This window comes from Cupressus sempervirens, chromosome 8 (genome assembly GCF_028749045.1).
Source record: "Cupressus sempervirens isolate cs-2001-9-10 chromosome 8, ASM2874904v1, whole genome shotgun sequence".
Taxonomy (NCBI): domain Eukaryota; kingdom Viridiplantae; phylum Streptophyta; class Pinopsida; order Cupressales; family Cupressaceae; genus Cupressus; species Cupressus sempervirens.
Genome location: NC_143125.1, coordinates 791,203,190 through 791,347,368, shown reverse-complemented (window position 1 = coordinate 791,347,368; position 144,179 = coordinate 791,203,190). Strand labels below are relative to the sequence as shown.

Here is a 144,179-nt window from a genome sequence, read left to right as displayed (position 1 = left end):
GAAGTGATTGTGATTCCTAATTGAGACACAAATAACTTAACTTATGATCAAATGAACACACTTCAAGAGCTATTAGCTAGAAAAAATAGACAAAAAGAGATGAGAAGGGAACACCAATGGAAGGAGGTATTATATGAGATCAAGGACACATTCCTTGAAACAATTTTTATTAATAATCTAAATAAACAAGGTCCAATCATTGAACAATTGGTTCAAATAGTAGAAAGATTGAATGGTCTAGACATTGATACAAATGAGAAACTTATGCAATGGTCAAAGAGAAAGTTTGAGAAAAAGGTCATGGAGAAAATTATAGCTGAGATAACTATCAGACAAGTAGAACTTTCAAAACTTGTAGATAATTTGGAGAATGTAATTCAAAATGTGCATATATTGTTTAGAAAGTTATGTGATGTTTCTATCTTCACAAAAGAAATAAGAGCACAAATGGGCAATGAAGTTGATTTGCAATATAGTGTCAATACATTGAACATGGATGCCACTTCTAGTTTAGTTCATTTTCACAAGTTGAGATAATCTAAATTGATGACAAAAGAAAATAGAATAAGAGCAAAGCTCATATCAATCGAGGCTATTCTAACACCTCATTTGGAGGTAATGCAAATGCATTTATAGAATGCTAAAGAGTTAATAAAGAGGACCCTAATATATCTATAGCAGATAATATGGCTGATCTCATGAAAAAATTGGAGATTTAAATTCAAGCAAAAGAGTCTTTAAGGACTACTTGGGACAACACATTGACAATGATTTAGCCGATTTACAAATCTTTTTGGATAAGTATGGTTTGACCCCTACTTCCCAGCAAGAACCATGAAAAAAATAAGGAGGAAATTATGATGATCAAAAAAGGGGGAAGGAAATAAAGATGATACCCATATATATACCAAGTAACAAACTCAAGACATGGAGCACATTCATAGGGGGAGTTTTGAAGTTTTATTATGACTGAAATGTTGATCATGCTAAGTGTTTTTGCCACAAATGTCAAAGGGGGAGATTTTTGATCCCTACGAAAAAGTTGTCTATTAGTGTCAAATAATTAGTCATTCACAAGGCAGGATTGGTTGGTTATCACTGTGACTACGTCATCCTATACAGGCTAAGAAATATAATGAAGACATACATATTACAATTGGTGCCTAGCAAGTTAGAGGTCATTGAGTACTATAGTATTAGTCGAGTCAGTCAGGAGAGAGTATATTTGTTGAATGTATACATATGTCAAGTATAATAGAGACCGCATATTACAGTATATGCCAAGTAGAGTTGAAGTCGAGCGACAATATGCAAAAGAGACATGGTAGAGTATTAGAAAGCCATTAGTGTTGAGTATGACAATTTAACATATTTATTTGAAATGGCATATAACCTTATGTAAACTATTTTTACCAAGCTGGAGATGTACTTCTATGATTGAGACATTTGTTAAAGAGGTAATTATGCCTTTAATTAAGGATCATTAATCCCTATGTAGAGAGATTAGCCAATCAAAAAATTGCAAGGACTAAGCGACAAAAGGGATGAATCTAGATCATTGATCGTGATCTAGAAGCTTCACCAAACAACTATTTAAGGATGGTTTTAGACCCAATTCATGTATGATTGAGAATTTAGATGCATGCAAAGTTGAAGGTGAATAAGGCAAAGCAACCGAACAATGCAATGAGTTATTGTAGATCCATCACAAAGAGATGATATCATATTGAATAGAGGAGTGTTGGTCTTAAAATGGTTTTGACAATTGAGTGTCAACACACTTAAGAAATTTTCTTAGTTGATGTCGAGTTATAGTATGTGCCAAGTCAAAAATTCATCAAGTGTCAAGTTACAATAGATGCCGAGCAGATAGACAAAGTGGAGCCAGTATATGTGCCGAGTAAACTATAGGTTTCGAGCAAGACAAAATTTCCTATGTGTGTCAGGCATCAATAATCAATAAGTGTCGAGTAACACATAATCAACATAAGAGTTTGTGCCCTCACAAACTAAGATGTAAACCATTTTTGAGCCGACATATGATGAATCTCAAAGGATTAAAAGATAAGATCAAATCTTTTTAATTCCCTATGAAATCAACATGCAACCAATCAGAAAAATGGAAAAATTTGAGTGGGAAAGATGGATGAATCTCAATCATAGATTCATACCTAACCCTAAGTCATGAAACCTTTTTTAAGGAGGTCAAAACCCCATAATTCAGTAATGTACGAGAATGTAAGAGAGCGTATGTTAAAAGAAAATGCATGCAAGGAGAGAATATTAGTGAAGTTTGAAAGAAGTGAAAGGGGTGAAAAGACTTAGAAGAAGGACAATATTGCAGCATCAATTAACAGAACATAGTATCAGTACTTCGAACAAAATCATATCAAATCATAATGAACTGAACATCAATCTAAAATCAACAATTGAAGATTGTAAGTTATCAGGTCAACACATTCTACTATACTTTCTAAATATTGTATTAGGAGAATAAATATCCTATGAAGATAGGTTGGTTTAACAACCATTTTGTAAATCCTTTAACAGGGTGACATTCCAAGTGAATGTTTGTAAATCCTTTAGATAGGTCACTTCTAACAGAGTGTTTGAGCCTTTAACAGGGTAGTCCTCTCACAGGGTAGACCATTGATGATGGTCAAAGTTTGCAACCTTGACAGATTACATATTGTTGCAGTGATAAGTAGTGGGTGTCATCCCCATCGTAGTTTTACCTTCTCATTTTGGAGGGTTTCTGGGTGATCAAATATTGCGTTGTCTATTTTCATGCATGCCTTTAATTTCATGTTAATTAAAAATGTTACATGCGTGTATTGATTTGAGTTAAAAGTTTTATAGCTTAAAGTTTGGTACTTCTGATTCACCCCCGCCTCTCAGAAGTATTCTTCCCACTTGTAAATCCCAACAATTGGTATCAAAGCCAAGTTCTTACAAGGAGAAGCCTTACAGCTTGAAGAAAAGATCTAGAAATGGAGGTTTACAAGCTTGGGAAGATTATAGACAATTAGGAGATTGAAATACATCTCATTCTACATTCTCTAGAAGAAGCTAGGGAAGGATTGAGGAAATCCCTAAAGAGAAGAAAAGAAATCGCCATAGCTGAGAATGATACACAGTAAAAGGAGATTGACACCTCATAAGTATTTTCCAATGGAGATTCTAAGGAGTTTGATGCAACAATTGCAAACCTGATGGAGAAAAATAGAGTTCAAGCAAAAGAGATCAGAACTCTCAAGATTGAACAAGAATCGCAAGCCATGATGCTTTGTGAAGTGACTAAACTAAAGAAGAGAGCTATTGAAGATAAAGCTATGATAGAAGATGACAAGAGAAACTTTGCCAATAGACTAGAGGAAAATTCAATTGAGCTTGCAAGAGTTTCCAACATGTAGCTAGACACCCTAAGCCAAATGGAAAATGCCCATCATGAACTGAATGTCAAGGACATTGAGATCTCAACACTGAAGATGCAAAATGAACATCTGCAAAATGACTTGAGAAGAGAGAAGGAAATTGCAGAGACCTTCAACAAACCTAATGAAGCTATCAAGTACTTTGAATTGGTACTAAAATCGCCAAGATCCAGTAATGACACTTCAGGACTAGGATACACCAGCACTGAAAAAGGAGAGTCATCAAAGACTGCAAAAGAAAGAAGTGACAAAGGTAAGAACAGAAAACCCACCTCTCATTTTTATGGTAAAAAGGGACATAAATATAATGTGTGCAGGAGTAAGAATGCCAATCAACATGACAAACCTAAAAACATGGGTCACTATCAAAAGTTCAATAAGCAAGGTCATCAGGCACATGACTGCAGGACTAAAACCATTAGGACACCAAGATTTGAAGGTCACTACTACAATTGCAAGAAGTATGGACATAGAGCCTTTGAACGCAAATAAGCCTACATGGACACCAAACCAACCAACAAAGTAAAAGAGTAATGGACATCACTACAATTGGGACTACAATACTAGGCAGAGTTGTCACTGCTGTCAAGAGTATGGACACATCTCTAAAAATTGCATAAGAACACATTTTAGTGGGAGCTATAGTAGATGGTTGAGCCAAATACATGTTTAAGTTTTTTAAAGATAGGACACATCAGCAAGCACTGCCCAACTAGGTCAAAGGTACCTAACTCTAAGTTCAACAAAGGAAAAGGAAAAGTTGATGTTGAACACATCATAGGAGAAATGAATAGAACATGGAAAAGAAAAAATGGAAGCAACGCATCCAATGGAGGGATCACTTCACCTAAAAGGTTAAGCGGTCATACTTCATCGAACTAAGCAGAAGAAGGTATGTGGGACTGATAATTAAATGTTTTATCATACATTAGTTCCAAGATTAAATCAGTACTGAAAAGGATAGATTAGCATGAATAAATATGCAAAGTTAAATCTTCAAAAATTTTACATTGCTGCCAAGTAAGGAAAGTTGCCTTCAGATGCCAAGTAAAATCCTAGTATATGCCGAGTTGTCTACCAAAGTCAGTAGAAGCTGAGCTACTAGTGAATGCCGAGTGAAGGGAAATTCCTATTGAAGCCAAGTAAGGGAAACTCTAGTGTATGCCAAGTGTTGGAAAATCAATGGAAGCTGAGTGAAACATAATTGTATAAGGAGCTAAGTGGACAATTGTATATGCACTAAGCATTAAATGCTATGAAATGAAGGGTATAAGGTCAAGTTTTAGATCATTTTTCATCATCATGAACACAAAGCAAGAGAAAGAAGAGTGCAAAAATGGTTTCCAAGTAGAGATTGACACTTTTACAAATATTTCAACCAAGTTTCAACATCATTTCATTGATTTAAGATATTTACACTAGTGTCAAGCTACGTAGTTAACCCATTTTTATGTCTTGAAACCCTAGTTTGAAGAAATGGCATCTAGCTCTAGGAAACCCTAGGACAAGGAGCCATTTGAAGTTCAATTGGTCAGTAATGAAGTTAAATAGCCAAATTTCAGACCAATTCCCGAAGTTGCATACAAAAATGACCCTGCCAGAGCTTTATCCGTTATTCCACCCAAAGTTGTGATGGTGCAAGATGTTAGGTGGTGTTATAACTGTAAAATAGATGCAATTGGTGACATGGAGATTTGGCAAGCATATGATAAACTTTGTGAGAACGGGGTATTGAAGGAAGAGTTTCACTATAGTATTTAAAATAGAATGGGTAAGAATTGTGCTGAGTAGAATCCATGATGGACACCTATGGTTGGAAGATGGACCCATTAAATTGTTTAAAAGAACTATACATAGGGTAACCAAGTATCCAACCCTAGAATGACCAAAGACCCTAAGGAGTGATTCTAAAGAAGCCATAGAGGAGAACATTGGGGCAAAGTGGAACAAGAGAGGGATGACAATTGACACAATCAAAGATCCTCTTGTAGAATTTGTTGTTAGGGTCATATCCCAAAAGTTCTACCAGTCAAGCCAACTCAACAGTGTACCTTGTATTGTAGTTGACGTTGGATACAAAATTGTCAAGAAGGATCATACATATGATCTAGCTGAACTGCAATTACAACTGATTATGGAGAATTTGGGAGCCATAAGAAGATCCAAGGGTGCCCAATGCAAATTTGGAGCAATTTTGATATGTTTATTTTTCTATGTTTAGAACGAATTCCCCTCTTTTGGAAAGGTAAGATGGAAAACAAACATGTCAATAGCAATACAAGTGAATGAATATAGAGAGCAAATGGGGGAAATTTTTGAAACTACAATGACGAGCTACTTTGAAGACTTTAAGAAGTCAATGAAACAAAAACTCAAAATACCTGTCTCTCTTGTTGAACAGCATATTAATGACATTTGTTTCTTAGTAGACATTGACTTTACATGCATCCAAGTAGAAGTACCAAGAGTCAGATGGCTAAGGCCACTTGGTTATGAAATCAATATTGATGAAGCTTCAACAACAAAAATAACTTTACTTGTAGAGGAAGTGGATAAAAGTGTTCAACCCTTCAGCACTTATGATGTTGTTAGATCCAAGGTGGACATGGAATTGAAGACAGCTTCAGTTTTGAAAAAGAAAGATAGACGAGTGAAAAAGCTTAAGGCTAGATTTGGTGAAGGCACAGTAGAAGGTGAGGAGGATGATGAAGAGGCAGATGAGGATGAAGAAGAGGAGGATCAAGGGCCACTTGCATTGACCCAAGGCATGGGAGAAGATGCAGAAGAGCAATAAGGTGTTAAGAAGGAAGAGCAAGCCAAGGAAGCACCTAAGCCAGAGTAAAAGAAGAGAAAAGCTCAAAAACAACCTACAGCTTAACCCAAAGGCAAGAAGATAGCCAAGCCAAGCCCAACAAAGCCTACCACAAGGGCAAGTACAAGAGCCACATCAAAGAAGGCTAAGGAGCAAGAAAAGAAGAAGGCCACTGAATAGGAAGGTCTAGCCAAGAAGAAGCTGAGAAGAAAACATGTTGCACCTCCTGAATTAGATGAAGAAAGAACAAAGTATGATGACAATAACCAATTTAGAGTGGTAAGTCACACCACTGAGTCTGATTTAGAAAACATATGTGATAACATTAGGGATAATGCAGACTTATTTGGTTTAAAAGGTATTGATTTTAATAAGTTGAATAGAGAGGAACAAAACATGGTTGAAGAGTCGATCTACACCATGATGGCAAAGTTCAAGAACACTCCACTTGAACTTGACAATACAATGCCTAAGGAGTTATATTCTATTATAGAAAATAAATGGCATTATTGTCTCAGTATGGAAAAAGAAATAAGAGAGTCAACATTGGATTGAGTAATGCCTGAAATTACTAAAGGGAAAATTAGTAAGGCAAATAAGAAGCACGAGAGCAAATTTACACCCAAATATAGAGCATTCAATATTCTAAAAAATAAAATTGAGGATGTTGTCAAAAAGTCCACTCAAATGTGGAAATTAATTTATGGTCTCACAACTGTGAAAGGAGGAGGAGCATATCCCTTTGAGGGAAGAAACAATGAAGAAGAAGAGGACAATGATAAGGAGGAAGAAGGTGAAAAAGAAAAGGAAGATAAAAAAGTGGAGAAGGAGACACAAAAGGATGATATGGTAACTGTTGAGGAGCATCAACAAGAACAGAGTGTGCAAGACACACAATTGCCACCACCAAGTCCTCCACATGTAACTCCCATACCCGTAGGTACAGTAACTATTCAAGATGTTCCTGACAACTCTGGTCAGAACATCAATCCATTAACTGTAGAGGATCTTAAGAGGATCCTTCACCAGACTATACTACAAGCACAATTGTGTACAAATCCAATCTTGGTGAGTGTGGAAGAACTATAAAAGGCTGTAGCTGACATCACAAGGGATAAGGTGAATCCATAAGAACTACATTCTCATATTCCAACAACTACAAGTGGACAACCAATAGTGCAAATAGTAGTAGACACATCTGTAAAGGTTGACTCCACAGTACACCAGTCACTACAACTATCAAGGAGCTAGTAAAGTATCAAATAGGATAGATTGGTACCTTTGTCTCTACAACACAAGAACAAGGTGCACCCCCATATATCACAATAATTTATCAGGGAAGAATAGAGGAAAAGACCCCAAAGGAGAAGGAGCAAGAGGCAATACAAACATTGATAAATTTGCCTATGACAGGGACTCCAACAATGCCTTAGAAGTTGAGCGCTATTGCCATGCCAGTGCAAATTTCAGCACTAGGCTCGAGCTCCACAAAGGTTGCAAGGGTACTTCATTATGGAGACCCTACACTAGATGAGGACATAGTCATTCCCAAGTATGACTATGAAAATATGAACGTTGATTAGATAAATGAAGTGCAAGAGGCATTGGAAAAGAAAAAGAAACAAGAAATACTCAAATGAGTATAAACAAAGGCAAGCTTTGATTGAGATAAAGGACATCTTTTTAGATGCATTCAGCTTGCAAGTACCTGATGAAATCAAGCCTATTATGGAGCAATTATCCAGTATAGTGGACTAGGTATAGAATGAAGACCTTGATACAAATGAAAAATTGTTAGAATGGTCTGAAAAGAGGTTTCAAATAAAGGTAAATGAAAGAATATCAGGTGAAAGAGCACTATCTTAGGTGGAGCTAGCAACGAAGATTAAAAAGGTAAAGACAATACTTGAGAATATATTCTCATTGTACTCAAAATTGTGTGACCCATCAATTTTCACACAAGAGACCATCCAACGAATAATGAGCTTGGAGAAGAACCTTAAAATATCAAGCATGCAACTACCCAAGGAACTAGCTCAGAGTGAGAAGCATTTTCAAACTACGCTTCACACTCAGAAGGAACTAGTTATGCTAACATCAGATGAGGCAAATACCAAGGCCAAATTGATATAGATTTAATCTGCCATAACCCCACACATGGAAATTTTGTAGAAAGAATTGGCCTATGCTGAAAATGTGTTAAAGAAAGACCCCAATCTTTCTACATTGGAAGGCCTAGTTCACCTTATAGCTAAGTCATCCATCCAACTTAAATCACTAGAAATTGCACTTGAAAATTGGGATGTTGCTCTTAGAATAGTTATAGAGGTAAATAAATCTTTTTTGGCTAAGTATTCAGTTAATGTATAGAACCCTTTGACATTAGTATCAAAAAAGGGGAGATAAAACTAAGGGATAGATAAGAAGATAAATTTAGAGGAAGAGAAATAGATAAGCCAAAAGGAAATTATAATTGCAAGGGAAGGTGTGTGAAAGAGGGAGTAAAACTAGAGCAGGGCAGATAGAACATAGTAGATAGAGAAAGAATGACAAGGCAAGGCAGAAATAAAGAGTATCTGAATCAGCATGAGACAAATCCAACACAGGAAGTTTTGGTTACAATAAAGGCACACAAACTTAGGGGGAGTTACAAATTTTGAGGTATCTTCACAAAATTTTGAACAATTTTTAAAGTTTTGTATATATGCTAAACAAACGTATATTATACTCAAAAAGATTAGATTCATCATGTATAGTTAAGTGTTTTTGACACTCATGTCAAAGGTGGTGATTGTTGGTCTCAAAAAGGCTTTGACAATTGAGTGTCAACACACTTAAGAAATCTTTTTAATTGATCCTGAGTTACAGTATGTGTCGAGTCTGAAATGCATTAAGTGTCGAGTTACAATAGATGCCAAGCCAATATATGTGCCGAGTAAACTATAGGTGTTGAGCAAGACAAAATTTCTATAGGTACTAAGCAAGACAAATTTCATATGTGTGTCGAGCATCAATAAGATCAGTAAGTGTTGAGTAACATAGAATCAACATAAGAGTTTGTGCCCTCACAAACTAGGATGTAAACCATTTTTGAGCCGACATATGATGAATCTTGAAGAATTAAAAGATAAGATTGGATATTTTTAATTCCCTATGAAATCAACATGAAACCAATCAAAAAAATGGAAAAATTTGAGCGGGAAAGATGGATGAATCTCAATCGTAGATTCATACCTAACCTTGAGTCATGAAACCTTTTTTAAGGAGCTTGAAACCCCATAATTCAGTAATGTACGATAATGTAAGAGAGAGTATGCGAAAAGAGAATGCATGCAAGGAGAGAATATTAGCGAAGTTTGAAAGAAGTGAAAGGGGTGAAAAGACTTAGAAGAAGGACAACATTGCATCATCAATTAATAGAATAGAGTATCAATACTTCGAACAAAATCATATCAGATCAAAGAGGATTAGATCATAATGGACTGAACATTGATTTGAAATCAACAATTGAAGATTGTAAGTTATCAGGTCAACACATTCTACTATACTTTTTGACCATTGTATTAGGAGAATAAAAATCCTATGAAGATAGGTTGGTTTAACAACCATTTTTAAAATCCTTTAACAGGGTGACATTCCAAGTGAATGTTTGTAAATCCTTTAGACAGGTCACTTCTAACAGAGTGTTTGAGCCTTAAACAGGGCAAGTCTCTTACAGGGTAGACCATTGATGATGGTCAAAGTTTGTAACCTTGACAAGTTACATATTGTTGTAGTGATAAGTTGTGAATGTCATCCCCACCCCAATTTTACCTTCTCATTTTGGAGGGCTTCTAAGAGATCAAATATTGTGTTGTCTATTTTCATGCATGCCTTTACTTTCATGTTAATTAGAAATGTCACATGCATGTATTGATTTCAGTTGAAAGTTTTATAGCTCAAAGTTTGGTACTTCTGATTCACCCCCACCCCCCCTCTCAGAAGTATTCTTCCCAATTGTAAATTCCAACAAGGAGATTTGTTATCAATATTCAAGTGCAAACTAAAGGATCAGTTACTGATACATTTTAACAAGTGTTTCAGGCTAAATCTCTTAACATAGTGGTCCTAACAAGCTTGTGTAAATATCCTAATATAGTGCTCACTTAATTGTGTACTTGAAATCCTTTAATCAAGGTAGACTTAACAGTCTTGTAAGATCTTAATAGGGTAGACCCCTCATATAGTAGATCATTAGAAGTGATAAAACATTGTAGCCCTAACAGACACACTTTATTGCTATAGTAGTGAAGATCATTATGGGTGTCATCCCCACCATACTTTTACCTTCACCTTGGAGGGTTTCTACATTACCATATCTAGTGTCATGTGTTGATCAATTGCTTGTGTTATTTATGATATTAGGTGTTAGATCTGATATTATATTGCAGTGAATGTTTGATTTGGTATAAGGTTAAATTGAGATGAGGGTTAACGATGAAGTTATCAAATATGGTTCACGTTTGAAGTGTTAAAGTTTTTTAGATCCTGATTCACCTGCCCCCCTCTTAGCATCTTACTTTCCCTATTAGATTTCCAACACATAATTGTATATGTGCTCCAGGGAATCTTGATATTTGATCTCTCCAACTTTAATATTTTCTAATAATAATTAGAAGCAAAATTCAAGCAAATATAGATGACCCATGTTTCATTGAGGCACCTAGAAATTAATACACATTTAATGTGCATTGAACAAATGAGTTACCAACCATCACCCATATATAAAAATCTCCACAAATAATTACTTTAATTGAAAAAATTTACAAAGTGGAGAAATAATTGTCTTCATGTACATAATAAGAAAAACACAATTTAATGTCTCAAATATGAGAGATGTGTGTTTTCAATACACTAGATACAAAAATAAAATCAATCATTAGCAAAATAAATCTTTAAAGTTGAAAAAAATTGCTATTTAATATTCACATATTGTGGTGGGTAGTTTAGTTAAGAAACAAGGAGACTAAATCTTATATTTTGTCTTATCATATAATTAGTCTTGTCCTCTATGTATGAGGCCGACAAAATAATAATAAGTTAAAAAAAAGCACACAATAATGTCATACTCAATAAAATATATAATAATATATTTTTTCTCAAGGTTTTTTTTTTTGTCATGCTAAAAGTACAATTCTAATTATATTTATTATTAGTATTTATTCATCTCAAGTAGACTCAAACCAAAGACCTCCTAGATAAGAGGCTCACAATTTACCGTTGTGTTATAGATTCATGCTTATTTTTTTTAAATCTTTAATTTAAATGTATCAAATAAGAATTTGAATATAATTTTTAAGTGAAATTAAAATTAAAATTAAAACAACAACAAACACAACATTTCAACGAACAAAATGACCCTCAATATAATTTATTCTTCTAGGGAAAAAATTCTAATACTTTTAACGGTCAAATCGAAATAAAGATACAGAGTCCCCACACAAATAATTCTAAACCCTAAACCCCATCTACATGAGAAACTCCAAAGTTCTTGCTTTTGGTGGTGTTGTTGGCACAAGGACATTGAAAGAAGTTTTTGGTGTTGGTTTTTAATTCATAAATAGAAATTAAGCATGACATGTTATTTTTTTATAAATATGAGTACAAGTTTGAAGGGAAAAAGAAAAAAATTTGTGTATGTATAATCCTTTTTTGAAGTTTTAGGAGAACTATTGAAAATTTGAAGGACATTTTCATCTAATGGTAGAAGGTTGTATTTGATAAGAAAAAATATTTAACTAAAAATATTTAAAATAATGTTGAGCTTGTTTTCTAGTATATTATTAATTAAAGAGTATACATGACAAGATAATGACAAGCTCAAATTATAATAAGTGTGAATAGATTTAATGGCTAGGGTTGATTATAAAAGAAATATTGATGACATAAATTTGAAAATTAAAAGAAATCATACTAGAGTTATTAATTTGTATTAATCAATTAACCAAATCTACATTAATCAAATTTGATGAATTAAGAATTGCAATTAGTTGATTTAATTTAATTTAATTACCTTAGGCAAAAAACAATGATGAATAGTCAAAACAATTAATCAAATTACTTTATTTAAAAGATCATTTTTGGCATATTAGACACATTTTGGATCTCTATGCTAACATTGTTTGGTTGTTCAAATATAGAACAATAATTTAATTGATGTTATATTAATTTGTTCTCAACTTAATTATTTTCATAAATTTAAGATTATATTATTTTAATTTATATTCTTTATCTCAAATTAAAATACTACTTCTAGTTCTCATTAAAGGCTCTGCTTTGACATTATGACGAAAATTGTGAATTCATATCCCAAACCCATTTACTCCTTCACGAAATCATTTGCGCATCAGCAGAAAACTTCGCGGCAACCCTCTTTGGCAACCAAAAATCAATTTGATGTCCTCTCGCAATAAAAAATAGGGAAAAGCATAACCAGCAAAGCTATCAATAACAACTTTGAAACATTTGTGCAACTCCACTCCAGCCGAATCTCAGAAATATGGGCAAATCAATCTCTCCAAGCAAAAGATGGTTGCCAAACAGTGTGGAGTCAAAAAAATTGGACCCGTTTTCAACAGAAGATAGATATCAGAAAAGGAAGAAATCCAAAGGAAAAATCATATCTTCATCAAATTCACTCTGTGGCAAATTTCGAATCTAACCCTAGCTCTAAATCTAAGAAGAATCCACTCCAGATGGGACTCCCAAAACAACCATATAGGATCTCAGAAGCTAATGCAATCCCTATTGGAAAAAGAAAGGGAAATTTTCACATAAATTGGAAGGCTCCATTAAAGCAATCCAATGAAAAAGAAAAGAAAATCACCAATGGACAAAAGGAAATTGGTATATATACCTCTGCACCGAAAAAGAGATCAAGCAAAGCATAAAGAAAGGACTCAAGCTGGCCCTAACCTAGTACACACTGAGCTACAAACATCTGATGAAGAATTATTATAAGCAACCCCTATAATGAAAATAGATGGAAGGATTGTGAAGATAAAGGCATTTATATATGTTGGAATGGTCCGTCAAGGAAGGGATCCAGTCTGGTGAGCATCATTACCAAGAAATGGGGCAACAAGGTAAGTACCCTTAACACTTTTGCAAATAAAATTTGGTTTATATTATGTAGAACTAAACAAGACAAGGAAGAAATTCTGAAATTTGATAAACTATTTTACAAAGGCCATCATATTAAATTTCTAAAATGGCAACCTAACTTTAATAAAAATCACATGGAAAGCCTGGAAGAGATTAAATGGATGGAACGCAAAGAAATCCCATCAAAATTAATGGAAGAAACCACCATTAAAAAAATTGGCAATTCATTAGGAAATTTAATTGGATTTGAAGATAACCCTAATAAAGAAAATAGGATTAGGGTTTTGATTAAATATGATCAAAATCAACCTATAAACAGGAAAATAATCACAAATCATTCCATATATAAACTAACATTTAAAGTATACACAGGAGAAATCCATAAAATTTTAGATGTTAACTTGACCAAATCTCAAACTGTCCAAAACATTAAAAAATAGTTAAACACCAAAAGAAATTCAGGCACGAAGGCAAAAAGTAAGGAAACGGATACTAGAACAAATCCAGCCTCACAAGAAAAAGGAAAATCTTCAGATCTAAGGCCCCTGGATAGAAAGATGGCAGTATTAACAAATGAAGAAAATGGGGATAAATCAAGGGAGATAGAAGTAGAAGAGCAGATCAGTTATCAGCACTCACTTTAAAAAATTCAAGAATTGCAAGGATTGTCAGAAAGAAAAAGAGAATATAGAAGAAATGGAATCAAATATAGTTAAATTAAATCAGCTTTATCATGAAATCCTACTAATACAAAACGACATGATCGATCAGAGTTTATTAGCAGAAGAGTCACATAAGATACATAAAGGAAAAGAGATTCAAGCATTCGGATCATAAGGTACATAAAAAATAAGGGCAAATCAGATGCCAGGAACAAAGGAGAAAATAGAGTCGATACACTGGGGATCAACTGACTTCAAAACAAAAGAGCAAGGGACAAAAAGCAAAATAGAACGAGCTTTAGAAACGAGGCAAGAAATGGATAATACAAACAATGAAAATACGCAAGAAGTGAACATTCTGCCAGTAGATTCAACACAGTGGAGCAATATAACCATCAGAAAGAAAGGAAAAGGAAAAAAGTATAAATTTTGGAAAACCCCTAGTAATGCGAAAGATATGTTTGAATCAAATAAAGAAGTTAATGGTTCAGTCAAAAAAGTAAATCCAAGTTTAGAAGATTTAGAATCTTGGTGGAAAAATGAAGAAGGGCAGAGTTCCATCAATATAGATGGCCACAATAAGAATGAGGAACTAAAAGACACCCAAACAGAAACAAAAGAGAATCAACAAATTAGTAAGCAATTAATCTCAGAAATAATCACAGAGGATGTACAGGAAGGGGAGGTCTCTTTAATAACAAAGAAGGTATGGGAAGAACAATATATTGACAAATTAGGTATTGCAATGAATCAAGAAGGATTGAAAACACCAATTTGTGGGAAATCTAAGCAGAAACGTGGAAGGAAATCACTTAAAGAACTTAGAGAGGCAGCAGGATAGGTTAAGGGTCAAACTAAGATCTCTGACATACTGAACAATGGGAAGGGGAACTTCCTTCCCAAGGAGCAATGAAGATAACAACCTAGAATGCTAGGGGCCTGAATGCCCCCAGCAAAAAGTGCTTATTAAAGCGTAACCTCAACCTTTTCGACTTAGATATCATACTAATACAAGAAACTAAACTCAGTAAAGAAGAAGGATTAAGAATGAGTCAGAAATTGGGAAAATGGACATCAATATTCCAGCAGTCTCAAGGAGCATCAGGAGGAATAGGAATAATTTGGAACCCTCGCCAAGCTAATATGAAACTACTTTCTCTACAAACAAACTGGATGGGAATGAGAGCTAGCAGCACAAAATCAGACCTGCAAACAGTAATTATTAATGTATATGGACCGACTTCAATAGATGATAAACAAATAGTTTGGAATGAGATCAGCTCTTTCCTCAGTTCAATGCCAAGAGAAATAGCCATTATAGGTGGAGATTTCAATGCAATTTCAAGTAAGGAAGAAAAACAAGGAGGGATGAGCCAAACAAACAAAGCCATGGAAGGATTTAAAAATTGGATTCATAAGGACTCTCTCTTAGACATAAAAACCAAGAATGGAATCTATACATGGAATAATCGTAGGAAAGGATTATGTTATATTGCTGAAAGACTAGACAGATTTCTTCTAAAAGGAGAACTAAAGATGAATAGTTTGATAACATCAGATATTTTACCTATGGCAGGGTTAGATCGTTTTTCAGTAAAAATGGATATCAAGGAACAAAGTAAACCAAGTAGAAATCCTTTCAAATGTGAGAAAATGTGGTTTTTAGACAAAAGCTTCATGGAACAGATCAGAAACTGGTGGAAGGAGGATCAATATGAAGGATCTAAAATGTTTTGCTTGGTCTCTAAACTTAAAAGCCTAAAACATAAGATCCTAAATTGGAACAATCAAAATTTCAAAAATATATTTAAAGAAAAATTAGACATTGAAGATAAAATGAGTAAATTAAATAAAGAAATTATTACGAAAGGAATGAATAATGAATCATATCAATTAGAAAAAGAATATCTTCTAAAACACGAAGAAATTCTAGTAAAAGAAGAAACATTCTGGAGGCAGAAATCTAGAGAAAAATGGCTCCTTGAAGGAGATCGTAATACAAAATTTTTCCATAACAACACCATTAACAATAGAAATTATATCAATATAAACAAAATTAGGAATCTAGAGGGAAGGCAAACTGAAAATCCAACAGAAATAGCAGGAATATTCACTGAATACTTTCATAATTCTCTCAATGACTTTGAATCCCCTAACAAATGTGATCAAGAAGAAATGTTGAAACATATTCCTAAGTTGATCTAAAGGCAGATAATAAATTCCTTAATGAACCTATCTCCCTCTCAGAGGTCAAGACAACACTCTTTAGTATGAACCCAGACAAATCCCCGGGCCCAAATGGCTTCCAAGCCTTCTTCTTTCAAAAATGTTGGGATATTTTAGGAGAGGACTTATGGAAAGCATTAGAAGCAACTCATAAAGGAGGTTCCATCTTAACTGAGATCAATCATACATTCTTAACCCTTATACCTAAAAAGCAAGCAAGTATTACACTAGGAGATTTTAGGCATATTGCATTATGTAACACTATTTACAAAGTGCTTTCAAAAATTCTAGCAAATCGTCTTAAAAAATTCTTGCCCAAACTTATCTCGAAAGAACAAACTGGATTTGTCCCAGGTAGATCAATACTTGATGGCATATCAATCATCCAAGAAACCATTCATTCTGCATTAAAAAATAGAGAAGCTTTTATGCTACTCAAACTTGACATTCAAAAAGTATATGATAAGGTAGATTGGAGATTTCTATGCAAAACTTTAGAAGCTTTTGGTTTCTCCAAACAATGGATGAACACTATCTATCAATGCTTATCAACCCCCAAAATTTCTATCCTTATCAACGACACCTCGAAAGGTTTCTTTAATATCTCAAGAGGTATTAGACAAGGAGATCCCATTTCTCCTTTCCTATTTATCATAATGGCAGAAGCCTTTGGAAGGACTATTAAAACAACGCAAGGAGAAAGAAAAATTATTGGGGTTAAAGTCACTAAAGGAGTTGAAAATACTACCCATCAACAATTTGCGGACGACACAATCCTTGCCAGAACAAGCACATTGGAAGAGACGGATTAGATACATCACATCCTAAATACTTACTCAAAGGCATCTGGGCAAATGATTAATGCCAAAAAATCAGAAATCTTCTTTCTAAATATTGAATTAGAAATGGAAAATCTAATCTGTCAAAAATTAGGATTTAGAAAAGGAGAATTCCCATTCAGATACTTGGGGATCTACCTGGATAAAAATAAGCAAAGTAATATGGGATGGGAGCAAATTATTAACAAAATTGACCACCAAAATGAATCCTAGAAAGGAAGATGGTTAACCAAGGCAGGGAAAGCAACTAAAATTAAGGTAGTATTGACAGCCATCCCTTCTTATCAATTATCATGTTCTTATCTTCCAAAACAAACCAATGCTAAACTAGAAAGTAAACTTCATAACTTCTTCTAGAAAGGACTAGAAGACAAGAAAAAAGCAGCTTTAGTCAGTTGGGAAAAGATCTGTAGACCAAAAGCAAATGGAGGATTAGGTGTCAAAAACCTCGAATGGCAGAACGAAGCATTAGGAGCAAAACAAGTATGGAGGCTCTACCAAGAAAGCGACAGGAAATGGGCAACATTTTTATATAATAAATATCTCAACCCTCTAGAGAAAACTTCACTCTTTAGAATCAATTCTCCTCCCAAAGGATCGGCTAGTTGGAACTTTCTTCTGAACAATAGAAGTTTGATTTCTAAATATCTGACATGGGATATAGGAATGGAAAGGAAGCTTTGTTTTAGGAAGATTCCTGGAATGGAAATCCTCCTTTGATTAACTCAAACTTCTCCCCTGAAACTTTATTACAACTAAAAACCCTATGGGGCACCAAAGTCAAAGACTATCTAGAGGAATTCAAATCAATTTGGGGGAAAGTATGGAGATGGAAATCAATTTAAGAAACTGACATCAATCCAGAAGACAAGGAAAAATTAGAACTATTACTAAAAAACCAGACCATAGATAGTAAAAACAAGGAGGACAAACTCATTTGGGCAGCTTCAAAGGATGGAAGCTATAAAGTTAGAGATAGATATAGGATAAAAACCAATTCACAATAATGGGATGTCAACACCTTACCTTTGAACCTATGTTGGGACCCAGAAAATCTTCCTAAAGTGGGAATGTTTCTCTGGGTAGCTATGCAAAAGAAAATTCTCATAGAAGATAGGATTAGGAAAATGGGTTTTGAAGGACCATCTAGATGTCCTCTCTGTAAAGAACAAGAAGAAAATGTAGAGCACCTCTTATTCTCATGTAAATTCTCTTAGGAATGTTGGAGATGGATACAATGGAAACTTAATTGGTCTTCCCCTATAGCAGGAAATTGGGAAGGTCATTTGATGGGATGGCCAAAAGAGGATCCTAAGAAAATATATGGAAAACTCTGGAATATATCACCGGCAATAGTCATGTGGGGAATTTGGAAAGAACATAATCGCCAAATTTTCTCAGATCAATCTCTCTCAGAAACTGCTCTATTCTCAAAAATAGAAGTAGCAATCTCGGAAGTCATGAATAGTGATCTTAGAAAAAGAGCTAGAGAAGAGGGATCCTTCTCTGACTGGGATGCAGAAATTAAAAAGCTATGGCCACTATTAATTAATCCCCCATTAACATATAAAAAAAAAAATGACCTTGCTAGACTCTCTTGCAAATGGGAGCCTCCCCCATCTGGGTGGAAGAAACTAAATTTTGACAAGGCATCAAGAGGAAATCTTGGGAAAGCAGGAATAGGATGTATCGTTAGAGACGAATCAGGGAATTGGATTACTAAAAGATCAAAATCTTTAGAAATAATTTCCAATAATATGTCTGAACTAGCAGTAGTAGAAGAAGGAATTAATCTATGTATTAAATCAGACATTAAAAAACTTATAATAGAAGGGGACTCCCAAATTATTATTAATGCACTTCGAAAAGGAAGCACACCAAACTAGGTGCTAAACTCTAAACTAGAAGCAATTATAAAGTCTCTCTCGGCATTTGAAGATATAAGATTTGCTCACATATTTAGAGAAGGCAATAGAGAGGTCGATAAATTAGCAAATCTAGGAGCTGATGGTATTAATTCCCTAACTTTCAATCATTAAAATCCGCACAAACTGAAAGGGACTAATCATAACCTTACCAACCTCAATATCTAGTAAGATTTCGCACGCATTTAACAGAGTACCTATCTACGGGAAATCCCTCACTACCGTTAGTAATCTTTTCGATATAATGATCTTGAGAGGAGTCCTATAAATCATTTGCATCGGCTATTTTTAGGGGTTTTCAATACATTCTCTCAACATTTGAGTTTAGCTGCAAACTAGGCAACGAAATAGGCTAAAAATGGATTCGAACATTAGTCTGTTTCATGCTTATGAAAACTGCACAATGGCTTTTTGTGGGCTAATAATGCAAGAGTGATGGAACAAGATTTTAAGGCCCATAGATGACATGAGTTGTGTAGCAGTCAGTCGGGCTTTAGGAGAAGGAGTATTCAGTTATGACTACTCTTGGAGGACTAACAGTGACATAGTTGGGCTATGGATAGGATGTTTGGCTCGGGCAGGAATTGAAAAATGGGATATCATCAGGATTACCCACAATATTTTCGACCCTTGCTGGCTAGTGGGCTTGGAAATTGCTGTAGCAAACATTGATGCTCGGCTCCAAATTCCTCTCCCAGAAGCATATATGGAATTTGAGGTCAACAGTCAGGAACTGGAAAGGAGCCCAAGACGCCCTTGCATGGTTATTAGGGATAATATCAAGTTTTACAATGAATGGCCGTGTATGGAGACAAGCATAAATTTTTTGATGAGATGGAGGGGAATCATTGAAGATAAAGGAAGGGACTAGTTGATTGGTTATCTGAGGGCATATGATGCCTATATCCAACCAAATGTGGATTTCAACAACATGGAGGAAGTGAAATTCTATCTTCCAAACTATGATAAAACCAGTAAGAACAGATCAACATTTGAGTTTCCCCTTGGTTCAACAACTGGCTCTTTGCATGAAGCATCATAAATTATAATGGTACTCAAAAAGTAAGTAATCCAGTGGTTAATATGAATACTATCATATATCAAATTTTGGCTTGAATCACTCGATTTTAAAGCAAGGTGATTCTGTAGATAAGTCGTAAATGTTAAAAGTTCAAGCGAATATGGCTAATACTCTGTTATCATATGTATCCCTCTTTTAAAATAGGATATAGGGGTTATTGTACAGACTAGCATATATTAATAGAATATATATTAAAAATTTACATAGTTGCATGTGGAGTTGGAATTTGCTTTGTGTGTACCTATTTCAATAACAGGACAAATTTCAATAGATTAAAATACTAAGTTTTGATGTGTCAATTTAGATAGTACTCCAAGTAATTGAATTTTTGAAATCTGTAAATACCCAGATATTATAGATGGATTTCGGTTTGCCTTTCCCTGGATTCTAGTTTAATTCAATTGGTGAAACAATCTTCATCTAACCATGTAAGGAAATTAATCTTTAAAAGATTAAAGAACTTGGTCCACATATGTAATGTTATCTTTATTTCAAAATCTCTAACACTATAACATTAACTAAACAATTATAGAAATTTATTCAAGATAGACCTTTTAACTATTAAAAATCTAATTAAGGGAAGTACAAACTGAGCTTATTAATGAGTTTCCAATCTCAGCTAGTAATTTATCCTAAATAAAAGGACAAGGTGGCTACTTATTATAATTGGTTTTGCTTTAAGATACATTTAACCCTTAACATTTGTTGATATTGATGATTGTAGACAGATGGTGATAATCCTCCCTCCCATCTGATTCCTCCTTGGAAGACATTTGTAAAAATTTGAAAATTTTGATGTTAGCACTGGGGTATGCCCCTTTAAATTTTTGTATTATATAGGACTAAGGTCTCAGGCAAGACAAGAGGTTTTCTTTCCCCGTTCTTTCCTACCTGTGCTCGTCAGAACAGGGAAACACTTGTATTTTATTAAATTATAAATAAAATGTATCAAGGCTTAGGCCGTTTATCGAGCAAAAAAAAAAACATACTACTTCTAGTTATAATTCTTTCATTCAACTATTTGTATTGTTCTGAAATACATTATAATACATTTCTTAAGGAAATTTTCTATCTAAATCGTTGGATCTATTTCTCTACAATTTATTTAGACATTACCTTAGTCAATATTTAATTTTAAAAATATTTAAAGATAATTGATAGTAAATTCTAATAAAAATATTAATTCTAAATAAAAATAATGATAAAACTTAAATCAATTTTATTTATTTTCCCATGAAACATAGATCAAATAATTTACTAGAAAACCATACATCATCTTTTACTTATTAATTAAATATATTTGAAGATAATTTTTCCCATGAAACATAGATCACAAAATTTACAAGAAAACCAAACACCATCTTCTACTTCTCAATTAAATATGTTTCAAGATAATTTCAAATACTATTTTAGAATAAAAATTTATCTATTTTATAATATATTTTTATTAGAAGAAAAAATATTAATTTGTTTTTTTTCAAATGAAGTGATAAGCATCTGTAAATTTTACTTATGCAAGCTACAAGTTATAACAAGTGAAGTTGCTCGTCATGGCCATGCCACCATCCAACGACACTTTCGTCCACAATGTCGCCACTAGACACGTTGCTATCAACAGAAAAAATGGAGTTTGGATCCGCATTTTTCTGCCTCGTTTGGCGCTGGACAATCATAAATTGAGCACGGTGATCCATTTCCACAGCGACGAATTCTGCGTGAGCTGCGCATGTTCTCGAGATTTCTTTTTTGTCTTCTTACTGTTTTTAAAATTTCTTAAATTTTTGCTTCAGAAAATCAATTTTCTCATTGCTATTTTCAGCGATGGCCAATAAGGTTTTAAATAAATAGCTTTTTAAATTTTTGTAAATATATTGAAAATTCAAACTTTATAAAAAACGGAAAGCCTTAAAAAATTCTTGATTTCTATTGGTTACAAAAGTTTTTTTTTATTATGAACGGTGAGGTAAATGCGAGGGAAGCTCAAAACAGGAGACACGATAACATGCATCCGGATTCCAAGCCGTCTGGTCATTCATTTGGTCAAGAGAACACAAAGGACACAGAGAACGCAAAGGTGCACATGAAGTAGTATAAGGTGGACGCGACTCGACTCGGCAAGATTTCCTTCCTTGCGCGATATAAGTAGGCGGAAATATCACTCGTGTTGGAGGCAAAGGACTAATTTGGAGGCAAATCTTTCAAGGGTGAGCCCGTGAAACGCATGAGAATAGTGGGCGGCATATTATTGGTTTTTTGGTGAAAATTTTGGCTCAGTAATTGGTTTTCTGGAGTGTTTTAAAAAAAAATAAGGGCAGAAAAGACAGGGCACTAAGCAAGTAAGGGCACAGTGGGACTAGGACATCACACCGGAGCATCACAGTGGGACCAGGCAGTAGACACAATACTGGACAGGTTCAGATTTCAGACAAGCTCGTTTTCAAAGGAAAAACAATGGCTGGGCCCAGCCCACAGCAAGATAGGGGTAGGCTTTTAAGCCAGGGGTTTCCAGGTGCACTTTCCGATTTTTTTTGTTTTTGTTTTATTTATTTGCTCTTGTTAGTTTTGTTTTGTCCTTCTTTCCTTTGATCAATGGAAAAACAAATTATGGATACACAAACAATGGGAAAACAAACAGTGGATATGCAAGCATTGGGAAAACAAACCATATCATTGGTAAAAAACAGTCAAGAAATTCTGGTGCACTTTGAAACTAACCATTTAGGTCAAGTCAAAATGGCATCACTCAGCAAGATAGGGAAATATATTTGGGTTAACGTTAAACAGTTCAAGGGCATTTTAAAACGTAGACTTGCTCGCTTGAAAGGGTCACATGAAAAGCAGAAACACAGGTAGAGATTGCATAAACCAGAGAAGAAACAAAAAGATGTTGTCAAAATGTACCCCCCTCCACACTTAGATGGTGACATTCATTTGCGTGGTAACAACAACTTTGTTGATTCTGTCACTTACAACCCTACCTCCACACCTCTCGCATGGTGCCCAGATCTTTATGTGCAAGAACTATTGAGGGCCAAGAGGAGGTTGGAACTCCTACAGGCTAAGGAACAAGAAAGTTATCGTAATATGCAGGTGTTAATTGCAACAAATAAAACTCTTGCAGATAATAACAACATTTTAAAAGCTCAAATCTCAACGCTGTAAGAAACACTTTTAGCAGGGAAGCTTGAATGGCAGAACATGAAGGATGAATGGAAAAATCTGAATACTACATTGGAAACAAACAAGGTCACAACAAATATCGAGTCATCTCATTATAAGGAGAGACCGATTTTTCACACTAATTCGTTGGGAAAGGCAAGGGTTGAAGAGGAGAGGAGAAGTTTTTCAGAAGTCACCAAAACTTGGGACAAAAATAGCAAACACCTTGATATGGCAAGAGAAGAGGCAAAGATTCGTGTGAACACACAAGACGGAGAGGTTAAGGAAAGGCAGCATTGGGCATCCAATATAATTATCAAAGGAATAAAAGATTATGGGGAAGGCGAACACACCCTCGACTTAACGAGGGATTTCCTACAAGATGTGTTGTTGTGGCAAGGACAAATCTATCAAGCTTGGAGGGTTGGCAAACCACAAGCTGAGAGAAATAGGCCAATCAAGGTAGTCATGCCCAACATTAGCGACAAACAAAATTTACTTAACAAAAAACAGCTCTTGAGGGGTTCTCGCTTTGTTATAGAGGAGGATTTAACCACGAGACAACAAGTAGAAAGAAGAATGGAAATGGAAAAAATCAGAACAGCTAGAAATGAAAGCAAAAGAGCTTGGATGTTCAAGGGAAAAGCAATTATTGCTCAGTTTGGCTACCGCTCCAATTAAGGGCAGCAAGAAGGCAACAAAGCTGTGACAACAAACACATTAGCATGCAGCGATACAACAAGATCAACATTCATGCTTAGCGATAATAACTCAACTTCGAGTCTTTCACATCAAAACAAATAGCAATCAAACTTAACCCAGGTGTCCTTAAGTTTAGTTTGTTGGAATTGCAGAGGTTATCCATGGAGACGTGGGCCTAGGTTAGGACCTATTGCAAAAGGCAAAGACATTATTTGTCTCATAGAGACACATGAGCATGAGGGATGTAAGACCCCATTGTTTGAAGGCTACTAGAAGATGGCAGTGTGGAATGAGGTAATGGAAAATGGTAAAGGTTATGGAGCTATAATGGTTCTAGTAAAAGAAAGGGAAGGTCGTGCCATTCAGTTGGAAAAGACTGATTCTAATAACAATTCATATGGCTCAAAATTGTGGAAAATAATACTCTTATCAGGATTGTAGCCTGTTACTTTACTCCACAAGTATCTAAAACTTATAAAAAGTGTGGCTTAGATCACAATGACCCCTATGCTGCATTAAAGAAAGATGTTGCTATTTTTTCGCAGCATGGGGATGTTCTTCTTGTTGGAGATTTCAATGCTAGGACAACAAATTGGCAAGCAAGTATTTTTAGCTCCAAAGTAAATGATAACCCTATTTGGCTCACAGAAGAAAGAAATCATCAATGGGAAAGAATATTCGAAGATGCTAAAGGCTGCAATCATTTTGGGAAAGAATTGATCACTCTATGTGGCACATTTGATCTCATAATTTGTAATGGTTTGGCTAGATGGGCTAAGTTAGGCACTTTCACTTGCAACACATACAACGGGGCAAGTGTGGTAGATTATGTAATTTGTTCGCAGAATTTGTATGAAAATATTGAAGAATTTGCAATTGGAGAACACATTTGAGATCTCAAATCAGATCATAGACCGCTATACGTAAATTTGTATTGGGCAAAGGATAGGCGGATTGGAGCAAAAACCCAAGGCCCTCAATACCCCCCTTCTCAGGGCAGAATTTTGTTAACTTCAGAAAACAGTAACACTTTCAGAACTACTCTTGAGGAACTTTGTATGGGACACCCTATGTATAAACATGGGGTTAACAATTATGATTTATCAAATTTGATTCATGAGGCTCTTTCAAAATGTAAGAGAGCAAAAAATAGAAAATCTGAAACTAATTGTTTTCCAGCCAATGCTTGGTTTGATAAGGAATGCAAGAGGGCTAGAAGAAACCTAAGGGAGTCAAATAAAACTAACGTTGACATTAAGGCCTACAAACAGGTCCTAAAGAAGAAAAAAATTGATTTTATGTTCACAAAGAGAGAGGAGTTAATTTTCTTGGGCAGAAATAACCCCAAACGTTTTTGGAAATAACTCCAACCAAGGAGAAAACAAACCGAAAATAATAATATTACTGCCACCCAATGGTTTGAATATGCTAAGAAACTTTATGAACAAGAGGGTGGAGTGGGACAACCACCTTTGGTCAATGATGATACAAATCTTTTCACTGTGCAAGAGAAGTTAGGTGGAGGTAAAGAAAAAGACCTTGTTGCGCTCCAAGTAGAATATCTGAAGTGGGGTATGAAAACTCTTGCACCGCACATCACTGAAATTTTCAACAAAATTTGTCAAGAAGGGTTTCCGAAAGATTGGACAATCAGCCTTGCAATACCACTTTTTAAGAGTGGTGATGTTAACAATCCCTCCAACTACAGGACTATAATGATCAATCCCCTCTTTGCTAAACTTTTTGGCAGCATGATAGAAACTAGGATCAGCAAATGGGCAAAAGAAAACCATAAACGTGCTAAAGGGCAAGCTAGTTTTAGGCCAAAGCACTCGACAATGGATCACTGTGTCACTTTGAGACACATTATTGAAAAATAATGAGAGAAAAAGGAAGAGGTATTTTGTTGCTTTGTCGACTTTAAAAAGGCTTTTGACACCGTCCCGAGAGACAAACTTTGGTTTAGGATGGAAGAATTGGGGATTCCTATGCATCTCAGAGCTGCTATTCATAGGATGTACGAAGAGGTGAAAGTTAAAATCAAAACTTCAGATGGCATTTCAGAATGTTTTAGGAGCGATATCAGGGTCAAACAGGGCTGCCCTTTATCTCCTACTTTGTTTGGTTTATATATTGACAAACTGGAAGAGTGGTTAAACATGCAAAAGGGTGAAGGCATTCAGCTAGGTGAATTTGTTATAAAGCTGCTCCTATATGCGGACGATCTCATTTTAATTGCCAAATCTGCCTATGGTTTGCAAGATCATCTATCTTCTCTTGAGAGCTTTTGTGGAATGGTGGGGATGTAGGTCAATATCAGCAAGACTAAGGTTATGATTTTCTCTAATAATAAAAAACAACACCAACATGAATTTTATTACACTGGAAGTGTTATTGAAGAAGTTGCGGAGTATAAATACTTTGGCATCGATTTCAACAAAAAACTAAGCTGGTCTAGCTGCAGGTATAAAAGGATATTAGGTGGGTGGAAGGCTTTTTATGCTCTTTAGAATAGGTGCCGTGAAGCAGAGTTGTGGGATTGGAAAACTATTCAAACCTTGTTCGGTCTTCTTGTGCTGCTAGTTGTTCTTTACGGGTGTAAATTATGGGCCAGCAACACTACTATAGCATAATGGAAACAAATCGAAAGAATCCAAAGGCGCTTGATCACAAGCAAGTTTAAAATCAAAAGCACTGTTCCCTATGATATCATGCTAAGTGAAATGGGGGCTGCTCCTATTGAGGCACTTGCTATGGTTTGCCTTCTAACTTATCTAAAAAGAATCGAAAAAATGGAAGAGGATAGATGGCCTAAAGTGGTCTTTAGTGACACACTATGTCAGCGAAAAAGGACATGGATGCAACAAAACATCAAATGGATGAGTAAATGGAATATTCAATTCAATATGTGCCCCACAAATAATAAAGAAATAAAGGTCTTTGTCATGGAGAAATTCTACAAGAGAAATTGGAGAAGCGAGATCGGAAGGAAGAAATTATATTATATAAATCAGTTAAACCCCGCTTGTGATCAACTCCAAAAAGCATACATAGGAGCCAACATTTCTTGGAGGGCTAAAATTCTTATTGCTCAGTTGAGAATCAACTCTCACCAACTTCGTTGTGAGACTGGACGTTGGAAGAGGCCAAAGGAGGCTTGGGAAGAATTTGCAGATTTTGCAATTCTGGGAAAGTGGAAACTGAACAGCACTTTATTTTGGAATGTGAAGCCTACAAGAGTAGTAGAGATAAATTTGCAGACACTATATGTGACAGTTCTTGGCATAACCTATTCAACGAAGAGTATATTGAGCAATTGGGTGGACTCATCATCATCCTACACAAGCAACGAACATTGTTACTTAAGTCTGCTTGAGTTGTCTTGCTGTCCCATAGGCTATTTTTAGCCTCGTGAACGTTAAAATTTTATCTATCTATCTATCTTATTAGTTTTTAGTTTTTAATGGAACTCAACAGTTCCATAAGTATTCCTGCTACGGTAGAAACTAATATTCCTGCTACGCCAAGAACTAATAATAATAAAAAAACATACTCGTCCGACATTTTTATTTTATTTATTTTTTAAGAAAAAAATCTCTAATACTTTTAACAGTCAAATCGAAATAAAGATATATAGTCCCGGCACAAATAATTCAAACCGCTTCTCCTCTAAACCCTAAATCCTGTCTACACACGCAACTCCAACACAAACAAAACATACTCGTCCAACATTTTTATTTTACACGTCGGACATTTTTATTTTACATTTTTCTGAATTTGCAGCGCAGCATTGTAAATTTCTACTCTGCCAGCAATGGGGCGAGGTAAGAACAAACAGAAACAGCAATTTAGCGGCAAAGCAGGAAAAAAAAGAGAAAAGCCACAAGGGGATATGAATGTTTTATCCGAGGAAGGCATGGACGATGAAGTTGACGTCTGTAAGTTCAAATTTGAAAACCAGTTTGCTTACTTGGCTTCAAGTTTTAATTTCAATTCTTATACCGTAACCCTAATTTTTTACAAAATGTCTAAGAATTATTGGACAAGATTGGATAGTTTGTTTTCGACAGTGGTCGGCAAGATTCATCATCAAGGTTTTAAGAAATTTTAGATTTTTTAGTTCAATCATTGGCAGTTCATAGAGTTTATGAAGCCAGCTCTAGGAAAATTTCACACGGAATGATTTCTAATGAATGTTTCGATACACGATCAATGATATTTCTTTCTGTACAATTTTTTTTCGAAGGATGCTCTATAAATAAAGTTGATGCGGAATCTTTGAGTCCTAATGCGAACCATACAATTAGGTGAAATGGGCATGTAATGTTAGACACACAAATAAACTAAGCAGATAGTATTGTAATTCAAGCAACGTTATCCTCTTAACTACCACAAATACAGTCTATGCCTTTCTTGTTTATCAGCTTGAAGTTGGCCATTGAAAGCTTTGGGTTGGCTAAATTGCTGTGTTGGGGTGAGGGGAGAGATAACTATATGGATGGGCAGCACTTAACTGTTTTGATTCTTCATTTCGGGTACACAGTGACGAAACTATGAGGGTTTATTCTTTGTAGCGCTGGGGTGATTCCTCTTGCAAATGGGTATAAGTTGTTGGGTACCATCCCCACTAGGGTTTTCTCTTAGCCAAGTTTTATTCGAAAACAAATCACAGTGTTATGAGTTCTTTATGGTTTTCTGCTTTACTTTGCTGTATTGCCATATGTGGATGTTTATGTTTAAGTTACAAAGTTGTAAATTGGTTTGAAAGTGTTGCAAGATTGATTCACCCAGTGTTGTTTGATTCTAACAATTGGTATTGGAGCTTAGATCCCTAGAAGAAGTCTTACAACTTGAGGAGGATCCTGATGGATGTAAGCAACTTACAAAGTAATTTTGATGCAACACTGGATGATTTGGCTAGAGCTAACATCAAAAAAGGAAAGACTAAAATTGAAGCTAAGAGAGATGTACGTGATTACATCAAGATACTAAAAGATTAGATTGATATTTCAAGGATAAAGAGGAAGGAACTTGTTGAGCAAATCAAAGAACCTAAATCAGATGAAGATGAGTTAGATTTGGTTGAGAAAATTCAGAAGGAGAATCAAACACCAAGACATGAATTTGATATCACTTCACTTCAGATGGCCAACAGGATTGAAGATGGAAAAACATAAAGAGAGGAACTTGAAGCAAATCTGAAAAGAAAGACAGATGAATGCATAGCTTAGAAAGGTAAAATTCGAACTTCAAGATTCAAGATCTAGTTATTAAGAACTTGAGAGATATACCAATATTGTCAAGGGTGAGCTTGTGGAAGCAAAGTTATAGCTTGAGATGTTTTACTCAAGGAGTGACAAACTCGATGAACATCTATAACAACAAATACCTAAAGGTGACATGAATAGATTTGAATATCATGATGGTGAATGTTCTAAAGAAGCAAATGAGAGACCAATGCAAGATCCTTTTCAATTAACTATTCAAAATCAAGGACCTAGAGAGCTAACAAAGAAGATCAAGAGAAGATGCTATGCATGCAACAAGTATGGACACATGAAGAACTGTAATGGTAACACTGATACTAAAGATTTTATTGTCTATTGTGTCAATTGTTTGCTTTATGGACATAAGTGACATGAATGCAAAGCTAGATCTAATTAGAGAACAAATGAAAGAACAAATGAAAGATCTAGTGTCAATGGAAGAAGATTTATTGGAAACATTGTCATATCTACGGGAGTCACATGGTACAAATGTAACAACTTTGGGCACATTGCTAGAAATTGCAGATTGCAAATGAATTAGGATTAACCAAGGTATGGAAATTCAGTTGTTACATGTTACAAGTGTAATAATCTAGGGCATACAATTAGATGCTGTAGATTCAATGGATTTGTGAATAATGTAAGAATGCCTAGTATCAGATAAGATAAATTTATTAATGTCTAACAAGAGACCACCAAAAGGATCTAAGGGACTGATACAACCAAAGAAGCGACGGATCATAGGTACACCAAATGGTGCTTGGAAAAGAGCAAGCAAGACAACAAAAGAAATAAAGGAACCAACACCAAGGCAAGGACTAGGGATCCTTCCTCTGCTGAAAGAAATCCAACATCGAAGGATATGGGCTAGGGCAAGAAGGAGTGTCACTAACGAGTAAAACTATTGTGGTGTCTCACAAATATGGAGTGACTAATGGTAGAGATACTGGATGTTGTTTCAACCCCCGTGCTAGAGACGAGGGTGAGAAAAAGGCGGTGATGAGCTAATCAAAGACCTATCTTTGGGGGAATAGGAGTTGTAGGATGTTGTCGCAGAGCTGTATAGTCTCGCGGAGGTAAAGTGCTATACACCTCTGATCCGTATAGCCAAAGAAAGTAGTCAGGGATTAGTACTCTCTGAATAAGCAATAAATCTCCCTCTTATCGCGTAGTAGGTGTGGCAACAAAAAATGAAGTGGGTCACTGTCTCAAACTTAGCCAAGGTGCATAGTTGATAGACCTGGTCTTCTTTGTCCAAGTGGTGATTGTTCTGTATTGGAGCTAGTGGGAGCTAACTCTGAAGGACCCCAGGGAGATGCGAAGGGCGTGGCACCAACGTTGAGACAACTAGCTCGGGCAAACAATAATCCCATCCTGAATTTCTAAGAATTGCTCAACATAAAAGGCCATCCTCAAGTATAATCCCCCACTAGGATTGCACCAAGTTGTGGTGATGTACTGTCTATGTATCAAGTTTGACATGTTCATTCAATTCTTGTTGTGAAGAGAGGAGGTGAGCGAGAGCGTCTAGTGAGAACTGAAGGGAGGCAGTCAATGTCGATCTTGATCAAGCTCAATTGGGAAGCAACTTGAGAATACCAACAATGGGCTTCGTAATTGCGACAAAGGAACAATAAGCCAAGTAAGAATATGTGAGTCGGTTGCCTCTGAAGTCTGCAAAGCCACGGATACGGTGAAGAAACCAAAATGAATAGTGACAATTAAAGAAGGAATAATATTGTTAATCACACTAACTATGAGAACATCAACATGACATTTGCGAAAGAGAGCAATGGTGGTAATGGGAAGGTTTGGAAAGAAAAGGAGCAAAATGTTATTGTAGAAAAGGGAGAATCAATGCCTAGCACTGAACACTTTTCATGAACCTAATTGGCTAACATAGCCTAAGGGGGAGTAATTAAGTAGAAAATACTAAGACCCTGAGTTTGCAGAGTTAAGCAGAGCAAGCTTAAAGTTAGGTATATCAGGATAGAGAGATTCAATATCTTTGTTCGCAGGTCTTAATATGGTGGTATGTGAGATTACTGTGAGTTTGTGTAGGCTCTGCTTATGCACTAGCTTTATGAAATGCGACCCAACACATTAATGACAAAGAAATTCGTAATGAGTGTTTCTTCACCATTTGAGTTGCTAGAGTTGGAAAAGAGCGAGCAGAAGGAGATTTGAGTGATTAAGCAAAGATTTCAAATGAATTTGTGCAAACCATACCTCGACGATGTCAAAAGGTATTTATTTGTTTTGCGAGCTTTGTTTGGAAGTGTTAAGTGTTCAATCTAGTTGGATAGACATGGATAAGCCACAAATTTGCAATGTTGAGGAGAGACCTAGGTATTTGTTTAAGAAACATCCATTTAAATCCATGGAAGACGACCTGCAGGGAGCATTTTTGTAAACTGCCGACAATGTTCTTCATGTTGAGGACATAAGAGCATATATTAACTGTAAGTATGAGGTAATTGGAAATGAAGACATTTGGGAAGATTTGGGAAGCATCTATAACGATGATAGGTCATTCGAAGATGAGTTCAAACACTTTGAAGAGTTTCAGGAGGTTGAATGGATAAAAAATGTACTTAGCAGGATTCATTATCATTTCTTTTGGCTTAGTGATCAATCAGTGAAAAATACCAAGGAATCGATCCATTTGGTATCTGGTTTAGATATTGTTGGTATAATTCCTATTGTGACTAGGCTTGTTAAGAAGGAAGTTGAGAAAAACACTGGCTCTAAGTGGGACAAGTGAGCAATGACCCTCATCGAAAAAGGATGACATGATGCGAGGTTAAGTTCTAAATTTCTTGGCTAGAAAATGTATTACAGTAGCATAAACAACTTAGTTTCAATTGGTTTGATTCAAACAACTTGCAAAATGGTAATTGAGCATGAGCACTATGATGTATGTGAAAACCTTAAGACAACAACTGTTAGAGAAATATTAGGAGGATCATGACAAATCACAAGCATTCAGATTTGGATCTCTAATACTACACCTATTCTTCCACATTATTCACAAATTCCCTAACATGGACCCACATGCTTGGAGAGATGACATCCCAATTGCAGTTTTAATCACAAAACATTATAGGATGCAACTTAAACCAATGATTGGTAGTGACTCGTTTGGTTTATTCAAAGGTTTTCAGAGGTAAATGAAGCAAAGGGTTAGAATTACTAAGCAAATAGTTGAAAAATATGTAGACAAATTGCTTTATGGTAGAAATTGACTATACAAGCTTGGAGGCAGCTGAACCAAGGGTTAAATGGATCCATCCCATGGCCTATGAGGTTGATCATGATATGTTAATGCAATATATTGAAGTAGTTCTAGCATCTGCTAGAGATCCTAACACTGTTAGATGGGGAACATACAAAGAGAAGCTTAGATAGGTAAGAGAAGAGCATAGTAAAGGCTCTAGGAAAATAAAGATAGATAAAATGGTTGATAAAATTGCAGATGTCTGCCCTTAGAAAGGAGCATGAAGAAGCAAAAAAAGCACAACTTGGTGAGCTTAGCACAAAGTAGATTATAGAAGATGTTCTTGATGATGTGCAATCACTTGAGGTACCAAATGTACCATCAGAAGTGGTTGTTGAGATTGAGGTAACACCTGTACCTAAGAGGGCTACAAGGAAGTCTAGCAAGTTGACTCCACTTGCTAAGATTGATAAATAGAGTGAACAACAACAACGAAGTCTTCTAGGACTCCTAGACCTAAGGCCAAAGTTCAAGGGCGAAGTTCGAAGAAGCCAAAGATTACAAAGACCATGGCAATTAAGAAAGAAAAAGAGAAACTTGTAACAATCGAGAAACCATAATCAAGGAGAAGAAAGAGGATGAAAAGAAAAAATGGAAGCCAAAAATGGAGGAAATAACTGGTAGAATTGAGGAGGAAGGAAAGATAGATCACTTGGAAAAGTACCACAATAGGCATGAAGAAAATGATTAGAAATTATTGGAAGATTTTGTCATTAAATATTTGTTGAACTTCATAAGGTGTTTGCTACAAATTAAGGGCAGTATTCCAGATGATCTGTATGATAAGTTGGATATAAGGAGACAATTAGCACTAGAAGAGGATAAGAGAATAAGGGAACATATATTGCACAATCTTTTTACCTTAGTAATAATTGATGAAATGAAAGATCTATTGAGTAGAGCTAGGAGTAAGATGAGAAACAATATTAGGATAGTGAAGATCATGGCATGATTATACGAGGAAATTGTAGAGGAAATAGAGAAAGCTATTGCAGAAGTTTTGGATGAAATTGACTACAAGAGTGCTTGCACCAAGACCTAAAGGTATAAATATTATAGAACAAAATGTCACACCATTAGAGGAAGCAAAAGATGTGAACCAATTCTTTAGCACAATTCAACAACTTGATTTTTTTGTATTAGTATACCTATTTCATTGGATCCCTCTCAGGAGGAAAAGGATAGAAATGCGTCTTTTTGGGCAATGTCATCTCTAATGATGACATCCATGAGATCATGCTTGAAGCTCAAAATGAGGCTTAAGAAATAAGCAAGGAAGAAAATCAAGAGGAGAGAGAAAATAAAGAAAAAGAAGACATAATGACAGAGGAAGAAATTAGAAGGTGATTAATGAAAAGGTAAAATTTCATTTATCACTATTTGGTCAGTAGATTAGAGTATAATTCAAACAATATGTCATTTTCCACAAGTTGCAGCAAGTAACATTGATCCTACTAATAAGGATAATGTTGCTATGGATTTGAGACGATAGTGAGGAAAGTGGAAAGTCTCACTGAGACTCCCACTACATCAGGGACGACGACATTGTTAGCAAGTTGTTTAAGCAAAGCACTTGCTAGCATGGATAAGGAAGGAGACTTAGAATCCTATGATGTAAATGCATTGATGAAGATATCCTTGATGGCCTTTGCTATGGCAAAGGAAAGATTGTAGAAGAAGACTGAAAAGAAGGCAAGGGTACTTAGCAGAGCCTTGAACAAATTTAGCAAAGTACTCCCTATGCAAATGACTTTTCAAAGTAATGGTGCCGTGGATAACATGGAGACAATACTTAATGATTATGATGCACATTTTTCATTACTGGAGCAAGCAAGCAAAGATAGGGTAGAGAAGGAATACAAAGTATAAATATTCACAAAGGTATGTGCTTCTATTGCAAATGATATCAAATTGATAGGTGAATACATCAAAGATATTAAGGTTTGTATCTATGAGGGCAAGAAAGTGAATATTCAGTAAGTGAGATCAGCTAAGCATGTAAAAGATGTCGATAAGTGTATAAAGGAAGAGGATGATAACTTAGATAAGCTAGCATCAATTTTTGAGAAGTTTGGTCAGAATGTTACAGATTTGATAAGTTTGTGAGTAAAGCGATGGACAAAATCACTATTCTTCAGAGAGAGAAGGACAAAGTTATTCTAAGATTTGCACTTTTAAGAAGCTTATTGACTCCTAAATTGAAGATTATGTAGATTGAGTTAGAATTGTTAGAGTTATCTAAGCAATTGTTGTGAGGTTTTCACACCATTGCCCCAATATTTTTTGGGGACCCCATTTTTTGATTGCGTCGGCAATAGTTTTTGAAGTTGTCCAAAAGTTTTTTTTGAGTTTTGAGAATTTTGAGCCTTGGACACCTTCGGGTCAAATGGGGAGAGCTTATTTTCACCCGGTTTCTCTTGATTTTCCAGAGCAACCAATTTCATCCTTGGGCCGAACAAAATTTCAACATGCAACATTTGGTAGGACAAAATTGTAAATTTGTACTTAGACGTTTTCTTTTGAAAATCCGGATATAATTGTGTAAATTTGAATAATCTTTCAAAAGGGAAATTTTGTTAGACTTGAGTTTTGGAAAATCTTAAATTTTTCTTTGGTGAAAATTTTAATTTTGTAGAAATGAGGCTAAATTGCAAAATCGATTTTTGACTCTAGAGGCAATTTTATTTTTGTCATAAAAAATCTAAAAGGCATAGCAAAATTGATTTGGATAAAATTGCAAAATTTGGTTTCAATAGATTAAAATTGCTTTGAAAACTTTTTGCCTTTAATGAAATTCGTAATTTAATATTGAAAAATGGCTTTTGGTTAGCCAAAATCCAATTTTAATGACATATTAATTACTAAATCTTCATTACATGAAAATATTTAACACATCTAAGGCATTATTTATTTTCTTGTTGCAATTTTCTTCCAAATGGCAATTTAAAAAGTTAATTTTCATCATGGCAAAATTAATTTTGGCTAAATATTTAATTGTGGGCCTGAATTAATTTTTGTTTTTTCTCCCCTCCAGGTCCAAGTCAGCTAGCTGGGAAGACATGTGGAGTTGGGTATAAGAGGAGATCCTTCCCCTTTTCTCCCTCATTCCTCATTCATTCTTTTCCATGCTTGGGCAAGTTTTCTTGTGAAGAGCAGATTTGGTGTTTGGTGAATTTGTTTCAAGCTAGATTTTCTCCTTATTGGGCCACTTTGCAAGGGCAGTTCAAATTTCTCCATTATTGGCGATTTTCCTTCTTGAGGGCAGATTTGGCCCTTGTCTTTGGCGATTTTTCTTAAGGGCAGATTTGGCCCTTGTCTTTAGCGATTTTTTTGGTGGGAAGGCAGATTTTTTTCATGGTGTTGGCAATTTTTTGAATTCTAATTTTTGCAAGGAGCTGCGATTTTTGCCCTAGGTTGGGCGATTTTATTTGTAGATGAATTACATGGTAAAATTCTGATTTGGAAGGGATTTGAAGTTCTTGAGGTTTGATCCTATCAAAAAGTCACTGTCTGGCTATTGGTTAAGGTGAATTTTAATCATTTAGAGTTGAAAGGGGTCCTTAAGCTGACATCCTTTTTTCGTTCTAGTCTAAGGATTGCTTCCCTTGGTTCTACTTGCCTTCTGGTCCACCACTCTACCATCTCGTAATAGGGTGACGAGATGGAGGATGTTAGTGCAAGTAAGAATCCCAAGCGGACAATCATTAAGAAAGACAAAGAGGATATGATGCCCAAAATACCTTTCTTTTCGAAAATGAAGCGAATAACCGACACCAATATTGGTACAGTGGACATGATATGGATGAAGGACAGACTAAAGGAAGGACAATCCCCTTTGGCAAAGAAGATATACAGAAGGCGGTTGCACATCACAGCCCAAGCGTTGATACTTCCATTACAACCATGATGAGCGACGTTGGGATAACACTTGATTTTGAAGATATCAGAGAAGGGGACATCAATGAAGCAAAGCTTGGATCGAGATTGGATGAGCTAGGAAAGGTTACTATCAAGAAGAGACATTTGAACACCCTTACCTCCCCCAATGCTTTTGTTGGATTCGCAAAAGATTATGAGAAGGATCATGAAAAGATACTACAAGCAGCAAGCAGCAAGTAGCGTGGTGAAGTCAGCGGAACTTAGGGCGAAGCACACACCTTGTCCTCCTATGGAAGAAGTAAACAAAAGGCTAGCTAAGTTCATTGCCTTAGCTAAGAAAATGAAAGAAAAGGGAAGATTTATATTAGAAGATCATTTGATGTAAGCCCAAGTGGCAATTCTCTTTCTTCTACAATAGGACGAGTGTCTATTTTTGATTGGCCACCATTTTGGTGCCTTCTCATTGGTTGCCACTTTTTGCACTTTTTTCATTGTTCCATTGATGAGGTGGTGGCTTCTCATTGGCTGATGGGGTGACAACCCTCAATAGGGTTTTGAGGATCCAATTTGGATCGTTGATCTTGTTTTGATCAACACTGTCCGTTGTATTTTTGGCCCCTATATAAGGCCATTTGCTCTCATTTGTAAAGGGTTGGAGAAATTGTTGCTAAGATAATGCCAAAATTCGCTATTTCTTTCTAATTGTTGTGACTTGCATGGTGATTAAGAGCCTTTGGTGTTATTGCATGTTTTCTACTTCCAAATAGTTAGAGTTAAATTTCTTTTCAAGTTGTTAAAGTTGGTTGCATTTCAAGTTGTTTAAGCAAGAGCAAAGTAGATGGATCGCTGTATGGTAGCATTACTAGATGTTTGATAGGGATCAATACTAGACCACTAGCATCCTAGCGGCTGGTTGGGAAGCCTTGTGTGATAAATTAGTTCATTTTCCTTTGAATCATTGCATCTGTGGAGGTGGGGCCGTTGGTTAGCCTTCATTAGGTTCGATCCCCGTCCATTTGCTAACCTTCCATTCATAGTAGGAGTAGAATAGTGAGTAGCTAAGTCGTCGAAGTCTAGAGGGGGAAGTTAGAGAAGTAAGTCAAGTATCAGAACACACCAATTGTAAGAACCATTCTCCTTCCACCACCATCACTTTCCCATCTACATCATCTAGCATTCACACTAAACCACCATCTCCATCATCCCACTAAAGTCCAAGTCATCCTCAACAATTTGCGTAAGGCCGCCTACATGATTACCAACGAATCATATCGATAAAACTGAGTGAGTATCCATAAGTGTAAGGAACATTGGAGTTGTTCTCATATCCCATGAGCAATAACTTTTCAAGAGAGGAATTGTATGTTTGATACTTCGTATCGGATATCCAATTACTAATATGTTATGTAAGTGATACAAAACTGGCATCAACAACAGTCATATGCATTATTTAGACCAACCGATTTGGAGGCACCCGGGATAGCCACATGTGCCTTATGTGGTGAGATTCAGGTGGCTGAGAACTTGAAGAAGTCATGAGACATTGATTTTGAAGCGTTGAAGGTGAATTTTGTGGATGTATTAAGATTTGTGTAGCATATTGTTGGCCTTGATGCAATTTTTTTGACTAGTATATAGCATTTTGTACCTCGGCTTTGCCATTGATGTCAAAGGGGGAGTAGTGTAGTGCAAAGTGAGGAGATATACAGTATAATGTATGGGGAAGTACAAATAGAGTATATATATCGTTTTAGTTGGAAGTCTTGATTTGGCATTGACACTTGGTCATTTTTCATTAAGTGTTGCCATCAATGGGAGATTGTTGGCAAGTGATCAATATTGAAGGCATAGATGTCATCGATGGCAACATATTCAATTGGTAAGATCGCTTAATCACATAATCAATTTTGATGGAAAACATTCATGAAAAATGCCTAAGTATAATGCAGGAAAGCAATATTCAAATGAACAATTTTGATCAGCGAGCACAAAATATGTATCAGATATGGCTATAATTTTGAATTATGGTAATATACAATGTATATGTACTGCATGTATGACTGCCTGTGTTTATATGTTGGTTGGCACATGTTTTATTGAGATAAAGTAAAACTGGTAGAGCATAACAACCATTCAGGAAATTATTTTGAGATCGCGCAAAATGGTTTGAGTAATTAAATTGTTTTACCAATTCAATTGCTTGGCATTGTAGGAATGATATCCTCGATGTTAACCCTTGGATAACATTGTGTAATATTTCATTTTGTAGTTTGTGCCACACGGTTTAATGAAGATTTTTTGCTAGCGAACTATACAAATAATTGTGAATGGTATAAAGGGATAATGGATTTCGTATGTGAGCATTGGTGTTGATGCTATGTTGGTGTTATGTTGGTTATATGCGAGCCTTGATGCTGGATCAGATCAGATGCGAGCTTCATTGCAGACTAATTAGGCATTGTGATGTCAGTATAGTCATTTTGATATTATAATTACTTTCTTTGTAATTGGACAGTGAGTTCTTATTAATTAGTTAACTTTTTTTTTGTAATACAACTCCTAATATGGTTGAGACCTTTAACATTGTCAAGTCCTCTAATAAGGATCAATGTACTAAATGTATGTAATGACTCCTAACAGAATTACCTTTCTAAATACAATTTGATAATAAATGATAATAAACATAAAATAAAAAGTAAATAAATATTATAATATAAAATGATGGAAATTAACTAAATCTAATGAAAAGTCAAGAGATATGTAATAAAGAGATGTGGCTTCTTCAAATTAAGATATAAAAGGAAGGAGAGTTCATTTGAAAGAAGAGTGAAGAAGAGAAGAAGATAGGACTAAAAGAAAGATTAATGGAAGGAGAAAAGAATGAGAATAAAATAAAAAAGGGACTTTTTCAAGAGGTTGAAATGATGAAAGGATGTGACTTTTCGAAAGGGCTGTAATTATCAATGGTTGCGACTCTTCAAAAATGTTTTAGTTATGAATCGTTGTAACTTTTTGCAAGGATTATGATTATGAAGGGTTGTGACTTTTCATAAGGACATAGATGAAAAATAAAACAAGATTTAACAAACAAGAACTTATGATTATGGAATAAAAGATAATTTAGATTGGAATCATTTGAAAATAGAATAAGATAGATTGGTTTCAATTCATATTAATAAAATGTGATGGCATTCAAGGGAAATATAGGGGATTTGATAGGCAAATCCTATAGAGCTTAAGGAATACCTTTTAAGGAAGATGACTAATAATCGAAGGTCGTTTGTAAACCACAAGGGGTCCTCCCAGAGGGTTATGAATCCCAACTTGAATATAGTTTCAAGGAAAACAAGAATAATCGAGGACCATTCTCTAGAACACATGGGATCCTCCTAGAGGGTTAGGAAGCCTGATTTGAAGGAATCCTTAAAGACTGTATAAACAAATAAATATCTAAATATTAATTATTATAATTAAATTTAATAGTTTTTACTAACAAATCTTTGTAGGTTAATCTCATTGTGAAACAACTAAAGGAAGGGGTATATTATAGATGGGCTTTCTTCTCTCACTAGACAAGGTAGACTGTTTATGTGTTCCCACAACGCTTTGATCATGCTCTACTATTTCAGATATTTCTCTTCCAATTGTCTCATCTTATCTTTCATGGGCAGTGTGGAATCATCAAAATCTTCAACAACTTTCTCCTGAGAGTCTTGGACTAGATCAATTTCTGTTACATGGTACTCATCTGAAGTGATAAGATCTTTTGTCTTATACACGTAGGTGTTGCAAACTGCAAAATTATGCATTTGGATTCGCCCCTTATGACTTCTGTAGATTTCTTTGCTCTTCCTTTCTCCCTTGAATGGTTGACTTGGTTTAGGATTCCTACAATTCGATTGTCGGGTCAACCTCTATCTCTCTACTTCTTTGTATCAGTTGCTTTAACCATTTTTGAATAACAGTACTGTGATCCTTTTGAATTGTCAATTGCCATTGCATTTGTACTGCCCTAATATCAATTTCTCCCCAGCTCCGAGACTTTCTACTACTATCTTAGGAGCTGCTACCTCTATAGAAGAAATTTTTGGCTTTACTATAGGAGTATGCTTCTTCCTTGGGAGCCTTTTTGCCCATAATTTCTCTTTCTTAAATTGTGCCAAGAGTTTCCTCAGTGGCAACATCTTGTTCTCTGCCTCCTTGCGCAGATTCATGTTAGGGTAATACTTTCCTCATCTTGCATCGATCTGGCCATGTAATCCTCTTTTTTTTTTCTTTTGCTTGTCTCCACTTTTTGCTGAAGATGGAACATTCCCCGATCTCTGTATCTTCTATTAAGGTTCTTCAATTGAATATTTGGCCTACTCCTTGGTTGCACTTCTTGGGCAACTTTTTCCTTTTCTTTGTTTTGCACTTTCTAATGGAATCTTTCCTTCCAATCTTCCTCTTGATGGTTGCCTTGGTCTCTCATCTCTCAGTGATTGATGACCATCAACTTATATGTTAAGCTAAAGTACATTTAGTCTATCGAACAATTGATCCATCCACCACTTTGTGAAATCCAAGACTTGTGCAAATAATGTATCAATGTTTGCAATCTCCTTCCTTGACCTGTCATTGGGATGGATGTTTTTTTTCTTCTTTGGGTTATACCCTTTTCGGATCATGTTTAGATCCTCTTCCATTTGTTCAAGCACTTAAAGATCTTGCATGCTCTGATCATGTCAGTTGCAACCTAGAATACATCATCTTTCTAATTTCATTTTTATTTGTAACATTAGCCCAGAAATCCTCAAGGTGCTTTTTGTGTTGATATCTTTTACCTGCCTCTGTTATGACTTTGTACGAATCATATTTTGGTCTTCTCAAAATATAGGCAAATAAAAGAAGTGCAACTCGTTTGATGATCTCTTAGTTGCCTTCAAGCATGGACACATTTCAGTCTTATATTCCCTTATGGAAATGGTGTATTCTATCCCTAACTTCATCTTTTTGAATTGTATCATAAATCGTCAATTGTTGAGTGATCTCTAGTAAGACCATTTTATCAATGGGATATCTCAGGCGTTTATGTGTCTGCATAGAGAATCCTTGTACTGTGATGTAAAAAAAAGTTGGAAACTAAATGAACCAAGTTCCATATTTCCATATGAATCATTGATTTTTCCATCTCTGGGATTTTAGTGTTTTGCACATGCCATCATCAATTCTCCATGTTCAAAAGTTGGAAGAAATGCAATTGTAGCTACGATCCCATTGCTTATAATCTGGGTAGCCAAATGTGTTGGTTGATGAGCCTTGTATCTGAACATTCTCTTGTTGAACTTGTTCATATCCAAGCATCCGAAATTGGTATCAAGGGCATTTGCCCATTTCTAAGCAATTTTGGATTCATGATAGAATCCTCTTTGCTCAGTCTTGATTAGTTGCTTCCTGGTCACATTCATTCCTCAGGGTTCTACCATTTCACCTTTATGTAAAAAAGAATTAAAACATGCATAAGAGCATACAAGGAAATGAATAAAACAAACACAACTTCTCCTTTGCAAGTAGACTGTCCTTTGAGGAGAGAAAACTTTGCAAATTTAATTAAATTTTTGCATTCTCTCTCTAGCACAAGGATTTCTCTCATAGAGAAAATAATGTCTTTTCCTTGAATTTTCTGACTTATTGCAAATAATCTCCTTCCATGAAATTTCTCTCCTCAAGATTTCTTTAAAAAAATTAGCTTCAAAAAACTTTCACAAATTCTTTTCTCAACTCGCTTCCCGAATTTTGTGTAATAATGAAATAAGTAGGATTAATATATAGACTTCAATTAGGAAAAGCTACTTTAATCATTGCGGGCTAAATTTAGGAAGCTGCTTTGTTGTTCTCTGAAGTTCTCAATCCGGACAATGGTTCAACTACAAGGACACCACTTGTCATGTTTTTCCTTTTCTTTTTGGGAAGTTCCCATTTTGGACTTCTTATCTTCATGAGGATGTTTTACCACAATCGACCATCTATAGGCCATTGTATGATGTACTAGAAGTCTTAGTAGCTGCTTCCCTCCTACTATCTAGATCCTCTCCAACTTTGATTTGGAGACCACTTGTGTTTCCTCTTTTGCCCAACAAGTGCACTACCCACAACCAAATGTCTCCTGTAAAAAAACTGGAGGTTCGTCAGTTGCCTAGGTACCTTCAGGCTTCACCTCGAGCTCACCTAGCGGAATCGATGCTTGTGTAGCATCCAGGAACATGCCAATTGCATTATGTGGCATATAAAAGGTTCTGTGCTGTAGGGTAAGGAACTCGTACACTCGGTTTGCCAACAAAGATGCTCAATCATACACTAACTCATTCCTAATACCACTAATTAGGAAGATTTGCATGAGGGCAATATACGAAGCTTGATTAGAACCAACGAGTTTCCTCTTCACCATATCCATGAGACAACGCTATGGTCTCTCTGCATTTAAGGCTTCTTCATCCCTTTGCTCTTGGAGGCCCTAGCGACAAAGTCCATCTTTGTTGGCATGAGAGTACGTGAAACCAATTGTATCAAGTATTCTATTGTCGTGAGGCATCTTCTTGGCTTTCAAATCAATTTTCCTTCCATTTCTACCAAGAATGCGAACACTCATCTAAACTTGGTAGTTGTGAAGGAATGCTTGAGATCATGCCTAAGTATTTTAAAGAATTGTTGCGTATAAACTGTCGAAGGTATTCACCAATATACGAAGTGCATCTTAATAATCCCAACTACAAAAAATGAGCATTTGAATGGTCTAATGAACCTTTGCCTTCTTGATATTATGCTTCACCAAATCAGTGTCTATTGTTTCTTGCCGCCATTTTTTGCACTACAATCCATTGAGCCCTCAAAAAACTACATTTTGTGGTGTCACATCCTCCTTATGTTGGATGTGAGTTTGCCTAGCACCTTTAGCTGTATTTACTTCTTTTTTCTTGACTTTGTATCCATTCTTCTTGCAATTTTTACACTAGAGGGCTATGTCCTTGCATCCTTGTTCATGCGGGATGAACTGCTTGAAGCCATTTGTAATTACTTTTTCCAATCCTTCTTCTTGCTGGAATTCATCAATGACTATCTTCTCTTTGTTGTTTTGTGCCTGTGAAATTAGTTATGTGTTTTTTGCTTGGAACTTCAATCAACTACTGTAGTGTTCTACTGCAAATGCGATGGTACGAATATTTGATATTCTTGTATGGGTTGCGACTTTTTGTTTCAACCTGTCTTCACCAAATGGTCTATTATGTCCTTAATGCCACTCGATGCCCTATTGTCACCATGCCCTTGCTTTTTCCAAACAGTCTTACTGCCTCCTTGAAGCCCCCAAAATCCTTAGGTGATAGTGTTTTGCCTTATTCGTATGGACTCCGATTTCTTTCTCGTGGTTGCTAACTTCCTTTTTAGGCCTTTTTTATCTGCACAACTCTAACTTCTTTGCCTGGTGCGGCATTCTCAGTGTTTTTGGGCGTGTCTTTATATCTCTTGCAAAACCTGTTATCATATGACCAGCCCCATTCTTGAAACAATGCTATACCTGTTTAGGGGGATAATGAAAGCAATCAATTTTTTGATGTAAACTAGATGAGATGAGCTCATTTCGTACAAGAGAAAGAGGGTCTTCTATCATCAGCGATTTCAAATCTGCATGTTTTCCATGCCCAAACATTGCCTCATGGTTGCATCTTGTTTTCCATTCTCACCTTAGCTCCACACCAAATGGTGTCTCTATTGTCCTCTTAATTTCAACTCTCCATTTTGACTATACTTATTTCTCAGTGAGTGGATCTCAAACTTAGATCAACTTTCACCTTTCACCTTTATTTCTCACACAACTCCCATCTTTTAAACTTCCTTGACTTCTCAGGTGGGCATGACTTGCACCTCAAGTTGCTCAAATTCATCTGACTGACTGGAGACTCCAAAATTGCTACTACATGGGATAAGTGCTCCTATCAACAAGCAAAAAGAGGGGGTTCCCTTTTGCAATAGGGTGATGGTGCAAAAATGTCACAACAGGTCAAACTTGCAATAAGTTTCATGCCTTTTTATTCCTGTCAATATTCAAATTGGAATCGGAGCTAATGGTGTTTGGAGCTCTTTTGACATCAAGAATTGTAATGCATACTTTGGTCTAACTTTTATGTTATATGTGGACAGGTTTGTGACAAATACTTGCTTGTTAGCCTTTTTGGGTTGCAAATTGAGTAGGATGCAATTTCTGCAAATAGCAATATCATCCTGTCATCGGCGAGGCACAAAGTTTGTTTTTATTATATGAAGTCTGAATGGTCATCTGCTATAATATAAACTGTCACTCTCTACTGAATACAAAGCACAGACTCATTCTCTTCGGATAAGATCAATTTTTGATTCACTATCAGTTTCGTTTTGAAAGTAAGTAGAGGAAGCCTAATAAAAAATGAGTATGGGTGTCAACTATGTTCCCTTTTTGTCTGTAATTGTTTGTAGAAAGGATTAGGAACTTCATGTATTGAACTGGTTAGATTCAAATGTTGTAAACCTGAATTAAATTTTTAATCCATGTACCCATTTGAATAACTGTCAAAGGAAACACTGACATGTTATATGTAATAAGGAAATTTTCCCATGTTATTGACCAACTGAAAGAGCTCATGCCAAATAATAATTTATCACTTTTTAGTCAATCTTGTTTCACTTATGGTGGATCTGAATTGCACTTGAGTGTACCTTAATTGGAGTAAATATGGTCAGACTTTCATCCAGATAATAGTCAGAAAGTGGGACACTTGTGTGTTATGACATGTTTATTTTCTGTGGGTAAATAATAAAGTATGTATTTTCCATAGTTCAGATTTGTCAAAAAGTGTTCGAATAAAGTGTGATAAAGTACCTTTCTTTCCCCCTTTTTTCACTTAGAAAATAGTAGGTGAGATTGCTGCATGAATCTAATTGGTATCCTTTTGTTTTGTTTGCAGTTCACAAGCAGCGGGATAAGATTCCTCTGGACTTGAATGAAGATGATGGTAGGTTTTACTCAACCCCTGTATTTATTTTTATAACATTTTATAAAGTAGAAAGTATGATTTTTCAAGCTGCTTGTCTAATATTTCAAAATTATACAGATACATCAGATGAAGAAATGGAGCAGCCTGTGTTTGATCTCCAGGTGTGAATGTACTAAAGTCCACAAAGCTATGAAAATAATATAAAAGGATGCTTAACTTCATATTGAAAGTTTGACCTTAGAAAGGATTTAGCAAGTGAAAAAATCATGCAATTCATATTATATTCTTATTATATTTAAGATGGACAATGCATGATTTTGATTCTTGGTCTTTCATTTTATGGTTACTGAAGACATGCAGGGTGAGACTTAATTCCAAGTTTGAATAATTCTTCACATTTTAAAAACTACTCACGTTTTTGCAATAATATGAGATGATTCTTATTGAGTATATATATGGTGACAGGGTGAAAGCAGCGAGGAAATGGAAGAATCAGTAAGAATTCTCATACAATACAATTCATCTTACAAACTGCTTAATTATCCCAATGTTAGCATTTTTTTATTAAGATAAAAACTGCTTAAATATCCATTAGGTAGGGATTGAGAGAAATATGAATCCTAACATATGTCACAATAGCGCAGGGCTAATTCATTTCCATCCTTTATTCACAATGCATTTAAGAAAGGAATTGTTCAAGCTGGGAAAACTCATTTTTTGAATTGTAATCTTTGAAGTAGAAGTCGTACAATAAATTTATAGTTTCTTATCTAGACTAGTCAAGTTATTGTCATTGATTTCAGCAAAAAAGAAGTATGAAATTTGGAAATTAATTATCGAAACTCCAAAAACTAATTTCAACCTCTGAATGGGACTCATTTGCATTTTCCTTTTGTCTCGTGATTTTAAGAGACAAATAATGTTGATGATTCCATAATCTTTTAGTATTTTTGAACAGCTCCGCTTTATGTTGGATGCAAATTGAAGTGGGCAAACTTTAGCTAATTTCCCTCATTTCTACAGGATAGTGAGGATGAGGAACAGCTTACCGGTCTTGCTGCAAAAAGTATGGAGATCCTTATCTTGATTGTGTGCATTCTGCTTTTTACAGGACAGTAGTATCACGGTTTTAAGGGTTCTATTACAAGCTTGTTTTCTGTGCAGATTGTTCTTTCTTTCTTTTGTTCATTTAACTTCTTTAATGTTTCAAACTTGTTGGTGTCTAGCTGATTATTATTTGAGCTAAATTTCATATTATTTCTATCATCTTGTGATGACCCATGAATAGTTGCAAGGCAAGCAAAGTATTTGAGGCAGAAGGCAGGTGGAGTTGAGGACGAGATGGATGAAGAACCAGCTGAAGCCGAGGAGGAGGATAGGAAGGCAGTCTGGGGAAAAGGGAAGAATTCATATTATAATGCTGATAATGTTGACTTTGAGGTATGATATTTGATTTATCAAGAACAGACTAAAATTTTAGTAACTGTTTTTCAAGTTTTCATTTTTTGTATGCCATACTAATGTGGCTTGTATACTGTTTGTACCACTCAGATCCAATCTAGTGACGAAGAGCTACCTGCAGAGGAGGAGGCCGAAGTACTAAGATTACAAAGGAAAAAGGCAGAATCACTTCGGCCGGAAGACTTTGGTATAGATGAGGACGAGGAAGATGCAAGTGACTCTGATTCGGATGCCCATGAAGAAACACTACAAGTAAACCAAATTTTCTCTGTGGTGTGAAGCTTATTCATTATTCTTCTGATTCTCTTACTATTTCTTAATGTTGTTCTTTCTACCAGGAAGCTGTTAAACGGCAGGAAATGAGGCATGGGCGGAAAATGTTAAAGGAAACTTCAATTGGAGATTCAGGAAAACAAGTTGACGATGATAAAATCATAGCATTTGAGGAAGTCAAGAAGGATATCAATGCGTTGTCAAAAGAACAGCAGATGGAAGTCGTTATGAGGTACACCTGACATAAATTGATTTTGTTTAGAATGGTATCTGTAATGCTATTTAATAATTGTTGTTGTTTGGGTTCCATTGTGTGTGATTGCTTCAAGTTTTATTTACTTTGAATAAATCTGGCTCAAATCTTTCCATATCTTGCCTGATACACTATGTAATGCTTTATTGGCTGTTTAAATTTTGGGAATTCATTTTATTCTGTTATGAAAGTAATAAACTGCTTTGATGGTCTTTACAAATTGTTGCATCAATTGTTGAAACTGGTAGTGCAGAATGCTGAAATATATAAAACCTTAGTATCACCATTAACATGTATAATAATAATTGCAAGTTATATGGGGATGCTTTACAAAGTATTGCACAAATCCCCATAGAACTTCTCAAGACTTCACTATGAAAAAGTAACTCCCCAACAATTAACATAAATCTAATAACAACAAGTTCCTAAGGCAACTTTATTATAATTTGCAAATTTAATTTCCAATTCTCTCTCTTATGGTTTACAAGACAAAAACAAAACAGACAACAGAACATGCTAACCAATCATAATCTCATATTCCCTCAGAAGCTTCACTTTGAAAACAATTTTTAGACCAGGTAGAATTTTATCCAGCTGCCTAGTAACCCCTGTAAAGGTGCAGCTCACAAGCTAAATTCTCAAGATCTGAAATTTTGCTCTCCCTGAACTCCAAAGTAATGGATAACTCAAATTATTCGATAACCTTCTACATAGAGCAGCAGCTTCATCAAGTCCCACGATCCTTGTAAGGGTATAATTATTAAGATCTAGAAACTCCCAAACTCTTTGAGCAGCAATCCAAATTGATTTATTATATGCTATATTCCTTCCAATTTTCAGAAAAATAGGCTATCTAGGTTATGAATGCTTCATCATTGGCTGCATCTAGCGGAAAGAACACAAATAGAAAGAACTGGTGCTACTGAAACATTCAACCATTTTGGAGCAAGAATCTAGCTTGAGATGCAGAAATTTCTCTAGCCTTTCTAACCGTTAATCTCCTCTTTGTCGTCTTTATGTTCTGTGTGGATTATAACATGGGAGTCTTTGAAGATCTTGTTAGGTGGAACATGGATGGAAACAGTACAAGTATTATATATAACCATGTTTAATTCAAATTTAACTTGTCTAAACAACAAATCTAACTTTTAATCACATCTTTACGATCCTATTTGTATGCTTGCATTCTTTTCTTGTATAATTGTTTTCATTGTCTTAAATATAAATAAGAACTTTTTATAAAGGGCCCTAAAAATTCAAATTTCTGCAACTTTATGCCTGATGTATATCACCAAGTTTGTTCAATCAATCACCGTGAATGAACAGCTTTATGACGTGTACTTGATTCTATCCACACTAGTGTTTGAGATTAAAGTTGATAGCCAAAATGAGTAGTGATGGACACAAAGTAGTATTTTAACTTTGTAGGTAGATATTGTACGTAATGACAAATTACACTTTTTTTCTTTGTTACCTGGAGTTTCCAAGGTGGGGGATTGGAGGGGGGTGCAGGGAAGGGGAAATTGGTTTCTCTTTTTGGCTGGGGCAGGGGACATCTCTCTCTCTCTCTCTCTCTCTCTCTCTCTCTCTCTCTCTCTCTGTATCTGAATTTTCAAATATACTCATGAATTTCAGAATTCTGATTATTATAAGTGTAACATTCATCATAGCAACATAATTTGAAATTATCAAACTCCATTCACCAAATTATCATAGAACATAGCATCAAATCGAATCATCATCTAAGAATACTAAAGTCTAAGAATAAGAACATAGGACGACATCAATTGAATCAAATGGGAGAATGAAAAATATAATAGATTTGTATCATAATCCTCAAAATGTGCAGAGGCTGCAAATTTCAAGTTAAAGACTTAAACTTAAAACTTTCAAAGTTTCAATTATGAATGATCATATAATCGTTTCATCTATATGTATCAACTATCAATGGTCAGATAATGTCAAAAGTGAAACACTCCAAGGCTGGAACATCAGAATCAAAATGAAAGCAAAGATAGTATGACAGCTGCCCCCAATCTTGGTCCATATTAATGTCACGCTCACTGTCATCCTGACTGCAGCTGCACAGACTCTAGATTCTGTGTGCGATGTGTGTCCAGACTTCAGCTGCACAAACTGTGTGTGACGTTGAAGTCCAACTGCACAAACTCTGTGCCTGCGTCCTTCTCTGAGCCTACATTCGACTCCAAACTTTTCTTTGCATCCAGTTCGTCTGTCAAGCAGCAAGCAAACAAAACAAAAAATAAATGAGCAAAACATATGATATATTAAACATAACATATTGTATGTTAGTGTTGTTTTATTATTGTTTTGACCTCCTATGTAGGTGGGGCCTGCAACCAGGCAAAAAAAAATAAAAATTGCCATTTAATAATTTTTTTTGATTAAATATTTTATTTGGATGTCAGAAACCTTAATCTGTCTCGGGATGGTCTCCGTCATTAGGATGGTCAATGGCATCAGGAAATGCGTTGCCTGTTTCTAATGTTTTGAGGTTGCATTTATTTTCTTGCCTTGTGGGGACGACCTCGAAATGTTTCCGACTGTCCCCCGGTCCCCGAAATAGGAACAGTTTTTGAAACCCGAGGTTTAGGGCTGGAAACGTATTCTCGGGAAACATAGATTTTTGTTTTCTTCTCTTTTTTCTTGTAGATCGCTAAACATTACTTTAGACACTGCTTGACTTTTCTCAAGCCTTTTTCCCCTTCTTCCTTTACATGTGGTTCATGGTTAGCAATAGGGTTATGATAGAATGTGTAGGTGTGACAAGATAAATAACAATGATTTTAACAGCAATGGCAATTACTTTCTTTGCATAGCGCTCTTGGGTTGTGCATCCTTCAGCTTGCAAATAGTGCTTTTACAAACAGCTTGTTTGGCTTCTTGTTTGTGGATGGGTGATATATAATCTTTGTTGAAAACTTCTATATCACTGTCACAACCTTCCCCTATTGATTTCATAAGATTAGGGTTTGTTGCTCGTAGGAAAGGAATAAGACAATGTACAACTATCCAACAATATCTCTTTGTAGGCCCATAATAGCTAAAGCATTGATACCATGTTGAAAAATGGTAGTGATTAATACTGAATTATGATAAACCATAGTTTGTATGCTTAGATACTACCATTTTTTTTTTTGACATGACTATAACTTGACAATTAAAGAAATACAAGATGAGGCTATAAAGCATTGTGGAAATGCTTTCTTTTATGTTTGAAGACTAAGAAGGTGAAATTACATTATCATGTTATTTCTATGGCGAGTCTCTTTGAAAATCATCATCATAAGTTGAAAAGCTCTATTAAAATATTTTACAATGTCCTCTTCATCAATCTACTGAAGAATTCTAATATAAGATGACAATGACTCCCTTTTCACATCAGTGTCATCCAATCCAATCTCTCTTTCTTTGGTCACATCCACATTCTCCATCATTTTCGAAGTCAACAACCATGGCTTTTCTAAACAAGTAGAGCTCCCCATCCTATGTGGTCAAATCATAATAGTACTCATTCTAGACATCAACAAGCTCTTTGATTTGCTCTTTATCTTTCTTGTTTAAAGTAGTAGTTTGTTTTGCATAAAGAAAAAGCCATTAAGGTTGAGTTAGCCTGCTGCACTTTTTCTTGTGAACAGTGTCACACAAACTCCAATTGTGTTCATAATCTAAAGAATGAAAAGGTTGAGACAAAATTTAGAGAGCTAGCTTTTGGAGATTTGGAGAGTTTTTAGTGTCACACAAACGATGATTGTGTTCATAATCTAAAGCACTAAAAGGTTCAGACAAAATTTAGAGGGCTAGCTTTTGGAGATTCAGAGAGTTTCAACTCCAATCTTCTCTCCAAGAATTTGCAAATAAGATATGTTTACTATACAGGGTAAACGAATAGTTATTGCATTCAAATACTATAATATAACACATAATGAGATAGTACTTTATTCATATAAGCAGAGTATACAATCACGTGTCTAATGATGCTTTATAGTTCAATTCTGATGATGTACATATATCTTCTGAAGGGGTGACTCAACCGTCATGCAACCTTTCAGACACTAACTAATCCCGTCGGCTGTAGTATAGTATTTTACTGACATCGTCATCCCCCCAAAAGAAAAGTTGTCTCTGGATGACAAAATAGAGACAACTAAACAACTAAGTACATCAAGAAAAAATTGAGAAGAATGGTGCGTACTTGGTGGAGCGGGTGTAGTAGTCGTCCTCTGTGCGTGTAACTCGTTCAGCTGTGCCCACAACTCATGCACCTACTGCGTTTGGGTGTTCAGATCTGCCGTCGCCTACATTTGAATCTCTAATGCTCTCTTAATCATCTCAGCTATGTTTTGTAGCTTCACCTCTTTGGCATCAGACTTCATCTGCAGCCGACTATTGGCTTGCGTAACGTCCTCCAGTTGAGATACGAATGTTGCCTTCTCGGACTCCCTCTTAGCAATGAGTGTTGCTCACTTTATCTCCCAAGCTGATTGCTGCATGGCTAAACTGGCTTCGATTGTGATTAATCTAGTAGCTGTCTCCTCCCGAGCCCTCTCTGCTGCTACTTGATCTGCCTCAATCCTCCGTAAAGAATAATATGCGTCCCGATACACCGGTACTATCTCTCGCGTCAAGTTCTCAACTCTACTTTCTACTATAGGCTCCTTAGCAGTCCACTCCAGCCGCATCTCTGGAGTCTCTGTGTTCGGCCATCCTTGAGCCTCAAAGCATACTAAAAAGGCCACTGGGCAACCTACTCGCATGAAGGACAAAACTTGCTTCAACTCCTGCACTGCTGTCTCCAACCTGCTGTCACTTGCATTTGAATCTCTAATGCTCTCTTAATCATCTCAGCTATGTTTTGAAGCTCCACCTCTTTTGCATCCAAGTCCATCTGTAGCCGACTGTTGGCTCGCTTCGTGTCCTCCAATTGAGATACGAATGTTGCCTTCTTTGACTCCCTCTTTGCAATGAGTGCTGCCCACTCTATCTCCCATGCCGACTACTGCGTGGCCAAACTGGCTTCGACTGCGGTTAATCTAGTAGCTGTCTCCTCTCGAGCCCTCTTTACTGCTACTTGATCCACCTCACTCCCTCGTAAAGCATAGTATGCATCTAGATACACTTGTACTATCTCTCGTGTCGGGTTCTCAACTCTGCTCTCTACTACAATCTCCTTAGCAGTCCACTCCTGCTGCATCTCTGGAGTCTCTGTGTTTGGCCATCCTCGAGCCTCAAAGCATATTGAAAAGGCCACTGGGCAACCTACTCGCATGAAGGACAAAACTTGCATCAACTCTTGCACCACTGTTTCCAATCCATTGTCGCTTGCATTTGAATCTCTAATGCTCTCTTCATCATCTTAGCTATGTTTCAGAGCTCCACCTCTTTTGCATCCGACTTCATCCGTAGCCAATTGTTGGCTTGCTTTGCATCCTCCAATTGAGATACGAATGTTACCTTCTTTGACTCCCTCTCAGCAATGAGTGTTGCCCACTCTATCTCCCAAGCTGATTGTTGCATGGTCAAATTGGCTTCGACTGCAGTTAATCTGGTAGCTGTCTCCTCCGGAGGCTTCGACTGTTTCCAATCCGTCGTTGCCTGCATCTGAATCTCTAATGCTGTCTTCATCATCTTAGCTATGTTTTGGAGCTCCACCTCTTTTGCATCCGACTCCATCTATAGTTGATTGTTGGCTTGTTTCGCGTCCTCCAATTTTGATACGAATGTTGCCTTCTCTGACTCCCTCTCAGCAATGAGTGCTACCCTATCTATTTCCCAAGTTGATTGCTACGTGGCGAAATTGGCTTCGATTGCAGTTAATCTGCTAGTTGTCTCCTCCCGAGTCCTCTCTGCTGCTACCTGATCTGCCTCACTCCTCCATAAAGCATACTACGCATCTCGATACACCTATACTATCTCTCGCTTCAGGTTCTCAACTTTCCTCTCTACTATAGCCTCCTTAGTAGTCCACTCCTGTCGCATCTTTGGAGTCTGTGTTTGGCCATCCTCGAGCCTCAAAGCATACTGAAAAAGCCGTTGGGCAACCTACTCGCATGAAGGACAAAATTTGCTCAAACTCCTGCACCACTGTCTCCAATGCACGTGTTTGTGCCGATATGACTACTTGGTGACCTTGAGTCACCACGTTCGCTAGGTACGTCTCGACATCCTCCCCTATAGTTGTTGAGGGGCCTGATGATGTGGGGTGTTCTGTGGCCATCGCTGACTCTATTGCTTCTAACATCCTCTTAGCAGTGCTTCTTGTCGGAGGTGGATGATGGTACCTTAACTGCAATAGTGGGATGGTTCTCTTCCGGTGGAGCTACAAAATCCATCTCCTGAGATACTTCTCTCATAGGTGATAGAGTGCTAGATGTCGATGTTACTAGTCTGATGTTGAATCTCCTACTCAAGTACGCACTCAAATCTTGCTTACTCAAGTCCTGTGTTGCAGTACCCTCAATGGTAGCCATTAATGCATTATCTATAGTGACCACCACATCGGATCCAACTACGTCCAGTCTAACTTGAGGTGCCCTCGAACTCTCAAGAACCTATTGTACAGGTATCTCTATCACCTCGTTTGTTAAGGTTGTAGGTGGTAATCGGTGGGACTTTGTTTGAATTGTAGCTATGGCCTCGATAATGGTTGGGGTTCCTACAAGTGCTGGCTGAGCTATTGTGACAGGGGTCCTCACTACAGGTTGTATGAGCTGTCCAAAACTTGGAATGTGTGCACTGTGCACACCCATAGGGGCCAAATGTGTTGTCATCGAGAGTGTAGGCCGTGGGAATAGCAATGGTGTGGCAGTAATGACTTCAACATCTTCGTCATCCTCCATCTCCCCTTCCTCTTCATCAGTCTCACTATTGTGAGATGATGTCCGTTGCCGGCTGCTATCTGTATTCCCATGCTCTGATCTTCCGTCCAACTCCTGTTTGGGTTGCTTCTGTTCGACCGTGGCCTTCTTCCTGCTTGGTGTGTCTAAATGTCTCCACTGCATGAAGGGGGGATCACCTGGCGCGAGCGCGCCAGGCTTGACCTCGAGCTTGTCTAAGGGAATCATTCGTGATGTCGCATCAAGGAATAATCCAATAGCGTAGTGGGGGGATGTAGAATGTCTTGTGCTGTAGCATTATGAACTCATACATTCGTTTTGCCAGTAATGCGGCCCAGTCATACACCCTCCCCGTTCATGATACTATTCATCATTGCCACCTGCGGAAAGGAGATATCAGACGTGCGGCCCGATCCTATGAGCCTACTCTTAACCAGGTCCATGAGGCAACGAAAATGTCCTTCCTGGATATTAGACTTCTTTAGTCCTCTGCTTTTTAAAGTGTCCATCAATGCTTCTTTTTCTGCTTGAGATAGTTCACCGCACACAAGCTCTATTAGATGCGCCTTCATCCCTCAACTTAACTTCTTTGGTTTGCTATCAATTTTTCTACTTCCCTGTGCATGGCCGGGTATGCCAAATACCCTAGTGAAGTCTGTTGCCTTGAAGGAGATGATCAAGTCTCACCTGAGATAGGAAAACAAATTGGCTTTGGAGAATCGGTCATAGGTCTCTACCATCGTGTGCAAAAAGCCCTCGTAATCACGAATGCAAAAAACTGGCATTCATATCACCCACTCTACTTGCACCTTTCTAATGCTATCCTTCACGAGTGGTTCGCAGGAGTATCCTGCCACCATTTCCTGTAGTTGGCTCCGTTCAGGCCTTTGAAAGAAATGTTTTGTGGTGAGAGCTGCACTACTGTAGCCGCTGTTTGTGCTGCCTATTTGCCCTTCTTTTTGCTTGTGCCTCCTGAAACATGAACAGCTGAAGGCAATGTCTTCACATTTCTATTCATCTTTGTGCTTGTAGTTGAGTCTTCTTTCAATTTTTTCATCCAAGCTCTCTTCCTTGCTGACTGCATAACGGTGTTTTCATAAATGGTTAGGTCTGTTGTTTTCACTTCAGAATGGCTCCTCACAACTTTGTACAATTTATTCAAAGCTTTGCTACCGTCCGTATGACTTCTGAGAGCTAACCCACTCCGTCTTTTGCTGCTGAACGATGCCTCCTACTCAAAGTCTACGTCTTCTCCCTTTAATGCTCTTGTGTGGCTATAATGTTTTAGAAACACTTCCTTCGACCCTTTCACCTCCTAGTTGGGTATACCGTACGATCGTACTGCTCACTATGAGTTTAACCCTATTGTGTCTATTGTTTTAGGCAAGACCGCACGGTAAGATTGTGCTTCATACTGCATCACCTATCTCGTTTTAGCCATACGACTTGTCTATTCTCTCTTGTTTATTCCTGCCTAGATGGTTGTAAGGTATATATACTCACCCCTCCACGCTCAATTCATATATTCAATCAGTTGCATGTCTGCACGGTACATGAGGTATCGTCTATACTATCGTACAATGCTTCATCTCCTTATCATGGAAATGTGTTGCGTGGCTGTACATCTTCTTTCTTATGTAATATGCACTCACTATATAGTATGACCTATGGTGATACTGAAGCACAGGTAGGTTTCCTATCCGTATTGTCGTTCAATCTTCTATTGTTATACTAATTCTTTTGCTGCTGTACGTGCTTCTCTTCTGATTTGCCCTTATTGTACGATTTTTTCGTCTATTCTACTATTGCCGTATGGTAGCATAATGATGTGCCCAAGTGTCTGTACAGTGTATTCCTTTCTTGCCTGTGATATATTCTTCTAATGTCATTCATGCCTTTTTACTCTATACAACTGTATGATGCATGAATGTCCTTATTTTTTGTTGCTTCATACTGCTAATTATATAGTTTTTCCTATTTTCCTTACTGTGGCATCTTGTCCTCAATTTTCACTTTTATATTCTTGTCACACCTTTTGTTCTCTCTTTTCCCTTATTCTCGTTCATATTGTTATTACTACCATTCATCTGTTTATTAGTATTATACTTATCTCTATATTTATTTATTATTAAATGTTTATATTCTAGCTGAATCGTTCGTCCGGGTCTCCTTATTTCCTCGGTCTTCATTCTGTTCATGGTAGATTTTTAACTTCAATCTATTTACGGGATCAATTACATCCTTTCCATCCAGTGTCCATAATTTGATTGGTCTGTTATTGCCCACCTCATGAATCTTGTATGGTCCAACCCACTTTACTTTGAATTTGCCAGGTTTGATCTCATTCCGTCCGTTATATTTCAATAATAATTGACTTGGTTGGAATTTGTTAAGCTTCAAGTGCTTGTTATGCCAAACCTTGCGCCTACATTGTGAAATCTTAGTAGCCCATTGTGCTTGTAGATGCCATTTGTTGAGCTTATTCAAGTTATATAACCTCTCTGAGACTCTCCATGTCTCCTAACTTGTTTTCGATGGTTATTCTTAAGCTTAGTACCATGAACTCTGTTGGTACTACTACCTCTTGACCATACATTAGCTGAAATGGAGTGTGTCCCGTAGTAACTTTGTAGGAAGTACGGTAAGCCCATAACACTAATTGCAACTTCTCCCAATCTTCATATTCGACTGCGCAAAATTTATAAATTATTGCAACCAAGAGTTTTTTTGTAGATTCCGCTTGACTGTTTTCGCTCCGGTAGTACAGCCTCAATAGGGAATGGTAGATTTTGAATTCCGTGGTGAGTAATCATATGACATGGTTAACAAAATGTCCTCCGTGGTCGCTTGTCAGTTGTATCGGGATTCCGTACCTTGTAATGATCTACTCGTAGATAAATCTTGTCGTGCTCAGTGTAGAGTTGTCTTGTAGGGTCCGTGCCTCTACCCACTTTATAAGGTACTTGGTTGTTGCAACAATTTATCTGCATCTTCGGGCTTTGCTTACCTTCAGGGGCCCGACAAAGTCCAGCCCCCACCGTTCAATTAGTTCCTACGCATGTGAGGGGTTCAAAAGCATAAAATCTCTCTTTAGTGGCTACGTGGCATCATTGTGCAGGGTCGGCCACCACAATTTTGTGAGAAGTATCTTGTGCTCAGTTGTGCATGGTCGGCCACCACAATCTTGCGAGAAGTATCTTGCGCTCAGTTGTGTTTGGTCCCATATGTCCACTTGTGGGCCCTTTGTGTGCTTCTTTCAATACTCTCTGTATTTCTTCCTCCAGAACACATCATCGTAGGATCTGGTCTCGTCACATCTTGTATATCAACCCGTTGATCAACTGGAACGTTCAACTTTTCAGCATGAGTTTCCTCCTCTCGTTTGGTTGCATTTCCTTAGGGAATTGCCCTGTTGAGAGATACTCTCTGATACTTGTGTACCAAGATGGTAGTACGACCATCTGATATAATTGTGCATCCAAAAAGTCGTCATTGACTCCCTTCGGAGGTTCTCCCGACTTGATCCTGGATAGATGATCTGCCCTCATGTGGCTTTTCCCGGGCTGGACCACAATTTTAAATGTAAATTCTTGTAGGAGATGTAACCATTTGCTTTAACCGTCCTTGAATGATCGGTTTATTCACCAAGTATAGCAAGGCCTGATGGTCTACATAGAACAGGAATGGGGTCATCGGCAAGTAGTGCCTGAACTTTTGTACGACATATACCATTCCGAGAGTCTCTCACTTTGTGGTGTTATAGTTCCTTTTTGCTTTTGACAATAGTCTACTTGTGAAGTACACTGGGTGGTCCGGTCCATGATCACCTGTCTGCGCCAGTGTTGCTCCAATTGTGAAATTTGATGCATTAACATGTAAGTGGAACTCCTTGTCCCAGTTTGGGTAAGCCAGAATAGGTGTTGTGGCTAGTCATGTTTTTAATCCTTGAAAGGTTTCATCCTATAATGCATTTGTATGGTTCTTCTTTGCAAGTTAGCTTGTCGAGAGGATAAGATATTTTGGCGAAGTTTTTAATAAACCTCCGGTAATACCCTGTGTCCTAGGAATGATTTCACTTTGGTCACATTTGTCGAAGGTGGCATTTCCATAATCACTTGGATCTTATCCGGATTTGTCTTCAATCTTGCCGTGCACATGATGTGTCCTAATAGTTTTCCGTGAGGTACCATAAATGTGCACTTCTTAGGGTTTAGTCCTAGTCATGCCCATCTGCATCTTTCCATACATTCCTTTGGTGTAGTTAGATGCTTGTCCTCCGTACTGAAAGTTGACCAATCTTCCAAGAACACTTTGAAGTTTTCTACTGACATCTTGTCGAAGATGTGCAGGATGATTCTTTGAAATGTTGCTGGGGTGTTACATTGACTGAACAACATCCTATTGTAGGCGTACACCCCATCTTTCACCACAAAGGTTGTTTTGAGCTTATCTTCTTCCGCGATGGATATCTGGTTGTAACCAAAAAATCCATCCATGAATGAGTATATTTCATGCTCGACAACTTCCTCCAAAATACTGTTAATAAACGGTATTGGGAATGGATCCTTAATTGTTATTGCGTTCAGACAACGAAAGTCTACGCATATACTTATTTGAGTGGTATCCTTTTTTAGTGATATCACAATTGGGGATACCCACTCCCTTGTCTATACTCGAAAGATAATGCCTGAATCAAGTATTCGATTGATCTGGTCTGTGACCTGTGCGACATAGTTTTTGTTCATGTGGTATGGTCGCTTCCGTACGGGTACTGCTGTTTGTATTAGTGGGATGCGGTGGACACAATTTTGGCAGTACCCCCTTTAGGTCTTTGTACGTCCATGCAAAAACATCCTTATACTCCATGAATATCTTAAATGTTGCCGTTTTTAGTACGGGATTCCAATCATCTCCCACAAAAATGTTTTTAGTGTTGACTGCGTCTCTTAAGTGCACCATCTTCACGATGGGTTCTTCATATTTAATAGGCATTTTATCGCTGAATGTATGTGCATTTGTTTTATCCATCGGTGCCTCCCCTTCCTTGACTTCTTTGTATTCCCCTACCATGTGACAACTCGGAAAAGTTCGTAGTCCTCCATTTGCTAATGGAGTAGGCCATTCATCGAGTCCAAGTCGTCATCGTCGGACCCTCCTTCCAGGTTTAGGATTCCTTCTTTGTTGGGTTCCGTTCTTTTCTTTGCTTCGTCATCTCCTTCTTCGCGTTCAGAATTTGACGACGCTGTGTCTTCTCCCACCATCTGGATGTGTATGTCAATTACAAACCTACGACCTCCTCTTTACATGGATAGAGTTTTCATTTTCTAATCATGTTTCACCTCTGCCTGTACCAACCAGTCCCTTTCAAGGATGGCGTTTTACCTTGTCCTTTTCAATAGAATGACCACAAAGTCGAGTAAGAAGTGTTGTGTCTTGATCGTCACGGTTTGCGCCTTTAGAGTTCTGAGTGGTTTGATTTCGTGTTGATTAGAGGTAAGCAGTTGGAATGTAGGCGACCATAGGGTAGGTTGTCCCAACTTCTTCCATGTTTCCTTAGGCAATTCATTTACGCCTAACCCTCCATCTACGATGATGTCTGTGAGGATAGTTTTGAGAATACCCATTTCAACTATTGCAGGGTGTCTTCTTGTGTTCAACGCGAGTAGCATTGGGTCTACTGTGGTAGTTCCGCTTCCACCGTATGTGTTCTTCCCTGGCTCGTCCATCGCCTTTGGGGATGGTGTCATGTTTAAGATTGCTGTTCGTAACAGAGGCATTGCAAGAAGAAGGTCGTTTAGTTTCATGGGCACCTCCGCTTGCATTACCTGTCATATGATGTTTTGTTCTGCTTGGTTCCTCCTTGAGGTGTCCTTCATTTGCACTTTTTCTTCCTCCATCTCTTTTTCTATTTTTGTTTTCGCTTGGTACATCCTTTTCTTTTCCTCTTTTGGATTTGGGTATGTTGCCTTCTTCGCTTGTGCGCGAGTGATTGCTAATGTTTCTTCCTCACATCTTTCTATGGTCAATAGGTTTACCCCGGGCTTAGGACATTTTGAGTCATCGTGGTCTCCAGGACCACACCATCTATAGTTGCGGTGTTCGCTTCGTAGTACAATCTCTGGCGAAGTGGCCCTAGATGTTGCACATACAACATTGTATCATTGGTCGTCCAGTTGGATTGTATTGTATCCGGCTACGACCCATGTTATTGTTGTTGCCGCCTCTTTCACATCGGTTGTTGTTTTGATACCCTCCTGAAGTTGCCATGTTATTGTTTGTATTTGTTCCCGTAGCTCCCGAGGTGGACACTTCTTGCGTTAGTAGCACTTGTTGGTGTCCTTTTGTTTTCATATTGAATAGGCATTCCTTGGTGGAATGTCTTGCAATCTGGCAGATATTGCAAAATTGTTTCTTTGGGCAAGAGCCCTTTGTGTGGCCCTCCTCCTTGCAGTCCATACATCAGAGTTCCCCTTCTTTGTTTTGGCTAGGGTTCATTTTCATGTTTTTAAATTCTTTCATCATACGTAGCATATCCTTCTGTAATGCTTAGACCTTTTTACACGATTCCTCATCACTGCTTTCAGAGGATGAGTCTTTTGAATCTGAAGATCTGTCTTTCTTCTTTTTGCCGATTTTGTGTTCGCTCTCTAAGTCCATTGCATGGTTATATGCATCAATGTATGATGCTGGAGGTACTATTTTCATCTCTTTCTGTAGTGTTGGTTGTAGCCCTTCGACGAACCATCTTTTCTTCAACTCGTTTGCTGGTGGGCTTTCCATCTTTCCTACTAGCTACTTCAGTCTTTTCGCATATACATGGACTCTTTCATTCTTTCCCTGCTTTGTGCTGTAAATTTCCTCTACGATATCATTGTCATCCCCAAGTAAATTCTTTCTTGACGTCCGCCCATGTAATTAGCTTCTTTTGGTCAATGTCTGAAATCCAATCGATTGCTACACCTCGTAGGGTTCTTGGAAATTGTTGGATCCAATCATCTTGGTCTGTTACGCCATTTGCAGTCCATATCGTTTCACATGTTCTGTAGTGTCGAACTGGATCGACTGTCCCGTCGTCATTAAATTTTGGTAGTTTTTCCTTTGGCCTTGCCATTGTTAACTTCTTCTGTGTTTGTTGTGCTTGTTGCACCTGTGCTGTTCTGCACACCTACGTTGTTCTAAGTACCCGAGTTATTCTGCATACCCACGTTCTGTACAACCGTACTACTCCGGACAACCGAGTTACTCTGGATAACTGCGTTACTCTGTGGTGTGAAAAGGTCTTCTACAAGCAAAGTTGTTCCATTCTCAACTTGTATCTATTCGTTTGGTGTATCAGGGATGAAGAGTTCACCCTAGGTTCGTGCTCCTTCGACACCTCGAGCTGTGCGGATTCCTTCTCTTTCGTCCGGATTCTCTACCCTTGGCGTATACAAGTTTAGGAACTCTTCCCTTGTCTCTTCAACCAAATTCAATCTTTGTCGCGTCTCCTCAAGCAAGTCCTCGAGACTTTGCAGTCGGCCAGGTGAATGCACTCCGTTGGTATGTGCTCCTTCACCACTTCGGTGGCCTTTGGCAAGCTGTTGAAATTTCTGCCTTCATTCTGCCTATTGCGTGAGAATTAATGCTTCTCGTGCGGTGTGTATATCATCCTTTTATTTTATTTTATTTTATTTTGATCTTATTAGGCAAGTTCGGCATTAATCTTCATAACACATATCTTTAGTACCAGGTTTGATAGGCAACGACCTCAAATTTTTACTGTATAGGGTAAACGGGTAGTTATTGCATTCAGATACTAGAATATAACATAGAATGAGATAGTAATTTATTCATATAAGCATAGTATACAATCACGAGTTTAATGATGCTTCATAGTTCAATTCGGACGATCTACATATATCTCCCGAAGGGGTGACTCAACCATCACGTAACCTTTCAGACACTAACTAATTTTGTTGGCTGTATTATAGTTTTTATTGACAACAAGATATTCAAGAGTTTGTAAGCAAGTGTCTAGGTGGATTTCCCTCAAATAGCCAGTGGCAAATGAAAAGGTTTCTCTTAGCTTGCTAATAATTTGACAATTTGGAAATAATGGGGTGTCTTACCTTAACCTTCGGTGTCATCATCTCAATGCATGTTGAGGAACCTTTCAGAGCCCCCCCCCCCCCTTAGTATTTGTAGCTATTAGAGAAGAAAAACAGAGGATTGAGGTATTACCTACCTACATGAAAGTGTTGGAGTTTGTTCCACCTCATATTAATGATTTCCTAAATGAGTAGAACTCTAATGGTATCCCCTTCAGGATAATATTAGGATTTGCATCACATATGCCAATTGCAAAACCCTCAACAAAGGCTTTGAGACCTATAAAGTAAAAACAAATTTATTATTACAAACTTACAATTAAACTTGGAGTCCTCTTCTCGAAGCAAGGTTGCTTTGAAATCTTCTTCTCTTCCGCTTGATGATGAGGAGTCCCCACTAGTTGTTGGGGACAAGGGCAAGTCAATGGGGAGATTTGATGACACTTCTAAAGAATATTTGAGGAGGCGACAACTTTGATTTTGGTGCAAGGGGCCTTTCTCTAAAGGTCATACTTGTGTGTTAAGGCCAAAGGGAGCAACGAATCATGGTATGTGGGTTTACATTGATGTGATTGAGGATGAGTTATCACAGCAGCATGAGGATGTCAATGAAGATGATCATATTGATGATAGAGTTTATACTGTGATGAGTATTTATAGTTTGGTATTTGACTCACATGTTCAAGACTTGCACCTGGTACAGGGTTGGTCTGAGCCTAAGTTGGATTGTTTGCAAGATGATTGGGTAGGCATAATGAAGGAGAGTGTATTGAGATCTCCTATGAATTTGCTAGTTAGTGATGTTCCAACTTTTACATCATCAACATAGATATTCAATGCCATGTTGCAGGTTATGTTATGGGTCTTGATGATGGCATTGGCATTCAGATGGTTTAGTGAGGAAGGGGACATCTCTTGCTTTTTGTGGGATCTTGGTGGAGGTTTTTGTTTTATACTGGATTGCTTGAGGACAAGCAGTTTTAGGGAGGGAGGATAGTCTGTGCAGTTGATTGAGTTAGCTCATCATAGCGACCCTCGTGAGCTGACAGGGTGTTTTGGGGGTCTCAGTTGATTACTTACTATTTTTAGTAAGTCTATTATGGGCAGTTGTTATTTTTAGCAGCGCAGTGGATGGCTTGGCAGATGTTTGTCACCTGCGGTTGATCAGGTTAATAATTACATGAGCTCTTATTTATTTATTGAGTTGCATTATTATAACAATGTTTATATTATTATAATAATGACTTAAGGAGATATTTCTAAAAACCAAGTTGGAAAGTTTCTAGTGTTGAGTTCTTTTGGGAAACTTTCACCTTTTCTGAAGGGGAATTTTATAGAAACTTTTTCCAACGAAAAGCTTATAAATGAGAGCTCTTTTCATTGGGAAAAAGCACGCTTGATTATATATTTGATTTTGTGCCTTCGTGGCTTTTTTTTGGGTTCTTAACTTGTATGCCCTTGCTGATGTATAAGAGTTTGGAAATTCTTTTGCAATTTAGCTGCTGAGGTATAGCTAAGTTTTCCCAACTTCTCCACTGTTTATCACTGTAGCTGAGAAGTGTTTTCATTCCACTGCTGAAGTATGGTGGACTTGATATTTGCTAGATATTTTCTCCTACTGTTTCTTACTGTGCCTTGGAGATCAGAGTTGAGGACATAGTTTGATTAGTGGTGGAATTCAAATGAGATCATTCACATTCCGAGAAATTGAAAATTGGTGTTCGAATTAGTCTGAGAAGTCTGTTGTTAGCTCCCCATAGGTCACGTGGGGTATCAAATCTGCACTGGAATTTAGTCTAAGTGCTGGACGACTATTCCTTTGTTACTTGCAATTAATTCTTGAGGAAATCACAGGGTTGTGAGAGTTGCGTTTGGAGATTGGTTGGGTTACGACTAGACTAGTGGCTCCTGTGATAACCGGCTGGGTCAAAATTGCCCATGGCTTAATCTATTTGGTGTTGGCGGCCTATATTATTCATTGTGACACTAAATCCACCATCAATGATCAACATTCTCTGCGTTGGTTTGGTAATTTAGAACGACAACAATATGTATGAGCGGACCGGCCAGTGGTTCTGTCCAAATCAGCAGATTGAAATCCGCAAAGAACAAATCAGGTTTTCATTATTTTAAACGTTGGACATTTTGATTTTAATAATTGTCAAAAAACTCATCTTTCCTTATCAATAATTTTCAAAGTAATTGTAGGAGTTGAATGGTTATATTCAGTATTTGCCATGTACTCATGATATCTATTGAAAAATTAAATAAAACAAAGACATACGGAAATATTGTTCATTGACACTGGTAATTCTATTGGAGCATACTTAGAGTCTTTGCAGCCATCCTCAAATCCTCTATAGCAAATGAATGTGCTAACTATTATTACAATCGCATAATGTGATCCATGTTAGAGTTAGCTACAAGCATACCATCAACCTATAAATATAAAATAATGTAGCTGTCATCATTCATCCTCAAAATAAACACAATGGTCTGAATGACACTGAGTGTCCATGCCCATTCATAAAATTGTCAAATTTGATATACTATTGTCAAGGTGCTTGCTTCAAGCCATAGAAACTTTTTTTGAATCTATACACTAAATTCTTTTTACCTTTGACTTCAAATCCCTGTGGTTGTTCCATATGATTTCTCCATCCAAATCACCATGAAGAAAAGTTGTTTTAAAATCAAGCTCTTACAAGTGCAAATCTTAAGTAGCCATAATATTTAAACCAATAGGAATAGAAGTCATTTTAATTATTGGAGAAAATATCTCATCAAAATCAATGCCCTTTTCTGTTTAAATCTTTTTACAACTAACTTGGCTTTAAATTGTTACATCCATCCCTTTCTTTCAACTTGTATACCCATTTATGCTGTAAAGCCCTTTTATTTGCAGGTAATTTACATAAATTCCAAGTATGATTTTTTAGCAAGGAGTCCATTTCTTTTGTCATTGCAGACTCCCACTAAACCTATGTATTAACTTGCATAACTTCATCATATCCTTCTAGTTCACCAACATATGTTAATAAAATAAATTACGAGGGAAATCTTTCTGGAGGTCTAGTTAGCCTTGTTGACCGTTTAACTTTCATTGGGGTTTTGGTATTGTTGTTGTTGTTATGGAGCATAAGGGACTGTTGAAACACCACCCTTTTGAGTATCATCCAACACTACATAATCATTTTATTTCTTCTCATGTTGCTGCAATAAATGTTTGTATAATAGTTTCTCATTGAATATGATCTGCTTTTTACTATTTTATGATTTTCAAAATCCCAAAGTCTATAGCCAAATTCATCAATGCCATATCCAACAAATACACATTTCTTAAATTTAGCTTTTAACTCGATTCTATTTTCAGAATCTATATGTGCAAATACTTTATAATCGGATGTTCTAAGAAAAGAATAACTCACCTTCTTACTTGTTCTGTTAATAACCAGGCTCCTTGCACACTCCATTATTCTCCCATTTACTCGTTCAACCACTCCATATTCTTGCGAGTCCTTGGAACAACATTCTGCCTACAAATACCATTAGAGGAGCAATAATCTTCAAACTCTTTGCTGTAATACTCACCATCATTATCAGATTTGAGACATTTTAGTGTTTTAGGAGTCTCATTCTCAACTAAGCTTTTCCATTTCGTAAAAGTTTTAAATCCAACAGATTTTTATCAAAGGAAATAAACCCATACTTTTCTACTTGCATCATCAATGAATGTAACATAATACAAAGAGCCACCAAGGAAAGATACCTGAGTTGGTCCCCATACATTTGTATGCACAAAATCTAATTTCTCATTTTTCTTTTCCTTCCCACACTTCACAAAACTCACTCTCTTTTGTTTTTTCCATAAATGCAACTTTTACAAAAATCCACATTGACACATTTTAGACTTGGTAAAACATCCATTGAATGAAGTAATTTCCTACCTTTTTCACTCAGGTGCCGAAGTCTGTTGTGCCACAGTGCTGTTTCAGAATCTACAACAATTGTTCAATGTTCTTTCTCTCAACTACAACTGTTCCTAAACACAAATTTTTCTCTAAAACAATTAAAGTAGAAGTAACAATATCCTTGTACAAAGATATAAGGTGCCTACTTTCACACTTTTTGCTACTACTAAGGAACCTTGTGAAACTTTCCAATTTTTATCATTAAAAGTAATTGTGCAACCCTTATCACTAAATTGTCCTACTGAAATTAAATTCCTACTCAATCTTGGAACATGTCTTACCTCTTGTAGTAGCCAATGATTCCTATTTTGCAACTTAATCTTAATCCTTCCCTTTCCAATATTCTAATAGGGTTCATTTCTCCCAAATACACTAGCCGAAAATCCCCTTGACATAATCAAGAAAATAATTTCCATGGGTGTAGCATTAAATAGAGCTTTTGAATCTAAAACCCATGAATCATCAACATTTTCTAAGGAAAGAAGCAAAGCATCCTCGTCCAATTTATTACTTACCACATTTGCCTCAATTATTTCCTACAATCTTTCTTCTTATAATTTGGTTTCACACAGTACCAACAATATCTTGGTCCCTTGGGTTGAGACCTCTTTCCTTTTGATTTTCCTCTTGATTTTCCACGATTTTTAGAATTGTTTGCTCTCTCATTCATTCTGTCATTACTTTGTGCATTCAAGACACTAACTGATATAAATCCACCTGAGGTTTTCCTACAAGTTTCCTCACCCAGAATAACATCAATAACATCATCAAATTTTAGGGTATTAGAACCAGAAGCATAGTTACTCATAGCCATTACCAAGAAATACTAGCTTTCAGAGAAAGAACACAGAGTCAAGAGAGCCCTAATTTCTTCATCAAAATTGTCACTAATAGACGATAACTGATTGGTAATTGTATTAAACTCATTTAAATGATAAACAACAAATCCACCTTAACCATCTTCATATTAAATAAATGCTTCACGAGAAGTACCTTGTTTGAAGTGGAAGACTTTTGATACAACTTTGCTAGGGTTTCGATCAACTCTTCAATTGTCTTTGCTTTTGTAATATTAAATGCCACCGATTATGCTAGGCACAAACGAATACGTCCAAGTGCCTTCCTATCGAAAATATCCCAGTTGTTATTTGATATATTTGGGTCCTTGGATTCTCCTCCCAGTGGCTGTCATAAATCATTTTGATAAAGATAGTCCTCTATTTGCATTTTCCATAATTGAGAGTTCTGCCCATTAAACTTCTCAACCTTTAGCGTACCATCGTCTACCATTGCTCCTACTTAATTGTAAGACTCACACTAAACCAAGAAAGTTTCTTGTAGAGGATAAATGAAACAACCTCGCTTTGATACCACTTGATTAGAGAGATAGAAATAACAATTACATGAAAATTTAACCAATATCACAAAGGAATAAAGCATAGATAAATGAATGAGAGACAAAGTTTTAACGTGGTTCACCCAACCTTGGGATAGGGTTGGGTAATAAAACCCCTACCATAAAACGCCACATATTGCCCTTCCTCCCTTCCTAACCTTCCCTTACTTCCTTCCCTACCCTTCCTAGCATGTACTCTTCACTCTCAAAACAAGCTCAACTCTACAACAGTGCAACTCTCCACTCTCCAAATAGGGTCCACCAAATGGTGAGTCCAATAATATTATCAAGTAAATTCAACTTGTAATAATTTCAATCTCCCTTACAACTCAATACCGCTGTAAGAGCTAATATATTCACCTTAGAAAACCCTAACCCTAAGCTAATATTATATAACTTATGTCGGCTTAACAAGTTAATTCTAAATATACTTGACGAGTCAACCTTGGGAAATGGTTGATGAGTCAAGCTCGGGAAATCCTTTACCAATTAAACCAAATTTTTTGTTTTGGGTCGATGCCTTGAACCCCACGGGTTATGAGAAGTGTACTGTACTTCCTTAATCCAATACTTTCTTGATCAATCACCACAAATTAATAAACTCAAAATGAAGGGTTGCTTGTGCTACAACCCTCTCCCAATTTCTTCATCCAGCAATACAGGAAGCGCTTGCATCTTTTAATTCACCTCTTTTGGAGCATTTGGACACAAGTTATTGTCATGGCTAGGAATGTTTGCAATATGGTATTTGGGAGAATTGATTACTCCATTAAGCTTCTCCAAGCCCAAACTATAAAATCACGCTCTTTGCAATTAGTTTTAAGAGTAACGAGACTCGACGAGTCATCTGAGTCGGCGAATCAAGTTACCTCAGCTGGGTCAAAATGACCCATGATCCTGACTCGGCGGGTCAACTGGACTGACATGCCCGACTCATCTGACTCGTCTGGTTTTTAATTTTTGTTTTCAAAATTTTCTTAATAAATCTAAAGTTTACCTTTATACTTATGTAATCAATGTATTTTATGTATGTGATCAAATTACCTTCTATTTCATGATGTTATTGTGTCTTTAAGCTTTATTCAATGATAGGTGCATGAAATTTTTGTAAATACTAAAAACTCTCTAAATTTCAAGGGTTTTGTCACTTTGTCGAGTCAATGTCGAGTCACTGGCGAGTCCAGGCCGGGTCACAAGTTGAGTTACCCTTGTCGAGGCCGGGTTGGGTCTGAGTCTCGTTTCTTTGGTTCAACACAAATATTTCTTAGTGGGGTCACAACTTTTAGGGGGTATAGTTCCAATTGATTGATTTCCAATTTTAGTTCGAAATTATGCAAAGTTGGATGCCTTTGTATACCATCTAAAAGATTAATAAAAATAAAAATTTAGAGTTAAAAAAAATTCAGGATTTTGAGCATGATTTAGAAAAATAATGATGTAAATGTATTTGATAAATTGAAACATACTATATTAATAAGTTAGCTAATTAGCAACTGACTTAATGAATTTGACAAAAAATGTTATTTTACCCTAAAATATAAACCCTATATTTAGAAAAAATATCAAATAAACAGCTTGATTTACATAAACTTGTGTAAACGAACAATATTTTCACATAAACTTATTTCTTTGCAATTAAGTTTGTAAATTATACATGTTATAAAAAATGCAACATTCTAGAAATATATATGCTTGAAAAAAACCAAAAAAAACACACACAACTGCTTTTTGATTACCCTAAAGAATCCTTTCAATTTGCCCAACAATGTTGAAATGCTATTGTATGTTTACCGTACTGGTAAAGAAATCAACGCATCCAGACAATGGAACAGAATACAAAATTATATTCGCATATGCCAGATTATACATTAGGCTTCATAATATTCGTAATAGTAGATGATTCATGATTTACAATGATCCCAGACGGGATATAAATACTATCTGCCGAACCTTCTCGAAAAAGTCCGTCGGCCACAAACATTATGTCCGCTACAAACTATTTACCCGTCGGCTACAAATTACAAAACACCGACGACAATCATTCCGTCGGCTCCAGAAACACCGTCGGAACCATCCAGTCGGCTGACACCATCCCCCCCAAAAAAGAAAAGTTGTCTCCGGACGACAATTACAAAATATTTGAAACAAATTAACAAACAAAATACATTAATAGAGTGACTACAACAAAAATCTGCTTTTGTCACATCACTTCCACATTCATCCCGTTACATCTGTAGCCTCTGCTAACACAATACTATCTCCTCAATGAAGCTGACCTTGATAGCCACCCATGCTGCTTTCTCTGCTTTCAATTTCCTCGGTACCCTGAGCCAAGTGTCGCTGCGCTGCCTCCAACTGGATGATTAGCTCCTCCCGAGCTTTCTATGCATCCACCAAGACAGCCTCCCGGCCAACACCTACTCCCAGTGCCTCTGGTACACAAAAAGTCCATACTTGCAACAACTTCAACTCTTCTCAACTGGTTAGATTCCCACGACTGATATCTGCAACGACTGGGGGTCCAGGGGGCAATGCCCTCGGCGGGGTTGAGGGGTAGCGCCCTCGCGAGGTCCTGGGGCAGTGCCCCAGGTGCGCTGCAGTTCAGGGTGGGGTCGAGGGAAAATGCCCCTCGCCGTCAAGACCAAATTAGCAGTTCGCAACCCACACAGAAATGCACGGAGCACACCATCTTTGTCATTTTCTGTCGACTCTACACTCTTTCTGGCAACCACTGATGCGTCCCCTTCCCTTTGGCACCATCTGTAACTCATTCTGAACAACTTGAATCTGTTGTTTTTTTTTTTTTTTTTTTACTGCTTCCTCTTTCCTGCTCCTCACAAAACCCTGAGCTTCTGCTGCTTATACGTATATAGGTGGACGGAAGAACTCTGCACGTCGGATTTCTCCAGCACCTCTTCGTGGGAAAGAATTCTTACCAAGAACTTTCGCAACTCCTGCTGTTGTTGATCCTTCCCCGAGCCCATTTCATTATGGATGGCTAAGAAAATCGAAATACACCAAAGGTCTGTGGTGCTGAAAGAAACTGTGAATTTCGTGGTTTTAAAACAACCCCGCGGGTTGCTTCCACAGACAAGACAAGCGGTAGGTAGTCGATCGTGGGGCAAACTCCCACGGAGAAGTGCCCGCGGGCCATCTCCCGTGGACATGTGCCCATGGGACTCTCCCGCGGAGAGTTGCCCGCAGGGCTCTCCCACGGAGAGTTGCCCGCGGACATGTGCCCGCGGGGTCAGTAGCCTCAGCTTCCCTGCGGGCTCTCCCGCGGCCTGCTTTTTTTTTTTTCGATTTTTTTTTTTCCAATTTTAAAAAAATTTTTTTTTTTCGTTTTTTTTTTTTTGACAAAAATAAAATAAAACAAAAAGACAACACCTTAATTTTGCCTCCAGGCGTCGCCATTCTGCAACGACGACGGAGTTAGCTGGCCATTCTGTGATAGTGACGGAGTCTTCCTGGCACCATATATTTGCAATTTAAATCCGTTGACTACCGGAGGCACCTCTTGCTCGTCCAATGTCTCCAATTTTATCACCCGATTGTCGCCGACCTCCTAGGTTTGATATGGTCCAACCCATCTTGCCTTAAACTTTTCCTGTTTGATTTCATCCTGATCGTCGTACTTGAGTACCAACTGCCCTGGCTGAAACCTACTGAGTTTGTCATGCCACGCCTTATATCTGTTTTGTGTTACCTCCATCGCCCACTGTGCCTGTAGTCCTCACACATCTAACTTATTTCCTTGCTATCCGTACCCTTCAAGTAATTTTATGGTGCGATGCATTCTTTTCCTCCTGTGCGGTCCGTTCACCGTGTACCGAATGGTGGGATCTTTCTTTTTTCTGGGTCTGTATTGTATGTCCTTCCCTTCTTCAGCCGTAACCTCCTTTGCGTCATCTGCTTCTCTGTATTCCTCTGGACACTCATTTTCCTCCTTTTTCTCACCTTCGTCGACCCTTAGCATAGTACAACTCGAAAAGATTTCGTAGTCTTCTATCTGCCAGTGGTAAAGGCCATTCACCGAGTCCAGGTCGTCGTTATTCGATCCTCCGTCAAGTCTCAATACTCCTTCATCCGGTTCGATTCTCCTCTTTCCTTCGTCATCACTTTCGCCTTCACTGTCAGAATCTGACGATGCTGCCTCCTCGCCGACCAATTGCGTTTGCAGGTCAATTATGAATCTTTTGCCTCCGCGCTCCATTGATAGGGTATTTCGTTTCCAATCATGTTTTACTTTTGCTTGCACCAACCAATCTCGTCCCAGAATAGCATCATATCCTTTTCTTTTCAATGGAATGACCACAAAATCCAATAAAAATGGTTGCGTACCAATGGTTACCGGTTGCGCTTTCAAGATTTCCAACGGTTTGATTCCATGTTGGTCTGCCGTGAGCAACTGGAATGCAGGTGGCCACAATGTCGGCTTTCCCAACTTTTTCCAAGTATCCTCCGGTAACACATTCACGTCGGATCCTCCGTCGACAATTGTGTCTGTCAGAACCTTTCCCAAAATCTCCATCTCGATGACTGCCGGATGCCTTCCCGTTGTGAGTGCCAGAAGCATTGGGTCGGTTGTCGTCGTCGGACTACTGTACCTTCCTGTCCTCCGTTGCTTGCTGAAATGGTGTATGATTTAGAATGGCCGTCCGTAATTGGGGCATTGTGAGAAGGAGGTCACTTATCTTGACCGATATTTCTGTTTGTAAGATCTGTCATACAATGTTTTATTCGGCGAAGTTCTTTGCCAAGGTGCCGGTGATGTCCTTCAATCGAGATGTTTCCGCCGACAATGCCTTTGCAATTTCTGCCTGTGCTTCCCCCAATTTTCTTTTTTCCTCCGCTTGCCTCTGTGTAATTGCCAGAACCTCCTCTACATCCGTGCCGACAGTGATTAAGTTTACTCCAGACTTTGGACACTTGGAATCTTTGTGATCGCCGGGTCCGCACCATCTGCATAATAATTTTGGTGTGTTTGCTGTTGTACAAAATCCCACACAAAATGACCCCACAAATTACATGTTCGGCATTGAACGATCGACCGTTCATTTGCATCATACTGGGTTTGACTTCGGCTCCCATTATTATTGTTATTGTTCGCATTGTTGTTATTTTGCCCTCTGCTATTATTCCTGTATCCTCCGGATGTGGCACCTGCGCTATTCGTATTTCCGCTACTGCTCGACGGGGAAGCCTCCTGTGTAAGAAACACCTGTGGAGATCCTCTTGTCTTCATGTTAAAGGGGCACTCCTTTGTCGAATGGCCCATGATCTGACAAATGTCGCAGAATTGGTTCTTTGGACACGATCCTTTAGTATGACCGTCGGTCTTACACTCCGTGCACCACAATTCACTGCCTTTTGGCTCCTTCTGCATGTTTTTAACTCCATCATGCGAACCATATCTTTCTGTAGGGCACGAAGCGTCTTGCTACTGCCTTTGTCGTCGCTGCTATCATCTTCGGCAGGCTCGTCGTCATCAGAATCAGAGGAGCTAGTTTTTTTCTTCTTTGTCTTCTGCTCACTTTCAAGGTCCAATGCTCTGTTATACGTGTCCACATATGACGACGGTGGCACAATTTTCATTTTCCTCCGCAACTTTGAGCGTAGGCTGTCCACGAACCATCTTTTTTGCAATCCGTCCGTTAGCTTGCTTTCCATTTTATTTATTAAGTCTTTTAATCTCCTGGCGTAGACGCGGATAGTTTCGTGCTTCCCCTGTTTGGTATTGAAAATCTCTGCTACGATTTCATTATCATCCCGCAAGAGTTTAAAATCCGCTAGGAACTCCTTTTTAATGTTATCCCAGCTATTTAGCTTTTGTGGATTCGTATCCAAAAATCAATCAATCGCCACACCCCGTAAGGTTGCCGGAAATTGCCTGACCCATTCGTTGGCATCTGTGATTCCATTTGCCTGCCAAATCGTCTCACATGTCTTACAATGTCGGATGGGGTCGGCTGTACCATCGCCCTCAAACTTCGGCAGCTTTTTTTGGGTCCCGCCATCACAACACTGGAGGTCTGCACTCCCACACCGGAGGTCTGCACTCTCACACTGACGGTCGGCACTCCCACACCGACATTTTGAACTCCCACACCGGCAGTCTGCACTCCCACATCGGCAGTATGAACTCCCACACCAGCGGTTTGCACTCCCGCACGGGAGGTGTCGACAGCTGCGAACCTTGGTGAGGAAGAAGGATCTTCTGAAGTTGTTTCCCGCGGAAGTCTATCTCGGACGAAGAGGTCAGTCCACGCTTGTGCTCCCTCGGCACTGCGAGCCGTGCGAGTTGATGCTCTTCCGTCTGAATTTTCTTCCGTTGGCGAACACAAATTCAAGAACTCCTCCCGTGCTTCTTCCACCAATTCCACCCGTTGCTGAGTCTCCTCCAACAATTCTTCGGCGCTCCGGTTTCCGTCAGCAATCTTCTGAAATCTCCGTCGGCATTCAGCTTGCTGTGCAAGAATTAAATTCTCTTGCACAGTACGGGTTCCATCTTTTTCTTTGACCATATTCCGATCTTTGTTAAGCTGATTTGGCATTAATCTTCATTCCTCCCACCTTCCAGATTCATAAGGCAACGGTGCCAAATGTTTATCGTACTGGTAAAGAAATCAACGCATCTAGACAATGGAACAAAATACAGAATTATATTCGAATATGCCAGAACATACATTAGGCTTCATAATATCCGTAATAGTAGATGATTCATGATTTACAATGATCTCAGACGGGATATAAATACTATCCGCCGGAACCATCCAGTTGGCTGACATTGTACATTTTAAGAATTGGTCTATATGGCTTTCAAAGCCACAAATTCACATTTTAAAACTTCTAAACCATTTTTTTTGCCACAGCCCCCCATGTGGCATGCATTTTTGTCGTGGGATCAACCCTGATCTTGCAAAGATTTGTGGAGAACACGTCGAACGAACTTCATTTTATTTTTCTATTCCTAAAAAACTATTCTCCTATGTCGATACATTCATTTTTAATATGCTAATCACACTGTTGGGGCTGCACCCTTTGTATTAATTAAAAACGTTTCCTTTGTATTTATCAAAAAGCTTTTACATTTACCCAATGGATCAATGCCTTCAAAAGATACATATCTACCCAGTGATATACAAACTATTGTCAAAATGCCACCTCTTAACAAGCAACAACATAGAACCATTCTGTTAATCTAGAGACAAAATGGAGAAGAACTTCCTAGGAAATGCTACAATCTCTGCTAAGTTAACTTAGCACCCTTCTGTTAAGCTGCCATATTTACGAATTTAAGCATTATAGACTGATATGTATGATATCATATTTGGACCTCTCAAGAATACTACAAAATTTGAGAGCCAAGCAAACTCTATCATATCAAAAATTAAACAAAAGGAACCTTCTTGCTCTTACAGACTGTCACACTGGGATTCACTTGCAGCCATTTCTAGTGGGTACTACCATGTTTGGCCTTTCTTCACAACAGCCAACCGAGCCTTATATGCACAAAATTTGGGCCACAATTGGCATGCTCGTCCAGAGCAACATCTAGGTTGTTCTCAGCTAATCCAAACCCTCCACCTTCTTCAACTGTAGCTACATAAACTTTGTTTCTTCTTCTTCAGCACTATCTAAATCCTCTTGTTTGAGATACTTTTGCAGCCACCTGTCATCCGAATTTGGAACCAGATGTGACATCATTTTAAGAAATAACACGCTCCTATCCAGCGCTAATCTCCTCCTAGGGAGAGTTGAGTGATTTTGGGAGTGGATTAATGAACCTATTGCAACCTCTCTCCCATGGCTTCTTGCACATTGTCCTTGCAATCACCTTTGACCAACTCACATCCAATACTGTAGCTTGAAATATAGCTGAGATTATTTGTGTTCACCCTATGTTGGTGACTCATCTTCAAAAAATTGACCCCACACACCATCCTCACTGAATGGATGATTGGGCCATGGTTTGTCTTAAAACCATGCTTTGTTCTCTTGTCAGACACTTCCCCCAGGAACACCATTGGTCTCTTCTTGCTCACCAAATACAATGGGCTATCTATAGATGTCACACTCTGCTCACTATCGCAATTCAATAGCTATGACTCACCAATTTGATGCCCTTTAAGTAGTGAATAAGCATACGGTGCATTGTCCTTCACCTCACACACGTCTCTGAAATTTTTTCAATTTAGCAATGAATGTTTTGACACCTTTGTCATTTCAAGTGCCGTTGGTTAGTAATGGAGTGGTTGTTCAGCCTAGGGACTTCAAAGTTGCGTGATATCACCACAAATCCTTGAGCTGACGGAGAAACCATGTGCTGTATTGTCCATAAAGCCAGCCACCTTAGACTTAACATAGGCCTCAACCACCGTCTGCCTCCTTTATTGTTACCATAAGCTTCACACTGCCACTCCACGAAGGAAGATCATATCTAGGATTGAAGTGTTGATGGTAGTATTTTGAAGTGGAAGTTACATCTCCTGGGGCATCCTCACCGTATCGCATTCTCTCCCTTTGTAGACCATGTAGTCAATGAGTGACATCTGACAAAAGGTCAACACCATTATTTGTTGCATATATTTTGTTATTGCCCAGATTTAAGGGCTTGTTGGAGGTTATAAGGTATTGAAAATTGTAGAGATATCCCTATATTAGCCGTATGAACTCTCATGTACAGATCCACAACATGAAATTACCAATTTATGCCAGAAAATTGCCACAAAACTCCCTTTTCAAAATCATAGCTTCTGGTTGTGATAATTAATTTGAGAAATCATTAACTAGGGAGCTTGCTGGAAGTAGTGGAGATTTTTTATTGAACTGTAGTGATAAGAGAAAAATGTTTTCAGGTTGTGTTGAATTTGTGACTCTCTTTATCATATCATTTTTTTTCTCTTAACGGTTCATATCCTACCTCATTTTCAATGCTTGAACATGGATGTGAGTCTGCTATAAGGAGATGTAGCATTTTTTTAATCCAAACTTGGCTGTGTTGGAGGTGTGAGGATTATGGACAGGAGTTAAGGTCAGAATCCTGGGTAGTCTCGATATTACTGGATTTTAGATGCCATAAGCCAGTCGCAGCTGTCTACCAAGAAGGATGTGGCTTGGGAATAGAAAACACCAATCTTTTTTCTGAGGTCAAATAGTGCACATAACAAACATGGAAGGTTATACAACACTTAGCAAACCTATGTCGATGCCAACCAACTGTGGTCAATGGACAGTTTGTCTTGGCAGTGCAAACATATGGACTACATCAGATGATTACACAATCTCCGTGGGTACTCATTTGTCTAATATTATTAACATGTAGATATTGATGTAAACTGTATTTGGTGTTGCTTGTAGTAAATGTAATGAGAATCAAAATGTAGTATGCCTATCCACTTGCTATTATCGTGTCTACGAGGATTTCTATTTGTGTGAAGTAAGAAGTGCCATAATTGCGATTCTCAAACACCAAACTGTTAATTATTCTTCTTGGTAATTGTTTTACAAATTACCATCAGCTGCAGCCAAAATCGCAAGACAAGCTATTAGGAAATTTTTGTGGGGGTTCTATAAAAGATATTTTTGCAAGGATGCATCAAAGATGTGCCATTAACTAAGGCGAGAGCCTACAACGCAACGGTAAATTGAGCCTGTCATCGGGGAGGTCTTTGGTTCGAATCTACTAGAGATTAACACAATAATAATTAATCTTAACAATAATAAAATAAATCATCTAGGCTTTGGCCGATTACCAATAAAAAAGAAATGTCATTAAGTAATTCAAATTGTGATCAGATCTTTGAGTTTATTAATTGGTAAATATTTTAGTACATTTAAATTGCCAAATTTTAAGGTGTGAAGTATGTTTCAGGGAGCATAGATATCTGTCATTTGCTCTCTCTCTCTCTCCCTCTCTCTCTCTCTCTGTCTCTCTCTCTCTCTATTACACTTCTTGCGCATGAAGTCAATGTAACTGTAGTGGCTGTTAATAACCTAATTCAAATTCTTCACATTTTATGCCTAACTTTAACATCCTTTCTAGTGATGCTCCAGAACTAGTTGGACTGCTGTCAGAATTCCAAGATGGACTTGATCAGCTAAGAAATGTTCAGCCTTTGTTAGAGAAGGTAAAACTTGGTAATGTTAGAAAATGTTATGCTTACTGATATAATTGGGAGTAGAAATTCTGAATGCCTCTTTTCTTGTGGGGTATAGATGAAATTAAATAAAAATGCTACTAAGGAAGGCCTCAATTATCTGGAGGTGAAGCAACTTGTGCTCCTGTGTTACTGCCAGTCAATAGTTTTCTACTTACTTTTAAAAGCAGAAGGCCATTCCGTTCGAGACCATCCTGTGATTGCCCGGCTTGTTGAGATACGAAACATAATGGATAAGGTTTGACAATGGTGCTAATTGTTACTTTTTGTTAATCAATGACTTTTGACTGGGATTGTTAGACCTAATGAAATGCTACTAGTATATTATTTGTGCAAAGTTGGACTAATAATTTTCAATCAGATGTTGATTTTGGCATTGACTTTTTTTTTTTCCAGTTTTGTTTGAAAATATCTTTGATTTTAAAATTGTGTTTTTAAACAGATTCGGCCAATTGATACTATGCTGGGGAACCAGATAGAAGTGTTGCTTGAGGACGATAACGGTGTCTTAGTCGAGAGTGCTACAACAAATGCTGTTACAAACTCAGGTTTGGTTGATGCTGTTTTGTCAGAAGTGAAAACAGTTCCCTTTGCAGGGAAGTCCAAGACAGATGAAACTATTCAAGTAGGCTCCCTAAACTATAACTGTCCTGTTGTTAATTTAGGGGATTCTTTCTCCATATTATTTACTTTAAAAAAGTTTCAATTTTAGGTGCAGGGTCATGAAGATGAGAGTGAATTATTAAATGGTCTAACACCAGCAACTAATAACATGAAGATGACAAGTAATGTGAACAAAGAGGTATGCCCGAAGGACATTCTGTATTGCCAATTTTAATGATACACTATATTCGATATTCCTTCATTGCAGGGTGTATCTTATTTTGAAAACTGTGATTAACTGCACACTTTAAACATATTCAGGCAAAGGAAACATTTGTAGCTGAAAGTAAAGAAATGCTTAAAGAAAGAGTAAAGCTTGAAGCTTACATGAAGCAATTGAAGGAAGGACTTAGTAAAGTTCTTCCGAAACATGGCAAAAAGGATCACAAACATCTAAAGCATTCAAGAAATGGGTAGGACAATGCCCCTGCATAATATTTGACTGATTAAGTTATAATTTCTGCATATGTAGATGAGTGGGTCATATGATCGGCCTTTTAACATCTTGGAAGACTGATAAATTGTGATTTATCACACACTTCATCTTCTTCTTCTATAGGCTTCTCGATACATTGGACGACTTTGATGATGATGTTGCTGATCTGACCACAAGACAAGAAGATAAGTCAAATCTTGTTAGTCTGCAGCAGCCTAGAAAGCTTTCTCAGCTGGTTGCAGAAGCTGGCAGGATAAAAAAACGAAAGGTAATGTTTCTTTCAGATAAATTTGTGTTTGGTACAAAATTTCTTCTCTTGGTAGGACCGTAGGGATCTTATGTTTTAATTATTCTACTTGTTTAGTTCTTTGTATTCCGCTCAGATTTGCCAGTGGTCCTTTTTACAATTATTTAATGAGATTTGACACCAGGTTTGATTTTTGAGGACCAGTTATAGACAAGAAGAGTAAATAATTTATTTTCCTTTATGTGGAAACTTGACCGTGTCCAGATCTTGAACCTTGAAATATCTTAGAAAGACTAAATAAAGACATGAGTCAGGATAGTGAGAAGACAAAACTTTAAAAAAAGGCATTGCTTTCCATGCAGATAAGCCTAAGGAGAATAAGCAATTATTGTGCCTCCTTGTGATATTATGAACATGAGATAAAAGTCAGTTAAGTTGGAAGATGAGGCTTACTAGAGATCTATTGCTTTCAATGAGAAATAATAATGCTTTTATGTGATACTATGACAGATAAAATCCAGGCAGACATGCAACTTCTTTTTCTTGAAAAAATCAATGTGTGCTAGACAATCCAAATTTATTTATAAGAATACATATGTTTTGGTGAATTTTGCACACATTCAATCCAGATACATAAATGATAATAGATCTCATGGAGTCCTCGAGTCTTATTGTGAATGTTATTCCTTGGTGTGGATTTTTTAAATCTTGAATTACACCCATTGTAGACTTACCTAGCTGCAATGATCTGCATGTCACGTGCAAAAATGTCCATTTGTGGAAGTTTATAGATCTCAGTTTTGGATATTCTCTTTTAGATGAAGACCAGGTATCATTCTCTCTATGTTTGTGTAGAGCCAACATGGAACACCCCCATCAGCTTTGGAATTTAGACAAAGTGGAAGGTTTGGATTTAGGAATCATGCAACTGCTTAAAGGAAATTGTAAAGCCGAAGGTGCCATTGTTGATCAATGGGGGCCCATATGGAACAATATGTATTCTTAATGCCAACACAAGTTGATTTAATGGCCGTCTTAACCCTAAACATGCCTTCAACAATTAGAGGGAGAAAAACGATAGGCTTGATGAACTGCAATTATTATTGAACAATAATATAAATTAGTTTGAACAAAAATAAACAAACAGAATGGAAATGCAAAAAAAGTTGCAAGGAAATGCCAAATATTAACTATTTTTTTCCATTTTTTTTGGAAGGCAAAAGCTATATTCAGAAAAATAAAATTTGACTACCACCCAACCCTTGCTATTGGTTATCTACTGCTAACTTAAATATTAGAAACATACTAATATTTATAGTAGTTTACAAATAGATTACCATTAACTAATGATTACTATTAATTAATAATAGACTATAATCTATTATTGTAATACCCTCCCTTAATGCTTAATCTATGTACAACACCAAGCTGTCCTCTGAACTTGACAAACTTATCAGAACCAAGAGGCATGGTGAGAATGTCTGTAGTCTGATCTGTTGTAGGAACATATTGCAAGTCTATTGTCCCATCTTCAACCAGCTATTGAATGTAGTGACAGTGAACATCCACATGCTTGGTTTGCTCATGGAAGATTGGATTCCGTGCTAACTTGATAACGCCTTCGTTATCAACAAACTAAGTAGTTGGTCCTATTGGTGACATTTGCATATCCCCAAGCATCCGATGAAGCCAAACAACTTCACATGCTACTTTAACAGTCCCTCTGTATTTGGTGTCTGTAGAGGAGAGAGAAACTGCCCGTTGCTTCTTACTGGTCCATGTGATTGCACTGGATCCCAAACTGAAGATATATTTAGAAGTTGACTTTTTATTGTCAACAGAGCTTGCCCAATCGGAATCTGTGAACCCTCTGAGTCTAGGATTAGAACTTCGAAAATAAAGAAGTCCATAATCTGAAGTGCCCTTCACATAACGAAGCACAGGCTTTGTTGCCATCCAATGATCAGCCTTAGGAGCTGTCATAAAGTGTGAGATGTAGCTGATTGTGAAGCTAATGTTATGCCTAGTATCAAAGAGGTAGATGAGGCTGCCTACTAGTTGCTTGTATGTATTATCATCAACAGAAGGAGAATCAAACATGGCTGATAACTTGAGACCTTTCTCCATAGGGGTAGATGCAGGCTTGCAATCCTGCATACAGAATTTGTCTAACAGAGCCTTGGCATATTTGGACTGAGAGATGAATATACCAAAAGACTGTTGCCAAACCTCAAAACCTAGGCAATAATGCATGAGCCCAAGGTCAGTCATATCAAAGACTAGCATAAATTCTATTTGATTTCTTGAATCAAAGATGCCGAACTTTCAGTGATGATCAAATCATCCACATAAATGACCAGAAGGATGATGTCACTGTCAATAGTCTTGATGTACAAATTTGAGTTTGAAGAACTCCTCTTGAAGCCTTGATCATTGAGGTACTTATCAATTTTTATGTACCATGCTTGAGGGGCCTGCTTCAAGCCATAGAAAACTTTTACCAATCTGAGAACTTGATGGTCTTTACCGGCAACCTTGAAACTAGGAGACTGCGTTATGTAGACTTCATCATGGAGATCACCATTTAGGAAAGCACTTCGGATGTCCATTTGATGGACCTTCCAACCAAACTATGTTGCCATGGCTAGGACTAATTTGATGGTGCTCATCTTTGCAGTAGGAGCAAAGGTCGCCTCATAATCAATGCTCTGACGCTGAGAAAAGCCCTTCGCAACTAAGCAAGCTTTGTACTTATCCAAAGTACCATCATATTTGTATTTGATTTTGTAAAACCCATTTGTAGCCAATGATTTTCTTACCTGGTGGAAGATCATAAAGGACCCAGGTGTTATTCTTCAACAGGCTCTGGTGTTCAGATATCATGGCCTATTCCCACTCTGGAATCCCTTTAGCCTCGAAATATGTTTGAGGTTCAAACACACTGTGAATGTTGGCCATGAGAGCAAAGTTAACAGACTTTGTAGGTTTGCTCTTTTTTCGAGTAGTTCTCTCGTCAATGAGCTCATCATGACGAAGATCTGAAAGTTTCTTAGCCCACCACTTAGGCCGGAGAGGAGAACAATCAACATTAGTATCAGGAGATGCTTGGTGATCAAGTTCCTCATCAGAAGAATCAAGATCGAACTCAGGTGAAGCATCTACAAATTGAGGTGATCTTACAGGAGAAGCTGGAGGTGTTTGTACAGGGATCACTAGTATAACTGGAGCTGCAGGAGCTACTGAAGCCTTGCCATCAGGTGGACCTAATGGAAGCCTAACTCCCAAATCATGAGCCTTCATGGGCTGGTGTGTTGGATTAGGACAATAGAAATAGGCATGGAAGGTCCTCGCTACTCATCAAAGACTACATCACGAGTGTAGATTAGACTAGATATCTCAACATCGATCAAGCGGTAGGCTTTGTGAAGATTACTGTATCCAACAAGCATGCGTTTTTGACTCTTGGCATCCGACTTGGTGTGTGATGCATCAGGGATCCAAAAACCTTCTGGCGACTAATTCTAGATTTGTGACTTGTCCAAGTCTCTTCTAGAGTTTTACCTTTGACCGCCATTGTGGGTGATAGGTTCAACAGATAAACTGCAGTGTTGATTGCTTCTGCCCAGAACTTCTTCGGAACATGTCTGTGTTTGGGCATGGATCAAGCCATCTTGTTGATTGTTTTGTTCTGACATTCAACAACAATATTCTGTTGTGGTGTGGTTAATTGGCGTTTGATGCCATGAGTATCCAAGAAGCTAGAGAATGCATTAGAACAAAATTGCCCCCCCCCTTGTTTGATCTAAGAGTAATAATAGATTTCCCAGACTCTTTTTCAACTAAAGGTTTAAACTTCTAAAATACAAGAAATGCATCTGATTTCTTTTTAAGGAAATACACCCACATATTTCTATTGAAATCATCAACAAACAATAGAAAATACATGGACCCAAGAACAGAAAGAGTGGCCATAAGGCTGCAGATATTGACATGAACAAGCTGAAGTACCTTAGAAGTGCGCTGTGAATCGCCACTTGGGAAAGGTGTGCAATGTTGCTTCCCAGCGTGTCAAGCATCACAAACTCCAAGCTGTTGAGTGTGAATCTCTGGCTATCCAAGAACAAGCTCATCTTGAGCAAGCTATGAGAGATAATGCACATGTAAGTGCCCATATCGTTGATGCCAAAGTGTGCTAACAGAAGATCATCGAGCATCCATAGCTAAGTCCCGAGAAACACTAGAATCAGTAAGTTAGAAAAGACCGTAATCCTCAAGACCCACTACAACAGTAAACTTTTTTGCCCAATCAGTGATGGTGCACTGATGTGAACTGAAGGTGACATCCAAGTGTGGAGAATGTCACAATAGTTGATTGATTGAGAGTAGACTTAGTTCCATCCCTAAAACATGGTACACATCAAGGAAAATGAGATTTCTCCCAACAGACTGAATCTAAATGTTGCCTTTGCCGACAATAGTGGACTCTTCTCTGCCACCAAAAATAACAGAGTCCGAATAAGGCAAGTAGTTAGTGAACTAGTCTTAGCAGTGGGTGAAGTAACGAGAGGCACTTGAATCAATGTACTAGGAAGATGACTTGACATGATTTGCAGGACTTTTAGCCATGAAGGTGTAAAAGGAAGATGCATAGTGTGCTGTGCACTGTTCGCTTTTGGCTGCGAACCTGATTGCTTAGATTGTGCAGCTAAGCGTTTCCGACATTCAAACTTCATGTGCCCAAACTTGTGGCAATAGTTGCATTGAATGGTCTTTCGGGAGCTGTCTAAAGCGGGAGTAGAAGACTCTTGCCAAGACGAGACGACTGCTAAAACTTGCCTTTATCATTCTGAAATGATTTAGCAGCAAAGGCTTGCCCTATGGAGGTGGAGGTGGAGCTGCTCCCGAATTGTTGTTTCCACTTATCTTGCTGAAGCAGAAGTGTGCAGAGATCAATGAACTTCAGATCAACACCAGAAGACGTGATGTTGAGAGTCTTGATAAACTGCTCATAGGACTTAGGTAAACTTCGAAGAGTGATAACCACAATGTCCTTTTCCTCCATCTTGCGACCGATGACAAGCAACTGATCAAGAATTTCCTGAATCCTATTCAGGTGTGCCTGGAGCGAGGTTTTCTCATCCATGATAATAGAAAACAGAGTGTTCTTTAAGAAGAAATCTCTGCTTTTGTTAGAAGTCTAATGAGACCTTTGAGATGTGTCCATATCTCGACAGTTGTCTTGTCGGATGGAATTTGAGAGAGTTGATAATCAACCACGGATAATTTGAGAAGCATCATTGCCTCTCAATTATTCAGATTCCAAATATCTTGATCAGTAATAGGATCAAGCAGATGCTTCGTAACACCCAAAACAAGTTGATCAGTATTCCGATATTCAAAAATTGCAATAATCCGCTGCTTCCAAGTGCCATAATTTCGACCATTGAATTTGGAGTTGTGCTCGAGCAGAATGTTTGTCAAAGATGCCTTGTCACCTTTTTGAGTGGAAAATGTGAAAATCATAGAAGGCACGTTCTTTGAGGCAAAAAACTAGAAGACCCAGAAACTTTGGAAAGGGACACAAAAGAGAGCTCGAAAAACCCAGAAGGCATATGTTGTTGGTTTTTGGATCCGCTTGCTCAAAAATCGAGGCACCCTGAAAAATCTGATGACAACCTAGTTGAGCTCTCGAAAAACCCACAAAGGATTTGGAATCAATTTTTTTTCTAAGCTCAAAAATTAGAGTTTCGAAGAAAACACTAGTTGGCAGCCATTGAAGGTCGAATGTGCACAAAAATGAAGTTTTGTAGATAGAGAATGACTGGTTTGTTTTTCACAAAGAACTTCTTATTGAACAGAGACATCAGTTGAGTAGTGAAGAACTCACAATAGGCACGAACATGCAGGGCTCAGATGAAAATAAATAAGGCAGACTTGTTTTTTTTTTTTTCCAAGCATCACCAAGAAATCATGATTTCTGGGATTTGGGCATGAGCAGATGCAACGCGTTCATGAAGATCTCCACGAAATGTGATCAGATCGTGTGCAGACTGGGCTCCATTTGTGGCCATGATTGAAAGCCTTTAAAGCTGTGATTTGAAGCCTTTGAAACAGTTGTTTCCAAAAATATTAGACACGTGAATTTGTGACGTGATTTAGAAGAAACGAGCTCTGCAATAATTTCAGACTTGACCGGAGACCAAGACCTGCGATTTGCACAGAGGTTTTTTTTACCAGGATAGAAACCCTACGTGAGTTTTGGAGAAAAAACGTTTGAAATGGCTTTGAAAAATCTGAACAAATAGTTTCAAAAGACTGAGACCGAGAGTGAGATGAAGTAATTGGAAAATATTTGCTTGTTATTAACAGAGACCGAGAGGTCATTTTATACAAATGAATGGAACAATGTTTCCTTAGGAAACAATCGTAAAGAATAGAAACATTCTATTCTAGCTATCAATTATCTACAACTAACTTAAATATTAGAAACATTCTAATATTTACAGTAGTTTACAAATAGATTACCATTAACTAATAATTCTATTATTGTAATAATTTTAGGTTGAGCCAACTCTTTGTTCATATATTTCCTTATTAATTTGAGTCTACTAAACTTAGTTGCATATGTATCTTGCAATTTTTTTATTATGCTTCACACATGATATGATCCATTGGATTTCACCAAGATCCTATAATATGAGATTACCGCATCTACTAGTACAAGGATTCCAAACTAAAGTTAAGTGCCTATTCATGAGAAGTCTACCTACAACACATGATTTGCTGCATTATACATGCCTATTCATGAGAAGTCTACCTGCAAGAATATAATGTGCTGCATTATATGTGACTATAAATGTACAACATTTTCTTCAACCATCTTGGTCAAGAATTGCTCCAAAGTCTCACAAAAGAATTCATTTTTTGTTTTGTTTTTTGAAGCAGCGATAGATTTCAGAAACGTTGTGCCACTTCTAATAAATTGCTCAATTGGTTTAACAAAATAAAATCAATTGAGGAATAAGTAAAGAAATTTATCAATGTCCCATTTTTTCTCTATGTCCAATAGTTTGTCATGATGGTGCTACCCTTCTTAATATATATATATATATATATATATATCAAGCCTCACATTAATTATGCCATTCTATTGGAAGAGCACACAGGAAATACTCATGGGGTGAATCAGCACTTTAAGATTTTTAAACTCTAAAATACACGAAACCACATAAAACATAAAGAGAACAACCATTAAGGCAGAAACTTGAAATTGTCTGTGGAAAGCAACAGGTCAGAAAACAATGGCATACAGTAGCTTTCAGTAACAAAATGGGCACCAGCCCAATTTACAAAACTGCGCACCAACTCTCTTCAAAGCACCAACTCCGACCAGCTGAGGCACCAACCTCAGTTTGCGCGCCAACTAAAAAACTTTCAAACTAAAATCACATCCCTACACCTCTATATTCATTTTATACCCGGAACCTCCAATCAATCACCACTTGCAGCTTGTTTGATCACATCACGCTAAAGAAACCATACAGTAAGAAAATACTCATACACCCTCAATAACATACACAACTCTATCACATACCCACAACACCTTGTTTGTTCAATCCAACGAAGGCCAGCAGACCCGAACCAAAAATATAAATTTCCAGCAGATTGAGCCAGAAAATTCAAAATATTCTTTCACAGCCCTTAAACAAGCACCCAGGACACATCAAACTCTATGGCCTGGTGTGGTAGAATATTGATCAGCAAAAAGAATGTGCTTAAGCTATCTCCCAAAACCTACAATGAATAATTATCACCAGCAATGTTTCCCACCATTTCCCTAGTAATGATAACATCATTGTGTGTATTCAGTCACCTACATACGACTCTCTGACTCCAGATACAGCAGAAAGTCTCTCAATAAGTTAGTCGTCCAGACAGAGACATTTCAACCCAAAAAACCAAGAGGGAATCACTCATATTTTCAATCATAAATGCTATTTCATTGTCACACTATTACAACCTAATATGATAAAAACATCAATTGCTCCTTGTTTTAAATAATTCCAATGCCCATAACTCTAGATGCTGCTTGATATTTCTTTAGAAAATGACAATGGACAGCTGCTATATTTATAATAATAATGGAAATTGCTCCACTCCAAATCATTACAAAACTGCCCAACTCTCCTTGCTCCAACCATTACATGCTCGGTGGCCATAAAATCACAGGAATAAAAGGCTGAAGGTGCATATCTTATTTTGTAATGCTGCTGGTCTCATAACAGCTCCAGTCAATAATATCATTCCACATCATTTTAATCCCACACACATACTCAAATAACTATATAGGAATAAAAATAAAATGGATACCAAAAATGTCAAATAACCAAATAAAAACTAGTTTGCACCAACTTAGATGTGCAACCCGAAGACGGGCGATACCTAAAGAAGAGTGCTACAAAAGATGTTATTGCACGCAAGAAGTGGTGGAGACAAAATGGTATTACATCATAGAGTGCTCAGCCTACAACGATTGTCAGGTGAATTACATTGATATACTAAAAATGAACTACTTGAGAAATTTGTTTGACGAAGACAAGATTTTGAGGGTTTCAGATTTCCTAACCAAGATACACAACAAAAGACCCAAACAGAAGGAGAAAGAGATCTAATTAGCGGGGGCCTGTTGCTTTTGGTTTTCACTTGCTTGTTTTGTTTGTTGGCTATTCGTGGGTTCCAAAGGCTGTTTGGCCTCATGGACATTATTAAAAACTTTCATAATTTCATTCATTCATTCCTCATCAACTCTTTAATCTGCTCTCAAAATCACTTTAATCTGCTCTCAAAATCACTACACATCTGAAGAATAGTACTGCTCAATCATGACAAGGATAAGTACAGCACAACACTAAACACCATGCATTGATTCTCTCATGAAAAATGATTCCATTAATAAAAGCTCAGCATCTATTATCTTTCTGTAGTGTTAATTAACATATTTATCTTTTTGAAACAGCAAACAAATTGACTCTCTTATCTCAAACATGAAGACAAATTGCCAACAAACAGTTGGGAAGATCACCACCATATGCATGATCTTACTCTGAGTTTTAGAGATACAACTCCCTCTTATGATATAATTTGATTTTTTAGGTTATGTATTTAACTTTTTAACTAGAAAGCAGGCAAACCAAACCCATACCTGCACATACCTATGACATAGTTGTGATTATGAATTCAGATTTAAAAGGGAATGACACTAAGTTCACCCACTCAGCACCCACAAGAGATGATTAGGAAAATAACAACAATTCTTTTTAGTTGATGTGAATATTCAAGACATATAACAAATACACCCATGATTTGATGTAACAAACAGAACATCTAGGAATGATTGCAATCACAAAGAAAAATGATAATAAAGAAGGAATACATATGAATACAAAGTTTCAGAAGGTCTCCTTTATTTCCTGGACAAAATTTGGGAGTCCAAAGACTGTATCTTTGTACAAAATGACCATGGCCTCATGGAATTTGCGATATCTTCCTTTTTTACAGTGCTGGAACCAAAAATACCTCTTTTTGAGCATAGGCTTCAGATTTGGGGGCCTTTGATTCTAGCATCGGATTACCTTTTTAAGAAATCCCAATGAGTCTTTTTCATTTTCTAGGTAACTGCTTGTTGAAATTAATTACAAAATATGACTTTTAGCTCCCAACCCCTTCTACTTCTGAGAAATGTTGCGATAAATGGCCTTTCAGTTTTTGTAACCAAATTTAAAATCTTTTCACATTCCTGTAAACTATAGTGCTTATTTTATTAGCAAATTAAATCTTTGCTCAACTGGAATGAATATTTAAGGGAGAATGTTAGATCCTTCACATTTCTAGGTGCATCACCCTCATCCATAAAAGTTTGATAATCAGCTTCTTTTGTTGTTTTGAGTCTAGCCTTTGCTGATGTAAACAGAATGACAGACTAAAATCATATATAATTTTCAGGAGTAAACTGTAAAGAGGTGGACTCTCCATACATGTACAAACTTTACGGCTTCATTGTTTTCATTCTTCTGAAAACTTCAAAATGCCTTTTTGTAAATGGCAAAGCCTTCAAAAAATGGCTTCTTGAGTGCTGATCCAATTGGGGCTGCTGCAGCATTTGATATCTGATCTCTTCCATAAGAGATAGATCTCAACATTTCTTTTAGTGCATCTCTTGATAATTGGAACTTATCTCTGTTTCTTCAGATGAAGGCTTTTTGTAATCTTGAAGCTTAAGATTAGTCACAGACACATTTTCAGGTATAGAATTTCAATTCTCCATACTGCATGCCATTTCCTTGAGATATGTAGAGATACCATAGGGGTCAATGGTTATTGGGGTGCCAATCTTGAAGAATTCAAATTTTCTGAGGGCATTTCCAAAGGAACCTCAAGTTCATAGCAGTTGAAGGGAAGTCTGTTGTCTCCCAAATGGGATCATACTGGAGGTACCATGTTCTTAAGTGATATTATAAACTCATATGATTTAAACAACAAAAACACCATAAACATTAAAACTTGTAACCATAGCATCATGAATCGTGATCATACCATCATATGCTTCGAGTTCAATATCAAAGATTCAAAACATTAAAATTAAATCACAACAGCAAGTTCAAGTATCATTTTTTCAGGTTCAACTAATGGATTAAAAAATTGTTAATATTCTTCTTCTTCTTTGGCATTACTTGACCCAGCAATGAGAATTTGAAGCCAATATAAGGTTTTCATTTGCACCTTTTAGGGTCAAGGATGTCAAAACTTTATAAATTTTGCAAAAAAATGTCACTTGAATGACGTTTGCAGGTTTTAGTTTGTTGAAGTTCGTGCTTTCTTTGACCTGTTTGGGCATGGTTCGCCATGGTCTATTCTGACATTCAACAAGGTTGAAGGGACCTTGATTTTGAACCTTGCCTGAACCAACGGGCGAATTGGACCAGGACCAGGTACCAATTTGTACCCAAGCTGGTTCAACAGGATCTAGGGGTGAACAAGAGTAACTAAGATTTTAACCAAAAAGCAGGGAAGGCAAATGGAAACCTGCACATAGAAATGACACAGATGAGAGTAAATAGGTGTGGAGATGGTTGTGTGCGCTGGTATATATAAAATCACCTACTAGATCACATTCACAAGGTATTGACCCATCAAGTGCAGCCAAAATTTGCATCAAATGAGGAGTCTTGAAATGAAATAATTCCTTCGAAGTAGAAACATTTTGAATGTTTCATTTGAAGATTTTAATAAACTGCCCTAATTGACCAATAGGGTCCAAGGAGTAAGAGTTGGGTGGATTGCATAAATAGTAGTGGCCTTGTTGAAGGCGTTTGAATTTATGCGCATTGGTAATGAAAGTAACGAAAAGGGCTTTAAGAAGGGATTCAGGGAAGGCTTCAAGAAGGTTTTAAGTAGGATACTGATTTTGATACAATTTGATGGATATGTTGATGTAAATGCTTGGTTTTGTTAGCCTACAAATGAAATTCATGTGCATTTGTGTTCTTGTTAGTTATGCTTTACATTGCACATTTGTGTTCTTGTTAGTTTTGTTTTGCAATGCATATGTGTGCTTGACAATTGTGTTTGATGTTTTGTGTAGCAAATATTTACGTCAATAGTGGATTTTGTACCTCACGTGAAATCAAGTTATGATTCTTGTGTAAGAATTTTGTTTAGTCCCGAGTTCAACGTGTGTTAGGTCGTGACAAGAATGACTTCATTAATTTGAGGCCTTTGTGAGTTGTGTAAATCACCCTTGTAGGGATAGAGCTTCGTGGTTGTGTGATAAAACTAGACAATGGTCATCTTGGTTGATTGAAATATTGGCCTTCTCAATGAACAATAGGATAATTTTGTTGTTGGGAAAACGGGTAGTTAGACGGTTGGTCCGTCCGAGGAAGTTATCCGGATGCGATGGTTCGCCTCACATCCCCTCGAACACTATATCTATGCACTTCTCTCTTGAATGAGACGCTTGTATGGAGAAACCTGTATGTAGCTATCTTTCTATCCATTATTGAGTACCTTACTTATGTATGCAAGTAATCTCTGTTAACCCTAGAGGGAAAACAAAATTTTCCTTGATTATAAGGTGTTCCAACTATAATGGAGATCTTAGTGAACTATTGGATTGTATTGCCTTGACATTAAGGGTGTTCTTGTACATTATTTTTGGGCCTAGTAGAATGGTAGTCACTCTGCCAAGTTCTCTTGTGATTGCATTTTTAACTTAAATGATTGAAACTTGTGTCCATGTGAGTGCACACTTGTACATATGTGAGTTGATTAGGAGTGATTGAGTGGTGGAATGGATTTTAGTTTTTACTTAAATGGGCTGGATGGCATAATAAGTGGGTTAATGAATATTGAAATAGTTAGTTTAGTTGTAGATGCTTGCTAATAGGCATGCACCTTGCCATGCCCCTTCTGAAGTTGAATTCTGATCATGAGTGTGGCTATGAAACATGTATTCTTGGGTTGGCCTTGAAATTTGGCAGCCTTGATTTTGGGAGGACTCTATCCATTTCCTAATTATTTTATTCAAGAACTATTATGATTTTGGTATCAGTTGTTCATAGTGAACTCTTAGAATACCATTGTAGCTGTAGAGGAACTGAGCAATAAAATTGATATTCGAGGTCTTTGCAGATTACCTTAAGGTCCTTTTATAGAAAGGGGAAAGGGCACACTCCTCAAATTCTTGAACAAATTTGATTTAGCAGTCTATGGGCTGAGAATAATGAGTCTACCAGTTAGATATTGTTGACATTAAGTTGTGCTGATAGCCTTGGTGTCTGCATATAATTAGGTGATTCCATTTGTGGAGGAATCAAAGTATCATAGCATTTGATTCACGAATGGCAAATGATTATAGTATTCAGTGTAAAATTTGCTTGGAGCTATATGAGCTTCGCTGATCAGAGATTAACAAAGCCAATCCTTAATACTAATGCTCTTCTGTTTCCAATATGGTGTTCAGTTAGTGTTGAGTGTATAATGGTACTTGTTCAACTTGATTTACACTTCTGAGTTTGTCTCAGATTGGATCTAAATCATGGTTGGGTTTGAATAGTTTTCCTTTGAATTCATGTTTAGAAATTAATTAAATCCTTCAAGTAATTTTGGCTTGTTAAAAAGTTTAGGCTGAATCTCTAGTCTCTTTTTGTCTCGATTCACGCCTTTGTGTCTTTATTGTTGGTCTCATGGCAATTCCACGACAATATGTTTATCTTTTAGTTTTTTTTGGTCTCATGGCGATTCCACGACAATATGTTTATCTTTTAGTTTTTTTGTCTCATGGCAATTACACGACACCATGCTAATGTTTTATGTTTTTTTCTACAACATTTGTTAGTGTTTTATGATTGCAGTTGTTTATTGGTGGAGAAACCTGTGACTGTTGATATTATTTTGATTCCATTGGTTGTACCATAATCAATTTATCTTGTCAACTTTTGAGTCTGCTAATCATTTCATCTTCACTTATCCCATGGTTCTCACATATCCGAAGAGGGCTTCTTGAATTGTCAGGAAGGTTCTTGCAATCTGCAAGCTTCGCTAGTGTCTTGTGGTCTTGATGATGCACCCATAGTTTGCAGATTCGGACTCAAAGAGTACTCAGCGAGCCACTGGTTAGACAAGTCTAACATGGACTTATGGTGGACCCATACTTTGTTTATTTGTCTCACTTACAATGGCATTTTATTGTCAGCAATGTTATACTAGGTTCTTGAAATCTGCAAGCATCGCTAGTGCCTTGTGCTTATTAGAATATTTTTAGCATCTTAGGTTCTTCTTATATTTAGCCCGCTCTTCTAGAACCTTAGGTAATGGTCATTTAGGCGTTCCTATTCAGTGTGCCTATTTAGTTCTTTATTTTGATGCTTTCTTTATTTAGACAACTTTGTTTTTTGTTGACACTATTATTAGCATTTGTAATCTCTATTTAAGAGTGTGTTGTTAATGCAAATATTAATTCCATTTTGAACAATTTCATGGTATCAGAGCAGGTCGATGGGGTTTTAAAAAATCTGGTAATTTTTTTAATCAAAAATTTGTAGCCTCTTCTGATCTGGAATTCTTTCCAGAAATTAGTTTTTTGAATTTTTAATGAAAATAAAAAAATGTGTGAGGTATTTTTCTGAGTTTTGAAGAGTAGGAAAATTTTGGGGATGAATTTCTCGAGGTGAAAATTAGAAATATATGTTTCATTATTTCGCATTCTGTGCAATAACCTAATTAGTGTTTTTACTGCAAAATCAATGGGCATCCAATTTTAGTTTTTCTATAATTTGTGTTTCCACACATTAGGAAAACTTAAAATCCAAAACTGGTGACCTTTGTTCTTTGGGCAGCTTGTGGGTCCATTTTTTCGAGCAGAGGTATTTGTTATTTTTTTCTGCAAGGCTAGCACAGTCCAGCTTTTGGCAGTCAATTTTTTCAGGTTTCTCAGCATTTCTGTGGTTCCTGTTTTCATCGCCAACTTAGCAATCTTTCTGCCTATTTTTTCGGTGCCTTGTCATTTTTTTGGCTACATCAAACCTGCAGCCATAGAGAAAAAAACGACCCCACAATTTTAGCATCCAAGGCGCGGGATTTCTGCCTAGTCAGCAGTTTATTTTGTCAAGTTGTAGGACACCATGTTTGGGGAGTTAAGTTGTTTTTGGCTGGTACTGGCAGAAAGTTCAATCTCAAAATGTGCCCCATTTCTATTTGACATTTCCTTGGCCACATGACAAATCTTTCACAGTTTTGACGCTTTCCTCCAACTAGTGCCTCCAAAGAGTCTACAAGTTTCTGGCATTTGACCTGTGACATCTTTCCAGCGCTTGATATTTTCTTTTTCTGGTCTAAGGTCTGCGACTTCCATACCAAGTCATCGATTTTTATCTTCCTCCTACGCTGCATTTTTCAGAGGCCATTGCAGACACAAACAAAACGATTGTTGGTCTGCGAATTTCGACGGATTTTGGGTTCTGTTCTTTTATCTTATGCTCTTGTGGCTGAAATCCTAATCCGCCAACAGGGTTTTCTGTTTTGGGTTTTACAGCCTTAAACCCGTCTAGGGTTTGGTTATAGGTTTGCTCATGTTTACCTTGGTTAGTGTTGCTGTTCAGGAGGGCTCTATGGCTTCTTATAATTCATTAATTTTTTTCCTTAAAATTTTTGGGAGGGTTTTAATAATTTCTTACTCAAACTATCTTAAGAGATTTTTATGATTTTTTCCCTGTAAAAAATTTCAGTTGGGTTTTACCGTTTTTCCCTAGAAAATGGCTTTTTTTATTCACTGATTTGTATCTCCGCTTCTGTTTGGGTTTGTTTGATTTTTCCCTAAAAAATTGTGTTTAATTTTTGATTTTTCACCTTAATAATTGTGTTGGGTTTTCATTGGTTTTTCTCCTCAGAAATCATTTTTGATTTATGTAATGTGCAAAATTCGTGTGGGATTTTATGACAGGTGTTCCTGTTTTACAATTTTTACCATTTTTTTGAAAAAATGATGCTTTGTAAACTTCAAATCATACATCCTGCTCATCTGCAATAGTTTTGGAGGGTTTTACAATTGTCCTTAGTGTGTCTCTGTCTATAGAGAAGGTCATCTTTGTTATCGAACTTGTAATGTTCCCATTTTTGGCGAGCTCCTGTAGTTGATTGAGTCAGTTCATTATTGTGACGCTCTTGAGTTGACAGGGTGATCTGGGGGTCGCAGTTGTGGACTTACTATTTTTGGAAGTCTAATTCGGGCAGTTGCCATATTTGGCAGTGACTATGGTGGTGCTAGCAGTTGGTCATCACTTGCATTGGATGGGGTTATTTATTGCATGGGTTCATATTTATTAATTTTTTATTAAAAGGCTCATTATTATAATAGCACTTCATTATAATAATGCTATAAAATGATGTTGTGTTGGTGAGGTTTCTTAAGTGGAGTTGCATTTGGGAAACATTGTGTGAATGGGGGTTATAAATATGAGCTTATTTTGATGGAAAAGCATCCAATTGCCCGATTGATTGTTTGCCTTTGTTGCATGTGAAGAGTTACCGAGTTTGAACTTTGTGCCCTTGCTAAAGTATGTTCCCAGAGTTTTAATCTCCCCCTTTTAAGCTTCTAGCTTGGAGTCAAGATTAATGCAATATGTCTAAGTCCAAGTGTAGGTTGCTTCTAAGCTCTCTTCTCATCAATTGCCTTAAGCTTGCCTAAGTGTGATTTCGGATTTCACTGATTTGCTTTCTCCTCCGATCCTTCATGCGGGATTCATACATATCAAGTGTGCATTTGCCTTTTAGGTGACTGAGGATTGGCTGGGAATGTTGTAGAGAGTCTTCCCAGATGAGAAGGAAGCTAAATCTCATGTTGGGTCATCAAAATTACCTAACTGTGCTTCTTTTCGGAAAAACACTTGTTTGCCTACTCTACCAAAAGTGAAGCTCATGTAGTGAGTTCTCGACATGGAAAGAAAGACAGTATCCAGAAGCAAAGTGTTGAAGGAATACAAGATGGAGATGTTTAGAGCAATCTATCTAAGGCAGAGGATTCCCTAGTTTGTTCCAGAAATGAAGAATGACTTAGTCTTAAGACTATGTCGGAGTTGCATCTCTGTGACTGTTCCCCATCCCAGAGGAGTAGCTAGAACCCTCTTTTCCAATAGAGGAACTAGAAGCCATTTTTGGGTGATGGAAATAATGAGAATGCATTCTGGGAGTCCATATCAAGTTGCTCGAACAAGACAAAGTCCTAAGGCTTCTTGAAGATGAAGAAAAGGGTCCAACTGTTAATAGTGTCAGAAACAAGCAACTCCTAGTGCCCTACGGAGCTAATTTTTCCATTTTCCAAAAGCACATTCTATGAAATATGAAGGCGGATTTCTACGTCCTAAAAGTATTTGGAGGGATTTCTAGTAAGGCAAAACCATTTGTAAAGCCCTAAAGCTAGAAATGACGAAGTATTACATTGTCGGTAAATCACCTTTGCGATTGCATTTCCAACCATGGAGCACCCAAAAGGCACTTCTCCGAAGGTGCGAACTAGCTATTTCATGAGCTTCACATGTGAAGTTTTTCATTCTAGAGGCACTTGAGGACATCTTGTGTGAGAAATCACAATCTGTGGAGTGTCTTAAAGGCACAAATAGCCATTTTGGAATTTGGTCATCTTCAGTGTGTCGGAGTACCTGCAACCTTGTTTTTCCGAAAGAGCAAGTTTGTTCAAGTGCATAAGGTATACATCTGAAGATTTCATCCTTTGAAGAAGCTTAAAGCAGGATCAAGCCAGAAATGCATTCAGATGAGCAAGGTTTAGTTAAATTTGATCTATGTTAGAGTTGCACTACTTCAACTACTTCTCTGTTGGAAGAGCACCTTATAAGCCACTTTTTCGACAAAGCAAACTTGGAGTATATCTTTTAGTGTGTTGGGACTCAAAACTGCCTTCCCGATTTGAGTACCACGACAAGCTTTTGAGGCTTATGAGCGCTTTTAAAGCATGAATACTAGCTTTCATCTTGAGGCCTAAGAGGTGTTTAATGTTTCTATCACCTTGCATTCAGTATGTCCATGCATCTTGTGAAGATAAATTGCCATTCCGAGTCATTCTGTGAAGTTCCGTTTCGAGTAGTGTTTAGCTCAGCATTTTTTTTGCCTAATTGTCAAACAACGACAGGAAGCCTAGTTTGCATGTGAATACCTCACACCCATTAATGTTTCATGACTCGTCGCTTTGGGAGTGTTTAGTATGCATATTAGAGAACCTATGTTTCAGATTTCAAGTCGTTTCGACATGTTTTGACTAGGATTTGAATCCGTCAAAGTTGGTTGTTTATTGTTGTCATGCTGATATAAATTGTTCAAAATTCTAGGAGGCCTTGTTTGACCAGTTGTGACTGTGACCTAGTTGACCGAAATGAGAAAATTCCTTTTGCATGGCATTCTAGAGGTCAGAGACTTGTTATGTTTTAGATTTGAGGTTATGACGAATCTGTTCGATCACTTTTCGAATGCGATTCCATATGCAATTTGTAAAGTTTTACTGGTGTCAAAGTGCAGATTGATTAGTACCCCTATTCGAGATGTCATAACTCTAAATCCGTGATAGGTGAGATCAAATGGATTGTACCATTGTATTCTACTCTGAAAATTCTTGAAGTGTGCCAGTTTACAAGTCTTGATGAATCCATCTGCACACTTTCCCAAGTCCATTCCGTTCGCAAAAATCGTTTTTCTGCCAGTGTTCCCAGTTCCGCAAATCCAAGTAGCCCACTTTGACCGTTCGCCAAATTTGCCTAGTTATTCGTCATGAGCCCTAATCATAGATTTATACTCTCCTCGTGACAATGAACCAATTCCCCAGTTTTCGTGCCCCTAAGTGTTAGTTTGACCTATTTTCGAAGCCAAAATTGGATGCAATTTATGGTTTTCTAACATTTTTGCTTGTAGGCAGTTCTAAGAAGACAACTTTGACGGTCAATATCTTTTGACCTAGGTGTCGTCATGACACGAGATCTGACAGGGTAAGAGATTGTTGAACAAAGAATTAGTATGTTAGATTTCAGGGCCCGGTTACTTGTTTTAGTTAGTTTTTAAGGCTAGTTAGAGGACCCCTTGGCGTGAAATTGACAGTTTGTAGAAGGTTGAAAATTGAGTTAAATTTTAATTCTTCAACAGTCGATTTTGATGTTGATTAGTATGGCAGGTCCAATAGGCCAGTTCGAGTTGTCAAGTGTTTGGGTTTGAATTTTACTTTTTAGCTGGACCCACTTTGGGGGGGGGGGGCCTGGATTCATCAGGACAATAAGATATTGGGGATTGAAAATTTTGAATGAAAGGATTATATTGATTGTTATCATTATGAGCTCTAGCGTGTGTACGTTATTTTTTATGATAAAATAACCTTGTGAGATTATACACGAAGTGATCAGTAAAAAGGGAATTGAACATATAAAAAGGGCCATGATGGTTATTTTATCATAAAAAAGTGATTAGTCAAATGGTTTTCAGCCTCAGGAAGGAAGTGATGTCACTACATCGTGTGCTTTTGTTTGAGGGAGTGAATAAGTTAAAGCAAGATGACATTGATGTTTCAATACCTCCTACTAAGGAACCACAAATTTTATGTTGAAGCAACAATCAAGGTGTGGATACCACCGATGGATTTTTCACTGAGATGACCAAATTTGACAAAATGAAACTTTCGTGAAATATCACCACCTAAATTTGATAAACTCAAATCAGTAAAATCAATTGTTGTATGGACATGTGTTTGCTAAGCACTTAGATTCTAAAGCTTTCACAGTAATTGTTTTGAATTTATCCCTCTCACGATTAATCATTTGAAAGAATTTGCATGGTAAGCTTCCCCAAACTAGTCGGCCTCAATATGTTTGATGAAACAAATTCCAAATCATTACAATGAGCTAGCTTGAGAATTTAGATACTTCTCAACTTGTTTATCATGGACGGAATGCTCTTCATGGGGAAGAAAGACAGATCTAGAAGCTGCATTGAACTCAACTCATCTATTCGACTAGGGATCACCTTGATATGTATTTTTTTTTTTTTTTTGAAAGTTGGAGATAGAGGGCATTCTTCATCTCGTCGATGGTCTTTGTCAATAATTTGATGGGCGTGTTGCTAAGGTCAAGCACCTTTAACGTTTAAAGCTTTTCTAGGAAACCATTCGAATCCACCTCAAATGTGTTCGACCTCAGTGACAGAGTCGACAGTTTCTCGCAATCAAAACTTTTTGGGAGAGATTGATTTGATTATGTGTTAGTGCCACCCTCACCATTATTGCATTTACATCCTTTGGAAACCGCAACATTTCTTTGTGTTTCGACTTTACATCTTGTCTTTGTTGCCAAAAAGGGAGCAATGACCCAATGGAACAAATTTTTTGACCTGCGAAGGATGCTCAAGGATCTGATAACTTGCCATATTTTTAGATGCCTGTTCAGTGCTCTGCCAAATACAATTTATGCGAAGGATTGAAAGTCAAATGTTTCTTCGAGTTTTATATCTAAAGTGGGTTATTGTGCATGGTAAAGGGAGGAGTGCGTATCAAGAGGAGGTGTGCTTGTTCACTCATAAGAATTATAGTCTTCATGGAGAATGTTATAAGCGCCGCCAAGCAGGAGATTAACCAAGCTTTTTCAATTGCCCCTCTGCAGTCTTGTTTTGTTCTGATGTACTAAGAGCACAAACGTGAAGTCTGAGCAGCCCATGGCTGTAGCAAAGGAATGTATTGATGATGATAATTTTGGTGGAGATTTACAACGAATTCCCCTTCGAACTTGCTTTTCCAGGATGTAAATACAGTGCCATTTAGTGACAAGTCGGAAGGAGGATGGAGTGTAGGATTAATGAGAAGAGTTTAATCCCACATTGGGTAGCCGACATTGTTTTCAATTGTTTAAATATAACACTACTCACTTTATATGTTGTCTATTAAGACACGGTGCTTTTGGAAACCAAAGGCTTCTCGTGTGGGGCCTGCGGCCAGTTAGAGGGAACTATAAGATAATTTTGAACCACATGCGCAAAACAAGATGTCGATGTGGCAAACATGACCAACCCAATGAACCAAGAACAGATACATGGCAGCAGGATGGAAAATCATGAGGTGACACCTGGTACAAATTTTGAGGAGTGATGGCATGGCGCTGATGACATGGCACACATAACGAAGCATGGTGACGTGATAAAGAAGACATGTGGCATGATGTCACATTCTCGCAAGTGACGTGGCATGAAGATGACTAGGATGCGAGAATGCAAGATGCTGACATGTGACACTAGGAGGTGACGTGGCAATGAGTAGATCAAGTGCACCAGATTGTGTCATGTGACAGATCAGACGACTATCATAAATTCGCAAAATGAAGATGCTCGGACATTAAGGAATGCGAGAAAGCGAAGATACGTGTGGCAGTGGGCCTGGGTGGAAACGGTAGTCCAATCGACCAATCAGGAAGCATTACGTGGCGATGATGTGGCAGGTGCGCCCAACAGATGATGACATGGTGAAATGGTGACACGTGGCAGCGTGTTAGGTGACAAGTGGTGAATCTGTAGATCAATCAGAGGGTGCCACATGGCACCTAGGTGGTGGATGATGCAAAACTGACGAATGGCGTGCTGCCATGTGGCATAGGAAAGTCAAAGTAGTTTGACCCAGATTGGTAATTGAGGGAAAAATTTTCAAAATGCAAAAATAAGATTTTTATTATTTCCTTAAAAAGGCATGTGCAGGGTTATTTTAAATCTTTTGAAGTTATATTCTAAAGTTTCAACTTTAGGAGGATTTAATTTTTTTCCAAAAGAAATGTAGTCTTGTGGGTCATGCTAGGACCTGATTTTCAATTGAAGATTCTGGGCATTCTTGGTAAGCGAATATAGGACTATCATAAACCGTTGGAACTAGGAGAGAGAGAACTTATTGTATTTGAGGTTTATTTCTGCACAGGAAGCCATTTGTTTGAGTAATTTAGAGTTTTGTACCAAGGGCCTATTTTTCAACGTCATTCAGTGAAGGCAGTTCAGATTTGATTTTTAGCAAGATAGTGAATTGGGTGAACGCTAGAGGCAGTAGGGATGCAGTTAGTGACGGATTTTCTCACCTCCAAGTCAGTTTAGTGAAGGTTTTATCATCATTTCAGATGTATACTTGATATTTTATCAGAGCAAGGGTTTTCCATCATTAGGAAGAGATATTTCAAGTTTGTTACATAACAATGATGAGATTCCTATCTGATTTCAGTTGTAGAGAGAAGAGAGATGCTTTGCAACAAAAAAGAATGAAGATTCAAGTGGACACATGTCACTTCCATATCAGATCCCACTTCTTCCTTTCCTATATCTTTCTCTTTCTCTCTCATTGTAGGGGTTCCAATTTTTATTGTGAGACCATAGGGTTCTAGTTTCTTGGACGTTTTTCACTGCTCTGATACCATGAGGATGGTTCTAGTTAGGTTGAAATTTCTGTCATGACTGTGATACCATTTTCTTCAGCATATTTCTCTGTTATGAACAACAGTTGTAGTTTCTTGTAAGCAATAGATTACGCAGTCGTTTGTTGTGTATATTCTAAGTTTTGGCATATACCATGATGTATTGTTTTCAAGGAGATGAATACAAAGCTTCATTTTGATTCTTCTCTCCTTTTCCTCTATTGTCTGCAACGTTTTGTGTCTAAGAACAAAGAGATTAAACTCATTAGCAATCCCTTAAGGTTGTATGTCTGGATAGGTTTGCTATTGGAACAAAGAGCCTAGTAAATGCTTATTTACCTTGACAGGGTTGCAAGTTTCACCAGAAGGATATTACGATAAGTATGAGAGTTTTTATGAACATAGATGTCTGTTTACAAGGTGAATGGATAGATCAGATATCTGAATATATGAGTATATCTTAGGTATCCATTTGTATGTTTTGACTTAGCATATGCCCAATGGATAAGGGACTGATCAGCTAGGAGATTGCATGTGTTTGCTGTAGCATACTTGGGTTGTGCTGATATTCAACATCATTAATCAAAATCTTTTCCCTTTCATGTTGAAGAGTTGAAAAGGATGCCCTTACTAAGCTTGTGGATTTCATTGAATTGCAATTTGCTACTGCATATCTTTGTCATTGCATGAGTATAGGAGAAATAAGGGTTTTATCTGCTTTGTTAGATTCTAGTGTATGCTTTTGAACAACTGGTACCATATAAATGAATCTGAGCTAACTTGCCTAGGTTTTGCAGAGCTTGAAGTAGAAGAAGGGTCTAGCCTTATAGTTGGCCCGGTGTTTGAAAGTGTATGTTGTAGATGGGAAGTAGGTACCCTTAGATGTATTCTGTTCTCATCGGGATAATTTGGAGCATAACATTTTAAAACACTAACATAGCGGAAGTGAATATTCTTTCGTAAATTCTTGTTTTATGCTACTCCAATGGAAAAGTAACCAATTATAAAGCATTTTTGGAAAAGAAGGAAACACACTTCTCTAGTTTCGGAAAAGCACCTCAATTATAAAGCATTTTTGAAAAAGAAGGAAACACATTTCTCTAGTTTTGGAAAAGCACCTCAAGTGGTGCAATCCCGACAAAGGGAAAATGGTCAAGTGTTAAGCTTGTCAGGAAAGTAGTGAAAAGGAGTATTGCAGAAAAGTAAAGGATTGGCTACTCCTCCGAAAGCCGGTATGAAGGAGAATCAAAAAAGTGGCTTCTCTGCTGTGCCAAAGCTCAAAGGTCAAAACTTACTGTACAGTCTCCTAGTCAAGGTAAATCTGAGTTGAATGACATCACTTGGAGCTGTTAACCTACTTTAGTTATGGTAAATCCGATTGTTACACCATGAAAGGACGTTTAAAGTTGATGGTCTCTCTTCACTTGTGTGATGCGAGAAATCCCATGCCCAACGATCGGATTCAAATTCAATCAAATCGAATTCTTGGTGAGTTCACTTCATCTTGCAAAGGGCACATTTTTCATGCTAAATGTGATTTCTCTTGCTTTATGTGTTGTATAGCGAATGTTAGGAAGGATTGGTGGTAGTGATAAATTCCTTGGTCTAGAGAGAAAGCTCAAGAATTACACCGATTCATCCTGTAGATTCTACAATTTTAGAGATTTGCATAGGAGGTTGAAATCACAACCTATTCAACCTATAATGTAGAAGCTTAGACAGAGTGGGCTGGTGGAAGCCGATGGGCTCTTGATGGGGGTTTAAGTGCCATAATTAGTTCGAGAATGTATTGCTAGATATGATGCGAGCACTAAGCATATCAAAATGCCTAACAACTCTGTCCTCCTCACATTCGATAGAGGTCTTATGTAAAGCGCATTTGGGATCCTAGACAGAGCCGGATATTGTGATATTGATTTCAGATCGTCTGCCTCCATGTATAATGAAAAGTACACCGTGGTGAGGAGATATCCTGGCGACCTAGTTCCAGCCACCAAAGAGCAAGAAGAGTAAGGTTCCTAAGACTCTGTTTGGAACTAGTCTAAAGAGACATATAGTGGATATCCTCGCCCTACTGCTGTGACTAAAAGGATATGAGGATGTCCTCAATTTTATTGAACGCCATTTCTTTTTGGTGCAAGCAGTTGGTGCTGATGGCCAGTATATTGATTGGGCACAAATTATATGTGACGAATTGACCAGCTGGATGAATTAGGCCAAGGCATTCGAACAATTCTACATGTCTTCGTATCTCATAAATGTTATGGCAACGCATCATCTATGGCCAGGCTTGTCGTGCATTGAAGATTTTGATGAAACCACAAAAGTCTATGACTTTTACCCTTGTCTGCAACTTGAGAAGAGAAGAGCTATGAGGAGTTCGTAAAGGTGAATGATGCCTTTACCATAAGGCTGTGCAGAGAGCTACAAGGATGCCCTCAGAGGAGATTTTTGCCAGAGGCCATATCTGTACTATGGTTTACAATGTCTTCCAACATATGTTGTCCTGTGAATTCGCATGGTATCTCTGAATCATTTTTGTTATTACTTAAAACTGCCTTCATCTTATTGTTTTCTTTGTCCTCCCTTTTGTATGGTGAGTATATACGATGTGTCTGGATAAATAAAACATTTTCCACTCATGCTGTATCGTTATTTTTTTCTTCATCAATCGCTTCACATATATGCTGTGGGTTCACAATATATTTTATCGGGCTCTTTTTTGTTTTCGCAAATTTGAACACCGCTGCTCTATATTTGAGTTGTTGCTTACAGATCATTGCTCTTTATCAATTTGTGGCAGTAGTCAAACATCTGGTCTGCTATCGTTATTCTTCTCCTTGTCGGCAGACTTCCATGCTCTAATCACTAAACATGTCGCTCCTGGTTTGATCTGCTCTTATTATGACTCTTTTAACATTTAGTTTTGCCGTCAATGATGCTTGAATATTATTCATCGTAACCTTTATAAGTGAGGAAATCTGGAAATATAACGGCACTAATATGTCTTACTGTCTTATACTATTTGGTCTCAACATATACAGTGTTGCCATGTTCTTGAGACTTGCACAATGGTTACCAAAGTTCATTCTACAGGTCTGCGTATACTTTCAGTGTTTGCTTGTTTGGGCTTTTTCCTTTGTCTTCATCAGTCTCTTATTTCCTCCATTATATATATCGTTGTTTGCGTACGTGCATTATTCCTTCAAATTTGAAGTCAAATATTGATTCCTTCTGCTCACTGATTATGCATCTATTAATATCGGGTTCATGAAGGTTGACTCAGTCTGGGTGTTGAGCATTCAATCTGATTATTACTTTTCATACATTCTCTGCTTTCTTCACATCTACTGTTGTTGACTGCATAATCTTCTCATTCCACTTACATACATCTTTATATCTTACAAACTGAATTTTTATGCTTTGTGTTTATATTACTATCTTCAATATAGACTGATGTCTCATTGGTTGTCTATCTGCTGTAGATTACATACTCGCTGGTTAATATACTTTTGAATACAAATTCCCATGTATCCTCCTCCTGAGGAATCAATGCTGTTCTTGAAATCTGATGAATATTCTGACTGTAGTTCTGTTTAGTCCTATCATAGGAATAATTTTGTTTAGTCTTATCAATGCATTTTGTTAGGAATAACATCCTGTAGAGTTAAAGAATTGGAGTGAATTTATATCCTTCAAACTGTTTGACTATACAAGTTCTGATATCTTTGCTGAGTATCCTTTATATCACTTATAGTACAGATTCAATGTTGGTTTCAATCGTTCGATATATGTTTCATTGTAATGCACACTTATTAATCCATCAACGACAATTTCATTCAAACCTTTGACATCAATGACAATAACACCATCATTTGCAAAGTGAGGTGTGTCTGAGCTTGTATCACCCGCTATTTGTGTCTTCTGCAAGCACAATGATTTCCTTTAAAGTTTCTCCTTTGTCTCTATAGTTTCTCCTTTGCCTCTGCTTTTCTGTGCATTGGGATCCATGCCTCCGGTTTTGTACAATTAGCATTTCACAAACTCAGATTTGGCAGCTCCGATTGATGATAGGAAGTCTACATCCGGGTATGTCTTTAGTCTAGGAATAGTAGTAGTCACATGGGCTAGCAAGAAACAATAGATAGTAGCTCTTTCCTCAACTGAAGGACAATATTGGGGAATTTTTAATTTGAAAGCAACTTGTGAGACAGTTTGACTTTGAAGAATGCTTTTTGTGATATGCATATGTCTCAAGCAGGTTCCTCACCTCTATTTTTTGACAATCAAGGGATGCTCAAGTTTGCCAAAAGTCCAGTCTTCCATGAGCGAACAAGCTTGTTGAGTTCCATTGTCATTACATCCACGAGCTTGAAGAAGATGGATCAGTGCAACTTTAGAATGTTCCAACCGATGATTAGATAATACATTGTAGACATCCTCACCAAGTGTTTGGGTCCAAATAAGTTTGTTAAATTAAGGGGGCAACTTGATATAATTGACAGATGGACTGTTAAGAGAGGGTATTAGCTTAGTTACCTAAGTTTGTTGTTTTGCCCCCAGAAGCCTGCCTGGGTTCGAACCAGTTTGAAATACTGGTCTGGTTTGGCCTAGGTTCGAACAGGGTTCGATTTCCTTGGGGCTGGTTTGAACCCACAGTCCAGGAATTCAAACCCATGCGAGTTTCAGCTGCCCAGATTGAATTTGGTGCAAACTCAGGTGAATTTCTGGTGATGGACGACTTTCAAGACTTTTTTTAATAACAAATTTGATATTGTTTTGAGTTCTGCAGCCTTAAAGAGTGAATGTAAATAGGTTTTCTTTTTTTGGCTTCTAACATCATTTGTGGTGTTCAAATACGTGATTGAGCAAAAGTAAGTTTGTGCAAGGTGGAGTTGGAAGATTGGATTGTTAGCTATATTGAACTGCCGTTATGATTCATGGATTATAATTTAATTTTTATGTTTTGAATCTTTGATGTTGAATGTGAAAAATGAAATACATGACGGTATGATCTTGATTCATGATGCTATGATTTCAACTTAAATGTTTAAAGTTTATGCCTATGGTGTTTTTGTTGTTTAAATCATGGTATAAAAACTCGATATCGACAATATCTCGACCGGCCCAAGATTTTTGAAAAACTCGGAATCGGCAAAAACTCAGCAATAAATTGACACTTTTATTGAACATTTGAAAATATTAAAGTTCTTAAAACATTCTTAAAAATGCATACATACACACCAAATTTGTAGAATATATAATAATTTGTGATATCCACCACATATCATTCAAAGTTTTGAGTTAAACAGTAATTCATAACAAGAGGAACTTAGTAGATTAACATACTGCTAGAATCTTATACCAAAAACAAGTACAACATATAAGATTCTAAACATAAATAGTTTGATACATAGAAGTCAAACTCTATGAAACTATTACTTCTGAAAACATATTAAGTTCAAGTTTTAGTATCAATGAAAACTGAAAGTAGCACTCCTAAATTGCGTCTATGAGTAAAATTCAAAAGAGATCGTTGCTATTGGGTGGGTGGTGTTGAAGTAGTTGCTGTGGCAACATCCTCAACAGGTGTCTCACGCTCAACAAAAGCTTTTGATGTATGTCCAAGCTCATGTTCCTCCTCACGTGCTGCCACAGCTGCATCCCACTCATCTACTTCTCTCTCAAACTCAGCTAGTTGCTCATTTGTCAATAAGGGTTCGCCAATATCCGCATCCTCACTATTAGGAGGAGCAATCCAATCAGTTGAATATGGATCAATGTCATCCAAGTCTAGTGCTTCATGTGAAGCTTGCCCTTTCACCTTCTTGTGCAATAGAAGATTGTACTTCACATAAACCAAGTCATTCAGGCGCTTTTGAGTCAACCTATTACGTTTCTTTGTATGTATGTTTTGAAAAGTACTCCAATTTCTCTCGCAACGAAAAGCACTACAAGGCTGCAATAACATTCAATGGCAAGCTGTTGAAGATTAGGCATTGTGGCACTATAATCTTCCCACCACAGATCTGCAAGGATTGAAAAACATTTATGATGTGGTAAAACTTCCAATAAACTTCACAAGTGAAATAAATGGGTAAAACTTCCAATAAACTTCACAAGTGAAATAAATGGTATGATAAAATTAAACACATGTTCTTTTCTACTTGGCTGCAAGGTGTATCTCCTACGTTTGCAATTAGGAGAAGAAAACAATGGCCCCTCTTCCCTCTTGTAGCTTTGCAACTCATCAAGTACGAGGTCTCGGAGGCCCATATCAACAACCAGTCTTCGAACACGTGTCCAAGCCAATTTGAACCTCCGCATCTGCTTTAAAAGTGTTGGAGAAATAGTACTTGGGGTTCAAGAAGTAGGCAGTTCTATGAATGTGTTGGTGGAGTTGTCGATTCCACCTACGATCAATGATGTTCCATATGGTTCTATATTTGGTCTCATTTGACCTATACAAGTCCTGAATGGCCTCTTTGCCCTATCTATGGCCTCATATAAAAACCCCATGGGGTTTTAATCCCCATCCACAATTTGTAGAACCTTCACCAACAGTTCTGACACTTGGGCATAATAAAACATACAAAAGTCAGCCAATGAAAATATTTTAAATTAAATACTAAATCATCAATGAAGACTTGAAAACTTACTGAGTGTTGCCTCCATTAGCTTTTTAAAGCTATCATCAAACACAATCCTCCTAGTCTTCTCTGCTTCAGGCTTCCTGGCATAAAGACTCTAACCATTTCCTATCAAGAAACATGCGCTTGAGGTCTAGCAATGTCTCATATATGGTTTGCAAATTTAGAAAATTAGTAGCAAAGCGTGTCCCTTGCTCATACAAGATCCTTACCACTAGTTTGCTCTCTCATAAGACTCAAGACCCATGTATGATTGTAGATGTACTTTGCAATATTCCTTCCATCTTCAACCACTTTCTCCACCCAGCTCAGTTTCCCTAGATCCTCAAGAAGCAAGTCAAGACAATGGGTGGCACAAGGGCTCCAAAACAATGTGGGATGTCTCTCCATTAGAAGTCTATAGCTGCCACATACGCAACTGCATTATCAGTCACAATCTGGATGACATTAGCCACTTCCACTGCTATTACCACCTCATCCAACATGTTACACAATTTTTTTGCATTTTTTACTTGATTAGAGGCATTAACTGATGTTAGAAATACCAACTACCCCCTTGAAGCAACTATAAAGTTGATGAGCATCCTATTCCTACCATTTGCCCATCCATAAGATATAATAGTGCAACCTTTCTATTCCCAAACTTTTCTTTGCTCTTCCACAAGCTGATGAATATTTCTTACCTCGTCATTTAACAACGGCCCACTCACCTCATAGGGAGTTGGGGGCTTGAACCCTTTACCAGACAAAGAAATGGAAGTTACCACTTGATCCCAATATGGATAACATAAAGCATTGAAGGGAATATCATTGTGGATTCAAAATATTGTAATTGCCACCTTTGTCTTCTCATGCATCTCTTTGTTCCATGCAATGCCTAGAAAGCCGAGTTAAGCACAAAGAGTGTTACGTGGAACCCAAAAGTTTGCTAGAGATCCCCTTGTACTTCTCGATCCTCGTATCTGAGGCCCAATAGAAGAAGAACCCTCTCCACTTGATTGTGATCCAATAGAATTAAAAGTCCCCATTGGGGCTGCCATGGCCTCAATTATCCTCTTTTTTTCTACCTTCTTTTGTGCATATTTTTGTAGGCTTGACAAAGCCTCTCTTTGAACCTCTTCCAAACATACTTCACACGGTGTAATATCATTGCATGGAATCTTCGCAAGATGGTATTTCAGTCGGCTTATGCTTGAAGTCATATGCTTATGACAATGGATACATTCGACATGTCCATTGATTAGCCTTGGGATCCCATGTTTCCATAAAGGGTGCTTACCTCTACCACCACCAATAGTTATCCTATTTCTATAGGTATTAGGTACTGCACTGACTCTTAAAGTCTACACTCGTGCAAGTATAAGAATGAACAATCATAAATTTAATAAGTTCGATATCAACCATAATTTTTAACAATTTTTAAAGCAATATGAATTTATGAATATATATAATTTAATGATCTAATATACATTTACAATTATAAATTTAATAAACAATATAAATTTAGAAATTATATTTATTAAATTAAACACAATGAAGTTATGAACAATATAAAAAATTCTAAGAAAAAAGCACAGAATAAAATTTTACTAAATATTAAAATTTTACACAGTTTAATAAATTAATACGGTATAATTTTTTATTAAATATAAACACAATAACTATAAGTTTTAACTTTAAAGTTTAAACATAATAATTTTTTAGCAAATACTAAATCCTAAACTAGCATGTGTATTACACAATATAAATTTAATAAAGCTTAAAATCTGTTCATACCTGTGTGCAGAATCGCTGCTCTGCAAAATGCTCCAACTTCCAACGATGGTTGTCTCTGAGAAATGAGCGATGATAGTCTCTGAGAAATGAGCGATGATAGTCTCTGAGAAATGAGCGATGATAGTCTCTGAGAAATGCTCCACTTTTGAGAAGTGCTCCTCTGAGAAATGTTTGTGAAGTGCTCCTCTGAGAAATGTTTGTGAAGTGCTCCGCTTTGTCTCTTAGATATTTTGGAAAATGGCAGCAACAAGAACTTATGAATTCGTCTTTATGCGCCAAAGAAGTTACTTTACGGTATCGAGGTACAACCTAAAAATCCCATCTTTTTCATGATGACGTGGATGTTCGTTGACCAGAAAGAAAACTGCTATATTTGCAAGAATTTTGCATTTAATGGCGATTAATTGCGTTTTTTTTTGAGTGATATCTTTGAATATATCATTGCCGATATATTTGTCGTTTATAACGGGGTCACTTTGAATCCGCGAAATACTGCGATATTGCTGGTATATCGCAATTATTTTAAACTATGGTTTAAATGATTAAATCATATGATTTTGTGATACTCTATGCTTCTATGCTTCATATATATATATATATATATATATAATTTAAAAAATAAAAAATAATTTTTTTTACATGTTTTTGTAAGAACAAACCGAAAACCTTTTCCAAAATTTTACCGTAACAGCAAACCAGTTCTTCGAACCCGTATTTTGAATCGAACTCAAACCGGTAACTAAGGGTATTAGAATAAAAATTGCATATCTATTTATCTAATTGTCAATTATGTAATATAAGTCTGTTTAAAATTTAAATAGTTCTAATTTAGTCTTCAGTTATTGGTTGTTTCTTTAGGAAGCATTGCTAACGTAATTGCCTATTCATTCTTTGAATAATATCAAGCAATTACCATTGTGTAACATATTTAAGATATAAATACTGTCATTGCACCTCACAGGATAGAATTCTGAGTTTTCCTTAAGCTTTTAGAAAGGTCAAATGCCAGTCATATCTCTCTTTCCATGTTCAGGATTTGAAGTACATTGTGAAAACTGATTATACTGGATCTAAGTGTTGCGGGCTAATATCTTAAGGTTTTAAAAGGATGAACAGGAAGTTGAATTGGCCACCATAAATGACAATCTTAGAGAAAATCTTATTATTGAACAGCATAAGGCAATAAATGTTCCTTTGTCTGTGCAGAAGTATAATCTGGGAATTACATTGATACGTTGAATGCGAAGGTTCTTAAAATACATGATACAGAATAATGACTGGGGCTAAGAGACTGGTAGTGCCAGTCAAATTCGACATGTGACATGCATATGTAGATTTACAGTGTATTGCTTGGAGGGTTAGGACACAAAATAATTTAGAAGATTGTGTTGAACATTTCATTTCACTGAATTTGAGCTATTGGCTTAGTTTTTGGTATTTGTTATCTAACAATATTTTGATTTAGTTCTTTCATTGCGAGTTCCCACATAAATTTACAATGTTGAATGATAAAAATAGTGGAAATGCATTTTTCCAGTTAATTTCTGGTGATGACGACTTGCCTGAGAAAGAGGATCTTGGAGAGAGGAGGAGACGGCATGAAACACTCGCATATGGGAAATCACCATCCCCTGATGGTGTTTCTAACAAAACAGGAAATGATGATCTTGAGGGATCTGAAGATGAGTTTTATCGGGAGGTGAAACAACAGAGGGGTGCAAAGCTTGCAGCCAAAGATGAGACATATTCAAGGTATATTCTTTAAGGTTTGATAATGCTAAATGAACAAATCAGCTAGCTTTGGAACACTGCTATGAGTTGTAGTTATATGTTTCTTTTGCAGGAAACCTACATTTCCGTCTGCTGAAGAGGAATTGGATGGAAAACGGCACATAACATATCAGGTATGTGGTATGAATTTTGCATATCTAAGAATAACATGTCCTTACACTATTAAACTAACGATGTTGCTTCCGTGCAGATGGAGAAGAACAAGGGGTTGACTCCACATCGTAAGAAGCTTACAAAGAATCCAAGGAAGAAATACAAGGTTTGTAAATCTAGAATTTGTCTTAGCCGTCCTCGACACTTCATAAATTTATTTATGAAAAATATACACTTCTTCTGCTCTTTGTTCTGGATGAATTTTGCTAACATGAATGATTGGTTTTGGTAATACATCATGGTAACTGCTAGATCATTTCAAGTTCTTGGTATTTAAGAACAATACAAATTGTTAAATTCTTTGACAAATTGTTAAATTTGTTGATTGTATTTCTGTAGTTGAAGCACGAAAAAGCAGTTATTCGTCGCAAGGGACAAGTTCGTGATATCAAAAAGTCTGAAGGACCATATGGGGGTGAAACTACTGGTATTAGAACTGGAATCAGCCGAAGTGTCAGGTTTAAAAACTGATATCTGGGAAACTAATGCAGACAGTTTCAATGAAGAGCTAACTGGAAGCCTATTGAGAAATTTTATTACCCTACTTTCCATAGGATTTTCTTCATCCCCTGTTTATTATTTTAATTATATCTAATTTATGTGCAGTGGAGAGGAGATATTTAGGTATTATTTTTTGTCTGACCACTTATCATTTCACTGTTTTTGGTTATTATGTAATTATCAAGGCAACATGCCTACCCTGTATTCTATCTAATAAACTTTAAGCTACTCAAGTTGGCAAAAGTAGCCTGGTGTTCCTGATACTCTTGGTTTTGGATCGATTTTTTTTGTTGTATTGAACAAAGCAAAATTATTACAAGGAAAATAAAGAGCAGTGCAAGGAGTGATTACACAAAAAAGGAATAAGATTGCATTGCCAAAGCAAACATGACAGCTTGAACAACTAGCTCACGATACAAGGATTGAAAATACAACCAGCTGATTGCATCAGCTCACTAGACGTAACAGCAATATACATGATAAACAAGAGACATGTTGAATATGTACAAAGGAAAATATATGTGAAAGCACAACTGAAGGATATGAACAAGAAAAAAGTAATACAAAAGGCAGATCAAATTTGTCAAAATGTTTAATGGTATTGGTGGGCTTCTCAAGTCGCTGACTCAACCACCTTAGTAATTCTATTGTTTATTTCCTCAGATTACCGATTATCTCCCAAAACATCCGGATGCTGATGCGTTCTGGTGCTCTGGTGCTTTTGGATGCTGCATCCACAGGCCGGGAATGCACTTCCTGGGCACATCCAGGATGCATATGGACGCATCAGAGAGCATCTGTTGGCCCAGATGCCTTTACACTGTCCAAAATGACTTAAAAGTTGGTTTTTGCGTGTGCTTTATTCATTTCAATTTGTATATATGTCTGTGAAGTTTGAAGTTGAACTATCAATGGTGAAGTATTATACTCTGGGATGGTTTTTTTGTTTGTATATTTATTATATTTGTTTATATATGTATAATATATAGCATCCAAAGTTAAAAGAAGCATCTGCACATCTGATTCTCGCATCAGCATCGACAATTTAGTTTATTTCTTAATGATGTCCCCACCTCAGTCTTTTGTACTCTCTATGCTAATATAGAGATGCATCTATTCCACATTGTAAAACAAGACAAAGGTCTAAGTTGTAGATCTAAATGAAGCATGAATGCTTGACATGCATTTTAAATATGCTCTATGCCTCTTTATCATGGCCATTTTTGTCTTCTAGACCCTAAATTTTCAATTTTTTTTCAAAATTTAACAAAGTTAAATTTTCGTATTCTAGTTGAAATTCCATGCTGGGGATTCCTTCTCTCATGATTATGTACAATATTATTATTGAGTTCTCATAGGCCTATTAAAATTGCACCTCAACCCACCATTTTGTGAATTTCACAATTGACGTAGCTATTGAGTCGATGTCCGAAACATTTTTCTTGTATGAATCAAAGGGCTAGATGGCCTTTCTCTTTCCATGTCATATGCAAAACTAGATCACATTCATATCTTCCTACACCTTAGCTACTTGGATGATTTTGCATGCTATGATCATGTTGAGTGGCAATCTAGAAAACAATCTCGTTTTGATTTTGTTCTTATATGCAACATTGACTCAAAAATCCTTGAGTCAAACCTTTTGTTGGCATTTTAAAGCTGTCATCACCTGATTTTGTTACAGGGATCATAGCCCAATCTTATTAGGAAAAGGGTTAAACAATTAAACATGTAGCTCAACTATTTTTTTGGTTGCTTGTAAACAAGGACACATCATCTCCTATGGCAATTGAGAATTCAAGTCCCAACTTCCTATTCCTATTTTGAGTCTTGTAAAACCATCATTTTCCTAAGTGACTTCTAGCATGACCATCTTGTCAATGGGAGACATTGGAAGTTTATATGGCTCTAAGGAGAATCCTTGCAACTTGATGTAGGAGGTGGGGAGCTAGATCTGTTAAAGTAACTGAGATCGTTTCTGCAAATGTACTCTCATTGCCACTATAATTGATGATTTCCAAATGCAGATTTGGATCTCATATATGTATAATATGAGAGGAGGCACATCTCTTCAAGAGACATGTCTCTATAGTTAATCACCATTTGGTTTATAAATAATTATATGCATAACTCATCTTATATATATATAATATTAATATATTAACCATATATGTAATATAATATATTATTATATAATTATATAATAATATATAATATATAATATATATAATACATATTATATTACATATATCATATATATATTATATATATGAGATTTATAATGCATAATATATAATATATATTATATTACATATATAATATATATTTTATGTATAAGAATCACCAATAACAATTTATTTGATAAACACAGTTTAGTATGTCAAATAATCAAAGTTTTACTTCTACTGACGCTAAAACATTAACAAGATGAACCATGCTCCATACCTTTCTATCAACTTCATTACCTTGACTCGATAATGCACATTACAAAAGCATCAATGACTATCACAAAGTCATCCTTAGCATACAATTGTAACTGTGAATAACACACTCATGGGCTTTTGGTAAATGAAAACTTTCCATTGCTATTTTGCATTTTAATCCATTGTACCTTGTCGTCCAAGACTATATCAATGAAACAGGAGCTCACGTAGAGTTCTCACAACTAATCCAAGTTCCTAAGTTGCTTATTTAGATCATCATTCTTCAGTCCAACTTGAAGAAAGATGATCTATAGTTCAAATGTATAAGACAGTGGGATCCTAAATACCATACTCATGACGCAACGCAAGGTAGGAGAATCCCCAAAGGGGATGTCCTAGCCTCTAGCAATATAATCACACAACGGAAGCACAACAAGAAGCAACAATGCAAGATCTAATAGCAAATTATAATAAATTGTTCATAAAATATAACTAATTACATGCAATATGATAAGTAGGAGATAATTTCCACAGTTAATCAAATTGTGATATTGCTATCAAGATTTAACTGTGTGATTTTTGAGTCAAACTCATCAACCCATGTTTCATGAGTAGTGATTCAACATGAATCCATCTCTCATGAGAATAAATGGAACACTTAGCACTTATTGGATCGACTGAAAGGCCTTTTGGGTTAGGGCCAAATACAAACAACAATTACAAAATCAGTTCTGCAAGATCCAACAAGATCCAACATCCAAAACCAATCTTAGCTAGTCCAGATGCACAACCGGATAAGAACATCAAGAAAAAGCCACACTTGTACCTTAAGGTCCACTAAGAGATCCTCTAGTTCCTAAGTCACAACTCTAGCTCTTCAAATTCACATCTATCCTTCATTCCATCCCAACTCAATGACTTAAAAACTCCACAAGACCCCTAGTTATACTAATCTAAGCCACAAGTCGGCCTAGAATGCTAAAAACTAAAATTAAATACTTGAAGAGCCACAAGTTGGCCTGCAACAGCAATTAAATGTCTAGAAATCGATATTTGAGAAAAATCGCGATATCTCCTAGCTCTGATTGAATTAGAACTTATGCTTCGAACCGAAGGTAGAACTTTAGGTCCTCTACAACCCTTTAAATGCGCAAAGGCTAATTCACCAAGGATAAGTGCACATCCATCCCGAAAGTCAAGCACATAAAACTGTCGCGCAAAATTGTTAGAAATCGATACTTCGGGAGAATTGCCATATGTCCCAACTTATAAGGAAGTAGAATTTGCGCCTTTAACCAGAGATAGTACTCTAGGCCCTCTTCAATCCTTGAAGTGCACAACCTCTCATTCATTGCACAAAATTAGTTACACGGTTTGCAATAGGCACCTAGAAACCAAAAAAAGGCAATTCTAGCAGCAAGGTAAAAATAGTTCAAACTTCAACTCAATCCATTTAATCTCTATGCAATCATGATGAAAGGTTCTCAAATGTGTCTCCAACACATCCCTAACCATGAAAAACATAACTCTACCAAAATCCAAGTTCGATGCTTCTCAACACTTAAACAAAATTCCCTCCAAACATGTAGGATTGCAAGCAAGTCTAGGATGCTCCTGCATCAGACACCCTAGGTTCAAAAAGATATTCTAGTAACTGGAAGAACATCTTCTGGGATTCAACACATAAATCCCAAACTAGTTCTTCACATACATGTTGTCCAAGTCTTAAACTTGCACACACTTTCCCCTAATTTTTCTCTTCTTCACATCCACCACAGTTGTCCCATAGGTATGCTTTCCATGCTGATCTCCAACCTCATAATCTGTCAACTCAACTTGGCTGCCAATACTTAGGTTCCTCCTACCGAGCTCTTCATTCTGGAAAGGAATCAGGGAAAACTTCCTACCGTCTTTCTCAACAGTAAACACATTCCTAAAACAATCATGCACAACCCTGCAATCATACTGCCAAGGTCTGCCAAGTAACACATGACAACTGTTTATATCCACAATATCACACAACACTTGATCTTTATATTGCTCAATCTAGAAATCAACAAGGTGTTGCTCCCTCACTTCCAAAGCATGCTTACCTTGCAACGAGCCAATCCTATAAGGATAAAGATGTCTCATTCTTTTCAAACCAAGTTTCTGAACCATCTCCTCAGCAACAAGGTTATCCATACTACCACCATCTACAATCACCTTGTAGACTTTACCTCCAGACTTACAACAAGTCCTGAACAAACTAGTCCCCTGACAAGAATCCTATGTCCTCTCACCAACCAATACTCGTTGAGCCAAAAAACTCTCTCCTTGCTTAGGCTGACTGTTTGGACTGCAACCTCATTCACAACAATAGTTGTCCTCCCAATGGGACATTCAAAAGATCTATGCCCTTCTTGTCCACATTTGAAACAATTATCTCTGAACCCACCTCCACCTGTCCTTTTTTGTTCAACAGGTTTTGGTTCACTTTCTGCTTTCGATTTAGTTTGTGCTGAGCTATCATGCTTCTCCTTCCCTCGGGAACTACCTTGATTCTTCCTCATTATCTTCTACTCTTCTCTCAAAGCATACTGATAAGCATCCTCTGAAGAAATATTGAACATACCAACCTCATCCTGAATATTGAATCTCAAACCATTAATATATCGAGCTACCTTCTCTTTTGACAATTCTCTATGGCCAGACCGAATAATCAACTTGTACTTCTATTTTAGATTTTGCAACCTTTTAGACAACTTAAGTTCATAATTAGCAGGAATGAACTTAGCTTTCAACTTAGTCACCAGCAATCTCCATTTAGTGATCTTCATTTTATCTTCCTCTTCTCTGTCTCTTTGCAGTTCCTTCCACCAAAGAGCAACATGTCCCTTCAACTTAGTTTGTGCCAACCTCACTCTGAGTGGATCCTCAATATCCTCAAGCTCGAAGTAGTCTTCCAATTCACCAATCCAATCAATTAAGTCTTTAGGATTCAAAGTATCCGTGAAATTAGAAACCTCCATCTTATGCTTCAACTTCAACTGAGATCCAGGTCGAGCAAACTGACTAGTCCTAATTCCAATAGGTCTATCCACATGATTAGTTCTGTCTTCACTACTCGATCCAACAATTTCAAAGTCTTCTTCATAACTACCTTCAGTACCCACATGCCTAGTTACACCACCTAAAACACTTAACAATTTCAACAATCATATCACTCTTCATCAATGTTGTTTGAGATCTGAAATTGACTTTAACTTCCTCCATCTCAGATCTGAAATCTGCTTTAACCTTCTTTGAGATCTGTTTTTTTACAACATCACTAAGATCAACAATTTCCCTAGGGTCAAATCTTCTTGGAGACATCTTCCAAAATTTTAAGAAACCCTAAGCAACAAATCCACCAATCCAGAAGATCACAAGGTTAACCTTCTTTGCAAATCTTAGTGTAAATTGGCTCATCTTCGGCAATCTGTAAACACACTCGAGAACAACCTTCGCTCTGATACCATCTGACGCAATGCAAGGCAGGAGAGTCCCCAAAGGAGATGTCCTAGCCCCTAGCAATATAACCACACAATGGAAACACAATAGCAAGAAGCAACAATGCAAGATCTGATAGCAAAGTACAATAGTTTGTTCATAAAATATAACTGATTACATGCAATATGCTTGGTTGTAAGGCCTTCTAGGTTAGGGCCAAATACAAACAACAATTACAAAATGAGTTCTACAAGATCCAACAAGATCCAACTTTCAAAACCGATCTCAGCTAGTCCAGATGCACAACTAGATAAGAACATCAAGAAAAATTCACACTTGTACGCTTAGGTCCACCAAGAGACCCTCTAGTTCCTAAGTCGCAACTCTAGCTCTTCAAATTCACATCTATTCTTCATTCCATCCCAATTCAATGACTAAAAGACTCCACAAGACCCCTATTTATACTAATCTAAGCCACAAGTCGGCTTAGAATGCTAAAAACTAAAATTAAATACTTGAAGAGGCACAAGTCGGCCTGTAACAACAATTAAATGCCCAGAAATTGATATCTGAGAAAAATCACAATATCTCTTAGCTCTGATTGAATTAGAACTTGTGCTTTGAACCGAAGGTAGAACTTTACGTCCTCTACAACCCCTTAAATGCACAAAGGTTGATTCACCAAGGATAAGTGAACATCCATCCCGAAAGTCGAGCACAAAAATTTGTCGTGCAAAACTGTCAGAAATTGGTACTCTAGGAGAATTTCCATATCTCCCAACTTATAAGGAAGAAGAACTTGCGTCTTTAACCAGAGATAGTACTCTTGGCCCTCTTTAATCCCTGAAGTGCGCAACCTCTCATTCATTGCACAAAATTTGTTACACGGTTTGCAACAGACAGCCATAAACTAGAAAAACATAGTTCCAACAACAAGGTAAAAAAAATTCAAACTTCAACTCAATACATCCAATTTCTATGCAATTATGAGGAAACATTCTCCAATGTGTCTCCGACATATTTCTAACCATGAAAAGCATAACTCCACCAAAATCCAAGCTCGATGCTCCTCAAAACTTAACCAAAATTCCCTCCAAACATGTAGGATTGCAAGCAAGCCTAGGGTGCTCCTGCATCAACTCAACATCATGATTGAATCATTGTACGCTTCTTGAGGTCTAGCAAGACCAATTGCTTCAGTGACTAAACATTGTTCATCTTCAACCACTTATGGTTGATCACACCATCACAATGCTTAATAATAGGAACACATATTGGGAATAGGAATGGCTGTTCCAATAAGAACTATATTTTGGAATGAACATAAGCTCATTTTAAAGGCAAAATGGGAATATGTGTTCCTATTCCCTATTCCAATTGACATACCAAATGGAAATTAGAAAACATATTCCTATTCCATCAACCAAATGGGCCCTAAGCGTTTGTTTTGTCGTTGGAATTGTAGAGTACTATGATTTTGCAATACTGAAATTATCCAATTCTAGAATTTGTAAATCCATAAAATGGGTTTTGGAATTTGGCTGGAACGGTTTGGTTCACCTAAAAGATGAGTGGGAAGATGCATTTTCTACGCTTTGTTCGTAGAATTGGAATTGAAATTGGAATATGATTATTTTTAATGGAAGTTACAACTATTAATATTCTCTTTCATTAGATAAACAAACTAACAAACTTTACCTGTACTATCACACCAAGGAAGAGAGAGTGAATTGCATGCAAATGGTACTGGTAATTTGGTCGATTTGCACACATTACTTTGGGTGAATTTAGGTATTTGAATGGAAGCAATTACCTGATAATGGCATTTGATGGAGGCAAGGACCAATTGAAAATACTTTAGACGGAGGCAAAAACCTTCACATATATAGTAGAAATATGTTTCCCCCTCTTCTTCATGGGAAATAGTGTGGGAAGTAGTCTTAGAATAGTACCACGTCCGTAGTGTTTGTGGAGAGAGTGTATTGTGCAAAACAAACTCAAAATGGAAACCAATGTGCGAATGCCCACTTTGTTTCGACTTGAGCCCCATTGATAATCAAAGATACAAGGCTCACTGATATAACAAATCCCTCCAATGTAATATTTTTTCCCCTATATTTTATCAATTTTGACGATGAGCCCAATTTTGTTGAAGAGACATCCACAAGATTACATCTAGAACAACTGACAAGAGTACAAGAAACCACATATAAATCCTGAGAAATGTAGATCTTCCATTTTAAAAAAGAGAGTGACGAATATACAAAGTCCTATTACATCCTTAACCAAAATAGTAAAACCTTTACTCCACTAAAGTCTTTTTTTTGTAATCATGCATAATACAAATCATCACAGATGAGAAAATAACATTTGCATAGAACAACCATAATTTCGATCATCATACCCAAATTTTGACTAGTTAGTATAGTCCATTACAGTTTAGTTAGTCAGACAACGATAGTAAGAATGTTGTTCACATTCATCTTGACATCTTTGATCTAGGCCTCTGGTTCGATCACATGGTCCGTAGGTGGGAGGGGCTTCCAACTAGTGAGAGTCCTATAACCATCTATGGTGCAAACTTTGGTGTGAAGAACCATGTTAGTTCCAATTCCCCCAATGAGGCCATAGGTTATAAAGCAAGTCAAGGGTATAACAATGAGAGTAATGAAAGCATAAACAACTTCCCACATGCTCTACTAGTCATTTTCAGAATGACCTTCATTATGAGAATGCCAACCAGAATCTAGGTTGGACCGCCTCCCATGGAGAATGTAAGCCAACAAGGAAGTGAATTAAAAAGTAAGAAAGAATTAAAAATAGACTGTTTAGGTTTTGTGGAAACCGTGTCTATCGAACTACAAAGGATTGTCGGTAAATGTGGGCACATACCCGTAATCATTCTGAAATTTGATTTATAAAAAAGTTGAATTGGAATTGGTTTTCCAATTTGTTAATGTTATAATTCTGTTGGACAAATTATTATATATATGAGATATATAAATAATAAATGACAAATATTATCAATGAAATAATTAACTTAAATTAAGAATACACACTCGTACATATAATATTATTATATAACCATTATAATATATTGAGAAAATATTATTGTTATATAACAATAACTAGTGTGAGTTAATTAACAAGAGACATGCCTCTTTATATCACATATATATTCATTCTAATAATAACTTAAAAAACACATAAAATCTGTAAGTGCTATTAAAGTTACAACATATGCAAAATCCTAGAATACTAAACATGGTATCAAAGTAGGTTCCCTACTATCCTACGAAGTTCCACGAATAATGAAAGTGCTAGATAAGAATTATTAGAGTAACATTAACTATTTGGTAATTACTCAAATTCTTTCAGAAGAATATTGTTAGAAAGGATATCGAATAACTATTCTAAAGGAAATTTCTTCTCAAGCAAGTGTTATGTGGTAACATGTCCTTGAGGAGATATTTGTGAGGGTTCCTACAATAGGTACTACAAAATTTTGATATGCTTCAGAAACACAAATCTTGATGACAATGTTGTTAGAATGTTTAGAATAATTGAGAGGGTGGGAAGGGAGGGGCTGTTAGCATGAATGTTGATGATAGTACATTGGGGGAGTATCCTAAGCATTGAAGAGTATTGACATGTTGCATTCATGACTGCATTTGTCATTGATGTCAACATAGCAGTAATTCTATTAAGAGTGGAAGAATAACAGTCAGTAATTTTAAGATGCGTAGAAGCTAAGGAAGTTTTAGATGATGCGTAGTGGAGGACATGTTCCTAAGGTTGTCCTAATGATGTGGTTAAGAGGACTAAGTTTGAGTCAATGGTGTACGAAAGTTACACTTGATTTACTAGAAGTAGCACAGAAACAAAGCATTGGAAAACAAAGTTCTGATGATCTATCACTATCTTTCATCTAAGATGTAATGAAGAGATGTACAGTTACACAGTGATAGAGGACAGTCGTGTGATGACACCAACATTTGCACAAGACGTGGTTTCGCACGTGTGAAGTTTTGCATAGACTGTGAGTTGGCAGTGCTATTATAATTGTGAATTAACTAATTATCTTATTTTAATTAATTGAGAAAGCCTCAAGGAATTATTATGAAGATATGGTATAAAGGAATGTTGTTTTCCTTGTTTTTTAAGAGGAACTTGGTTGAGAGGACCAAGTGGGATGCAAAGTATTAGTGTGCAGTATGAGGAGCAGCAAAATGCTTATTGAATATGTGTAAGCGATCAAAGGGATCATTGGATGCACAATATGAGATTTGGTTACGAGATCTGAATGAGTAGGAGTCCAGTTGACAAGACTAGGACAAAGGAAGGAAGCACATTTCAGTTCTATTATTTTGCAAGGAATAATACAAAGATCATTTGGACAGTGGGTTCTTTGATCTTAACCTTTAAGCTATTTGGGCAGTGGGTTCAGTTGTCTTCCACAACTCCTAACAGGGTTGGAATCTCCTAATAGGGATTCAAAGTCTCCTAATAGGAACTGATATGTATTGAATGTTGTAACCGACTCCTAACAGAGTCTATCCTTTAATAAGGAATATTTATATTAGTACATCATTTTGTGGGTACCATCCGCACCGAGGTTTTCCCACTGATCAAGGGTTTCCCTAGTTAACATATTTGGTGTTAATTTTGTATGAGTATCTTGTTGTGGTTTCAATTTATATTACTCACATGGTTAAGTTTGTTTAAGGTTAATGTTTGTGATGATAGTTGGATAACTTATTCACCCCCCCTAGTTATATTAGTGGACTATATATTCTAACAATTGGTATCAGAGCGTCAGGTCGTTGAAGGAAAAGCTTAAAAACTTTGGGAGATCTGTGGTGAGTTATTTCAGAAAGAATAGTTCTAAGTCAGATAGAGGAAATTTGAACACCCAAAAGATGGAGCTTCTTGGTAAGAGATCAAAATTGTGTATTGAATTGAGCATTGAGTTTTTGGATAGAGGCACAAGTAAAGACATATTCAGATCTGAAGAAGAGATGAAGATCAAGGAGGGTATTGATCTGGTTATGAAAAGAGAAAAAGAAGGTATAATTTTTTTTTCTTGTTGGACATGTAATGAGTTTGGTCATTATGCATCTACATGCCCTAAGAGAGTAAAGAAAATTAGAAAGCATTCACTTTTTGACGAAGATGAAGAATTTAAAGCAAGTATAGAAAGATTTTGGAATGAATTTGATAATAAGCTTGAATTAGTTAAGAAAGAGGAAGTAGTAGAAGAGATAGCTTTGGTAGCTATTGTTGATCCAAAGAATAACCATGTAAATGTGGAAGTTATTATTAATAATTATTTGTAGAATGGGAATCAGATTGAAGAGTAGAGATTTGATCCTAGAGAAGAAGAAAGAGTTGAGTCGAAAACACCTGAAACAAATGAGATTGCTGAGAGAAGGAACAAGTCAGTAGCATAAGCAACAAGAGTGATGCTATTTGAGAATGATGTATCAAAGACATTTTGGAGAGAAGCAATTAACACTGCAGTGTATACCCTAAATAGAGTAGATATTAGAAAAGGTGTGAGCAAGACACCCTATGAGTCATGGTTTGACCATTCACCATCAGTCAAGTATTTTAGAATATTTGGAAGTAAGTGTTACATAAAGAGAGATGATATTGGTAAGTTTGATCCTAGAAGCAATGAAGGTATGTTTCTTGGTTACTAATTGAAAAGTAAAGCATATAGATGTTACGATTATAGAACTAAGACAATAGTTGAGTGCACAAATGTAAGGATTGATGAAAAGCTTGGTACTAAATAGAAGATAATAGATTTTAACTTTAATGAAGAAGAAGATAATTATGGAATTGTTATACAAAATGCTAAAGTTCTTTTTGAGACTTACAAAAGCTTGTAGAAAGATGTATCTATTGAGCATGGAGATGAAGAAGATGAAGATAGTAGTGTTCCTAAAGAAGAAGAAGATGAACATAGCAGTGTTCCAGAAAAATTTAGATATGATTGATGAAGAGGATTTGAGAAGATGAGAACAACAACACCAGCACAATACTGTTTGGTATTCTTGAAACTTAGATGTTTTTCATCTATGTTGCCATCAATGCCAAAGGGGGAGATTGTTAGCATGAATGCTGATAATACTACATTGGGGGAGTATTGTAAGCATTGAAGAGTATTGATATGTTGCATTCATGACTACATTTGTCATTGATGTCAACATAAGAGTAATTTTGTTAAGTTTGGAAGAATAACAGTTAGTAATTTTAAGATGTGTAGATGCTGAGGAAGTTTTAAATGATGCATAGTGGAGGACATGTTCCTAAGGTTGTTTTGATGACGTGGTTAAGAGGACTAAGTATGAGTCAATGGTATACGGAAGTTACACTTGATTTATTGGAAGTAGTGCAGAAACAGAGCATTGGAAAACAAAGTTATGATGATCTACCACTATCTTTCATCAGAGATGTAATGAAGAGATGCACAATTAGATAGTGATAGAGAACAATCGTGTGATGATGCAAACATGTGCGCAAGACGTGGTTTCACATGGGTGAAGTTTTGTATAAACTATGAGTTTATAGTGCTATTGTAATTGTGAATTAATTAATTATCTTATTTTAATTAATTGAGAAAGCCTCAAGGCCGACTCAAGGAATTATTATGAAGATACGGTATAAAGGAAAGTTGTTTTCCTTGCTTGTTAAGAGGAACTTGGATGAGAGGACCAAGTGGGATGCAAAGTATTAGTGTACAGTTTGAGGAGCATAATGCTTATTGAATGCATGTAAGCGATCCAAGGGATCATTGGATGTGCAGTATAAGATCTGGTTACAAGGTTTGAAGGAGTAAAAGTCTAGTTGATAGGACAAAGATAGAGGAATTACATTTCAGTTCTATTATTTTGCAAAGAATAATACAAAGATTATTTGGGTAGTGGGTTTTTGGATCTTAACCTTGAAGCTGTTTGGGCAGTGGGTCCAACTATTTTCCACAACTCCTAATAGGGTTGGCACAACTCCTAACATGGTTGGAATCTCCTAATAGGGATTCAAAGTCTCCTAACAAGGACTCATATGTACTGAATGTTGTAACAGACTCCTGATAGGGTCAATCCTCTAACAAGGAATATTTATATTAGTACACCATCTTGTGGGTACCATCCCCACTAGGGTTTTCCCTTTGATCAAGAGTTTCCTTAGTTAATATATCTAGTGTTAATTATGTATGAGTATCTTGTTGTGGTTTTAGTTTATATTACTCACATGGTTAAGTTTGTTTAAAGTTAATGTTTGCAATGATAGTTGGATAACTGATTCACCCCCCTCTCAGTTATATCAGTGGACTATATATTCTAACATGGGGGTTGAGTAATCATTTATCCAAAGTCCAAATGTACCAAACAAACAAACAAACACTTAATCAACTTCAGATCTTATCATTTTTAGCTGTTCATAGTTATGAAATAATTGACTTGTAGAATGTAAACATTAATCAGTAAAACATCATAATAACATCCACACAAGTTTGACAGTAGGATTTAACATGGAAATCCAATTTGGAAAAATCACCAACATGATGTCACCAATTTTCACTCTTCTAAAGTGAGCCCTATTAGGAGCCACCCCTATTAAATGTTACAATACACACTATTAGATGTGATCTTGTTAAAGGATTTTATCACCCTATTAGGACTGGGCTTTGTTAGAGGATTTTAGAATATTCCATTAGAATGTCACCCTGTTAAAAGATTTATATAAACTATTAAGTCACTATGACTGTTAGGTCAACCTTGATTAAAGGATTTCAAATACTGTTCACAATGGTTAGAAAGTAACAAGAAGTTTTATTTTTTAAGTACAACTCACTTTGCATGTACAAATCTCTATTTAGCTCTTCATGTATTGATTCACTGTTTGACCTCCATTGTCATTTCAATCTCTGATTCACTTGGCAACCCTTCAAGCAATCACCCTTCACTTCTTCTCAACTCAATTCAACCTTCTAATTAGATTTGCCAATCAACAACATCAGTCACAACTTCAACTTCACAAGCATCCACATACAAACACACACACACAGACACAAACACTATAAGTTCGCCTTTGTACCTCCCTAAATAGGTAAATCTAATTTTTTGTCGCTTGAACACCACCTATATCTTAGGGTTTAATGATTAGATCCGTCAAATATTTTGCATTTGTTCGCCATTTTTTTTTTCTCTTCTTTTCTAAAAACTTCTCTTAGAATCCATCTCTTAAATCATTTACCTAATCCTCTCCTAGAATTAAATGATCCAAATCATCAATCCTTATCTTCAACATGCTTTCCATATCCCAAGAAATTAACTTAGTCGGCTAGAGATTACGATTCCTCACAAATAGTTAAAATGTTGTTCCTCGACCAACACTAAGTTCTGACACTCAATCATCACTAAGTTGCTCGATCGCTATTAAACTTCTTGCTAAACACATACATTGTCACTCGATCAATAGTGATGCTCAGTTGATACTGATGCTTGGTCAACACTAACTTTGCTCGACACTTACTATGGCTCGGTTGATACTGATGCTTGGTCAACACTAACTTTGCTCGACACTTACTATGGCTCGGTTGACACTAGTATCACTTGACATGTAAATCACAATTCTTTAGCCTTCAACTCTGTTATTTGGTCAAGCCTATACATTTGATCTATCTTTGTGCACACTTTTGAGTCTTTTACATTAATTTCTTCTCCTCTTGTAACATGATTTAAAAAATCAATTTATCTTATCAAAGTCTAACTAATCAAGTTTCCATGTGGTTTCCTTTTCATATCTCAACCTATCCTCTAGATGTTTTTGTTAGGAACAACTTCTCAAATCTTTTTCATAAATCAAATAGATATGACAGTTAAATCAGATATAAAACTGTCTCACCAATAGGTTTGACATCATTGACAACATAACTATTGTTTCGATTGTAGTTACCAACAATCTCTCTCTTTGACATTGATGGCAACACCTCTAAAATATTGCACGCATATTGTAAGTTACCATACAATCCAAATCTTGTACATAAACAAGAAACACCGTCAATGTATCAAGTCTTCATTAATATCCTTGGTTTCATTTTGATTCATATCTTTGGTAACACCTCAAGTAAATCTTCTGAATTCACTCTAAATTGTTACTCCCTCTTACTTAGCACGTCTCTACCAACTTTCACTTTCTCCCTCTATTGTTGTGATCATTATCTATCCCGCTCCCTCTTTGACAATAATGCGAAAGACATTATCTCTGTCTGGTACATCTTTCTTATGTAGTTATCTTCATGTCAATTCTAAATTCTTCATCTGTCATATTCATATGACTAATCCATCATTTTGTCCTTCTTTATTGCTATCTTAGGCAACTCCTAAAGTAGAACTATCTGCATCAATGTGTAAGATAATCTGATCAACATATTTGATGCAGTGCTTCACTTTTTCTTAAGTAGCTTTGTCTAGGGGAATCACCCCCAATCTACCTCTAAGATATTCCTTAGGTAGAGATTTAGTGAATATATCTAATGTAGGAGCATTCTCTAGTAGATAGGGTGGTTACTATTTATGGGAGCTTACTATTTTTAGTAAGTTTTTCATACGAGCTCATAATGTTCTCATTTTCTACATGAATGTTCATTTCAAAATTATAAGTCTACCATAAAAATCTAATTGCTCTAGCTTAAGTATCAAAAAATTTATTGTGGATTTTTGGTGGAAAAATTTGTAGAAAAATTTCTAGGCTCACCATTGGAGGCCTTAGAGTGCTTGCATGAGGTTCAAAAACTCAAAGGAAGGGTTCTACCACAATTTAGAGCCTGTAGATCAAGAGCTGACATTTTCGAAAAGTGGTTATAATAGCCAATTAGAGCAACAGTTTGAGAGTTATGGCCTTCTGAAGTTGGGCTACTTGAAATTTCTAAAATAAATGTCAAAGATGTATTTGAACGACTCTATATGTATTGTTAGGGTTTGTCAGATCTAGGTATTAAGTTTGAGCATATAGAACCTTCCTGGATGACATAAAATTGCCTATTTAAGAAAGACCCAGACATTGTCCAGAACAACTCTGGGTGATAGTTCACAACATAGTCTAGCAGATTACTGTAATGAAGATGCCCATTTGGGTTAGCATATTGTAATTGTGAATTACTTAATTCCACATTTGCAATGATAATAAGAAGTCCATATTCTATTATTGCATTTGCTGTATTAAGGGGAGCACCCATCATCAAGTGGTATCAGAGCCAAGTTCTTGAGTGTGTGGAAAAATCACCAATAGTGAGGCAGTTCACACTAAGACCATGGTTTGGGCTAAGCATGTAGATAGATTGTCAATTGTGAGGCAGTTTGAACTAGGGTTTCAGTGAAAGCGTGAAAGATGCCTCCACGGAAGGAGCGTGGTAGAAGAGTTGTAGGTGTTACACCTAAAGGTTTTAGAGCGCTCCAAAGACAAATGCAAGCATAAGAAGAACACATGCGTAGAGGAATAAATATTCTTCCCATAAGGGATGAAAGTGAGGATGAGGATGAAGTAGCAAAAAATGCTGAAGCAGAGACAATTCTAAACCTAGAGGAAGAGAGGCTTTTTAAGGCTATCTCCAAGATTGAAAAAAAGACCTAAGTTTGAGGTTTCCACATTTTTGGGAAATCTTAACCCAGATGAGTTGATTGATTGGCTCAATGAATCAGAGTACTTTGAGTATGAAGATATTGAGGATCTTGATAGGGTCAAGTTTGTGAAGACAAAATTGAAGGGACATGCAAAGATCTGGTGGCAAGAGGTTCACTTGGAGCAGAATAGAAAGGAAAATGACAAAATCACCAGATGGGATTAAATGATTGAAGTGACAATTCATTCCCATGGATTATGAGCTTGATCTGTTGAAGGAAATGCAAGGATTGAAGCAAGTGAGAAAATCTGTTCAAGAGTATACCAAAGAGTTCTATCGAGTTCTCATTAGAACCGACCATGTAGAGGCTGATAAGGAGAAAGTGGCCCATTATCTTAATGGGTTAAGGCCAAGTATTTAGGACGAATTAAGTCTGGTTCAAATGAACAATATTAAGGAGGCATATTAGTTTTCCCTAAGAGTTGAGTAGAAACTAAGCAAGAAGTTTGAAGATCTGACAGATGATCCTATGGAGGTAGTAATGATGATCAGAAGAACAAGGATGAGGCTGGAAGGAGTAGTTAGAACCATAGGGGAAACAATTCCAATCATTTCCATGATCAGAACAATAGATATCAGAGAAGAAGAGGTAGAGGAAAAGGACCTAGAAGAGGAGGCTTCCGTGAGAAATATTTTCACTGTGGAGAAGAAGGGCATAGAGCATTTGAATGTTCCCAGTGCCAAGGAAGGACATATTGAAGAATAGAAGGCCAGGCCAAAGTTGCACATGTTGATGAAGATGCTAGATCATCACATTCTAAAGATGTTGGAAGAGGCGAAGTCCTAGTTAACAAAAGAGTCCTTCTAAGTGGTGAGAATGAACCTAATCAAAGAAGGAGCTTGTTTCACACAAGGTACAAATGTGAAGATAAGTGTTGTGATGTGATCATTGATGATGGAAGTAATGACAATCTGGTGTTAGAAATGATAGCCACAAAGTTGAAGCTGAAGAGGCAATAACACCCATGGCCATACCGTATTGCTAGGTTGCAAGATGACCATAAGGTCATGGTCAATGAGTAGTGCTCAATGAAGTTCAAGATTGGAAGCTGCCAGGATGAGGTTCTATGTGATATCATAACTATGGACATATGTCATATGTTGCTAGGTAGGCCGTGGTAGTTTGACATGCATGCTATACATGATGGGCGAGCAAATGCCTACACTTTAACCAAGGATGGAGTGAAGCATAAGTTTAAGCCATTGAAGGAGAAAGAAGAAAAGATATGTAGTGCTACCAGAATATGTTTTGTTGATGTAAAAGAGTTTCTCAAAGGTATGAAGTGTGAGCATATGTGTTTTTCTATAATTCCAAAAGATAGTAAAGAAGAAGTAGAGGAGGCACCTACAAAAGTTATAGATATGTTGGAAGAGTTTTCTGATATTGTTTCAGATAATCTACTTGATGGATTAACCCCAACAAGGAAGATCAATCACCAAATTTATTTGATTCTAGGAGCTAGTTTCCCAAATAAGGCAATGCACATAATGACACCAATAGAAAGTGAAGAGTTGAACATACAAGTTCATGAATTGTTGCAGAAGGGGTTGATTCAAGAGAGTCTAAGTCCATGTGTTGTACTGACCATATTAACACTAAAGAATATTGGAGAATAAAGGATGTGCATAGATTCTCATGCTATCAACAAGATCAAAATCAAGTTCAAATTTCTATTTCCAAGGATGGATGATACTATGAACTTTTTGAGTGGAGCTGAGTATTTCACAAGGATAGATCTGAAAAGTGGGTGCCATTAGATTCACATCAGAGAAGGAGATGAATGGAAGACTACTTTCAAGACAAGGGAAGGACTGTAGGAGTGGTTAGTCATGCCTTTTGAGCTAACCAATGCATTGAGCACTTTCATGAAGCTCATGAATGAGGCATTGAAAGAGTTTCTAGGTAAGTTTGTCATTGTTTATCTAGTTAATATTTTGATCTTTAGTAAGACATTGGAGGAGCATTTGATTCATATTTGAAAGGTGTTTGATAAGTTGAGGGAAGAAAAGTTGTTGATAAACTTGACGAAGTGCAGTTTTGTAAAGGAGTTGATGTACTTGAGATTTTTAGTCTTAGTAGAAGGTCTAAAAATGGACTCAGAGAAAGTGAAGTCTATCCTTGAATGGCCTACTACAAGGAGTGCGATAGAGGTAAGATCTTTTCATGGATTGACTAGTTTGTACACAAAGTTCATAAGACGTTTTAAAAGTTTTTGTGGACCCTTGACTGAAACAATGAGATGGGATAGGAAAGAATTTAAGTGGACTGTGGGAGCCAATAAGAGTTTGAACTTCTTAAAATAGAAAGTTACTAAGCAACTTATTTTAGCACTTCCAGATTTTAACAAGGTGTTTCAAGTAGATTGTGATGCTAGTGATACTGCAATAGGAGCTGTTTTGAGCTAATAAGGTAGACCTTTTTCTTATTTTAGTGAGAAGTTGAATGATGCAAAAAGAAAATATTATGTTTATGATCAGGAATTTTATACTATAGTTCAAGTCTTGAAGAGGTGGAGACAATATCTTCTTCCTAAGGAGTTTGTTTTGTATACTGATCATCAAGCTTTGCAATATTTGAATAGTCAAGGAAAATTAAACTAAGGACATTTGAAGTGGGTTGAGTTTTTGTAGAGTTATACATTTGTTTTGAAACACAGGAGTGGGAAGTCTAACAGAGTTGCAGATGCTCTTAGTAGAAGACAAATGTTGTTGAAAAATTGTAGATAGAGGTGGTTGGGTTTAAGGAACTTAGTACTTTGTATCTAGAGGAACTTGATTTTGGTGAAGTATGGAAGGCTTTTAAAAAACTTGTTACACTTGACAGGAGAAAGTGGTTGGATTTCATGATCCAGGGTACTATGTTGTTCAAAAGAAGCTAGTTGTGCATTCCCAGAAGTTTAATGAGAGAGAATCTCATCAAGGAGAAACATAGTGGAGGATTGGCTGGACATTTTGGTAGAGATAAAACCATAGCTTTAGTTGTTGAGAATTTTTACTAGCCATAGTTACAACAAGATGTGAAGAAATTTGTACAGAGTTGCAGATTATGTTAGATGTCAAAAGGAGTGAAGTAGAATATAGGGTTGTATCAACCATTACCTGTACTAGAGAGGCCATGGGAGGATGTCAGCATGGATTTTGTTCTTGATTTATCGAGGACTCAGCAAGGACATGATTTTTTTTTGTGGTGGTTGAGAGGTTTTAAAAAATGACACATTTTATTCCTTGCAAGAAGACTAGTGATGCTGTTCATGTGACATATTTGTTTTTCAAAGAAGTGGTTAGACTACATGTTATGCCAAAGAGTATAGTTTCAAATCGAGATAACAATTTTTTTGAGTATTTATGGCATACATTATGGAAGAAATTGAAGATAGAGTTGAAATTCAGCTCATCACATCATTCACAGACTGATGGACAGATAAAAGTTATGATTCAAAGCTTAGGGAAATTTATTGAGATGTTTGATTGGAGACAAGTCAAAAGGATGAGATTTGATTTTACCAGAGGTAGAATTTGTATATAATAATTCTATGAACTAAAGTATTGTTAAATCATCATTCCAGATTGTATATGAGAGTAGTCCCAGAAATGCTTCTGAATTGAGGTAGTTGGATAAATGAGAGATAAGTAGTGTTGAAGCAGAAGAATTTGCTGAACATTTGAAGAATATTCATGAGGAGACACATCATAAAGATGAATATAAAGTATAAGGCTAAGGAAGATGTGAAAAGAAGCTATAAAAAATTTTAGATTGCAGATGAAGTCATGGTTCATTTGAGAAAAGAGTGCTTTGCAGTAGGTATATATAATAAGCTGAAGATGAAGAAGTTTGGATTGTGCAAGATAGTGAAAAGGCATGATTCTAGAAATGCCTATGAAGTGGAGTTGCCTGCTGAATTGAATATTTCACTAGTATTTAATAATTTAGATTTGACAATGTATTATGAAGGAGGTGATGGAGATGAAGTTATAGAGGCATAGTGGAGTATTCCAGTAGCTAGTTTGGCTACAAAGGAGATTGAGGAGATACTGGAAAGTCGTATTGACAAAAGTACAAGGAACATAACTTATAAGGAATACCTAGGCAAATGAAAAGGAAGGCAAGTAGAAGATTCATCATGGCTAGCAAGGGAGGAGGTTAACTATCTTGGTTTTCCTCTGAACACTTAAGACGTGATGGGGTCACTTCTCAAATCACCCCAGATGTCTGATGCAAAGCATCCTAAGTGTAAGAGCAATTTTGCATCACCCAAATTTTTTTTTTTCCAGTCTTTTCTATTTTGATAAAGACTAGTGGACAGGGTGGTTATTATTTATGGGAGCTTACTATTTTTAGTAAGTTTGTCATATGATCTTGAAATGTTCTCATTTTCTACATGAAGGTTCATTTCAGAATTATAAGCCTACCATAAAAATATTATTGCTCCAGCTTAAGTATCAAAGAAGTTATTGCAAATTTTTAGTGGAAAAATTTATAGAAAAATCTTCAGGCTCACTGTTGGAGGCCTTAAAGTTCCTGGATGAGGTCTGAAAACTTGATGGAAGGGTGCTTGTGCAATTTCGAGCCTGTAGATCAGTAGCTAGTATTTTCGAAAAGTGGTTATAATAGCTAATCAGAGCAATGGTTTGAGAGTTATGGCCTTTTGAAGTTGGGCTATCCAAATTTTTTAAAATAAATGTTAAAGATGTATTTGGCCAACTCTATATGTATTGTTAGGGTTTGTCTACCCTAGGTATTAAGTTTGAGTATCTAGAGCCTTCTCAAGCAGCATAAAATTGCCTATTTAAGAAAAACTCCAGAGTAGCTTTGGGTGATAGTTCACAACATAGTCTAGTAGATTACTGTAATGAAGGCACCCATTTGGGTTAGCATATTGTAATTTTGAATTCTGTAATTCTACATTTGCAGAGATAATAAGAAGTCATATTTTGTTCTCACATTTGCTATTGTTTCTTTGTTTCTATTATGTGTTTATGGTATTAAGGGTATCACCCTTTATCAATATCAACTATTTTCCCTTTTGTGTTCACATACTCCAATTTCACTTCTTTATTTTGAACTAGCTCTCTTAAGTAATGGTACTTGATAGCAATGTGCTTAGTCTTTGTGTGCATAACAAGGTTCTTTGATATATTAATAACACTTGTGTTATCACAATAGATAACCACTAGATCAATAATTTCTTCCTTCATACTTTTCAACAATTGTTTGATCCATATGATATTTGAACAATTCACTGTTGCTACCATGTTCTCAGCTTCAATTGTTGATTAGGAAATGCAGTTCTATTTCTTACTTGTCCATGAAATTAATCTCTTTCCTAGAAAGAATGCACCACCACTTGTGCTCTTCCTGTCATCAATGTTTCTTTCCTAGTAAGAATCAATGAATACCTTAAGTTAAAATCTATCATTCTTTTTATAATACAATCCATAATCTTCTATTCCTTTTAGATATTTCAATATCCTTTTCATTTCTATCATGTACTCAACTTCAACTGTTGATTGGGAAATGTAGTTCTGCTTCTTTCTTGTCCACGAAATCATTCTCTTTCCTAGAAAGAATGCACCACCACTTGTTCTCTTCCTGTCATCAATATTTCCTTCCAAATAAGAGTCAATGAATATGTTAAGTTCAAATCTATCATTCTTCTTATAATATAATCGATAATCTTCTATTCCTTAGGACTTGCTGAAAATCCAACAACTATCCTAATTGCTAATGCAATATTAGGTTTGATATGAACACCATATTGTAGTTTTCCAATCATTCATTTGTGTAGTGTTTGGTTCACATCAACATAATCATCATTCTTAGATAATTTTTCCAATAGACATAGGTGTACTTATTGATTTTGAATCTTCCATTCCAAAATTTTTTAGTATCTCCTTGATATATTTGGACTGAGTAATGAAGATAAATTTTTTTTGATATACTTGTAAACCAACAAAGAATTTGATCTCACCAAACATTGAATTTTCAAATCCTTCTGCATTTCATCAGTAAAAGATTTGCATAATGCTTCCTTACATCCAAATTTGATACCATCAACAAAAATTTTAGGTAATAATACCTCATTGTTCCTGCCAATCTTCAATTATAAATTGTTGTTATCATTTGTTCTTACAAAAAAAATCTTCTCCAAAATAGTTATGTAGTCTTTCATACCATGCTCAAGGGCTTGTTTCAACCCATATAAAGCTTTGGGCAACTTACACACCATATTCTTCTTGCTGTGATCTACAAATTCTTCAGGTTGTTCTATGTTTACTTATTATTCAAGTATCCCATTCAGAAATGTAGATTTGACATCCATTTGATATACCTTGAATCCTTTATAAGTAGAATATGTAAGTAGTTTTCTAACTCCTTCTAGTCTTGCTATAGAGGAAAATGTTCCCCATAGTCAACACCTTCCTCTTGTGCATATCCTTTACATATCAATCTTGCCTTGTGCTTTGTGATCACACCATTTTCATTCAGCTTGTTCTTGAATACCCACTTTATTCCAATAAAATTTTTGTCTTTACATCTAGGTACTAGGGACCATGTTTAATTCTTTTCAATCTGTTCAAGTTATTCATTCATTGTTTGTATCCAATCTTCATTCTCCAAAGCATCTTTTATAGATTTGGACCCAAACTCACAAAGTCTTTTCAGAGTCTTTTTTTGTCATAACACCAGACTATTTATCTCCAATGATTTGTTTAGGTGCATGATGTCTTGTCACATATTTTTCTAACACAAGCTCTTTTCTTCTTTGTTCTTCAATAGGTTTTTTGAGCTGTCGCTATGCTAGATGCTAAACAGTAGGAATTCTTTCGAATTCCTCTCTTGAAAAGTAGATCTTGTGAATCAACTCCAAGGTTTCGAGCGATCTTGCGACCTACTAGAATCTGCTCGATTGAAAATAAATGTTTTTGTTCATGAGGAGGCCTTTGCTAGTTCGTTTGATTTTGGATGAGATGTAGAATCTATTCGTTGCTTCAAAATAAACATGCAAAGAACTATGTTTTTGTATTTTTTTTATGTTTTCCAATGAATGTAATCTAATGATGCAACTAATATGAATTCCTAATTTAAAAGGGGGCTAGTAAAGCAAATAATAAGAACTTTAAAGCAAATAACATGAAAGTAAAATCCTAATGGACATAAGCTACGAAAATAACACGTCTGCGAGTTAAGCTTTTGAAAAAATTGATAGGTAATCAATGAAAATAGGAGCAACGCTTCCTTGATTGCATGAATGTATTGTCAATGGGAAACTTTAATAACCATATGATGTTTCACTCTTCATCAAATTGCAAAGGCACAAAAAGTGCACTCATGCAAGACAAAGAGTTATGTAGGCACAATTTGGTAATTTCTTCTCAAGCTAGATACATCAGTAGAATTCATAAAATTGTAGCAAACACCAAAAGTAAAAGATCACACAATTAAAAAAAAAAGCAATAAACTTTTGGCTCAATCACAATTCCATGAACATAAATTTACAAAACAATGACACACTTAGGCAAAAACCACTACACACCAAATGCAAGCACCGAAAGTATATATTATTGCAAAATAATGACGGCCTTGATTACATATTACAATGCTATATTTATAAGAAATCATCTACTCAATTTGTGTTCAGAGTGAGAGATATCTTCCTACAATAATAGGCTTTTATTCTAATAAACAAACTAATTATATACAAACTAACAATCCAACTAGTGCTTAGTAGGACTCCATCCATTTAATATTTATTAATTGGATGCATGAGCTTTTACATGTCATAAACAAAGAATTTATGAGAAAATGAGAAGAAGAGAGCTTTCAGTGGAAGTAGAAGTGTTTGGAAGTGTCAAAAATAGAAGCTAATCCTTCACTGGGCGTCTGTAAGAGTTAAATTGTTGTCAGAATGCATTTCCAATGCATGAAAAGCTCTATTTTTGGAACTAACAGTTAACATTCAACGCACTTTTGGAAAAGCACAGCAGCTCACCAGCTCACCAGCTCACCTTTGAGATCCAAAAATGCAAAATTTTATTGAGTGTCAAAATTGAACTTTCAGCTTCCAGGTTTTGTTGCCCCTCATACTAGAGCTATGTTTGGATGCTTGCCCTTGAATTTCTTGATAATGTCAGTGATTTTCTATGCATCTGGTAAATCTAGGGCATCATATTTATCCTTGACCTTTTGTCTATAGTTTTCTACCTCTATTCGAGTCTCAACAAAATTCTTGAGTTTGGTATCCAGCTCTAGCAAGGCTTCTTCTATTCTAAAGGCCTGTCAGATGTTATCATCACTAGAAAATTATTCAAAAATCTTCCTAAACTTCACTACCACTACCTCTACGAGCATTAATTTCTCCAGTTCATCATCCTCAAAAATATCAAGACACACATCACTGTAATGTTTCTCTGCTTGATAAATTTTCTCTCGAGTTTGGTCCTTGAGCTGATGGATCTCCGCATGTAATGTTTCCATTAGTTTTTCAATCCAATCATCAATTAAATCTAATTCTTCTACTATATATACATATACAAGAATCCTGTACCTCTATCCTTTTATGGCCTATAATACTTGTAAATCTTTACCCTGTGCACGTACTTCATCCATTATATTGAAATCCTACTTCAAAATTGCTACCATTTTTTCTACATTTTCCTACATAGCAAGTAATAGCTTTAAATTTCCTTGGATTATTGGGACACCCTTTTCCTCAAAACTTTGCTGCCATTGTTGACAGGCCTTCAAAGATGGATCCAAGTGTACACCTCCCCCATGTCTTCTCTCGCCTGCCATATTTAGACTATCTTCAGGGTGTTCGGGATTCAAGGAACCACCAACCTCAATTAAATATCATTTTAGGACTTCATTTTTCCTATGAAGTGTTTTGAGTTCTACCCCTTCTTTCTCTAAGCTTATGAAAACCTCCTTTATTCCTATTGTGATCATCAACTTGGCTATATCCAATGTAGGCTTCCTGAGCATAACGTCTCTAATTTGGTAGTCTTTTGGGCCTAGATCTTCTATGTCTGCATCAGGAGGAGGGATAGCCACTTGTGCAAATAAATCTTGGTTTCAATCATTATTGAGGAATGTTAAGACTCTTGCTTCCTTTGATGGTGATTTGGGTTTGCTTAGAACCTTGATCAACTCAATCATATCCTCTTCATTAGCATTGAATTGTGGCTTCTTATTTCTTATTACTTCCTTTCGTAACCACCATAGGAATCATTCCACCGAAGGCCCTCCTCTTGAGGATGAAAGATTTTTCTCGGCTACTCCCTTTCCCTTATCACTCCTCTCTAGGGTTCTTTCCTTTTGCGAGGGCTCTCCCTCTGTAGTTTTAGTTTTAGTGGACCCCATAGTTTGTACCTTAGTGTCTTGGGAGGCTTGCTGAGGACACTCAACCATTCATCCTTCTTCATACACTTCATCGGTTGCTATTTGTTGTGGCTCTTCCTCCTGATCCTTTTGAATTTGTTCTTCTTTAGTACTTGGAGGCAAAGGAGTAGTAGAGCCCTTGTCAACAACTGTGACCTACAATGGGGATTAAGGAGAAAGATTGAGACATTATGATTCAGGAGGAATCTAAGTCCAATCCTCTTGTTCGAGATCATTTGTTGGCATATCCTAAGTTGGCCTCCCACTAATCCTATCTTGTGGGCATGAAATCAAAATCTGACATCTTAAAGATATCAATGCCCCCTACATCCTACTCATCAACCCATTGCTGCATTTCATCATCAGATGTAGTTATATATAGAGGTTCTTCTAGGATTGATGGCAGTGGAACAGTGAAAATTCTTCTCCTTTCTTGCTCTATGGCTCTTGCTAGCCAAGTTCTTTGCAATGACACATTATCCTCCTCATCATCTTCTTCTTCTTCCTCTCCTTTAGGAATGGGTTCCGAGGCAGATGGGGAAGACAATACCCTTTTGATCACCCTTTGCTTTTTCTTGATTGGAGTCTTGATCTTTCTTTGCTTCTTAGGGGTAGAAGGGGATGGTTGTTCTACCTGACTAGGAGGAGAGACCTCTTGAACTTCAACCTCTATCTCCGTTTCACTAGGTGCAGTAGCTAGTGGAAGTTGTGGATCAATCTGAACCTATGGTGCCCCAGTATCCTTGACCCCTTGTACATTTGCTTCTTCTTGTTGTGAGGGTGCCGAGATTTCATCTTCCTCTGGCTTTACTCTTTGTGGAAAATTCCTCTTTCTCTTTCCCTTTCCCCTTTTATAGTGAGGATGATAGTATCCAACCAATCGGTCAAGTTGATATACTATTTCGGGCCTTATTGGTGACTGAGCTGCAAAGTTAGGGATGGTAACCTTCTTCCCTCTACCTTTGGCTGGGTGGGCTTGTGCATGAAAAATTAATGTCTTAGGTATTGGATCAAGTCTAAATGGTTTCTTGATCCAATCCTGCATCATTTTGATGATGTGCCTCGCTTGATGGTTAATGTCATCATTCTCCTCCCTATCTACCTCAACATTCATTATAGGCCGTTCCCCAATGTTATCTATGGTAGAAAGAGGATCAAGCAGCTCCCTTGAGCCTTGTTGCAATATCAGCAATGGAATCTTTATTTTAAAGGCCTTTTCAACCAAATACAAAGTCATTCTACAATAATCCCTGATACAAACATCATATTCATTTGTTGTGTTCATCCAATGGTCTTCAATAGCTTCTTCTGTTAGAATCTGAAAAGATTAATAACCCAGAAAACTAGTGCAAAGAGTAAATATCTAAACTATGAATGCAAATGATACAAAATCAAAATAACATCATAGAGTTAGTCTCCAAGAGAGTAATGCAAATGCTGGAAGCAAAATAGCATTAAGAGGATGCAAAAACAAGAGATGCAAATACAAGCCAGGTAGCATGCTTATATAGGCTAGGAAGAGGGAGGAGGTGGAAACACCAACCAATGAGGAGCAACCATCTATCGGACTAAAGATAGAAAATTATCTTTCCAAGATAGCTAATGGATGCTCACATGTAGGAAGGTGACACCTCACAACCATTCACCTAATAAGACATGCTTTATTAACCTAAGCAAGATTATTAAAAGTGTAGGAAAAACTTAGCAAAATAGGAAAAATAAAAAACTACACTAACACCCCCCCATAAGCGAAGCTTAGGTGGATGTAGAAATGGGTCTCGGCAAGTCAAGCCTGATGAGGTACCCATGTACATAAAATTCCCCCAAAAGAAAGAGAAAAGAGACTCCCCAAAGAAAATTAGGACTCCAATTGAGAGGAAGCAGCCCCCCCAAAAGATGAAGCATCCCATACCCCTAGCAAAGCTTGCAAATTTTGTTCGGTAGATCCACTTACATCGAACAATTTTTCTTCTCTTAGGAAAAGGGACAAGATCCCAATTGTGGTTCCTCATCAAGGAACTATACTCTTCGTGCATAGCTGTATCCCACTCAAAAATACTAGGAGCCTCATGAAAGGACTATGGATTTGAGACAGTCGCAATGAAGATATGTAGAGCATCCTTGAATGGTGAACGAGTCTGCTTGGTGTCTGATGGATCCCCAACCCAATCACCTGCAAACTGCAAGGTCTGTCTAGCCCAAAGTGGACCAGAAGATGGAGAATCTAGAGGAGAATCATCAACCTGTAAATGATGACTAGGAGAGGAAGGAGGTGAGTCCTCTGAATCACTCTCTACATCAGAAGTGGAGGTAGAAGACTGCTCAAGTGAATCTGACCCATTAGAAGATCTATCATGTATTCCAAGTGACTCCAATGTCAAAGTAGAAGGCAACCTTGTGACCATGCTCTACTGGTTAAGCTGATGCAAGTAGTGGAAGTTAAGATGGCCAAACCGCTCATGCCATAATCTGCTCACATCATTAGAGTGAGTGAGTGAAACAGTCAAAGGAGGATCAGGAATAAAGTGAGAAAACATATAGAGTCGTGACTGATGATCTGCTCTCCCAACTGCAATTGTAGAATCATTGTGCAACTCATGTATCTCCACTGAATCAGGAGTGAACTCAACTTGCTTGCCTAAACCTGTGTGAGTGACCTGGTGTACCGATAGGAGATTAGTTGACAATGAGGGTACACAAGGAACACCATGGAATGTGCCATCCCTCACATCAACAGACCCTCTCCCACTCACCTCAACAAGAGTGTTATCACCCATCAAAATAGAAGGCATAGTACACGGCTCCAAGGATGCAAGTTCTTCCTTAGATGAAGCCATGTGGTGTGAAGCACCCGAATCAAGAACCCAAGTGGATGGTGAGAAAGCAACTGCAAAAAGGGCCTTGCCCTTTCCTTTCCTCTTGCTGTTTTCTTTTTCCTTGTTAGACCCTTCATTAGAACTTTGTTTGATAGACTCAGGAACATTGATATTATTCTTCTCAAGAATGTATGTCAAGTGATCAAGTTGTTTCTGCAAACATTTATGTTCATCATGACCAGGTCTTTTACAATAGGCACATTTGACCTTTTCTTTCTTAGGCTTACCACCCTTGGAAGATGGTGTATCAATAGTTGCTTTTGAAGAAACCAGCATCTGATCCTTCTTCTCCTCGCTATTCTTTTGTTTCTTGTCCTTACTATTGTTGTTACTACTTTGTCCTTGTTGTTCTTTTGTGCCTTGGTTGGCAGCCAGGGCATGTGACTTAGAGGACTTAAGAATGCCCATCTGGATTAGCTTGTCCTGTTCTCGAGTGAGATTGACAACAAAATCATCTAAAGATGGCATGGTGAATTGAGTACCAAGTGCACCCTTAGTAGCATAGAAGGTAGAGACAAACACAGAATATTCTGAACTTAGCTTAGAGAGAATACTAAGAATCAGTTGTTCATCTTTCTTTTCAATTCCACATTGTTTTAACTGCAACCTTAGTGATTTCAATTTGGTGAAGAAATCTTGGATTGTTTTGAAATTGCTTGGACTCAAACTAATTAATTCATTTTCCAACATATGACCCCTCATTGAATCTTGTGTACCAAATAGTGTTTCTAGCTTTGTCCATACTTCATTTGGTGTATCCAAAGACTCAATGTGAAATAGCAAGTCAGGAGAAATAGACAAACACAATGTTCCAAATGCCTCATCACATTTGTTAAACCACTTAGGCTTATCTTCATCTTTAGCAGGTTCAGTTTCAAGTCCCATAGTTATCCTATTTAATCCAGCTTTCTTTAAGTGAATTATCATGCGTGATTTCCACTCAAATTAATTGTATGGAGTTAGGATGGGTATATTTGTTTGATCCATGATGAAGAAATGCATAGTAGAAATGCTAGAAAGAAGAGAACCCAACCACAACAATGCTCCCCCCTCTTTACTCAATCAAATAACCCCCCAAATAAATATGATTTGGCACTTTATTTTAGTGCGTTTACAACTACCACTAGAAAGAAATACTTAGTGTTCTTGATTTCAATGCATTACAAACCCTCATGAAGAACATTTACTAAAAGTGAAACTTGGGCACAATAATCAAGGAAACAAATAGCACCACTGTGATCTACTCGAAAAATCATGCACTTTCAAAAAAAAAATCGCCTTGATACGAGCTCATATGAGAAAGTTATGATCCTCTGAAGTTTCCAAAATGAGAACTGTGCACAGTCACGGCTGAGAATCTGCAATTTTTGAAGAATTCATGCATGAAAAAAAAAAAAAACTCCACTAGTAGATAGAGCACAAAAAAATAGCCAAGTTCATAACAAGAATCATCAAAATCGGAGTCCGTATGAGCAAGACCGAGACATTTGAAAACTGCATTCAAATTTGCGACTGCCAACAGAGAGGGGTATGGCTGTAGCTTTGCATGCTCGATTCTGAAAAATATATAGCTTGCATGCAAAATCTAAAAGATACCCAGATGGTTTTTCGGGGTTGCGAACAAAACCTCGAAAGCGTTTTTCTTGCTGATGTACAGAAGATGTTGCTGTAGTGTAAATCAGACGCCTTTAACAGTAAAAAACGGCTCCAAAAATCAAAAAATGACCCCAGCAACCAAAATATGACATGCAAATACTGGATCAGCTTCTTAAGTCCATCAATGGCATGCTGGAACCTGCAAAACTGATTGAAAACTCCAAATATGCAAGTTGGTTGTCAGATTTGAGATTGAAACCCCAGAAAAAAACTGTTTTTGTCAAAACTTTTCTGATTCTCAGGATCATCCAAAGATGCAAGAGAAGAGCATACTTTGTTTTTCAAAAAACTACAATAAAGTTTATTTGCCCCCCCCTAATCTCTCAAATAAGGAAACTAAAATCTACTCTTGCACATAGAAAAGCTCTGATACCATGTTAGAATCTGAAAAGATTAATAACCCAGAAAACTAGTGCAAAGAGTAAATATCTAAACTATGAATGCAAATGATACAAAATCAAAATAACATCATAGAGTTAGTCTCCAAGAGAGTAATGCAAATGCTGGAAGCAAAATAGCATTAAGAGGATGCAAAAACAAGAGATGCAAATACAAGCCAGGTAGCATGCTTATATAGGCTAGGAAGAGGGAGGAGGTGGCAACACCAACCAATGAGGAGCAACCATCTATCGGACTAAAGATAGCAAAGTATCTTTCCAAGATAGCTAATGGATGCTCACATGTAGGAAGGTGACACCTCACAACCATTCACCTAATAAGACATGCTTTATTAACCTAAGCGAGATTATTAAAAGTGTAGGAAAAACTTAGCAAAATAGGAAAAATAAAAAACTACACTAACATCTTCATGTGTGAATTCTTTTCCTACTAAATACTATACTCTCCTGATATTATCAAAACATGGTCGTGGAGAATTGTACTCTTCTAAGAGATATTGATCCCATTCACACTCAAAAGAATGAATATCCTGCTTCCATTTTACTTGAAAGGGTCCTATGATCAGAGGCCAATTCTAACACGATTTTCATTGTTTCCCAACTCTGCCATACACAGAGTCGAGTTGTCAAGCAATCTCCAAAAGAAAAAGTTTGTCACTAGGATACCTAGGAAGCTTCTTTGCATTGATAGTGGCACCAACTACCCTTAGATATGAAAATGTTTTGAGCTGAATGTAATACGCTCCAAGTGTTGTTAGCTGTGCCATTGCATCATCAGATAATCTCTTTGCATAATCTCCCTCTATGAATCAGATGATGGCAAATATGAATGCATCGTTCATGATTCTATATTCCTTGCTTTTCTCTGAGAGCTTCTTCCTTACCAACTGAGGGTAGACAATATATGGCCAAGCATTAGGATCTTGCATACTGCCTCTCTTGTATAAACTGGGATAGTCCATTACTCTTGCAGCTAACAGATACACCAAATATGATGTCATATAGAATTTATTTTTATCCTTCACTACTCCCAACTGTTCACATAGATTTTCACTCAACATAGTGGCCCAGTCAAGTGGCATCTTTTCCATCTTGATAGTCTTGATAAAATGTATCATGAAGACATTTAAGTGTCTGACTGCTAGCAGGCCCATTACTCTACTCAAAAGTATGATTGAGTATTTAATATCATCCTTCATATATCCCCTTGTCATGTC

The 144,179-nt window shown here is 37.0% G+C and overlaps 1 protein-coding gene across 2 annotated transcripts; it reads left to right on the top strand.

Annotated features, from left to right (window-relative positions):
* Positions 1-27,724: 27,724 nt before the first annotated feature.
* On the top strand, positions 27,725-112,330 carry EMB2777 (Sas10/U3 ribonucleoprotein (Utp) family protein). Of its 2 annotated transcripts, XM_089795352.1 has the most exons (18): positions 27,725-27,921; positions 45,382-45,429; positions 45,529-45,572; positions 45,877-45,906; positions 46,435-46,477; positions 46,700-46,851; positions 46,963-47,124; positions 47,211-47,377; positions 77,755-77,839; positions 77,928-78,107; positions 78,312-78,494; positions 78,582-78,671; positions 78,794-78,945; positions 79,092-79,236; positions 111,162-111,376; positions 111,468-111,528; positions 111,606-111,674; positions 111,908-112,330. In XM_089795352.1, exons 1-18 carry the CDS (start codon positions 27,798-27,800, stop codon positions 112,037-112,039), a joined length of 2,082 nt encoding a protein of 693 aa, XP_089651478.1. In that variant the 5' UTR covers positions 27,725-27,797; the 3' UTR covers positions 112,040-112,330. The 2 variants fall into 2 exon arrangements, with proteins under 2 accessions (XP_089651478.1, XP_089651479.1); XM_089795353.1 differs by lacking the exon at positions 45,877-45,906.
* The last annotated feature ends 31,849 nt before the right edge of the window (positions 112,331-144,179 follow it).

Bases quoted from the DNA above. Each gene is read 5' to 3' on its own strand.
- EMB2777 (XM_089795352.1), top strand. From the start codon at position 27,798: ATGGGGCGAGGTAAGAACAAACAGAAACAGCAATTTAGCGGCAAAGCA. The intron at 45,907-46,434 runs GTAAGAATTCTC...TCATTTCTACAG, and splicing joins GCGAGGAAATGGAAGAATCA to GATAGTGAGGATGAGGAACA. The intron at 47,378-77,754 runs GTACACCTGACA...CATCCTTTCTAG, and splicing joins CAGATGGAAGTCGTTATGAG to TGATGCTCCAGAACTAGTTG.